Source organism: Drosophila sulfurigaster, chromosome 4 (assembly GCF_023558435.1).
Source record: "Drosophila sulfurigaster albostrigata strain 15112-1811.04 chromosome 4, ASM2355843v2, whole genome shotgun sequence".
Classification (NCBI taxonomy): Eukaryota; Metazoa; Arthropoda; class Insecta; order Diptera; family Drosophilidae; genus Drosophila; species Drosophila sulfurigaster.
In genome coordinates this window covers 1,176,687-1,280,589 of record NC_084884.1, presented here as the reverse complement: position 1 = coordinate 1,280,589, position 103,903 = coordinate 1,176,687, and the positions used below count along the sequence as shown (strand labels likewise).

Sequence of the window (103,903 nt, the reverse complement as noted above, 5' to 3'; positions counted from 1 at the left end):
TTTGGTATATTTTGATAAAATACTGTTATTGTTACTTTCTTACTTGTTCGTTTTCGTTTTGTGATCAAAACCGACACACAACATTTTGGTAATCGTTAACTTGTCTTTTGGTCAGAAGTAAAGAACAATTTAAGTAATTAAATTAAACAGATTAATAAAAAAACATGTTTTACCCAACTTCAAGAAAATTAATCCCATCCTGCCTTGTAATTTCTATTTTTAAATTTGAAAAACGCCTCACGCACAGCTTTCTTATGGTTCTCAAAGCTATAGTTGTCGGTCTTGAGAGCTTCAAACATGGCATTGTTCAAATGGCGGTACTTGTTGAATGCCTTCATCTTCGCAGTGCCGGCGTAGTTCATCCCCATCAGCACATCCTTGTGGAAAATCCGCTCCAAGTTTTTAATATACCATATGGGCAGAGCATCGTCACATACTTTAATGGAGATTCCTCTATTTTCGTATTGAGTACGGCGATGTCCATAAATGATGTCCATGAAAATAAACTGAGATGTAAAAATATAAATGCAAATAGTATTCTTTATTTACATAAGATTAGAATATTAGAAGTAGAGTTAAAGAATATAAATTTACCTCTGATTGTTTTATAAAAGATGCGTAGGAAAAAATCAACTTTCTTGTACAACACTCACAAAACAAATGACAAATGATACACAAAATTGCACATGTTCGAGAAAAGTAGGCGTTAGGGAAATTACGCGTTGCGCTAAGAGGGCGCGTACACCAGACTCATTGCAAGAAGCATTCTACAAGAAGATTCATCTAGCGATCTACAGAAAATTTTTGCAGTCACGGTCTTGGCATGACACGAAACACAATTGGGTAATCATTTGATGAACACCCCACAGATGTCGGCACATTCTGGGAAATGGAACCGGTGAGAATCCTGCTAAACACCGTTTCTTGCCTAAGGATCGAGTCACAAATGTTTGGCCGGAAGCCGATCAGTATGGCTGGCGGAAGAATATCCTCACCACTTCGATCACTGGTAGATTCCGTAACACACCTTGCGACACATGGAAAGAAGGCAGTTTGCCTGCCAACTGTGGAATGACGAAAGCTGAGGTTTCTGTATGAATTCTCGACATCGTAGCTTCAGACCTTGAGTCGATTAAAGCACATGCGGGGTATGTGGCACCTAGATAATATACAATGATAACCGCCATGCTCTGCTCGTTCTGTACATTTGTTGCCGATTGGTTTGGAGTGGACTGTAAATTGAAATTCAGAATTGGTAACCTCTCGTGAAACAGTTTAAACAGATGCTTTTCTGTTTGATATATGTAGGTCATTCGCTCGTTGACTGACATTTGAAGAAATCCCGAACAGGGTGATTCTCTTTTGAGCATAAGTCACAAGACTTGCCGAGTAACCCGGATCTCGAAAGAATTAATTTGCTATGAACTTTGCTGCGGATGGGATGTTGCAGTGATCGGATTCTGTGATCAATTGCTTCGAGTGAAAACATCACGGAAGGTTGGCCAACGCAAGTAATCTCCGTGGAAAATTTCAGTATCGCACGAAAGGAATACACAGGAGGCGTTGATGCTTCACTCCTTACTAACCCGAATATATGGGTAATTTGCCCCTTCGCATCCGATCTGGACCAAATTTGTGTTAATTTTAATTATGGCCACGAAAAAGGGACAAATTCAACATAATGCACTGTCTGCTGGTTAATAGCCTATATCCACTGCACCAAAAACTTGGGTTTTTCCGTTCAGGTTCGCTCCATGTAAAACCCCAAAAGAAAAACAAAGTCGGTTCGAAACGTAAAAACTGAGTGGCAGTGGAAATAGGCTATTATGCCCCGTTTTCACCGCCCCAAAAACTCGATTCTTCGCAGTTTTTTCTGTTCAGTTTGAAGGTTAAGTACATTTAAAACCCATAAAAATAATCGGTTTTATGATCTATGTTAAATAAGATATTCCTCCATTTTGTCTTAATATTTGTCAAGATATTGAAATTTAAAAAGTTTTTTCATTTTATAAATCCGCGTACAGATTTTTAAATTGTTTGCCAACTCATGTTCACATTTAAACAGCTGGCAAAAATTGACCGTTGCCCAAACTTTTCGGTTCGTGGCGGTGGAAACGCCAAATGGGGACTTGGACGCACGTAAAAGATCTAAGTTGCAGTGGGAACGGGGCATAATAAGAAATCAATTATTTATTATTTATATAAAACCATTAATGACACGTGCATTTAAACACATCCGATATTATCGAGAGTATTCTCGATAGCACTATTGGATGTCCAATCGGCTGTTCCACAGAAAAAAATAGACATTTTTTGCACTAATATCGGCAAAGCATATGATAAATGAAAACAAAGCAAATGAGGCACTTTCTCGTGAAAAGAAATATCATTTATTGGATCAGCGGATTTGACTTCTACATGCACTGCAGCATCGGAGTATCGATACGATTTATTGATATATGTATATGAAGATGCGCGGAAGAAATAAGTTTTCGCTCATCTGGGAACAGCGCTTTGAAAACAAAAATTTATTTGATGACAAGCTTCATAGTAGAATTTATGTTTATCGAACATTTGGATATATACATATTTCAATTTCAAGGCTTGTTTATCTGATTACACGTCAAGTGTTGGACAATTCGTATATAGTTGAGCTGACATCGTTGAAAATATCTGGTATCGTGAGCCACATGTTTTCAGGTTGTTTCTCTTATTTACATTGTGTGAAAATCTAGCTAGAATCGAATAAATATCGATTGGACATTATGTTGTACATTTGTACATACATAAAAACTTAATAGACAAGTAAGTTGATATCGATTATTCGTAAATCATTAAGAGCGGCGCAGGGCTTAATGCAATAAATTTATTTGAATTGTGCATTTGTGAAAATGATGTGTATTACTCTTTTTAGACTACAACAATTGATGTCATTAACATGGGAGCAACAAACATCATAGATTATCTTTGATTTCCGTAAGGTACATGTACATTTATATGTATGTAAGTTAATAGTGAGTTTATAATTAAATGTTTCTCTCAAAGGAATAAACAAACCAGCTTTAAACAAATACCAATTGCTTAATTAAAAAAACCCAACGAAATTCAAAACTAATTATTAACTGCCCTGTATTATATGTGTTTAATGAAGCCAATCAGCGAAAATCGAACAATCCGTAAGCAATTATATAAACCAATGAATATTGTCAAACGATGAATAAGTTATGCCATATGTATGCATATGTTTGTATATTTCTTTCCATGCATATGTATGTATGTGGATATGTAATCGGTATCTGAAATCGGAGTCAGAGTGCATTTGTCGACAGTGATTCTAATGGATAAAGAACTGAATAAAGCATTGTATATATGTATCAGTGTATGTATTTTGTGTAGATGGAAATGAATTTGTAGAAAACTGTGAACTGCGCGACGGAACAGCAAGAAGAGCAAGATCAAGTCGAGTATAATTATTGAAGACACATTGACCATATATTGGTTTGTCAAAAATATTGTAATTCCTTCAGCCAAAACGTAATGCATTCAGTTCAAAAGGCCACCGAGCAGCAGCAGGAGTACATCGGGTCATCATATCGGAGAAGATTGCGCCTACGTCGGGACTTTCATAGTGCATGTAAAGTTGTTGCAACTGCTAAAACTCCTCTACTAACTGCAGAGCAATCTTATGATGGCATTATCATAATCCTACAGGATCTAGTACTATTGCAGAAGGTGTACGTGAAACAATTTTATTTCGAGAAAAGCGTTGGCAGCGGAGGACAAGGACAAGTACGACTTCAAATACATTTTGCGTGGTGGCTTATACTATTGGTTGACGCGAGCTCAAGCTTCGGATGATTAAGCATCATTTGGGGTAGCATATACAGTCCTACACCCAATCCTAAAGTCAAAGAAGTTTTTAGCAGTCGACTTCGTCGGAAAGGGTTACACACACTTGCCTTACGGCAGAGGCGTAAGCGAAAACGCTATAAAGTCAAACAAAGGTGTTCCTAAGAAAATAATGCCTTTATACATACCTGTTAAACGTAACATTACTATTTCTAAGTCGTTTAAATGCGGCAATTGTTATTCGTATTGGTGTATTCGCATTGCAGACTTCGGACAAGTGCAAGAGATGTACAGCTGATATTGCGTTGTTAATGGATTGTGACTTCGATATCGATTTTGATATCTGTAAGAATATACACCACAGACAATCGAAACAAATACCAAATATCTTTATATATTAATAGGAACAATATCTAACTTCCTAATATATATTATTTATGCAAACTGACTCTACCAACGCTCAGTCCAATCAGTAAAAACTAAAATTTGCGATTCATACGATTGCATTGTGTAAAAGACGTTATTTCCCGTACCGCAAAATTGCAAAATATTTTGCGTCCTGCACACGCGTTCAAGGAATTTCAAGAAAGTAAGTCAAACTATCCCGATTCGCATCATGCCTGCTGCAAGTAGCGCAGCCGCCGCCGTTATAATTGAACGTGTAGATGGTTCATGTGTGCATGCAGATCGTAACACAAGTCTTTACCCGGAGCTCTTGCCAATGAAGCCAATTTTCGATAGCACCGACGTACAAACTACAACGAATGTAAAAAACGAAGTCTGCGCTTCATATTCCTTGCAATGCCACAAAGAATAATCTTATAAAACTCAACTGGTGGAATTCAACCGTAGCACAACCGAATTCAGCAACTTCGTCGACCATAATATCAAAAGGTCCCTGTATAGCAACTAATCTTCCACCTACAAAGGATAATAACAATACTACTACAGAACAAAGCAGTTTTAATACACCTACACCCGAGCACCTGCATCATCGTCGTGGTTCAAATGCAAGGGATCAGATGTGGAAGCCACCTATTACGTCAGCTGATGTTAGTATGTCGCTTGATCTCGATGAAACTTTCGATCTTCAAGAATCACAATTACTTGTGAAGGGTAGGTACCCACTTATTTAACATCCTCACCTCAGTTCAACTCAGTACATTTGTATACATGAGCATTATAAATATACAACAAGCATGAAAGTTCGACCTTTTCCAGTTCCACATTTGTGGGCAAGAAAATAGACAAGTCTTGAAAATCAACTATTTCAATATTTAAAACTTTCGAAAGAGAGATTTCTTCAGAATAATTTATACAATGCAATAAATGATTTTCCTTTTTTTTTTAAATTTATTTTGCGAGTGCAATTAAATAAAAGTGCGCTATTCTGAATATTGATCTGTGAACTTACATTTTATAACTCTACTGGGACATATCTGTTAGATCTTGTTGTTTGCGCAGCTCAGTTTAGTTTTTGTGGAATAAAACTCGACAGTTTCCAAATGGGTGTCAGAGTTCATATTAGGCCTATTGTCTCGATCTTGATAACTACATTATAAAGTCTTACTGTGTATTTGGATTTAGATTAAATTACTTTGGTGGAACGGATATTTTCCGTTTTCTCCGATTTAAACAATGGTATGGGTTTTATTACCTAATAAACAAAACGGAGAATCTTTTTAAATCGAAATTTTCTTTGTCTATTAAATAATAAATGCTTTTGAAATTTTATAAGTTCTTATAGATTCGCATAGTATATAGACAATTTTAAATCGACGGGGAAGTTAACTCAGACCCCATAAAGTATATATATTCTTGATCAGCGTCCACATCCGAGATTGTATTGCCATTTCCGTTTGTACGTATAAAACAGTGGATCTCAAGAACTATGTATAAGAAATAGAGCTACAATTTTATTTCGACAACACTTGTTTGTTTGCCACGCCCATATTCGCTCACGGAAATCGCAAAATAGAATAGCAAGCGTAATTTTGAAGCTGGCGATTATATAGAACAGCTACACTATTCATGATTCCTGAAAATTTGGTTTCGATCAGATAAAAACTTTAAAAGTTGTTTAAGAAATACTTTTGTATGCCAAAAACGCCTACTGTTTTGCTGATAATCTTGTAAATTTCGTACTCAATGGAATATTTTCCATTTAAGTACAATATCGATAAACCAATCTTTGGTATTTTTATGGGTAGTCTCACAGTCGAGCACACTCAACTATAGCTTTCTTACTTGTTCAATTGAAAACCGTTTGTTTTTGAGAAATAACTTTTTAATATTTATGACGTTATCGTGAATACATATTGATACATATGTGTAAGCATATTTTAATTTATACATACATATGTATGTATATACGAACATACACATACATTGTACATTCATCTCCATACATACATACATACATGTGTATGTAATACATACATATGTGCGTCTCGTCACAAACACCGAAAAATGTGACAATTTAAAAGCTTGGTTTTGTTGTTTTGCATGTGATCAGTGCTTGAATAAAACAATAAGCAACAGGCAACCCAAGCCACTTTTATTAAGTTATCAATTGTTGTTTTGTTGTACATTTTACAATTTATTAACGAGGTTAGTGCGGATGGAAATTGTTCGCGGTTTATTATATGTATGTACATATGTGCTTAGATCTTCGACATTGTGCAACACTTATATTTTTATTAAGCATTACGCATACATACGTATGTATGTACATGTGTAAATGTAAAAATATTTGTGTTGATCACCAAACCTCGAGAGAAATAAATAAAATTTGTTTATTTAGTAAATAAAATTAATTTATTCGAAATGTACGCAGTCTTCAAAATATATATCAAGGAATAAAAGACATGTATATACATACATCTAAAAAGTGCAATGAGATGTATGCACATATGATTTGTACAATCTTAATTAGACTGCCAGCTGACATGTGTCTCATGAATTGTAAGTAAAATTAAGTACTTATAATTCAACCACATTGTACGGTGACGCAGCATTGGGAATAAACTCGTTTATTGGAGAATAGTGATTGTACATTTAAACACATACATACATATATATCATCAAACATAGAAATCCATAATTCAAGATATGTAAGTAATGTACTGCTCTGTAGAAATAACATTGCTATATACGGTACAGATGTGATCGGGGGTAATTACATCATAGTATTAACCGAAAGTCTATGTGCCATAGACAGATTATTTATATTTTTAAAACATTTGCAAAAAACAATATATGTATATATATTTTTTGTAAAAAATAAGTCATTTATCTTTTTTTGTGCTCTTTAATAGTGCTAGTGGATTTGACCCAACTGAAGTTTTTTCCTCGTTTCTTATCAATTCATTTTTATCTACATGTGTTCATAGTATAGTACATATATACGTCCGATTGTTGAATTGATTACTTAAGTTTTACTTAGCCTAAGTGTCATTTTCATTGCATCTATAGACGTGTGCCCAATACTTAATCTCTAAGAATGATTTATTTATTGTTCCAAAATTGAGTAAATTTTTATATTAAGACCTATTGTCTTTTTAAAGTAATACGTTGATACTGCTTCATTTAAATACCTTTGTACAAATCAGAATACAGGTAATGGTATTATCAGGGGGCTGGATTTTTAGTTGAGTAGAAAGCATTTGTGAGCATTTAAATGAAAATTTGTAGAATATTGCAGACGTCGACAACATCACAACCGATATAAAGCGGCTAAATTTAATAGCAAACATTCGTGATGAGCTGCGATGTATTGCGAGGTATGCAAAGAAAAATGTTTTATATCGTCAAAAGAGGTGAATAGTGAACTTATTATGCTTATATGTATGTATGTAAGTATATGTATATATGTTTATGTACATATATGTATGTTTATGTTTATCTATATATATATATATATATATATATGCATATGTATCTATGTATGTACATGCAGAAAAATATGCATCTATATCTATATGGATATGGATATGGATATGCATAAGAAATTTTGGGATACATTACAGAACCGAAACCATACATGGCAGTCCTTAACCAGGATCAACAAGATCAAATGAAAATCACTGGCTATCGTCGATCACATTTGCGGTTGATTTTATGTTGGATATGCATTTGCCTAACTGGTGGATTATTGCGTCTAGTATTACATTGGTGGCGGCATTGGTATTTGATAGCCACATGTCAACCATGTCCTTTGGAAGAGGCCCAGCAAGTCCTGGTTGAAGAAGATTATCAAGGAAAGCACAAGCTTTACCACGTAAAGCCTGTCCAAATTATAACTATTCAACATTTAAAGTAAGTACTCCAGATACAACATTAAGTGTGATAAAATAATAAAATAAAATATTTTATTTATTTCAGAAATTTATTTTACGAAAAAGTTCCTGATGAAACCATCGATGATAACAAGCTTCAACTCTCCGTTCATTTCTCATCAGCACATTTCAAAAGTAAGTTTCAATAGTGCATGTGATGACAATGATTAGGGGACTGTGGTAGCGACAATATTTTTGTGGGTGTGTGTTTGGATGTGTGTGTATGTGTATAAATACTAGTTTGAAAATAACTACAAATTTATTAGGTTTAGAAAATACAAATTGTGGAGCTTCCGTGTTTTATATGTTTTGTGTGAATGAATTAATTGCTTCAAGCTTGAAAAGTCTTTTTATTAATCTTTTTTACTATTCGATTCCTCTGTCGCAAGATTATTATATATGTTCATAACATTTGTCAAGTGATCCTTTATTGTATTTATTGAGATGAACAGTCGGATAAATGTTCTATTAATTTATAAGCTCAGCACATATACATGTTCTTCTGTAGTTAGCTACTCGGGAGGAGTTTATTTTCGAATGTTTGTATCTTCCTCAATTAAATATATTGACATATCAATATACATTAAGCATATAACTTATGGACATGTTTACTCGCATTTCAGGCTGTCGAACGTTGAGAACGTTTCGTTGTAAACAATTGGTTTATGCATGGGACAGTGGCATTAGCAACTTTAATAAAATTAACGGACTAGATGTGAACGTGCCTTGCTCTTACTTCCATCAGCAACGTGGATTAGCACTCCATGAGCAACTATCTCGTGGCATTGTGTTTGGTGTCAATGAGATAACAGTACCCTTAAAAGACGTGAAAACACTATTGTTTTTGGAGGTTCTGAACCCGTTTTATGTATTTCAAATATTTTCTGTGATCCTATGGTTCACCTATGATTATTATTATTATGCTTGTGTCATCATGCTGATGTCGATATTTGGCATTACCATGTCAATCATTCAAACAAAGAAGGTAAGAAAATTTGACGCACTCATTCAAACTACAAATAATGAGAGCTATGAGGATAACATTTTCATTCTAAGCACATTAAATTGCAAATTTAAGATAGTTTCAAAAATCTTTGCCATGAAGAAAGTAAACATGGAATTGAAATACAAAATACGCATGGCATGCTGTAAGTGTAGACTGTAGAGTTACTAGCGAAAGTCATTAAAGTTTTCTAGACAATTACGATATTTATATTTATGATATTTTTTTATAATACAATGGGTTCAACTTTGTTTTTGGAACCTTTGAACTCAATGAAGTCCATTAACCTATTACCAGGAACGAAAACTACTTTAGTAATAGTCATTGACATTTCAGTGAGTTTATTGAATGTTTGCACAACAATAAAAGTCATCACGGAGAAAAGAAACTCTTCTCAACCAAAAAATTTGTGATAAAAGAGAAGATATTGAAAATTATAATAATCCATAATATTGGCTAATCCTTCATGCGTATATATTGCCAACAAAATCTAAAAATTGTAACAAAAGAAGTTCTAATAGAAAGTTTGTAGGAAGTCGTAATTTACTTGTGTATGTGTTAACGTAGTAATAATACGAAATGTATGTAACAAGCATAATTAGGAATTTCCGACGCCTTAACTTATACATAGTCTATCTGTCAGTAAATTAATCATTCCTGAAAATTTGAAAACATTGGAGTTATTAATCTTATCAACCTGCATGGGCATGATTGCGCTGCCATTTTTGTACATTGTAGATTAAAATTTGTCGGTATGTTTTTGATATATTTATGTTTCTGTATTTTTTTCTGCAAATTTTAAATTTATTAAAAGCTGTTGCATTTGTATTCCAGAATCAAAATGTATTACATAAGACTGTGTTGAATACAGGTCATGCATTAGTTGTAAATGCCAAAGGAGTGTCCAGAGAAGTGTTAACATCATCTCTGGTACCCGGTGACATTATTGAAATACCAACATCAGGTTGTACATTGCAATGTGATGCTGTCCTACTGTCTGGTAACTGCATCATGGACGAATCAATGCTGACGGGAGAGAGTGTGCCGGTGACTAAAACACCTCTGCCAATGAAGCGTGATGTCATCTTTGACAAAAAGAACATGTGAGGCACACTTTGTTTTGCGGTACTAAGGTCATTCAGACACGTTATATTGGCTCGAAAAAGTATTGGCTTTTGTCATAAATACGGGTAATGTAACTGCGAAAGGAGGCCTAATACGATCGATATTATATCCACCGCCCGTTGATTACAAGTTCGAGCAAGACTCATACAAATTTATTCAGTGTTTAGCTCTGATCGCTTTCGTTGGCTTTATATACACGCTGGTTACAAAAGTAAGTTCAGCATAGCCTCTAAGACAAATGAAGTTAACCCTTATACAATCAATTACAACAATTACAATTTTAATTTAAAAATTTGCTAATTTTTTAGATATTACGTGGTACCGATGCGACAAAACTAATTGTGGAATCATTGGATTTAATAACGATTGTTGTGCCCCAGCATTGCCAGCTGCAATGACTGTTGGACGATTTTATGCGCAAAAACGATTAAAACATAATAACATTTATTGTATATCGCCTCGTTCTATAAATGTCGCTGGTAGTATTGATTGTTGCTGCTTTGATAAGGTAAGTTAGCGTTTGATTGTAATATAACAAAAAAATATAAATATCATCAAACCGTTTTATTGCTTATAAAATAATATTCTATATGGTCAACGCGTATAATTAAGAATAAGACGTTGATAAGACAGTTAAACTGATTATCGATTACTTTGGAAACAATTATGATGTAACTAAAATAACGTTATGTTACAAGTCGGTCATTTAATTGATTAAAAGGTATAGATAAACGATTGTCGAAATTTACACTCATGCCACGAATTACATTAATTTCAATCATGAATTTCGTAAATGCGCTGTATCTAATATTTAACAGTATCAAATATAAAAACTTTAAAATAATAATAAATCAAATTAATTAATAAAAAGGAGTGAAAATGGCAAACCTATTATTGTGAAATGATAAAACAAAAAATCTTTAACACCTGGATAGCTTAATATTGCAAGGTTCGGAATAGCCAAGTCCGAACGTGTTGATGAAAAAACTAAAAACTGAAAAGATTCGAAGTCCTGTTGCTCCGCTGAAATTATCGATGGGATTTCTGTGGCATCACAGATATTTTCAACATACGAGTCGATTGGGCCGACATCCATATGAAGACCTAGATCCCTAGATCTGATTCAAAAACCAGCAAAAGAGACGCACCATCCTGCACAAGTTTATTTTAGATTCTTAATACAGTTACGCAGCTAAGAATGGCACCTTATTTTAAATATTGTATTAATAAAATAACTAATGCTTAAGGTGGAAAATGATGCAAACCTTCATGTGAACGATAATTCTTCTTCTTCCCCAACTAGTAGTTGTCTACTTGGCATTCAATAAGATATTTATAAGATATATTCGCTATTTAACGCATCAAATCAATTGCTTTATTGCCTTGGAACCTTTTTTACTGATACATATCTAGTCCTTATTATATATTCTATGAGGTACCACATGATTTGTGGTATTATTTTTGTAAATATGGGCTTAATTGGGATATTTTAGACTCAAAATACCATATTATATCGTTTTCCATCAAAAATACTACTTGGTTGTCATCGAAAAAAAAAAAAATTTTATTTCGAAAATAGCCATTTGGACTAAAACTTGATACAGTACAAAAATGACATAAATTCGATACTGAATGTAGTTAGATTTCTATAGTACATATGCTAATTTTTTGCTATCGGCGACATGAAGAACTCCTTCTCAGGAGCTCCCTTTTAAGATGACCTTTTGATCTAGCATGTCAACCATTTCAATTAATGTAGGTAAAATTGTTTTATTTCGCGATTTCATTTTAATTTCGTCATATTATTATTATAACTAAATTACATACAAAAATTGTATCAACATTTTTCTTTATCAAGACATTTAACCCAATGAAAATCGATCCATTTTATGTTTTTAATTTTTTTTGTTTACTACTACTATACTATAATTAAGACGAATAAATAAAACCTATGATTGTTTTGTTCAGAATCTCGCAAATTAACGATTTTTACGAGAATATTTTAAGATGTGCTATTCATTTTCTCGTCAAATTTTCCCGTTAATATAAATTAAAAAAACAATTTTTGAAACATTTTCCACCTAAAGCATTAGATATTTTTTAAACAACAAATATAAAATTTGGTGCTATTCTCAATTTTGTAACTATAAAACTAACACATATTATTTGAATGATTTGAAATTAAGATCAACATAGCAAAATTTATTTGTGATCCTTTAGTTACAATTAAAGTTGTACACCAAAGAGACTGTATTATTTTATTGTTCAACTAACGCAATATTTTATTAATTAGTAACTGCACTACAGACTATTAATAAGTAATACAAATTTTAATTTTATTAAATTTTTGAACAGACTGGAACTTTGACGGAGGATGGCATGGATATGTGGGGTGTTGTTCCAAAATCATCGACAAATCAATTTCAAATACCTTTAAAGGATATCAGTCGATTGCCCTACGATCATTTTTATTTGGCATGGTGACGTGCCACTCGATTACTGTTATGAATGGTACTATGATGGGTGATCCTTTAGATCTGAAGATGTTTGAGTCAACCGGCTGGATTCTAGAAGATTTTAATAATATACCAGAAAATGAAAAATATGGCCTCATTTATCCCACAATACTACGCCAGCCGAATCGTGCCAATTTAGGGACTGAATCAAAAGCAGCGCCTGCACCAGTTATTCGACAATCATCAGTAGACGATCTACTAGCTAATGTTGGCCTATCCCAGTCGGAGATGCATTTTGATCATGGGATTGTTCGTGAGTTTCCATTCGCATCGAATTTGCAACGAATGGCTGTAATCACGCGTTGTTTAAGCGCTCGAGGATTCAATGTATACTGCAAGGGATCACCTGAGATGATACAACAATTATGCCTGCCCCACACTTTGCCCGATGATTATACACAACAGCTCTCGATGTTTGCCAAGCAAGGATTCCGCATTATCGCTTTGGGTTTTAAAGCACTAAGCCCAAAATAAACTACACAAAAGTGCAGCGGCTGTCGCGCGATGATGTTGAACATAATTTAGAGTTTCTTGGTTTTGTGATAATGGAAAATCGGTTGAAGGCCGACACCACGGCTGTAATTAATTCACTAAATTTGGCAAACATTCGCACGATCATGATCACTGGTGATAATATACTGACAGCGATGAGCGTAGCTCGAGATTGTGGTATTGTGAGTTCATCACAAGCAGTGGTTACGGTGCATGCGGTGCCATCGTCGTCACCTTCGGACAAGATTGATTCTAATCATCAACATCAACATACTCAATATCAACTACAGTATACTCTCGAGCTTGGCAGTGAAACAATATCCATGGCCGCACCCACTCTAAACGGTAATAAAACATGCTTGGGAGCTGGAGCTGCATTTGTTCAGCATATTGGGCTATCGCAGTCAAACAACTCTTTGATGAACAGCTGCGATTCAAGTTGTACAACGAGCGTACTACCTAACAGCAACAGCTTAACTAGCGTAAAACTGTTGATACATGGACTCACAATGATGACAATGTGGATGTAGAAATTGGTGTGACAAGCAGTCAATCAATTAACCAGCAACATGACTGTTGGCGACAAAATTACACATTTGCAATGGATGGTAATACCTGGCAAATCGTGCATGATCGTTTTCCCAGTCAAATGGCGAACATTTTAACGCGTGGCGCAATTTATGCACGCATGTCCCCGAACAAAAGCAAGCTCTCATTGTGGAATTGCAAAATTTGGACTATTACGTCGCCATGTGCGGAGATGGTGCCAACGATTGTGGTGCACTTAAGGTCGCACACACTGGTATATCGCTTAGCGAAACGGAATCTTCAATCGCTTCACCGTTCACATCACGAAAGCCAACCATTGCTGCTGTACCGATGGTAATTAAGGAAGGGCGTGCCGCGTTAGTGACATCATTTGGCATATTTAAGTATATGGCTGCCTATTCGCTGGTTCAATTTATATCGGTCATGATATTGTACTCCATCAACTCGAACCTCACGGATAAACAGTATTTATACATCGACCTAGGACTCATCTCGGTATTTGCATTCTTCTTTGGCAAAACCGAGGCTTACGCTGGCCAACTAGTTAGTCAGGTGCCTCTCAGTTCATTGATATCAGCGACGCCTTTGGCCTCGCTCCTCTTGCATCTGGCTGCTGTGATTGTCTTCCAGGTAGCGGGTAAGTATTTGCAACGCGAAACAAGGGAGCGCTGAAGCTACACATGTGGCCTTATTGTATTATCTATGAGCAGTCCGCTCTTAACTTATCCTAACAAAGCGCATGCGAAAATAGCCGAAAAGGGTCCATATGTGAAAACTCTTACCTTTTCAATAATTTTTATTAATCGCTTTTTGTTCTGTTTTTTTTTTTCATTTCATTAGGTTGGTTGCAGCTACACCAGCAGACCTGGTTTCGACCATTCGAGCAAACAGCAGATAATGAACATTTAGGCTGCTATGAAAACTATACGATGTTTGCCATATCCAGTTTCCAGTATGTTATACTTGCTTTTGTCTTCTCAAAGGGTGCTCCATATCGTAAACCCATCTGGTCCAATTGGCCCTTATGCCTGACCATGGCGATCAACTTGGCCATCATCATATATCTAGTTGTGTACCCCAGTGAATGGATATCGCAATTTTTCCAACTAGTCGTTCCGCCCGAGCTATCATTTCGCCTAGTTATGCTGTCGTATGGCGTGGCTGCATTTATTACCCACGTTCTAATTGAAACATTTATAATCGAATATTGGCTATTTCAACATTGTCAAGTGCAACGAGACAAAAACCCTTGCACATCCACTCGTAAATATATGCAATTGCAATACGACATGCAATCATTTGATAAATGGCCACCCATAACGGATGCCTTTGGTGTACATGATTCAACTTCAAGTGGTCCACCAACAACAGAAATGCAGCAACCAACATATGTAAATTTAAGTGCTGAACAGCATCCAGATGCCGTACAATATGGCATCTTTCCCGGGTTTTTGAAAACGTAACCACTCAAAATGCAGTCAATGATTAGCATTTCCATTGCGTTGCATTAATATATAGAATCTTTCTCTTATCTTTCTCCGTGGCAAGCTGAGACGCAGAGAAAATTTGATATATGATTTATATAGATAAATCTTTGTAATTGTAATATATTTTTAATTTAATATGTAATGATATTTAAATAATAGTATTTAATATGTCTGTTATTCATAATACTATAAGTGAGAATTGTAAATACTAAAAAGTGTATTTCTCTGGTTAGGAGGACGTGTATAAGTAGGCACAACAACCAAATCCATTTTGATTAACTTTAGTACTTGTAAGCTGAAAAAATAAAATTGATCAATAATGGCAACTACCTCTTAAAGATTCATTTAGACTGCCAAAACCAAAAACTGGCAGGTATATTGTAATAAATATATCTTAGTATAATTATATAACTTACACCAGCTCAATTGGCTCCCTAATTAAGTATTAATTAATGCCGTTATGAATTTCTGTTCCTTTTATAGTTAATGATATATAATATATTATACATCAGATAAATATAACTGTACTTAAAAAGTTAACGATGTGCTGAACAAATAAATTAAATGGTCATTAATTCTGAATTACATATCATACGAACAATAAGTCATAATTAAAAACTTTGTATTTTAGGGACTACCATATATAAATGTTCGTATGTCAGTGGCGTGCAAATCCTTTCCAAAGTAAAAGTGCTCGACTGTGAAATACTACACATTTTGAATAAAAGGAAATTATTATGGTATTAATTTTTAAATATACCAATTTAATATACCGCAAAAATATGAAGAATCTATAAAATGCTGTTTTTGATATATTGCAATAATACTGCATTCAAAATATACCATAGAATGCAAAATATACCAGATTATCAGCCAAAGCAACTAAGGCCCTTAGTAAGTAGGCGCTTTCACCATACAAAAGTTTTTCTTAAATATCTTCGAAAATTTGTATCAGATCGCAACCAAACTTTCAGAAATTATTAAGACTTTAGATATTCTTTTATGTACTAAAATTCTCAAGCTATAAATTACACTTGTTATTGGATTTTTGTCGATTTTCGGGGGCTGAAGTCAACGTGGTAAAAATGTGAAACAAGCTTGATTGCAAACAGGTGCTGTTGAAAATAAAATGACGGACATGGCTATATCGTCTCAAGAGTTGACCCTGATTAAGAATATATACTTTATATGGTTGGAGATGCCTCCTACATACATTTCCTGCCGGTACAAAGTTATAATACGTATTAAGAAGCGTACCCTTCTACCCTATGGGTAGCAGCGTGTATAAACAGCACAATGCTGTCGAACCGGCCTGGCTCTAGTATGTGGTTACAAACATACATTTGTGCACATTGTATTTATATACTATACAAATGTACATCGCGCATTTCACATCACATAACTGCCTCACCTGAACCGACCAAACAACTTTAGAGCTCGCTGCGCAGACGCATAATAACGCTTTCTTAATATAGGTTGAAAATCTGGTTTAAGCTAGCAACTTGTTGGACTTTTCGTTGATGGCAAGCTAAGTTAGTTTTGCAGATATCGTCTGCATCGAGTGGTTGTGTTGTGGTCCGCTTTGGTAATTTTAAATGTATGTGTGTATGTTGATGGTGAACGTGTGAGATTGCAGTAGTTCAGTTCGGTGTGTTTCAAAATGTGGCCGAACCTTTATTTCCACCAATATACTCATGCATATGTACATTTACAATTGCATTTGTTCAAACATATGTTTATGCGGATTAACTGTTTAAAGTACCTAATTAATTCCGAGAAAATATTTATGAAATGTTTAAAAAAAAACATGAATTCGTATCAAGTTACGCAATAGTAATATAGATGACTTACAAATTCCTGAATTTCCAAATATTATTTTCATAGTAATTCCACCATTGTGCTATTTATTAAAGGTGCAACCAAAACGAAAATCAAAATCTCCAATAATACTAAGTAGAAGGGAAAAGTAATACGGAAGTAAAGGTGCTTGGAACTGTCTTCAGTCGAGAGCACAGTTGAATGTAAGCCTGCAATATTTGACAAAATGTGTGATCATCTGCGTTCTCGACACCTCAACATATTGCTGGCTATGATTGGCTTAGTGGTATCAGCACCATTTGTATTAACACAAGTAAACGGTAAGTCATATTTGAAGTCATTAATAATCAGTTAAAAACAGTATAGCAGGAGCTCTTTCTTTCTAAATACAACAGAAGAGGCAGAGAGAGAGAGAGAGACGACTAATGTAGGTGACCACGGAGTTTTCTCTGTACTCAAGACTTTTTGTCTATTTCGTGCATTGTATGTGTATAGAACATAGTTTAGTCATTTTGAGATTTGTGGGCTGAGAGTATTCTCACAAACCCAATTAAGAAATTTAATTCGTGTAAATATTGATATTGTTAGGCAACAAAAAGAAAAACTAAAACAAAGTTTAACTCAAAATGCAATGATGTTATCCCAACTTGGATTTGAACCCAAACCAGGCAATTTAATTTTATGTTTTGAATACCATAGACATATGGACATATGTACATGCGAATAAATATATGTTTATTTATATATACTATTTTTGTTGTAATATGTATGACCCATTTCTTAAAAATTAGTTTTTAGGTTTTAAGGAAACCTGTAAAAATTTGGGTTGTGCTTGCCTCGAACACTATTACCAGAATTTTTATTGCGTAGCACAATGTGCTTACATTAGTTAATTTACAATACATAGTTTCGTATTGTAACAGATTTTTATCAAACGCATACATATATTACTATGACACAATGTTCATCATTCGAGAAGAGAAAGCTGGTTGACGAGTTTTTATTGTGTTCATATTTCTTCAATATATTCACAAGCATTTCTAAATACATAGCTTAGTGGCGGTACGGTCAAATAATCGAAATTAATTCATTGACATCAATAAACTTTTGTATTCAATTATGAAAAGAATTTATTTATAATTTTTACTCATAACCCGTTTTACAACAGTGAGTGAATTTGAACTGCTTGTGAATTAATTTTTAGTATCACACGGATATACAGTAATGGATGTTTTTAATAGATATTAACGTTTTAAGATGAGGAATTCATTTACTAAAGCAAATTACGTTATGGGTATTATTGTAATTCACACACTTACTATGGAAGGCATAATGGTTCCAATTTAAAATACGAAGAGCAAAAATTGTTTCTTTCTGTCTTGATAGACCTTATACTGGTGATTCCAGTCTAAAGATCCATACTCAAGTATAACATATGATCCAATTATCCATACAAGAGTTTAGTAATGTAGGGATCGTTGAATTCTTTCGACCAGCGTTTTATGACACTATTTGCAGCGGATAGACTATGCTTATCAACAGTTGTGCTCCGGTATTCACTTTTCGTTTTTGCATCTATCCTGGGGCAGACCAAAAGTAACTTGGAAACAGTTTTAGATACAAAGCCATTTTAATAAAGATGCTGTTAGTGATTCACCGAGTCAAAAGCCTTACCAAAATCTGTGTAAATAACATATGTATTTTTGTATTTTATTTTCAAATCGTTGGATAACAACAGATGAGACTTCCAATAAGTTTGTGGAATTGAACCTAGATGCTGGGGTTGAGAAGTCCGCTGAAAACTTAGTTTGCACTTTTTCAAATAATCATAATAACAAAGATTATTATGAATGCCGAAAATGCGGCTTGAGCATCAGAATTGCGGAGAAAATCAAGACAAGTGCCGGTTTCCTTGAACATTTTGTAAAGCCTCGACTTACGATTTTTTCAGTTCGATAATTTTTAAGTAATTATATCGGACCTATGTGATATATTCAATATTCAATACATGCATCAAATAGTGAGTTCAAAGTATAATTACAAAATTCAAACGCCAGGATCATGATCCTATACAATGAAAGATACGACTAATAAGTCTGAGATGTAATCAAGGTCAGGTTTCCAAAATCGGTTTTACGAAAACAACGAGAGCGCTCTCTAGAGTGTGATGACAAGGTTCTTCAGGATAGGATATTGAAGAGGATCTCTAGAAATTAAAGGAATCAGGGCCCAAACCAAAAATTAGGTCACTAGAGACCTGTTTAGAAAATTTGGAATATCATAAAACTGAAACAATGATAGACCGAAAAGGCTATCAATAAAAACATAGGCTGTGGAGGGAGATGTATGGGTTGTGTGCCAAGAGATACCACCAATATTAAAGTCACCAAGAACTATGAAGTAATCACGATCAGAAAGCATGCTAGAAATGTTATTAATATATGTATGTTTCAGTAAACGCAATACCATTAAAAGGAAAATATATATGCCTCTTACATTTTAATAGTGAAGAAGTTAAAAGGATGATACGAAGTGAAACCGAAGGCATATTTTTCTTCCTAATCTTGCTAAATTGTTCGGCCGCAACACTTGTTTTAAAGGACTGATGGTTTTAATTGAAGGTTGTGAATATTAAAAATCTTCTACCATCCCCAACTCTGCCGACACCAAAATAGGAGCAGGAGTGGGAACTTCGATATTTAACGACTCAATGTCATTCCTCGGAGACTAAGACAAAAGCTTTATTGCTCTTTGTGTCGACAGGAAATGTAAAAGTGTCCATCCTCGACCATATAAAGTATATATATAAATTCAACAGTCGAGACGATATAGCCATATCTATCAGTTTGTCCAAAATCTCAGAGACTATAAGACAGCACTAGTTGTTGCACGCAGATTAAGTTGGTTTTAGATATTTGGCACGACCACTTCGGTCCCCGAAAATAGAATAGTATGTATGTATAATTTTAAAGCTATCTAGATATTGGCACATACAATAATAACTGCAGTCTATACTTCATATAAGTTGTAGTATTTGTAATATTTTAAGAATAATAGTATGAGTAGCGGGTACTTCTCTGTCAAGCCTTTTCACGTCTTTATATCGACATTAATAAACGCTATCGTCATTTTATAAAGTCAATGGTAGACAATTGATTAACAGAATGATTTTGCTTTCTATGAAAGGAAGTTAAAACAAGTAAGAAAGCTACAGTCGAGTGTACTCGACTGTGAGATACCCGCTGCCCATTTTAATAAAAGAAATATATTTTGCGGTATTTTTCTCAAAATATTATACTGCAAAATACTAAAATATACCAAATGGTATATTTGGTATATCGATATAGTACCGCATTCAAAATATACCATAGACGGCACAATATACCAGATTGTTAGCCAAAGCAACTAAGACGCCTAGTAGTAGGCGTTTTTGCCCATACAAAAGTATTTCTTTAATAACTTCCACAATTTTTATTTGATCGCAACAATCGGTCTGTGTGTCTGTCCGTCCGTCCGTATGAACACCTAGATCTCAGAGACTATAAGAGATAGAGCTATAATTTTTTCCGAAGGCATTTGTTATGTTTGCACGCAGATCAAGTTTGTTTCAAATATTTGCCGCGCCCACTTCCGCCCCTGCAAATCAAAAAATCGAATAACAAGCGTAATTTTAAAGCTAGAGTTATGAATTTTGGTATATACAGTAATAACTATAGTAGTTATGATCCCTGATTTGGTTGCGATCAGAAAAAATTTGTGGAAGCTATTAAAGAAATACTTTTGTATGGGCAAAAACGCCTACTTACTAGGGGTCTTAGTTGCTTTGGCTGACAATCTGGTATATTGTGCCATCTATGGTATATTTTGAATGCGGTACTATATCGATATACCACATATACCATTTGGTATATTTTTAGTATTTTTGCAGTCTATTTGGTATATTTTGAGAATAATACCGCAAAATATATTGCTTTTAATCAAAATGGGTACAGTCGAGTACACTCGACTGTAGCTTTCTTACTTGTTTTAACTTAAATGCTTTTTTTTAGATTTTTTTTCTATTTGCCTAAAATTATGGAACAATATTTACTATAGCTGTTCTGCCGCATCGGCAACATTGTTGCCAACATTTTTAGTGACAAATCGATTGTATAGTGTTGTAAAGCAATCTCAAAGAACACGCCAATTTAAGAATTGGCGATAAGTCGTAGCGTCTCTAAAGACAAAAGTGAATTGATCTTCAGTTCACTGTGTTTTGATTGTTTTAAAAAATGTCAAAAGACTTTAAACAAAAATATCGGGACGACACGGGTGTCAGTTACTGCAAATCTACAATCACCGCAAAACTCTCTGATTTGCGCGCCCATGCTTTGACCAAAAAGCATAAAAGTGCTAGGAGCGGGTTTATGCAAACAAACCAAATAAATTTTGTAGCTTTGACGGTCAAGACAATGGAGCAAGAAGCAGTGCTATGTCTTTTTGTGGCCGAGCACACATTGTTGGCTCATTTGGATCATTTAGGAAACCTAGTCGTTAAATACTTTGAAGACGACAGCGCTATTCGTTTTTCTACTAGTTGTTCTACTTAAAATGATGCATTTACAGTTATGGCTTGCGCAGACTTGGGAAATGCTGCTATAGATATAACCCTCCTAATAAATTCCTAAAAATGATGGGAACTGGATGAACATATGACAATAAAAATGAGGAGAATCAGGATAGTTTTAATAAAATTCTCCAAATATTGTACAGCTGCTGTACAAATTCTATACATATGTTTCAATATAACCGATTTCGTGCGCTCACCTTGTGACTATCAGAAAAATATAGAGAATCCAATGAATTGAAAAATCAGCTTTTTTTACAGCTTTTTTTTTCGTAATTTTTCAGCTTATTTGCATCGTTCTTCCCGTTTTTCTCAACAAACTTTGGCAACACTGCATCAAAGTCACATTATTCGAACAGCTGCTCATGGGTGGAAAATAGGAGATTATTATTTTTAAATGACTATTCTTCCTCCTCCTACTACTACTGCTCCTGTAGTTATCAATCTAATCGTCTTGGCGATTTTCTTCAAATATTTTATTGCCTCTATTTCTTTTCTTTACTTATTTGTTTTCTTTTTGTTTCTTATTTTAAGAATTTCAAAGCACTATGAAATAATTTTAAAGCGCCATTATTTTTGAGTTGAACATTGTTATATATTTTTTCCTCGCCCACTTCCGCCCCGCAAATTAAAAGAAAAATTAATTGCAAGCGTCGTTTTAGTTACCTACGTCTGAACGTTTCCTAGTTGAATATGGTTCCGATCATTCATATTATTCACCCATTAAAAGCTAAAGTTAGGAGCCCGGCGAAAAAATAAGCTACTTAAAGGCTACATTTTGGTGTACTACATTGTACATTGGTGTACGACCATTTTCTTTTGCTCCTAAGCGTGATCCTAGAATAGTGGATGGAACTTGATCTATCTAGTCGATTTAGGCACTTAAACTACTAACTAAGTGGGTAACCAAATCCAAAAATTGATGGCATAAAAATATCGATCCCTATACAATGCACCCCTTTGGGTGGTGTAAATAAAAACTAAACGCATCCGTACAGAAGAAATCGATAACAGAAAAATTAATAATGTAACAATATCAGATTATTACCCGATTCCAGAAAAAGGTAACAAACTCAGATTTCAAGAAAAATTTCACTTGATAACTAAGGATTTTAATTTTGTCATAGGTGCGGCATTTGAAAAGAAAGGTAAACCCAATATTTTTATATAGCGCACACTCATCAAGGCTGAAGAAAACTACGTAGCAAACAAAAAGATGTTAGCCATAAGGTATGACAGATTAAAAGTTATCATTCTTACCAATTTTATTTCATATTATGTGAATAATGTATGGAAATTAAAAGAAGCACTGGGAAATAAGGATCATAATCACCAGTTTTATCCATTTTTGAATATTATAGGTACAGCCTAGAAATGGTTTCCCGACATGATCCACCAATATTATCACGAAATTTAAACATTAAGGATCAGCGAACAACTTGAAAACAATAATGGAGAAACAAAAATTAATAAAGAATTCAGCATTTTTATTAATTTATATGTATGAAATCAAATGCTATAATAAAGGCAAAAATATGAGTTCAAAAATGAGTTATTGACATATAAAATTAAAATGTTTATAGTTGAATAAATTTTACAAAATAATAGAATAGGTAAAAACGAACACCATAAACTTCATTATATCAGAAGTAGAGTTAACTAAATTTCAACGTATAATATAAAATGAAAACCAAAAAGCCTCAAATCTTAAAGAAATACTAAGTATTTACTATATACACGTGCGCAACGGTCACGGTCACCAACGTCCAAAGCAGCAACATCGGCAGTAAATTTCCATTCTTACGTCATAAGTTTGTTATAATCCAGAAATCAATAAAAGCAGCAGCTTTATTTTTCAAATGTAAAACAAAAGGAATTTTTGTTTCAGGTATGTGGAAATGTATGCGATTGAGCTAACAAAGCATTGCAAAGTTATTCAACTTTAATTCTTGGTTGCTAAAATATTAATAAAAATATTAGTACTCAGAAAATCCAAATACATATTTATGAATATAACAACAGTCTACAGACGAGTGTGAAATACCCGCCACCCATTTTGAATACCAGCAGTGCGGTTTTCAAAATATACCATTGAGTACAAAATATACCAGGTTTTCCGCCAAAGCAAATAAGACCCGCAAAAGTAAGCGTATTCCCCATATAAAAATAAAAAACGTATACAACACTAAGTTGTACTTTTTAAGCGCGGATGTAACTTCTACAATAAATATTTTAAGAGGTCGGATTTGATTCCTTGTGCCTGTTACATATGTACATTTCCTGCAGGTACGAAGTTAAAATACCGCTCTACCTAATGGGTAGCGGATATAAAAATATTAATAATCATACAAGTCAATACAATTGCAAGAATATCTTTATTAGGTAGTAGAAAATGCGCAGAATAGTATAGTATAGATTAGAATAGATTGTAGATATGTTAATCAAATATTAAATTGGTGTTTACTTTTTGCAGATGAGCCAAATATTATAAGACCAACACCAGCTTTTCGTCTAGCAGATGGTAAGCCGAAAACAATATCTCGACGGTGTGGCATCAATTCTTTCCATAAATGTACATACATATATACATAGTGTAAAACTAAGAAAATCAAAATCTTGATTTCAGAAATAATATTATTTATATTCTTACGTTATCCCTACTAGTCATGCCGCCCATCTTCAAGAAAGATAAGATGCTGCTTGTTTAAATGAGCGGCAAATGAAAATATAATAATATATAATTATAATAATATAATAATATATAATATATATACCATAAAATATTCATAAGTATTCATAAAAATGAAAATGTAATTTCAAAATTACATTATGTGTATATAGTTAATTTATTTCTCTTGTAACTTTTTCTCTTTATTTCTTTTTATGTAAATCAATTCATCATCTATCTATGCTGTACATTCTGGACATGTGTTGACTTATCTTTAACCACTTTTTTATCTGTACTCAACGTATGTTTTAATTTTGTATTGTACATATGTATACTTTACTATCATCTTACCTTTTTCTAATTTCTTCTGTTATATTTTAATGTAATGTGAGTATTAGATTTAACAACTGTTTTATTAGTCAATAACGACGGGGTTGGTCGTTTAGGGATGGTCACGTACACGGTCGATATCTATCAGTTCGGCCAGAGGTGGGTCTCTTAACATCCACAGCACGCACATTTATTCAAGAGGGCATTACAACTGAATATGCCACACAGGTGCTGGGCACAACTTTAGAGAATGGTCGTCTGTACGCCCAATACCTAAAAAAGTTCCAGAGTTCTCTTTGAGAATGGTCATGAAACATCACTGCAACCATCGCTGGCTGTTCTCACGAGCTGGGTGGGAGAGGGAGATACAATTCATACACATAGTCGTTCGTATATTCAAAGTCATAATGATTTATTTAATGTTGATGCGGCTGATTGGCGAGCCATAGAAGACAGTTTAGATGATATTTCTTCTAGCCACATCCCAGTCTCTGTCGAATTTGTTGGCAACACTGATTTTCCTAAGATACAAGAGTCAGCACAGGTATTGCTATCTACGGCAACAGAAACTGAGAACATTTTAGACCGCAAACAAGCCGTTCAAGGTGAAGTGCATTCACGCAACCACGAAGAAGGAAAATTGACCGCTAACAAAGTGCTGCCAGTGGGTGACCTGCCAACTTTTACAGTGAAAAATCATTTCGAGCCCAGTGGCTATCATGCAAACGGTCAAATTCCTCCAAATGTATTCGAAATCAATGCAGATATAGATGCAGAAGAAATACGATCGGCCAAAGAATATTATTGGCAACAGCAGCAGTCTGTACAACTGAAACAAAGTGAGCATCATCTTCTAAACTTGCAAAAGGAACGCCTGCTTTCAACTGTCACATATTATGGATTTGCCGATTTTACAACAGTTGTGGGGATAGCGTTATTGTATTTTCCCCAAACAGCAGACCTCCAATACATTTAATTGGACATGTGACATCTATAAAGGGCGTGGCGACACTTCAATCTACACCTGTAGAAGATCAAAAATTAACTTTAGGTATGACCACAGCAGCAAATGCATCTTATTTAGATAGAGCTCCTAATACTGTGCCTGATCAATCAAAAAGGCAATGGAAACTACAGAAACCATTATTGAAATAAATGAACCTCAAGCCAATTCGACTTATTCTCGGTCTAGTATTGAAACATCTCCAATTCATACACCTGATCTCGATTTGCGAAGTATTGAAAACGTCTTATCGCAGCAGTCTGGAGAATTGAGAGCAGCATGGGGAAGTCTATGTTATCATTGCCTACAGATCAAGAAATCTTTGAAATCTATGCGTCATTGACGAAAGCAGAAGCTAAGCAACAATCTATTCCTTCGAATACACAGCCAACTCGTGGTGGAGCGACAACAATTTTGTTGATGACGATCCGTTTGCGAATTTTGCGGAGCCCTCAAAAATACTAACGTCTAGTAGTGATACAAATTTAATAAATGAGCAGAAGCTAACATCAGAATTACATCTAGTAAAAGCTACCGAAGGCAACGAAAAATATAGTGCGATTGCTACAGACATAGACACGAATACTGAATTACCAAATCCTATTATTACACAATTGATACTTGAGTCAACACAACTCTCACCACTTCCTCATAACTCAAATGTGTCAACTTGTGAGCAGCAAAGTTCTCAAATATTCCTTACTCAATTTCCGAAGTTGATAACTATTTTAAGCACTCACGTTCAAGAAAAGAGCACTCTAATAGAGACTAGTTATTCCTCTTCGTATGATATTAAAGAAACCACGAAATATTACTGCATACCACCAATACTCCAAGTATCTGAAACAACATCAACAACCAAATTAACTTCTACAACTGGAGAGTCAAATTCAGTATCAGAAGCGCTGTCGGAGTTTAAGCCAGAGGCTGAGCTAGAGTCGCAGACTGAGAAAGAGTCGGAGACTGATAACATAAGTACAATGAATGTGTTAGAACGTGATATAGAACAAATCGATGAGACAACAATAGAAACGACATCAGAGGAATCTCAAATCAAAATTGAAAGCTCAACCGAATACAGCAATGTTGATGAGGATTACGGGACTGAGATTGAGAATGAAGACTACGATAATGACAATGATAGTGAAAATGGACAGAATGAAATTGACGTAATTTTCAAGACGCTATTCACAACTTATACATATCTGACAACATTTTTTGAAGGCGCCTCAACTGCTGTGTCTAGTCATACTGAGATAGTAACGAATGTGATTACATCGATTGTAGGAAACTCCGAAAGGCAGAAAGAATCAATATCCACACAACTAGAGCCTTCATCAACAACAACGGCTACCAAGATAGTTGCATTGACATCTTCTAAATACGTAATACAAAATGAATTCGATAGGTTGCTCCACTCGAGTGCTTATGATTTAGAATCAAATTTCGATGAATTGAGCCAGGCAACTTTGCAATTGGATGATGCCAAGTACACAAAGACTTTCTATACAACCTACACCTTTTATACAACTATTTTTGCTGATAGTGCATCGGAAATCACATCGCGTACTGAAGTATTTACAAATTATGTTAGTGAATTGCTGTCTGACAGTCTGTCTAGTTCGACAGTGGACGTTGTTATAATGAGTACGTCCTCTAATGTTGTTGCAGTGTCAACCGCAAGCATTGCTGTATTTAATAACAATAATAAGGCAGCGGAAGAAGTGGAGGAGAAGGAGGAACGTGAAAACTGCGATTTGTCACAGATGTTCGTACAAGTAGTTCAACTGGCAACCATAAACAAGTCATTGGTCAGTTGTTGGTGAGCAAGGATCAAACCATCGAAGATCAAGTAAGTTCAGAAAGCAACACTGAAGAGATTTTACCCTCGGAGACTCTATTACTGCAGACAAGTTTCACCACTTTCACCTTTTACACTACCATGTATGAGGAGGATGTCACCAATGTGGTGAGTCGACTAGAAACCGTTACGAATATTGTCACTGAAACTGTGCAGCCAACAAAACTATCTCAAAGCCAAGGACAAGAAGATGTAGCCACGTTGCCCATCACATACTTTACAACATTCACATATTGGACCAAGTTGGCGAAAGATGGTGAGATTACAACCATTAGCCGAGAGGAAACCATATCAAACGTGATTGAGCCAACAAAGCAGCAAAGCATTGAAAGTTATACTAATATGACCGCTACAAAAACAATCACAGAAACAACAACGCTATTCAATGCAAGCAATAGTCAAGCAAATGCTTTCAAAGATTATGCGGATGCAATTACAACTTTTATACGACTTACACATATTATACAACGTCGTATGATAACAATAATACTGTTACAGATTCTAGATTAGAGACTGTTACCAATATTTTTCGACCTACTGATTTTTCCATTTCCAATGTTAAACAATCGCAAACAGAAATATTGCCAGAGATAAGTAGGTCAATGTTAAAAGTCGATGCGAGTAAAAGTAGTTTATCGAACTTAATTTTTATGACTATAAGCATATTATCGATGCCGAAAGCGTGAGCACATTGTATTTCACGACTAACATTTATGCATCGATTAATCAGGACGGCACCACTGTAGAACTCACCAGCAGTACATCGCACCTTCATGTTGATGAGGAGAAAAAGATGTACTTGGCTACTACGAATAGTCTTATAAGTGCAGTATCTGATAGGCCGACAATTGCTGATGGGGATGCCATTTCGTTACGACAATACAAAACCGGTTTGGTGCGATTAATCGAAGGAACGCGCATAGGGAATAATACGACTACATTATACCAGTCTAAGGTAATTGGCACTATTATCGACAATCGCTATGCACAGATTATCGAAAGTACGTCGAGTTTTCTATTCGAAAACCAAATCGAGCCAAGTGCAACTTCAAATTTAATGGACAGTATTGTAATGAGCGTAACTGAGAGTCTTCTCACATTAGTGGAACATAATTATAGTATGATGGAGCATCATGACTCTACTGAGATTAATTTAGATGAAGAGGAGAAGAATATAACTAATGATGAGGATCAAGTTGAAATTGAGAATTCAATCGATAGCGATAACAATCTTATTAACGCTCAGGCAAAACCTCCAGAAAAGAAACGGACATTTGCACCTGTGATTCGCCCATTTGCATCTCGGAACAGACCAATCAATCGATTCGCTCCCAAGCAAAAACACAAAGTGCAAGCAGCGCTACAATAATCACTAGATTAGATATAACACCAACTATTACGGCAACACCAGCGCTCAAGTCCGTTGGTCGGTTTAGTTCGTCTCGAAGAATTCCCACTTCAAATGTACCCAATAATTTCTCAACCCCTTCGCGACGACTTTTTGGACGACCCATAAAACCATCGAGTGGAGGAACATTTAGTCAAATACCTAGTACTAATATTCAGGGAAGCAGTAGCATTTCTACTTTGCCAAGAAATCGCTTTGCATCTAGCTTACGCACAGCACAAACCTCGAATCCTTCGAGGCGTCTCAGCTCATCTTATCGAGGCTCCAGTAGTACTAATAGCTATCGTATCTCAGCACTAAACCGCAATAAGCCAACAATTGCCATAAGCCCGACATCGATTGCCAAAGGCAATACCGATGTCAGCGCTGATGCTTTGTTGGAGGAGGAGGAAACTTACAGCGAGGAATCGAATGCTGATGTCTTTGAAGATGATGCTAAAACCAACGAAAATGCAAGACGACAGCAAAATCCTCTTTTACGTTTCAGACGACCACTTAATCGACCTAACGGCTTTACCCTTGCCAATCGTTCGAATGTACTTTCTGGTACAATTACTTCACCTCGTAGAAATTCTTTGTCAGTTCGCACTAAATCCACAACGGTGACACCAACAACGACTACTTCGACTACCTCTACAGCGAGAGCACGACCACGCAGTTTCCAAAGGCCCACAATTACCAATCTTCAAACCGCAATCCGTCCTAATAATAAACTTTTTCCACCGCGCGGACTCTTTCAAAAGAAGACACAAAAACTGGACGAAACTAGTTCGAACTTAAATGAAAATGACGATTCGGAATATGACGATGATGAAGAGATGGGAACATTTACCGATATAGTTGAAGATGGCCAGGATAGTGATAATGGCAACAATCGTCGTCGTCGTTCCCAAAACAACAAAAACTCTTTCCCGACGGCGTCGTCAGACTGCAGATGTATTGAATCGTAGCCGCTTTAGATTTCGTCGACCTAAGACTACAACTTCTGAGGAGCCACCGCAAGGAGTAGAAAACCATGAAGTGACTGAGGGCCCGAGTACTAATCCCCGCTTAAAGCAAAATGCTCGATATGGTTCCCGTTTCCAGACACATTCGCAGCCATCTACAGGAAATTCGTCATCGCAATCATCTTCCTCGTCTGTTAATCGGGGAGCTATACGACCAACGCGACCCACAGCCTCACGCATGCAATTCACGCTGAGAGAGAAGGACAGCAGTACTGTAAAAGGTACTGCTAGGCAGGGTAAGGGCAGTAGTCAATCGTCCACATCATCTTACCGACGTCACCACCAACCACCTGCAACATCGCTGCGTCGTGTAACAACTAATAGTTCACTTAATTCGCGACGCATAAAAAGTTATGCGCATAACAATCACAATGCCGTCGAACCTCAGCGTTCAGCAAGCACATCTCGCTCAAGGAATAGCAATCGAAATCGGAGCTCCGCAACGCGTGGAAGAACGTCACATCGAAACGATGATAACAGTTTAACAGAATTGGGCAGCGTAACGATCACGGCGACCCATTTAATACCAGCCGAGGTCACTATTCCCGTCATAAATGGCCAAGTGACCGAGTACAAGAACATTGTTACAGGCAAACCCAGTTTAGAAGTGCTTTCACCACATCAATATACACAAATCTTGGGCAATAACGGTCAAACGTCACTCTACTTGACTAGAGAGGATTCCAGCATTAATGCGGCTGGAGTTACGGAACTAACGCGATATTTGCTACACAATACGATGACAACCACGGTTACATTCACTCCCACAACAATTCGTGGGCGCAAAACGTCTTTCTCCCACATCCTTCCATCGACTATATACACAGTGGAGAATGTTGTAACGACGCTTCAACCGCAAATATCCGCAAATGCGCCTTTAGCAAATATATTGCTATCTCAGTTGCTATTGGGAAATATCAATTTGCCGGCTAATCAATTACTGGGCGTTTTAGGTCAACCAGCTCAGGGATCTCTAGTAGCTACTGGGCTGTCACTAGAGCAAGCACCTGCTGCACAGCCTCTACCACTGACAGAGTATCGTACACATACATCAACTTATGTAACTACCATCTATGATGGCAAATCAACAATATTGCCAATTACATTTCAGGGTAAAAAATTTTAACAACCGTCTTTGATACTACAGCACAAACAATAACAGCAACAGAATATAGTATTGATACCATCATTAAAACGCCCACAATACAACAGCAATTGCAGCAGCAGCAGCCTCAAGTGAATAGTTTATTGCTACAACAATTGCTCTTGCAACAACAACAACATAATCAGATACCCCAGCAAATATCCAATACTGTAATGCCACAAATATTCTTGGGCGATCATCTACAAGACTTGACGGTGCAGACGCTTTAGCCGATGCTGTTGCCCATATGCGAGATAACATCGACGATATAATCATAACTGAGCTCGATGGCGACCGTAAAAGCAGTCGAAAGAAATCAAGAAAGTCCGAAAAATCTCAAAAACGTCAAAAGGCACAGCCAGCAGCTGAAGAGGAAGAAGAGCGCAGTGTGATAACTCTTTATGTTTCTGGACGAAGACCTGGTGAATTTAGCACCATCTTATCTACCGTATATAATGATCATACTAGCAGCTTACATAAGAGACAAATTCAGCAAACTGCTACCCTACACAGCGCCGCCGATTTGTATAAAGCTGGTGCCAGTGAACAGAATCAAATGATAATAAGTTTGGGCAACTTTGAAATGGCACAGGAAAAAGGAAGTAAACTTGATGAATGCCAGGGCAACAGCTGTCTGATTCAGAATTTAAATACACACACAGCTTCGTTAGAGAGTATTGTCGGCGATGTCGATTCGTGGTATACATCCAAATCCAAGAAACAAGCAAAAACATTAACATTTCGTAGTCAAACTACCAGCCAGCTCAGTTCCAAATTGTTGCTCAATATTTTTAAAAATATCACCCTTAAATTTCATTATACATATTTTACTAGAAAGCGCTGTTCCCAGATGGGCAAAATTTTTGACGTGCGGAAAAACAATATATGTATGTATGTGCATATTTCTCCACAAATTTTAGAGTGACAATTTATGGCAACCCTTATGACCTTAAAATTTGACACGAAAATGGTAATAAAAACAAAATTTATTTATACCAAAATATATTTGCGTATCAAAAAAATATGTGTGTATTATTAAAATAAAACTGATAAAATCACATTCATTGCATATTTCTATAGCGACAATTTCCCAAGTAAATAATATTGCAACTGGGTTGCACACAATATTAATTAATGATATTTCTCTTCACGAGAAACTGCCTGTTTCTCTTCACTTTGCCGATGTGATTACGGAATAATAGGTTGTCCATTTTGCTGGAAAAATCGATTTCGTGCATCTGAGAACAGCGTTTAAATAAAATATATAGTATATACATATGTATATATATTATGACAGTCTAAGCGAATACTTATGTAATCTAACATATGTACATATCTACATATGTATAACTAGTCAATAGAATGGATTCAACAATTTCATGAATATTTTTTAGCCCAACAGCCAAAGAAATAACGTGTTGTAAAATTTAAATATACTTGTACCTGTATGATCAGCTAACAGATATTATAATATCGACTCGATAAACCACTTTATTAAACGTCGACTGATACAAAAATGCATATTTCATTCATAAATGGAATCAGTAAATCGGAATTTTGCTTAAGTAACTACACGCTGGCTACATTAAAATGAATGCGTTGAATTAATATTTTGGAATAAGTGTACCTGTTTTTTGTAAATGAATTACATTGTAGAGCAATTAATTTGGAATATACTACAATTTTATGTGTTAGAATATATTTTACTAGCCAGCTTGCCCCGCAGCTTTCTTGTGTTGCATATTGATATACATGTATGTACATATGTACATATTTTTAACATCTAAAATTTAAAGTAAATTGTAATCTATTGCCTCATACATTAACAACTTTATAAAAACAAAAACGTTTACAAATAAATGTTTGAAAAATGGAATACAGTTGCCAGATTGGCCCGATTAACATTTCAACACTTCCTCACTGGTCTTTACTAGTATTAAGATTACAAAGGCAAACAAAAGTCCAAATGAAAATTAAGAATAGTTGGATGAGGCCTAGTAACATTTTCTGTTGCATTTACTTTTCACGGAAATTTTTAATGAATAACTTAAGATTAAATTTATTTTGCTTCTTTTATTCAAGTAATATATAAAACAAAAATGTGCACTACTTTTGTCTATGATAACATATATTTAAGTTTATTTACATTTAAATACATGTGTATATGAAACAATAAATAAATATAAAACAAGAATGCTTTAGTCGAGAATACTTTGTTCCATGATACAATTAATTTCTGAATAATAATTTAAATGATATATCGCAAGTTCTAAACATTTCAGAGATACTTGTTTGAGCACTTTTGGAACAGAAATGGGGAAAAAAAAAAAAAATCATCCCCACACAATCTGGTCGATTTTGTATTTCTATGGCTACAAAATACCAATCACATATTATTGCAACATTTTTGAATTTAAATGTAATGTTATATTGCGACTCCACAATATTTGATATTTTTCTTCATGAGAAAATCCCTTAGACGCATTCTTTTAATTTTAATTTTTTAATTATCCATCTTGGTTCTTCTCTTGATTTTGTTGATATGAGTTTGGAATAATATGTAGGTTGTCTATTTCGAAATGTGTGGGGAATTGTTGATGTGGCATCCACATCCAGTATTGGAGTATCGATACGTTTAAAAATTTTGTTGTGCAGGGAATTGTGGAATGAATGGTTTGGTTTTAGTTTGTTTATCTAGGCACAGCACTGCATCTGAATGAAAGTTGATTTGTACATATGTATGTAGGTATTTCTAAATAATATAACTAAACCGACAAATTAAACTTTTGGTTTTGCGCCTATAGTGTGAACTTTAAGCTAATAAAATGTTATAAAAACAGGATGTTTAGAATAAGTTGAGATATGGGGAAAGTTGATGCACGGAAAATACAAAAAGATAATACAATTAGACGGCTGAATATTCCTTGAAACAAGTTTTGTTCAATGGTTTGCATAATGGATAACAAAAAGTAATGTAATATTACTTTAAAATCCCACCACTTCACCACCATAAAACGATCATTTAATATTAAAAAATCTCTGCCTTTTGTCGCTTTTGAAATAAGCAATGAATGTAATACGCAGTTTAGACTGGGCTGCATTAAAAAATGTTCGTTAATGATCATGTGGAAATGATTCTGAATAGATGATTCAACTGATTATTCCGCTTCACAATTTAGGCAACATTATTTTAAATTTCTTTGCAATTCTTTAAAAAACCAGTCGAAAAATGAAAGGAAATAGACAGCGGCATGAAACAAAATGCTTAAAGAAGATTGCCAAGATGACCAATTCGAACAATTCGATTCTTATAGAAATATGATCTTTCTAGATTTATATATGGCGCCTATTTTATTAAATTCCTAATTTTCAGTTAATTTGTATCTATTGTTTTGATATTCTTCTTCTTTAGCCTGAGCTTGTTTATTTTTTCACCCCTAATCAACTGTTCGCGTGATGCAGCTTTGGTGTAAACACTTGCGTTATAGAACTGCATAATTGAAGAAGATGGTCTTGGTCGAAATAAAGTATAAGTTCATCAGTTTTTTCAATAATTTTATTTATTTAATAGCTGAATGTTTAAACCATCATCATAATCGGCCTTCTTGCTCTGTTAGACATGCATAGGTCTGCATCCACTCTGCCATATGCTCGCATACCGACTCTTTGTTGTAAACAGCCCGCAACTCGTCCGGGAACGATTAGCATTGTGCACGTCGTACCAATAAGTGATCCACGTCTTCACACTCATGCATGATCGTACGAAACGCTGTACCCAAACAGTGATCATTATCAGACGCGTATAGCTCGAGAATCTCAGAAAATAAATGAAAAGGATGGAAAGTGATTAAAGCAAACTTACTGGGCATCGTTGCATATATCACTCAGTGTTTCTGCTTGTGGCAAACAATCAATGGGATCTAGCAGGATTTTGGGGCCGTTCAAGTCCACGTTTGATTGCGAAAACGCTGAATCGTCAGCCATTGGTACCTAGCGCCAGAGATGTCTGTTGATTTCAAAATCTCTGCCACACGGTTACCCACAAGTTACTTGTATCGACGGTCCACACAAATATGTGAAATTGCATAACTAACACCTCTCCTAGTCCAAAATGGTATCGTGGACATCGAAATTGCTCCATGGTTGCGATTTCTAGACGCCCTTTCTGAAAGACGTAACTGATTACATCTGGTATAGAATGAATCCATCATCGCCAAATCTCTCGGAGCAGCAATTTGGTGGTAGTCATAAAGCACCACAGGAAGCCCAAAAGATCGAACGTTGATATAACCATGCTGAAAAACTCCCTTTTGTAAGAGTTCTTTGCCAGTCATCGCGCTCTACGGATCCATGTCGAATCTAACGTTAAATTCATTAATTTTAGCTGCTCCATATTTAATCAGAGCGTCCACTACGGCTTTTGAACTGGATGCAAATTGGCAGAGCTCGAATCTAGCTTCGCCATGTATCGCTCTCACACGTGACGTTACATCGATAGCTTCCTTTTCGTCCACGTAGTTCTAATCAGTTATGGCTTTGACCGCACGATGATTCGTGTGTTGGCGTTCCAGCGCATTTGTCGACTTCACGTAGAGTTCTCCACTCGGTGAACAAAGACATCCAGATCTCGTTGGTCATCTCCATCACGCAATAGAATTTGTTGTGCACATCTATCCTGTGCTCGTATAATTTGGTGAAACATCTCCTTGAAATCGCCTCAGACTCCGACGGCTCCCTCTCTTAATTGAAAAAGAGCTGGTAACTGGCTTGTAGTGTTGGGGACTTTTGTCCAGGTCCGAACTTAGCGATACATCACCAACTTTCGCCGCTGCATCGAAGACCAGTCGCAGCTTTTCTGGCTTATTGGGATTCTTCACACCAAAGGTTGGCAAATACCATAGCTTGTCTTCGATGTTAGGTTCAGTTAGGACACCACAACATGTTGGGCATCCGAACCATCAGCAGAGCCAACGCAGACCTTGCAGGCGCCATTTAACTGCAAACATATAGAAAACTACCAATTGTTGTTGTCTTCATCTTCGAGACTTTCGTCGCGGCAAAACAAAATTGACGTGCGCTAGCTGCTTGTTTGCGAGGCAACTGCACGTTGCAAAACTTCACATGCATACACATACCAATATAGACGCATACAGATAAACGAAAGTACAGCGCAACGAAATACACTCGTGCTTATCGTTCCGGATTCGATCTGCGACTGAACTCAGTGTGTGACGTACGCTGCGTTAGAACTTCGAAATGAGCCGAAGAGGCTCTGGTTTTCGAATCGCAGCGCCCGGCTCGTCTGGTGTCGCAATAATACTGTTTTTAAGATAACATTTTTTCAAGAGCTGGCGTATCTATGTATTATATGGTTAGTGGCTTGAACCGTAGCAGATGCCGGTTGTTCTTCAGGTTTGTGCAACCATACGCTGCTGTGGTATCCGTAAACGCATAAACAAATATCGGCCAATCTTCCAAACTCGAGCAGATCCATAGTAGATGGTGTCGGTACAAAAATCTCTTGGGCTGACATATGGTGCAAATCCAGTGACTTGTTTGTAATGAGGCCTCGAATTACTGGAGATCATGAAGCCAGATGGCGCTGAGGCCGGCAGCCCACTCACACTTGCCGATGACGCGCATAAATTAGTCGGCAACACTTCACTTACAAGCACTGGGGGTTTTCACCATAAGCACCGTTAGATTCACACTCGTAACGCACTGAATCCAATGTCGATTTTGCAGAGCCAGCATGTAAGCTGGTACCAATTGCAACTTGTGCATTCGCGTATCCAGCGGCTACGAGTGTATGTTGTCGTTACGATGAAGCAGCAACAGGCATCCCTGTAGGTGTCGCCAATGAGGTTCCCGAAATAGCCGGCAGGTCCATGGCTTGCTAGATTCTTGTTTCCTGGTGGAATGTTGAGTTGACATTCTCAACAATTTGTCCCAGACAATCACCAGTTAGCAACTCTCTTGATGTAGAAGAATAGTGGTTCACCCGGCACTCACAGTCTACTTAAATTTCTAGCTCAAGTTGCCTTTCGCTTCCACACGCACATCAACGTAAATAACCGATTTGCGAGGATCAGAAAACGGTACAATGGGAAAGTACTTATGTTCCGAGTAGGTTAGTGAAATTTTAAGCAATTTGCCCTATGAAGAAATACTGTACAAAAATATAAAATTTTGTTAATAAAAACAAAACGGTTTTTTATAGTACTATTTTGAAAGAAATTAAGCTATTGTTGGGTATTTATTTTACTTATCTGCTACAAATGACCACCAACAGTCTCTTCCAACATTTTCTAAATAGAGTTTTAAATACTGTTTGCAAAAAGAATTATTAATATTTAAATGTAAAAAATTTAAATTTTCAAAAATCGATGCCCAATTATTTATTACTTCTGACAGTAAACATTAAAAAAACAAAATACGTATGTGTTCTCGATCGGGAATCGAACTCGCATACACAATATGTTGGGCTTAAAAACTAGCAAAAACGAGCAATTGCTGTCGTCTTCATCCTCGAGACTTTCGTCGCGGCAAAACAAACGCGCGCTAGCTTCACGCTTGTCTGCGAGGGAAAACTTCACATGCATACACATACCTATAAAGACGACCATGCAGATACGTAGACACATATATACAAATGAAAGCACAGAAAAGCGCTCGTGCTCATAGTTCCGCATTCTATCTGTGATTGAACTGAGTGCTACATTCGAATTTCGAAATGAGCCGAAGAGACTGTGGGCCCCAGATTGGTTAGTGGTAAGACTATGATATATGGATGCATTTTATTGGGACGGAATTGGCTCGTTTTTGTAGAATATGTAACATATTATTTCTCCAAATCTTAGACCCATGCGTCTTTCTTTAATAAAACAAATAACTTTCCTATTTGTATACATATGTGCATATGTTAAAAAAATAATTTTCTTGAATTTTTTTTTAATTTTATGAAGTAATGTAACTTAAACAAATTATAAATAAATGTAAAAACAAAAACATGACTGACTCCTTCACTGGTTTTATAATGTGCTATACTTCACTTAATTTGTTCTTAAAAATTTGTAATTTATACAGGCTACAAGTATTCACCCATTCACGATATACTAAATATAAACAATAAATCCGACAAAAGCTTAGATGAGGCAAGATTTAATCTAGCAACACATATTATGTCAAATGGTGTGGAATTGATAATAGCCAGCCAGACAGACAAAGTTAAGCAAATTGGTGATAAACTTAGCCATCTCAATCAAAGGTTAACCAACATCATATCGTTCTCAAGAAAACACTCAGAATTTAAGAAAAAGCCAGTGACCTTTGCGCCGAGCACTCTCATCAACCAAATGATATTGGCTTTACCAAGCAGCAGCAAGCAGGTAAAAGTACTTTTGTAAATAACAAACTCTGAATTCAACTTGATGAAAACAGTTTGATATTTTATATAGGAAGATTTCACAATAACACATTTAAACCCAAAGCAAATTATAACAAAGAGCTGTCTAACAACATACACATTTTATACAACATACCTACATAATGGTAACACCACAGTTAGAAGTACGGAAAAGGTTATATCTAATCGCCACACGGAGAAACTTGATTACATGCCTCTCTTTTAAATGTAAGTAAAGTGGGAATCCCTACCCAATTCATTTTATAGGCGTTCGTGTCCAAGTGTTCCTCACTGGGATTAATACTTATGTAGGAACAGTAAGTAAATTTTAAGGTTCTGAAATCAATAAGAGTTTACCATGGGTATTTCGATAAATTAATATATTATATATTTTATATTATCAATTTAGACACCCGAGCTTGTGGTTGGCATATTTCCAACCACGTATCATTACTATAACATAATCAGCAACACCAGCAATGATACCGACATTGTCTATACATCTAGTTATACAGTGATAAATACAGTTACTGGACCTGAGGATTACATATCATACTTGCAGTCATCGGAGGAAGCGACACCCTTACAGGTAGAAAGTAAAATAAACTCAATGTTTGTAAATAAAAAATATCTATTTTAATATTGAAACGTAATTCCTACTCAGTACAATAAAATAATCCTATCACGATTGCAATATAATAATTTTGAAATATATCTGTTTAAGACTGCACGTATTTCATTCATTTTATGCATGTTACCCATAGGGAAGAAGGGTATTATAACTTTGTGCCGACAGGAAATGAATATAACAGGCAGAAGGAGGCATCTCCGACTCTGTAAAGTATATTCTTGATTAGCGTTAACACCCAAGATATATGTCCGTCTGTCCTTCTGTCTTTCCATCCGTCTGTCGATACGAACACCTAGATCTCAGAGAAAGAAAGCTCCAGTTTCTTTCAAATTTTACCACGTTTACTTCCGCCCTCGAAAACGACACAAGCCGAATAACAAGAGTAAGTTTAAACCTAGAGTCGAATGCATGCAATAATATCATCAGTCATTATCATTTCTGAAAGTTTGGTTGCGATCAGATTAAAAATGTCAAACATATTAAAGAAAAACATTTATATGAGGAAAACGCCTACTACAGTGGGGTCTTAGTTGCAATCTGACAATCTGGTATATTTTGCACTCTATGATCTATTTTGATTGTAGTACTACTGTATCAATATCGATACCTAAAATATCTGTCGGTATATTTTTTGTATTTTGCGGTATATTCTGTGGTATTTTAGAATAATACTTAAAATGAGTAAGGGGTATCTTATTTTGCAGAATATTTACATTGTTTAGTCTCTTGATCAAGTTGATTATAAATGTCGGTGAGCAACTCAAAAACATTAACAAACTTTAAACTGACGTGATCTTTTCGAATGCAAAGCATTTGTTTACTGCCTCTGCAGACGCTGTTACCATTCAACTCATACATAGTACATATGTACATATGTATGTATATATGAGAGCGAGGGAGCGCATGCGAGCGTTTCAAATGCAGTTACATTTAGATTGTGCAATGTGAGATACCAGAATAAGAATTAAATTTATATTGCAAAGAGCCGGTCGGGTTTTAACTGCCACTCAAACATTTTCCTACTAGATAAACGAAATTATTAAAAGTAAGTACTACAGTCGAGTGTGCTCGACTGTGAGATACCCGCTACCCATTTTGAATAAAAGCAAAATATTGCGGTAATAATCTCAAAATATTAAAAAAAATGCATGTTTTCTCGATCGGGATTTGAACTCGAGCACCACCGACCGGGGGTTAAAAAACAAGTAAGAAAGTTACAGTCGAGTGTGCTCGGCTGTGAGATACCCGCTATCCATTTTGAATAAAAGCAAAATATTGTGGCATTTTTCAAAATATACCAATAATACAAATATATACTAAAACAAGTAAGAAAGCTACAGTCGAGTGTACTCGACTGTGAGATACCCGCTACCCATTTTCTCAAAATATACCGAATATACTGCAAAATACTAAAAATATACCAAATGGTATATTTGGTATATCGACATAGTACCGCATTCAAAATATACCATAGACGGCACAATATACCAGATTGTCAGCCAAAGTTACTAAGACGCCTTGCCCATTCGACAAATTTTATCTGATCGCAACCAAATTTTCAGGAATCATAACTACTATAGTAAATATTGTATATACCAAAATTTAAATTAACTTTAAAATTACGCTTGTTATTCGATTTTTTGATTTGCGGCGGCGGAAGTGGGCGTGGCAAAAATTTTAAACAAACTTGATCTGCGTGCAAACATAACAAATGCTGTCGAAAAAATTATAGCTCTATCTCGTATAGTCTCTGAGATCCAGTGTTTCATACGGACAGACGGACAGACGGACATGGCTAGATCGTCTCGGCTGTTGACGCTGATCAAGAATATATGTATATACTTTATAGGGTCGGAGATGCCTCCTTCTACCTGTTACATACATTTCCTGCCGGCACAAAGTTATAATACCCTTCTACCCTATGGGTAGCGGGTATAAAAATATATTAAGTCACATTCGTCGGTTACAATATCCCAAGCACATTTCATATATATTCTTTCTTTTCCCGAGAAAATGCATCAGACACTTTCTTTTTAATTTTTTCTTTAAATTCTCAATTTTAATGCCTATCTTCACTTGCCGACATGAGTGCGAAACTGCTGGTTTAGCTTTCGCAACTTTCTTGCTTGTTCTTAAAGGAATTTTACCAATCTACATTAGGAATTATTCTTTTACGGAGTGGACAATTGGGAGACTTTAATTTTCACACAAAGTTTAATATTTAATAACCTATCAAATATTAATAATACATATATAAATAAGAAATAATATTTGTTGTGTGTACAATCTATTTACAGAACACAAACACATACTACAGTCGAGTAACTCTAAGAAACTCCATGCAGGATCATAAACTGATCTTGACCGATGAGAATATTTTAACCCAGGTGATAATCACTGAATCAATCCCACCTCGAGGAGAAACAAAATTGTTATTTATGCGACAAATACATTTTCAACAACCGTCACGGATTTGGTGTCAGGACCGGATACGGATCCGTCTTCAGGCGCTAATCCGATTCTTCAATCCCAATACAAAAATGAAGTCAAGACAATAAATAACAAATTTAAACCATCCATAGAAACTGTAATAACAAATGTTTTGTCAACCACAAGTCGCAACTCGTTTTTGGTTTCGGGGCTTGGATGTGTTAATAACAAAAATAAGGAAAAAGTTGAAAAATTATATGTTCATCACTAGAAGGCCAGTCGTTTCAAAAGATAGTTCGTTGATTGAATCTATGATATATCCAAATGACACCAAAAATAATACAACAAAGTTAATTGTTCGAACTAGACCCAATTTACACAATAAACTTGCGGAATACTTATATAACGCAACTGATTCAAATATTAATTATACTCAAACAAGACCTTTACAAGATGTACAATCATCTTCAAGCATTGATGAATTAATTGGTTCATTGAACTTGCAACGAATACGGCCCGTTTTAAATGTAGTGGCCGACTTGCTGCATAAGAATATTATAAGCAGACACATAAATCAACCAATGTTGGCTCCAAGCTCCAGCAGTGAAAAGAAAAAGAATCAAGCAAATGCAACAAGGAATGTTCCCATGCAAAATGCAACAAGGAATATTGAAATGCAGCCAATTTACATCCCTGTCCAGATGGCAGATGAACTGCATTACAATCGGAACACTGAAGAAAATACAAATAAATCTGCTTCGCACTCTGATAGCTTAATGGAAGCAAGTCTACACACTAAAATACCAGAAATCGAATTACCAGAAGTAGTTTTCAGTAACAACTGGCTGAATACTCCTAGCAAACACAACGATTTTACGATTTTCGAGTATCGCAAGCATTACGATAATATGATTCATGAATATCGTAACCTTAGTCAATATATTCAATCACCAGCAACATCTGGCAATCAGCATCAACAATCTATATTAGACAACGGTATTGCCATTAGACCTGGCGAAATTATAAATGCAAATACCGATGTTATTATTGGTAAGCCAAATGGCATTGATGCATCTTTTATTGGCTATCGTTCAAGCATTGACATGGCTGAGCGGAATATTGGTATGCAAACATCTTCAAAAATGAAAGCCTGGGCGCCGTCTGCAATTCCGATTTCACCTCCACGCATTATAGAGAATAGAGCTGCACCACGCATTGTCGGTTATACCGCATATAACATAATTCATGTCAATAGTCGTCCCACACGAATTCCGAATTCATATCCCAAGTACATCACACCATCGTCATATTTACTGCAATCATTTCCAGGAGGACTCGAACCATCTACAACATATCTTAGTCTCAATAAGCACAATAATATTTACGGCTCGGAACATCAAATTAGCAACATTAACTCGCAACTATATAACAATGAAATTGTAGAAATCATGCAAGTACCTCAAATATTCAGTACTAGATATCCGGCAACTATCAGATATCCATTATCATTTGGAAGCCAACCATACCGGTCCAAGTACATGCCTAAATCGTCAAGGTTGATATATCCATCCATTGTACCTGCCTTTTCCGCTCATCAACTCATCAATTTTCAGTCAAATGTTTTGAGCCATAATATTAACATGAACGTATCGCCTTTAACTTTTAATAAAGATCATTTGAACGATTACCCACTAACTACTGATGTTAAAGGAGGCCAACGCTTTAGCGCTTTACCGCAAATGTCCTTGATTCAGATACCCCTCACAAATCTCGCGTTGATGTGCAACTAACTCCACAACGTACTCAATTATATCAAGAAGCTCTTGAGTTTTACAAAACTATTCAGCCCACAAAGTTCAAACAACGTACTCAATATATATCTCAAGTTTTCAATAATATCATTGATAGAAATTCAATCAGTTTCAATGTGAACAAAATTAACAATACATTAAATTCATCAAGAGTAGAAGAAACCCAATCTGTTGCAAATAAGCAAAGCAAAAACGTTATCAATTGATAGATTCAAATTCCATAGCGACCAATAAACAATTTGTATATGTAATACCAAAAAATCGAACGATTACAAAAACCAAACATCCAAATATGTCAAAATGGAATAGTAGTAGTATTTCAGATTCTAATCAACTATTATCTGCAAAAAAAAATGAAAATATTTTAGGTTCGTCTATAGATCCATTGGAATTTTCAACTGCAAAAGATTTAGGATTTTCCAATAATCATCTAAAGAACAAAAACACACCATCTATGAAAAATATTTCAAACATTTTGTATTTAGCGACTGGCGATGGCTTTCATAACAACCAATCATTTATGTCAGATATAATTTCGTCTTTTGCTCCTGCTACTCGAACTGCAGCAATGCAAAATATTTGGGGTTACCAATCGCATATTGCAAATTCTTCAATTCTGCAAACACCATTAACACTTCAACTTACTAGCTTAAAAATGATTCCATCTAAAATAAAAATCAACTCAATTCTAATCTGAATATTCGTCCAGAGAATACATTGTTTAGGAAAAATTCTTTACGATTTGAAAAGAAACATTATGGATCTACGACTAGCTTAGAAATCTGGCCAAATAGTACACAGAATATACGAATGAGCGAACCTATAACAAAATCGAGCGTTGAACAACAATCATCATCTATTTACAAGAAACCCATTAAAGGACAAACAAAACACAAAACTCTTCTAACAATCACTGAATTTAAAAACCATTAAAGAAATTCCAATATTATTGACTTGGAATACAACAACGGGTACAACCACCGATATGATTTCCAAGAAAATCACACCGACGTCTTCCTATAATGTGTTGGCCATTGAAAATAGAAATACAAGTAGATTAATAAGGCAATCAAAAACGAAGGCATCTGTGTCCATTGAACCATTTTTATTGTCCACGAAATCGAGGATTAACATTAATGACTATATAGATATTAATTCTAACTCAATTTCTATAAATAACAGTGGTAATATTAGTAATCACTCAGATATCTTTTGGAATCGTCAGAGGTAATGTTGTTTACAGGAATAAAAAGAACTATGTCGCAGATCCACTTAACACATACTATTCAGAAAAGAAGGTCTATCGAAATAAGTCATCAGCTAGTGTAAGAGAATCTACGACGACTACCATAAAACAATTGTCCATATTTCGAACTGCTGAACTAAACTTTCCCTTGAACACAGATAATGCTCATGATAATGGAATTGTAAAGCCATCGACATTACCACTGGAATCTTCTTTTATTCCAAATGCAATCACTCGCAATAAGGAATACATTTATTCAAAGAACACATCGCATTCCAGTTCTATGAATTATAATAAAACTTCTATGGAATCGCCAGCTAAAAATATCCATGAAAATGTTATAAAAACGTATTGGCCAAGACAACTTTGATGAATATGGAAAATATCCGATCTTCCAATCGTCCGAACACCTTAGTGACTACAGACTATCCAAATAAAGTCAATGACGTCAATATTAATGAAGATTCAAATACATTCTTCGAGGAAGAGACTGAATCACACATTCATTTAAATAATATATTGTTAGGAGGTGTCCTTATAGCCATGCCGTCTACATTTTCAAAGGAGTCAAATTTAAAACCTTAAATAATTGCAATCCATCTTGCAAGTCATCTAAGAACGAAATATGTTCAGCAATATCGGGCCATGGAAATCGCTGCGAATGTCGACTTGGGTTTGTCCGAATCTTTCCAGATCGACCATGCAAGCGTAAGTGAATGAAATTATTGTAAATTTTTTTCAACTATGTTTGATTTGATAAATCAACTGATTTATTTGGTAAATCAAGGTATTTTCAATAAATTCGCTAGCTATCGAAATTAAACTAAATGCCAAGGGTGCTACAGACATCAATCAAATTTCCACCGAAATCCGAAAGAAAACGAACTCAGAAGAATATCTTAAGTAATTGAAATAAATCAACAGAAAATTAGCAATTTAATAAATTATACGAGACTGATAGCATTCAAAAATTATAAATATATATAAATTTTATTTATTATTCATCAGTTAACTCTATTTTTCTCCTTTACATCATAATAAGGAACTTGCTTTGCAACAGTTATATACAAAGTGGTGATATTGATCGTCTTGGCGATATTATTTAAATATTTTCTTATAGCTACATACATATGGGTAATGCTCTGATGGCTGTCGCGTGAGACCATCTTTTCAGTGAACTAAAAACATAAAACATATAACAATTTTAAAATTAAGAAAAGGTTACTCTTATAGCTCTAGACTGGTACTTTAATTAGAGCTAAGAATGATTTTGGAATTTTCTTTCTGTTTTGTTTTGTTCTGATAATTGCAAAAATTAACCAATTCGTACGCAAAACCAAACAAGTAAGAAAGTTACAGTCGAGTGTGCTCGACTGTGAGACACCCGCTACCCATTTTTAATAAACGCAAAATATTGCGATATTATTTTCAAAATATACCGAAAATGCTAAAAATATACCAAATGGTATGTTTGGTATATCGATATAGTACACCATTCAAAATATACCATAGACGGCACAATGTACCAGATTGTCGGCCAAAGCAACTAAGATTCTACTGTAATTAAATGTTCGCGGTTCACGAACAGTAAAAACAAGTAAGAAAGTTACAGTCGAGTGTGCTCGACTGTGAGATACTCGCTACCCATTTTATTAAAGGCAAAATATTGCGGTATCATTTTCAAAATATACCGAAAATACTAAAATACTGAAAATATACCAAATAGTATATTTGGTATATCGATATAATACACCATTCAAAATATACCATAGACGGCACAATATACCAGATTGTTAGCCAAGGCAACTAAGACGCCTAGTAAGTAGGCGTTTTGCCCATACAAAAGTATTTCTTCAATAATTTCCACAATTTTTATCTGATCGCAACCAAATTTTCAGGAATCACAACTACTATAGTAGTTATTGTATATATCAAAATTCGCAACTCTAGCTTTAAAATTACTTTTGTAAGGGCAGAAACGCCTACTTACTAGGGTCTTAGTTGCTTTGGCTCACAATTTGGTATATTGTGCCGTCAATGGTATATTTTGAATGTGGTACTATATCGATATAACAAATACACCGTTTGGTATATTTTTGGTATATTCGTATTTTCGGTATATTTTAAAAATACCGCAATATTTTGCTTTATTCAAAATGGGTAGCTGGTATTTCACAGTCGAGCACACTCGACTGTAACTTTCTTACTTGTTTTAATTTGTTTTCTTTGACTAACTTTGTTTTTTAGCAATATGTTATAACAAACAACTAAGAAAGTTTACCTCTAAAACATTCTGTAATTTGTAGAGCTATTTTGGATAAGGATGATTTTTGATTGGAAATTTCAGGTTTCAGTAAAAAGCATTATTCTATTACAGCCACATACACTCATGAATTGCATATACCAACAAACAGAATTGGAAGTTATATACTTAATTTCAACCAGGAATTTTTAAACGCATCATCAAATCAATTTCGATATTTAAGCTCGATAATACTCGATGCTATTGATCGCATGATAATGCAGTCTGATTTCCGAGATGAATATTATGGTGTCCGTTTAAAAAATTCTCTGCCTCAACTAATGATGGTATTATAGCACAACTTTTATTGCAGGTATGTATTACTAAAAAATGTTAATGATACATTTTAATAATGTATTCGGTTTTATGATTTCAGTTGTCTGAAAATAGAGACGAAAAACACATTGAAGCAGTTTTAAAAAACTTGCGCCTGAGTAACTATAGTATAGGTGGAACGGATTTGCATATGCCCAAAGATAGTATAAATTCCCTCACTATACAAGGTACGTTTTAAAATTCAAACAAATAAATTGTTTGTTGCAAAAACCTTTCAGGAACTATTGAGATGATAATTTGCGCCATCATTTTTGTATCCGGAGACGATTACAGAGTTGCTCAGAATCCAACTCAATTGATATCTCTAGTAGTCGGAACAAACAATCGCGTTGTTATTTGGACTATTCTAAGTCTTAACGGCAACCTGCCTACTCCCGGATTTCTATACTCTCGATCCATAGTATAAGAGGATATTATAACCTTCCGCCTCCAGTAACTATATGTAACAGGAAGTAGAAGGCATCTCAACCTTAAAAGTATTTACATACGATGATATGCGCCAACAACGGAGACGATATGCCATGTCTGTCTGTCTGTCTGTACGCCTATCCGTACGAACACTTTGATCTCACATATTATTTTGTGCCACGTTCAATTCCGACGCAAACATCGAATAGAAAAAGTCCTCGGGTCTTAGTTTGTTTGTCTGACAATCTGGTATATTTAGAATGTACTAAAATATTGTAATACCAAATATATCAACCGGTATATTTTAGTATTTTGGTGGATATTTATGTTGTATTTTTATACCCGTTACCCATAGGGTAGAGGGTTATTATAATTTTTGTCGGCAGGAAATGTATGTATCAGGTAAAAGGATGCATCTTCGACCCTATAAAGTATATATATTCTTGATCAGCGTCAACAACCGAAACGAACTAGCCATGTCCGTCTGTCTGTCCGTATGAACACACCTAGATCTCAGAGACTATAAGAGATAGAGTTATAATTTTTTTCGACAGCATTTGTTGTTTGAACGCAGATGAAGTTTGTTTCACATTTTTGCCACGCCCATTTCCGCCCCTACAAATTGACCAAACTCGAATAACAAGCGTAATTTTAAAGCTAGAGGTGAATTTTGGTATATACAATAATAACTAAAATAATTGTGATTCCTAATAATTTGTTTGCGATCAGAAAAAAAATTCCAAGTATTAAAGAATTCTATTGGCAAAAACTCTTACTTACTGCTTTGGCTGACAATCTGGTATATTATGCACTCTATAGTATTTCTTGAATGTAGTACCATATCAATATACAAATTATACAATTTTTGGTATTTTGTGGTATATTATGTTGGTATATTTTGAGTATATTAACGCAATATTTTGCTTTTATTCTAAATGGGTAGCGGGTATCTCACAGTCGAGCACACTCGACTGTAGTACTAATTAGAATATGTTTTATTGAAAATTGTTATCGGGTATCACACCTTCGACTGAATCTTTCTGGCTTGCTCTAATTTGGTCGAATCTAAGAAAAATGCTATCTTATGAAAATTAGCAAACTAACTCTAGGTAAGCATTGTCAATCTTTTCGCCTTTCTTTTTTAAACTAATTTTTCTTCTACTTACACTTCATTAGGGGTTTTATTGGTCTCGCAGATCCATTTTCGAAATATATTATATGCATTTTGGGACATATATGTATTTTCTCACTAAATTTTTGGGGTGCAAAACAAACTACAGGTTTTACGTATCCGCTTCTTCAGTTGGTTTAGTACTGACGAACAATATAAATTACTCGAAATCCTACAACAGATAGATAGTCGGCCAGACATAAAGACATACGAATAGAGAGAAATGCCACTATCGTCTCGGCTTTTGTTGATGACGAGTGCGAAAATGATCCGGTTTTTAAAAAGGAAAAGGTAACCTAGTGCTATACTGTTAAATAAATGAGTTAAAAAACAAGAAAGCTACAGTCGAGTGTGCTCGCTGTGAGATACCCGCTACCCATTTTGAATAGAAGCAAAAATTGCGCTATTATTCCCAAAATATACCGAAATAATATACTGTAAATATGAATCGATATAGTACCACACTCAAAATATACCACAGACGGTACAATATACCAGATTGTCAGCCTAAGTAACTAAAACCCCTAATAAGTAGGCGTTTTTGCCAATATATTTCTTTAATAACTTCAACAATTTTATCTGATCGCAACCAAATCAGGAATCACAATTACTATAGTTATTATTATTAGTTTATTGTATATACTAAAATTAGCGACTCTAGCTTTAAAATTACGGTTGTTGTTCGATTTTTGATTTGCGGGGCGGAAGTGGGCGTGGCAAAAATTTGAAACAAACTTGATCTGCGTGTAAGCTTAACAAATGCTGTCGAAAAATTATAGCTCCATCTCTTATAGACTCTGAGATCCAGTGTTGCATAGGGACAGACAGACGGACATGGCTAAATCGTCTCGGCTATTGACGCTGATTACCTGTTACATACATTTCCTGCCGGCACAAAGTTATAATAACCTATGGGTAGCGGGTATAAAAATGTTCGGGATAGTCAACCAGAAAATAATCGAATGAACTGTGTCCATTTTTTTTTTATTTTGATAAAATCTAAGAGTTGTATGCAGATTAGTAATAAGGGTCAGTAGTACAAATTTATATAAAAATTTATTTTGTTTTCATTTCTGTATTTAAAGATTTCAACGAGTGTAAACATAAAACTTTCAATGATTGTTCAATGAATGCAACGTGCTTTAATTTGGTGGGCAGTTATACTTGTGTATGCCGCGATGGTTATGCCGATGAATCGGAAAACACAAACTATCCTGGACGCAAATGTTCCGACAAAGTGATTGGGTGTAATAAGTGTAATTATCATGGAATTTGCATAACACCAAACTTAAGTGAAATTTCCGTTTGTGAATGTTTTGGCTGGTATACGGGCTCGTCGTGTCAATTAAATTTAAAAATACTGTTAATCTCCCTTATTGTCATGATTACAGTGATTGTTGTCTTAATAGCTTGCTTGCTTTTCAATTATGCGAAAAGAAAAGTTCCTAATAGGGGTAACCTTAAGACTCCATCTGATTATAATCATCCGTACATAATGACATCGTCTCGTAAACTACAATCAGATGCCTTACCATGGAAGCAACGCAGTAACGAGAGGCAGGCAATTCTCATTGACTCAAATAGTGAATGCAGCCACTATTCCGAATCATCACATACAAAAACAATAAAAATATCGCCAAACGACAAAGAAGGAGTCCCATCGTCGACAATAACCACAATATTGATTTACATGGTTCTCAAATAGATGATACTAAAGCATCACAAAGAAATTATTCTCAAACGGTTATGATTCCAAGGGCAAAGTATTCTCATCCCAACGCCTTGCCACATACATATTTAATGCAACAATCGGCAGTAGCAGAGGTTGAAAAACATCTCCAAAGAACACTAATAAAAACGTCATTGAATTGTCTCTCGATAATGGTGCCTTGGTGTCTGCTGGTTTTGAGGTATTTATTAAACATTATTTATAACAAAAGAAAATGTCACTTTAAATATAACTATAAATTATTTATTAAGAATATACTTGATGGTTGGTGTTTACAAAAAGAATTACGGCTTCATGTAAAATTGTAAATCATCATTCTTACTTCTGTCAGTAAGCTTGAAAGGGAATGAAAAATATAAATCGCATTAAACAAACCACACACCACAGTATGTTGGGGTTATAAACTGTGAGCAGAGCCAACGCAGTCCTTGTGCAGGCGCACAAGCAATTGACACGAGCAATTGTTGTTGTCTTCTTCTTAGAGACTTTCGTCGCGGCAAAACAAAATTAACGTGCGCTAGATGATTGTCTGCGAAGCCACTGCACGTTGCAAAACTTCACATGCATACACATACCAATATAGGCAAGCATGTAGATACATAGACGCACACATACAAACGAAAGCACAGCGCAATGAAATACGCTCGAGCTCAGCATTCCGTATTTGATCTGCGACTGAACTGATCGTGTGACCTACGTTACGCGCTGCGTTCGAATTTCGAATTGTGCCGAAGAGAGGTTATAATCGCAGCGCACGGCTCTTCTGGAGTCGTAATAATCCTGTTACTAATGATACTTTTGCTTCAAGAGTTAAAGCATCTATGTATGGATTATATGATTTGTGCCAATATGTTCAAAGATTTAACATATGTATGTATGTTATAATAAAAACGAAAAAAAATGTTTATAACTGTCTATTTAGGCCAAGTGCATCTGCTTCAATGATGCAAGTGTTTATCCCAAACTCCATCACGCGAACAGTAATCAAACTCAGGCAGGAAGAAGACTACCAAAAGCAATAGAAAGAAATAAAAAAAAATATAAATTTAAAAAGTATGCGCCACTGAGGGCATTCAAATAGTATAAGTATATATTTTTTATTAATAGTCTTCATCATTACCTCTAAACTTGTTTTCGTTGAGGTTTCGGCGATTGTAAGCGACCAAGGCGTTGACTCAAACAGACTGGCACATCAATTGACTGAGAATGAATACGAAAAGACACCATTGCATCTTTCAAAAGCACAGAAAACTTCGGAGCATATTGCAAAGCCAAGCGTGGCAACAATTGATTGCTCTTCAGGGTAAGTTGTTTAATATATATGTCGTACTAATGGATATTTATTTAGTATTTTTATTTTCTTCATTATAGACAGATTCAAACGATGGATACTTGGATGAATAATATTCACACCCATGTCTTGTAAGTATGAAATATTACACTAGCTTTTCTGTTTTCACCCTGGTAAGCATAATTATCATTGCCCTCATTCTTATTCCTATGGACGAAATTGCATTTTTCAACACAATTCCATTAAAACCAAGAAAGGTACGGTCAATTGTTCTCGACTGCGAGTTACCCGCCATCCATTTTGAATAAAGTCTAAAAGTCTAAAGAGCGCGTTATTAATTTTAAAATATGCCACAAAAATCTTAAAATTATACCAAGGCTATATATTTGGTGTAATAATATAATAATAATAATTATTCAAAATATACCATATAGTGCAGAATATACTAGATTGTCAGCCAAAGCAAACTTATTGGACGATTTTCCTCTTATCACAACCAAATTTTCAAGAATCATAAAATATGCAGTTATTATTGTATCTACCCAAAAACACTTCAGCTTCAAAATTACGCTTGGTTTTTTATTTTAATTGTCCATCTTTGCCAAAAGGTTGTCTATTTTTCGTGAGTGGAATAGCTGATTCGACATCCACATACATTCCAGTATCGGAATATCGATACCTTTTATTTATTTTGTGCTGGGAACAAAATTCGATTCAATTGCCGGGCGTTAACAGCTGACTCAGTCGCTATTCAAAAGATATAAATCAACAAATCCGTCTTGCACTATGCAACCTATTAGCTTACTCGCATCGAAAGCATTTCGTCTTCAGCTTCATCTTCAGGTTTGTCTTCGTCACAGCAACAGTGTATAAGACCCGACTGTAACCGTTTTTGAAAGGGTACTAGTACTAGTGCCTGTAGACACTTATCATAAAATTCTTTAAGAATATAAAACATCTGCAACAGTGTCTCGCGACTTTCATGGACCTTGGGCGTACTTTTTTTTTTACCGAAAATACTGCGACAAAGTATTTTTACAAAATGCTGCTGTGTTTATTGCACAGTTTTTACGCACAGAAAGATATGTTAAATGTCTCAATCAACGCGAAAACATTTCAAACTGTCGGGATTGAATGACAATCAACTTCTGGATATGTTTGATTCTGTTCAATACTTAAATGGCTCGATCGCCCTTTAAAAAATATCACTCGATGATATTAAGAAATATAAAAAAAAATCGATATATCGAGAATTTTTGATAATTTTTTATGTTGAGCTAAATTTGAATAAAGGTTTCTTGTCTCTGTTCTTTTGGTCTAAGAATATGTATAATAAACAAGTAAGAAAGTTACAGATACCCGCTACCCACTTTTAATAAAGGCAAAATATTGCGGTATCATTTTCAAAATATACCGAAAATACTTAAAAATATACCAAATGGTATGTTTGTTATATCGATATAGTACACCATTCAAAATATACCATAGTCGGCACAATATCAGATTGTCGGCCAAAGCAACTCAGACCCCTAGTAAGTAGGCGTTTTTGCCCATACAAAAGTATTTCTTTAATAACTTCCACAATTTTTATCTGATCGCAACCAAATTTTCAGGAATCATAAATACTATAGTAATTATTGTATATACCAAATTCCAACTCTAGCTTTAAAATTACGCTTGTTATTCGATTTTTTTGATTTGCGGGGGCGGAAGTGGGCGTGGCAAAAATTTGAAACAAACTTGATCTGCGTGCAAATAACAAATGCTGTCGAAAAAAAATTATAGCTCTATTTCTTATAGTCTCTAAGATCTAGGTATTCATACGGACAGACGGACAGACAGACATGGCTAGATCGTCACGGCTGTTGACGCTGATCAAAAATATATATACTTTATAGGGTCGGAGATGCTTCCTTCTTTACATACATTTCCTGCCGGCACAAAGTTACATTTCCTGCCACTACCTATAGGATAGAAAAGGATAGAAAGGAACTTTGGAAATGCAGTCAACTCAGTGAACTCAAGTAGCTCATATAATCTAAGCATTCAGTTAAATAAAAGTATCGATTTTATAGTGAACTATTAATCGCAACTTTTGCAGTGAATGGCAAAAATACAAAATAAAAAGGCTTTAAGTAAAATATAAATGTAAAATTGCTAAAATAGCTAACAAAAAATAAAAAGTTGCTAGATTTGTAGCTAATAGCATTTTCTTCTAGTTATTTGTATTAAATTAGTAACATAAAATTAATAATGCTAATGGAAAATTGTTGAGGCATACTCGTGGATACGATAAAAATGAAAGAATTCTAATTTTTGGTACATTTATATTAATTAGCTGTATATTTTCTCATATAGTACTATACATTATCAACACAACATTATCATCGTCATTCATCTTCGTCATGGTACCACGACCGTAAGAAAACGACATCTGAGTAAGTTAACTTAAACAAAGTAGAAGTTCAAAAGGTAACCTTAATGATACAAATGATAATATAAATGTGCCTAATTATTAATCGAATGAAATTATCCCGAGAACGTCTCAGACTTGAATTAATTTTGTAAATATTGGTAATCATATCACATATGTATATAACAAACGGAGTATCATGAATTCTTTTATAATTAAAAATTCACATGAAGTGATTAATGAAATAATGTTTTGCTAAATTTTCCTAATATGGTCTGTCGAGTAAACGAAGGGAAGATGTCGAATATATAGAAAACTTAAATATAATTTAAAGTAGGGGTAACTTATAAAAAATCGAAAGTTACCATGGTCGGGAGGGTAGAGATGAGGAACTTAACACCTAGATTCCTCTACTAGGTAATTCTTAGAAGGAAACTCCACTGAAGCGTGTGTCGGCGCGAAATCTCTTTTGTTCTGCATTTTATTTTCTATTAAGCTTCTTTTGTGTATATTATTGTACATTCCATTTGCGTATTAACTATTTGCATGTGTTAGCGTAGCCGCAAGTGATCGAGTGAGGAAGAACCCCGACCAATCCGACGAGCTAGAACCGAGCATCGCAAGAATACGCAACCTACCAAGCTCGATCACGGACAATCAGTGCCTTCTAAAGCCTGATAAGGTTTTGGTACACTACACATAGTAAAATTGGCGCCCAAGCGTGGGACCCGAGCAAGAAAAACATAAATATCCCACATTCACTAGTCTATTCCATCCAATATTTCAAATAGCTTAATTATAATAGGACTGGATTTTTGAGGTTCATATGGAAGTGTTTTAGAATCTGGTTTAGGAATATGCGATGTAAGTTACTACTCAGTAATTTATCGACCAAAACAGATCTAGAGACTTCTGGTGCACATTCTTTAATCTTTCCCTATTATAAAGCTTTGCGTTCACTCATGATTCTTGGATGATATTTCAATAGTAGTACACTAGAATCACACTTTGGATCCAACGATGGCACTTAGTTTTTCGGGGTGCACGACCAAGACGATCTAGTGGCGAACTTACTGATTTGGATTTCAAGAAAGACTATAATGTATTTAAATAAAAACGATCATCATGATAAGGATTACATAATTCAGTTTATATCAGATTATGTCCATCAAGATTAATTATATCACAAACTTAAAATAGCCTTTAGATACAATAAGGGATTTCCTTCTTAACGAATTACGGCTAGTTAATTATATTCGTACAGATTCCATTACGTTGAAAGACAGACGTAATGTTTATATGATTTTGATAAATTTGTATTCAAAATGCCACTCGAACGCAGCACCGATAATGTTCAAGCGACTTTGCGAGATCAAAGCCCATTTTGTGGTATTTGCAATGAGGTTTTAGTAGATACAGAACTTGTAGCTAAGACTCCTTGTAACCATAAGTTCCATGCAAATTGTATTCGTGAAGCCATAAGAGAAAAACGGCTTGTCCAACTTGTAGTACAAATTGTACTCTCACTGTTTTGAGTTATTCAAATAACAACTTATCAGTAGAACTAAATGCAGCAGCTTCGTTACCAGCAAGTGCGAACTAAGGCTAAGAATTATAGAGGTAGAGGCCGAGCAACTACTACTTATTCAGGTATGACTACCAGATCATCTACGAGACGGTTGGTAGAACCAATGTCGCAAGTAGAAATAGCTAACTATATATATCCAAGCAAGTATGGCAGTTCAACAGGCGCAAATGATGGAAGAACTGACATCTTTTATATCCAAAAACTTGAAGTTAATGAACATTTATCTTCAGTTCAGTCCAGTATACCACCGCAAGACAACTTTTACTCTAGTCAAGTCAGAAACAATAGTACGGCAGTCAATACAAATCAGGGTAGAACCAGCGTACCCAGATCTGAATCTTATTCTAGTATACCTCCAGAAAAGGTATCGAACATTATTCAAAATTGGAGAATTAAGTTTGACGGGTCAAAACAATGTATACATATGGACGAATTTATCCATCGAGTTCGATCTCTTACAGATCAAAATCTTAATAGAGATTACAAAGTTTTGTGTGATCATCTACATTTATTGTTTAATGGCAAGGCAAGTGACTGGTATTGGAAGTTCCATCGTAACCATGACACCTTCACTTGGGAAACCTTCTGTAAAGAGTTTCGTGAAAGATTCGACGAAGATGAAACAGATTTAGATTTGATAGAAAAAGACATCAAGGGGTAAATGAACCATTTGACGACTTTCAATTTGCAATTGAGGATCTAGCAGATAGACTACAAAGGAGTTTGTCCGAATACCAGATAATCGATATATTGATCCGCAATTCTCAACCCAGTCTACACCATGAGCTATTGCATTTAAAAATTTCTAAGAGATCTCAGTTACGCGAGGCCGTGCGGAAGCATGAACTATTCTATTCTGATGTAAAGTCTTTTAAGCATCGAACACTTCGTTCGTACGTAAATGAGATAGCTTATAATGATGAAAGTGAGTTACAGTCAAGAGACTCTGAAATATTAGGAGAAGAAATATTAGCATTCCAGAAGAAATCTTCTGCACCAATTTGTTGAATTGTGACAAATCTGGTCACAGGTTCGACGATTGTTTAGAGCAGCGTAACATATTCTGTTATGGATGTGGCGCTAAAGAGACTTTTAAGCCACGTTGCCAGAAATGTAATCCATCGGGAAACCGAACTGCGGACGTGTCCAAGAATCCGATATTGAGAATAAACTTGAATCGCAATCAACACAAGCGAAAAGAGATATTGATTCAAACGACATTACTGTCTCGACTAAAAAAATAGTTAGTAATAATTCTTTTGTTCCCTACCATGTAAGATTAGAGAATTATAAGAAAACTCGTGAAAGAATATTCGCAAGCTTAGATTTTATTAAGCTTAATCATAAACCTAAGAAAATAATTTCTTCTATTATTTGGAGTTCGGATGAACGACTTTATTCTGAAGTAACCATTGAAGGTAAACCATATTTAGCATTACTAGATTCCAGAGCGACAATAAGTTGCGTAGGTGGAACAGCAGCAACAGAATTATTAGCAAATAACAAATCCAAAAGTGTTCAGGAGCCATTCTAACGGCTAATGGAACTAAAAGTAATGTGGTTGGAAAACTTATAACTGAAGTGAGATATCGTGAGAAATCTGATAGTTTGGAATAGTTTATTATTCCTGATTTAAAACAGAATGTTTATCTGGGAATAGATTTCTGGAAAAAGTTTGGATTAATTGATAAAATAAGAGCTCCAACTGAGATATGTGAACTTGATGTTGGGTCGTCTGATGCGCAAGATGAACAACCAAAATTTCATAAATTATCAGTAGAAGAAGAAAAACGTCTTCAGGCCATGATTGAAATGTTTCCGTCATTTAGAAACGAGGGTCTGGGGGCACTAGTCTAATTAAACACTCAATAGAGGTAGAAGGAACTAGGCCCATCAAGCAACGGCATTGGCCGGTCTCACCAGCTATTGAAAAATTAATGTTTGCAGAAGTTGATAACCTGCTTGCTTTAGATGTTATCGAAGTCTCCAACAGTCCGTGGAGCAGTAACTGTGTGTTAGTAAAGAAAGGAGACAAGTGAAGACTATGTCTTGATTCGCGGGAGATAAATAAGGTAACAAGGCGAGATGCTTATCCACTACCACATATAGACGGCATACTAAGTAGATTGCCGCCAGCCAGTTTTATTACGGGATTGGATATGAAGCATGCTTACTGGCAAATACCACTCGATGAGCCGTCACGGCAATACACCGCCTTTACCATTCCAAATCGTCCTCTCTATCAATATAAAATGATGCCATTCGGGTTGTGTAATGCAGCTCAAACACTCTGTCGACTTATGGATCAAGTTATACCTTCACATCTCCGAACTAGAGTTTTTGTATATCTAGATGACTTACTTATCTTATCGGATGATTTTGACTCGCATCTTACTCTACTACAAGAAATAGCGTTATGTTTAAGTAAAGCTAATCTAACTATCAATGTGGGTAAATCAAAATTTTGTATGCGCGAAATTAAGTATCTTGGGTTTATCATAGGACAAGGCCGGATAATGACAGATCCAGATAAAATTAATTCTATCACCGATTTTCCCATTCCATCCTCTATAAAACAGTTGCGTCGATTTTTTGGTCTAACTGGATGGTATCGACGATTTGTCGAAAATTATGCCACCATTAGTTTTCCACTGACTGAGTTGTTGAAAGGGAATAAAACGATTAGTTGGAATGAAGATGCCAACAAAGCTTTTATTACACTCAAGAATTGTCTAACAGGAGCACCAATATTAATAACGCCTGATTTTTCGAAAAAGTTTATTTTGTTGTGTGACGCTACTTCATACGGAATTGGTTGTGTTTTAGCACAAGAACGAGATGGGATCGAACTACCAATAGCATTCATGTCCGAAAAACTATCAAAAGCCCAGCGTAACTATTCCGTAACCGAACTGGAGTGTCTTGCCGTTTTGAAAGGAATAAAGAAGTTTCGTTCTTATATTGAGGGACAAGATTTTCTTGTAATCACAGACCATGCATCTTTGCAGTGGCTGATGAGGCAGAAGGATTTATCCGGAAGACTGGCTCGTTGGTCAATGAAGTTACAAGCTTTCTCTTTCTCCATTATACACAGACGAGGTTCTGAGAACGTGGTTGCCGACGCTCTGTCACGTCGCAATGAACCAGCTGTAGAGGAATTCGATATCGTTAATCCAATAGTGAATTTACAGGCAGATCAGTTTAAATCTGTTGAATCAGCTGAATCAAGCTAAACTACCTGACCTTAAAGTTATAGACGGATATGTGTATAAACGAACAGATTTTAACAAAGGCAGTGAGTACAAAACGACAATGTATGGAAATTATGGGTTCCCGCAGGACTTGTTCAGGAAGTTTTATATCAAGCTCATGACGCACCAGGCTCAGCACATTATGGCATGGCAAAGACAGTAGAGAAATTAAAACGATATTTATTTTGGCCACGAATGGTTAGCCAAATACGAAATTATATATCAAATTGTAATGTGTGTCACAGCACAAAAGCTCCTAATATAGTGCTAAGACCGCCTATGGGGAAACCTATGACATCGGACCGGCCATTCCAGAAATTATATCTTGATTTGTTAGGTCCTTATCCCCGAACAAAGTCCGGAAACATAGGATTGTTAGTCCTAGTAGACCACCATACCAAATTTCATTTTCTTTCTCCACTTAAGAAATGTACGGCTCTCAGAATTTGTAGTTATCTTGAGAATAATATATTTTACACATTTGAGTTCAGAAGTCATCTTAACAGATAACGGGTCACAATTTAAGTCCAGTTTATTCGAAGCATTCCTAACCAAGTTTGGCATAACACATCGTTGTACAGCCATCTATTCACCTCAGGCTAACGCAAGCGAGCGATTGAATCGGTCAGTTTTAGCAGCCATACGTGCTTATATTGGCAATGATCATACTAATTGGGATGCAAATCTAAGTGCCATTAGCGGGGTGCTAAGAGCCACCATGCATCGAAGCACTGGCTACTCACCATATTTCTTAGCTTTCGGTCAAAATATGATCTTAAATGGGAAAGACTATACTCTGCTTCGTAATTTAGATTTTTATGTGATGACGTTGCAATCCAGTCACCCGATGCTTTACAATTGGCTCGACAAGACGCAAAAATAAAATAAGCCAAGTTCATGAAGAGAATGCCAATAGATACAACTTAAGAAGCAGAAATGTTCAACTAAATACTGGTGACGAAGTTTTTGCCAGGAATTTCACTCAAAGTAATGTTGGAAAAAGGTTTAGTTCTAAGTTGGCACCTTTATTTATTCAGGCAAAAGTTATCAAGAAACGTAGTTCTTATTATTATGAGTTAGCAGACCTAAATGGGAAAAAACTTGGTACATTTCATTTAAAAGATATAAGAATTAAGAAATCACAATAATAAGGCGATATCGATAATGTCTCTTCGGATATACCCTGTGCCATTATCTGGGGTGGGGGTGTGTAGTGAGCGAAAAATATATTGTAATAAAAGAAGTTCCAAATTTCCCAACTTTTTTGGTATTCTAAATATTGACGCACCCTAACTTAGTCATCTCACTATCTGCATTTGGTTATCACTGTCTTCGCAAAGCTCTTGCAAAAGCTCGGCTTACCATGCGGTGCAGTGGAGTACAGTCGAAGTGAAGCGAGCTTAGCAGAAGAGAAAAGCAATTAGACAAAGCAGACGTGTTATTGTCTCTCGGCCACTAAATTTTCTAATCCCACGTGAATCTGCAAATTATATAATCTGGCAGAGGAAAATACCAGATCAACCCCAAGTGAGAATATATGTGAGGATAGACGTGTATGTATATACAAATATATATATACATATATAGTGCAGTGCAAAATTCGTTAATTAATTCAGGTATGAAGTAGAAATAATTGTGAGTGTAGTTTATAACCATACATATCTCTCCAATACAGGCGTAGAATCCCCAGAAATTCGGCTCATCGAGCTCGGCACTGGCGGATGGTAGCCTCTGTGGGCCACTAATGGTTCATTTAACCTCTATTACAACTATAGAGCGCCGTGTTCCCTAGTGAACAACTATATATTGGGTGCATAAATTTGGTCGGAGATCACAACTAAGTTGGCTGCTTAGCGGAGCACTAAAGATTCTGATTCTGACCGTCCCCGACATACACCCAAGATCACGGCCAAGTTTGATTTGAATATTAACGGAGCACATACAGGCGCATACGCCTGAAGACCAAAACTACAGTGGATGAGTAGTGCATAGTGCTACACAAGTACCAAAATCCACAATGCAACAACAATTCATTTTTATTGTATCAATCTTTCCTCATTGCTGCTATGATTTGCTGAGAGCGACACGAATTACATCGTCTGTGTCTTCTAGTTATTTGTATTAAATTAGTAACATAAAATTAATAATGCTAATGGAAAATTGTTGAGGCATACTCGTGGATACGATAAAAATGAAAGAATTCTAATTTTTGGTACATTTATATTAATTATCTGTATATTTTCTCATATAGTACTATACATTATCAACACAACATTATCATCGTCATTCATCTTCGTCATGGTACCACGACCGTAAGAAAACGACATCTGAGTAAGTTAACTTAAACAAAGTAGAAGTTCAATAGGTAACCTTAATGATACAAATGATAATATAAATGTGCCTAATTATTAATCGAATGAAATTATCCGAGAACGTCTCAAACTTGAATTAATTTTGTAAATATTGGTAATCATATCACATATGTATATAACAAACGGAGTATCATGAATTCTTTTATAATAAAAATTCACATGAAGTGATTAATGAAATAATGTTTTGCTAAATTTTCCTAATATGGTCTGTCGAGTAAACGAAGGGAAGATGTCGAATATATAGAAAACTTAAATATAATTTAAAGTAGGGTAACTTATAAAAAATCGAAAGTTACCATGGTCGAGAGGGTAGAGATGAGGAACTTAACACCTAGATTCCTCTACTAGGTAATTCTTAGAAGGAAACTCCACTGAAGCGTGTGTCGGCGCGAAATCTCTTTTTGTTCTGCATTTTATTTTCTATTAAGCTTCTTTTTGTCTATATTATTGTACATTCCGTTTGCGTATTAACTATTTGCATGTGTTAGCGTAGCCGCAAGTGATCGAGTGAGGAAGAACCCCGACCAATCCGACAAGCTAGAACCGAGCATAGCAAGAATACGCAACCTACCAAGCTCGATCACGGACAATCAGTGCCTTCTAAAGCCTGATAAGGTTTTGGTACACTACAATGGTTGAAGAAATTCCACCACCACAATCCTCAGTCTATATCAGCAGTGCTGTAACGATTGAAGAATCGCCTCCAGCTCCTACATTAACTGTCCGCAACACGTTGGTTGCGGTGCCACCGCTTAAGCAGATTTTTGTCTCAAGGCTTGCCCCTGAAACGACATCTGATGATATTCGGGCTTATATTAAGTCCACATCTGAAGCTAGTATTAAGGTGGACAAATTTCATTTCTCGTACGAACGGGTATTTCATCTTTTAAAATAAGTGTTCCCGCTGAACAATTTAGCATGATGTGCAGTAAAGAGTTTTGGCCGGAACACCTTTTACTCAAAGAATTTGTTGCTAAAAGAAAAATCGGTCTCCGATTTCTCTTCCTAATAGTAGCAAGAATTCTACTTCAAACCCTTCTTCAATGCCTGGCAGTTCAAAAAACTAACATCCTCTTTACTTCTTGGCTATCAGAATGTAAGATGCATTTGCAGTAAACTTACTGACCTGTATTTAAATAGTATATCTTTCCCTTTCAATGTCATTGCCTTTACTGAAACCATGGTTAAAGAATGACATTCTTGATACGGAAATCTTTTCTAGTAGATTTTCCTTATACAGACGTGATCGCAAGGTTCGTCGTGGTGGTGGGGTTTTAATTGCAGTAGATGCTCAATTTGCTTCAGAATTGATTGATCACACTTTTGATATTGAGCTAGTGGCTGTAAAATTATTCTTTGGTAGTTTTAACATTTTTATTTCTTGCTCGTATATCCCTCCTGCTTCAGATGATGCTTTGTATTTAGCTCATTTTTCTTTAATTAATAACATTTCTAACATGCTTTCTGATCGTGATCACTTTATAGCTCTTGGTGATTTCAATATTGCTGGTACATTCCGCCAAGATTTTGAGAAACTTGCCCTTCTTATGTCTCAAACTGACTGGTCGCAACTTTTATTGTCTACGAACTTATTCTACTTTGAACTCGCTACTTGATGCTTGTGTTCCATCAAGAATTTCACATTTGTCTGATTAACCCTTATGGTTTACTAAGAAATTATCAAATTTTAAAAATCCTGAGTCGAGACTTTACAAAAATTCAAGGAAACTGGCTCTTCTCTTGATTTTTCCGCTATTCGCTATTTTTTTTTTTTTTCGCACTCATAACAATGATTGTTATAATAATTATTTGAGAAGGTGCAGAATAAGATTTCAGCGTGATCCACAACGATTTTACGACTTCGTTAACTCGAGATCCGCGACATCGCCATCATTTATGTCTTTGGAGAATATGACAGTATCTAAATGGTCCTGGTATTGCCGATTTATTTGCGGACTTTTTCCAAACGACATATTCTGATGGAGTGCCTAGTTGTGTGCTAAGGTATTGTGCTAGTAGTATCTGTAAACCGCTTCTTAAATTGTTTGAATTGTCTGTAAACTCATGTTTATTTCCAAAAGCTGGAAAAAGTCATACATTAAACCTATCCTAAAAAGGGAACAAATCTAAAGTTCAAAATTATCGCGGTATATGTAAATTGTCTGGGATTCCGAAAGCATTTGAAAAAATCATAACTTCTCAACTGCCACACTTATGTAAATCTATAATTTCACCTTACCAGCATGGGTTCGTGAAATCTAGGTATACTTCTACTAACTTATTGGAGTTCTCTTCTATCGTAATTAAAGGATTTGAGAATAAAATGCAAACAGATGTCATTTACACCGATTTTAGTAAGGCTTTTGACTCATTAAATCATCACCTCTTATTATATAAACTTGATCTTTTAGGGTTTCCTCATAGCCTAATTGAGTGGATCTCCTCATACCTTTCCAACAGAATTCAGAATGTTTATTATAATGGCTTTGTATCTAAATGTGTAGTCATTTGGGTCCTCTATTGTTCACTTTGTTTAAAAATGATCTTCCTTCTATTATTGAGCATTCCCTTGTACTTATGTACGCTGATGACGTTAAGCTTTGCCTGACATTTAATGATAATCTTGCAATGTCACTGTTGCAATGTGACCTTAATCGTCTAGAATCTTGGTGCAGAGTAAATATGTTACATCTTAATTGCAATAAATGTAAGTTTATGACCTTCTGTAGGGGTTCTTCCCAGGTAAATAAGTATGTTTTATATGATACTTCTTTAGAGCGTTTTGAAGTTGTGAATGACTTGGGAGTTCTGCTTGATGCAAAACTAAAATTTGATAAATAAGGGCCATGGGTGTTCTGGGATTTATAAAACGCTGGTTGAACTCTTTCAACGATCCCTTAATTACCAAAACGTTGTACGTCTCACTGGTTCGTCCTATTCTTGAGTACGGATCTCTTGTCTGGAATCCCCAGTATAGGGTTTATCAAGATAGGATTGAGTCGGTGCAGAAACAATTCTTATTATTTGCTCTTCGTAGTTTAAATTGGAACCCTAATACTAGATTACCACATTATCGCAGTAGACTTTTATTACTAAACTTTCCTTCTCTTTCTGATCGTAGAACTATGCAAGGTGCTGTTTTCATACAGAGACTAATTAATGGTGAAATAGACTCCTTGGAGCTGTTAAGTCAAATTAGTTTTGCAGTTCCGGTCAGGATCACTAGGAATTTTCTTCCTCTTCTCATTTTTCGTAGAACTACTAACTTTGCTTGCCATAATCCCTTCCGTATTCTATGTGTGAATTATAATAATCTTAATAACGTACTTTGCTCTAGTAAATCTATTCCTCTGCTCAAAACCTTATTATTAACATATTTATCGAGTATTTAATTGTTTTTCATCTTCTTATACAAATATCCTAACATATTTTAAGTTAACTTAATTAGCTGTCCAGCGTCTTTTAATATCTATTCGCGGTTTTCGATTAATGAATGCTGTTCACAAATTTATTTTGTTTTGTCCGCGCGTCAAAAGCCCGTGCTTGGTATCGCTGGGCCACTTGAAGGTACTGCCGTTAGTACGTCAACGTCTAAATAAATAAATAATGCTATAGGAAGTGAAATCGGAGGGAGATTTTTCTTCATAGTCTTCGATTAATATATGTTTAGGCCAAAACTCTTTGCAGTAAATATTCTCAAAATTGTTCAGTTGGAACAGTTATGTGCAACTAAAGTAGCAGCTGGAGGCGATTCTTCAATAGTTTAAGGACTGATTTCGACAGAGGGTTGTGAAGTTTGAATTTATTCAACCACCCTCACCTCTGCAGTTGAATGTTGGTTTGTGGAACTTCAAGAGCTACCGAGGGTTGAGATGTAAAACTAAATTACATTAGTTCCCAGCACAAAATTTCTCACTTAGATAATTTTTCTGATCAGAAAATATGTAATCTAGATGGCCCAGATGGGTTTCGTCATTATTGGCAAGATTTGCGTAAAGATCCTTTTATGTTTTGTTTAAGGCACAATTACCGAGGTGGATCCGCAATGGCTTGGGGAACCTTCCATGAGTCTGAAACGCTTTATCTGTGCTTAAAAGCTCACTATTAAATAGTGCAGGATATAAAAATTGTTAGAGAATCGCCTTCTATCATTTTTGGAACATAACGAGAAAAAATGTTGTTTTTGCGTTTATTCATAAATGCAAAGAAACGTTTTAAGGAGCACTACGTAAATGTTTTGAACTGGACAGCTTTCTTTCCTGATCTTAATCTAATAGAAAACATAAGAAGTATCTTAGCCAGGCGAATTTTCGCCGACAATAGTAAATTTGAAACCGTCGATTGTCTCAAACGTGAAATTTTGATGCAATGGGCTTTCCCAGACCAAATTATTTAAAAAAATTAATATATTCAATGTCTAAAAGAATTTTTGACTAAAAAAGCACAAAATGCTTTTATTAACTAATAATCTTTAATAATTAATTATAAATTAAATTAAATATTGACTGTACACAAAAATACTGAAATATGTCGTATAGTTTTGATACACGTGCAGATTAGCTAAAATTTAAGCGTGTGGGTTTTTTACCGTTACTTGAAAACGGGAGATCAAACAGAGTCAAAAATATCTCATTTTGTGCTCTATCTCTGTTGACGCTGATCAAGAATATATATACTTTATAGGGTCGGAGAGGCCTCCTTCTACCTGTTACATACATTTCCTGCCGGCACAAAATTATAATACCCTTCTACCCTATGGGTAGAGGGTGTAAATATAGAAGTTATTTAAGATATTTTTTTATGGGAAAAAGCTCTTACTTATTATGGATCTTTGGCTGACAATCTGGAATATTCCACATGTGGTAGTATAAAAATATTAAAATATAGGCTTTGGTACATTTTCAGTATTTTTGTGTTATTTATTTTATAATTAATTGAAAATAGGTAGCAGGTACCTCACAGTTGAGCACACTTGACTGTAAGTTTGATGACCGACCTGGCTGTCATTCCAACCGTCTATCTTTCCTTGTTATTGTTGTATGCAGATGAAGTTTAATTTAGATTTTTGCATAAGTTATTTAAGAAATAATTATATATTACAAAAGTAAGTATTTACTGGATTATCTTTTAGTTTGGATTAGACTTTTAAGATTTTCCTTTTCCTCGGCACGATACCTTAATAAGCATAAATATATATTTCATTTGTCAACGTGTTTAACAGATCGTCTGATGTAAGGTCTTTTGATGAAACAATGGTTCAAGTTGTAAGAAAGACAATGTATCAATCTTTTGATATGCAAACCCAGAGCCATACAAATGAGGTATTTATTTTATGAATTTATGAATAATAAAATTAAAATAATAGAACACGTATTTTTAAAGGAACTGAACATAATGACTGAGCGTGATCTGGGATCAACATTTTTATTGCCACATACACACCTTTACATGCCTGAAAAGGTTTGATTTCTCCAAAACATATGTTTTGATATTCTAACATTTTGCAATTACATTTCAGATTGAAAGCGACATGTCTGGCTTTGAATCAATATAAAATGCATCTACTTAAGAAATATTCTCCAAAAAGTGAGAAATAGGAATACGTACCCTTGTTTTGTACCTCAGAGATGCTTACCAATTATGAGAAATCTGTTATAAGTTTTTGTAATGAATTTTTTACTTCGTTTATGTCATAGTTATTTTTCTAATAGTCACTCCAAATCTGATAGTCTAATCGTCCATCCGGCACAAGTTTAAACTGTAATTTAGTCTAGTCTCACAATACTTACAATTAAAATGAATCTATGTCTAATAACTTAGTTTAGGCCGGATACAAAATTCGTAAGTTATTTAACAGTAAATTAAATTAATAAATTACTTATCACAAAGGTATTCAGTCGCGATTATTTTATTGATGTGCTTTTCTGGGGCTAGAGCTGGTATTGCCATCAAAATAATACTTTTTTGCTAATATTACACAAATTTATCATACAAAAGACAGTATACAAAAAAAACAACATGCTAAAGTAAAGAATGTTGTATCACGATTATGTAATGCCAAATTGAAAGTATAAAGTAAAGAAGAATGAAAGTATAGAAAAGAAAAATTACCATTCTAGATCATTTTTGAACATATTATTATTTTAAGAATGCTAAAAAGTCCAAACAGAATCCAGAGAGCATAATCTTAAAACCAAGATCAAATTTGATATATGTATATATAAAATTTTCTAGTGTTTCAGATAGACAGATGGCCAGACAGTCAAGCTTACGGACAAACGGATGTTCACGCTGATCATACATATATACATACATCATCTGCCTATATGAAACACTAGACATGGTACTCATAATATACACAGTCTTTATTATTTCTGATCACTTGACAGAAGTTATTTAATAATTTTACATGGTGAAAAAAGCTGGAATAATTCGACATTCGAATTTTATCACATGTTCAATCTAAATTCTAATTTCAAGAATTTTTATAAAATCGAAAAGTAATTAAATTCGACATTTGCCATCCTCTTTTTAATTTAGAACTATACTCTCTGTACGGATCTTAAGAACGTCATTGCCAATGATAATTTATAAACTTATTTATATAATGAATTTAGACGACAAACGTAGTAAATGGAGACACACGTTAGAACGGCATCTACAAATTTTTCATTGATTCTTTTAATGATGCTTTTCCCAGATGCGAGCAATCATGTTTATATCTGTAAAAAAACGACGGTCCAAAATTTTTGCGGAGTCATTTCGTTCCGCAGTTCTCAGCACAATCAATTTTTAAGCGGATTGATACTTGGATACTGGAATGCATGCGGATGTCAAATCAGCAGTTCCACATGCGAAAAATAGGCAACCCATTATTCCGCACTCATATCGACAAATTGATTAGAAACATCAAGACGGATAATTAAAAAAAAGCATCTGAGGAATTTTGTCGTGAAGAGAAATAGCAATAATTAATGTTGTGGAGTCGCAAGACTATGTATATAAATACGCGATATACTTCAAGTATTGTACTGTTACTATCTACATATGTATAGAAACAAAAATATACTTTACAGTACATTTTTTTTTTTTTTGGGGTTAATGATAATGGTAAGGTCTGTTGTTCAATTGTATAAGAATATAGGAATAGGGGTTGATATTGCGGTATTAAAGTTTTTCGTGAGTACGGTCAATGTCCACTTGTGGTTAGTCCGTCAGAAGTACAGAGGCGCCTCAACTAGGGGTTTCATTTGAATTAGTATTCAATATTGGTGACCTTAAAATTGATCGGTCACTGAACTTTTTAAGCGAAATCAAAATTAGACCCGTTCTTTACGAGTCATACGAGTACTACCCTTAACAGAATTACACTGCAATATATTTTTCCTATCTGACCACTTCTATTTCACTTCAATATATATGTACATATAGTATATTCTGTGGTAATAGGGGTTGAATTGACAAACTGACCAAAGGTACAGGTGTATTGGGCAATAGAGCTGCAGTGTAAGTCTTGCTGCTTTCCCGAAACGGAAGGTTAAGCGACAATAAGTTTTATTTGTTAAATTCTACAATTCAAACAAACAAAATTACAGACAAATCAAAAAATAAAGCAAGCAAAAAAACTAAAGACAAAGGGTAAATACAATATAAAAACAAGCAAAGTGTTTAATATAATTATAAATAAACTTTAATCGGAAATCAAAAGTAACATAAGGTTGCATTGGCAATGCTTGGTGTGGATTGACTATTTATGGTGAAATGTTAGTAAGTATTAAATATTAAGCTCTTAACAGAACACTTCCAACGTTGTCGAAAACAAAAATGTATTTTCGATAATGTACAAAATTCAAGGCTAATAAAATTGTTATATAAGTTATATTAACGTGTATGAGTAATTTAAAGCTGGCATAAAAATCACGAAATTGCCATTGGACCGAGCAATTTCTGACTCCAAAAAAATATATATTTTCTCGATCTCAGTTCTCCAGAGACGTGAAACTTGGTACTAGTTACACGCAAGTCGTAAAATTATAATCATAGAATACATAATATTAGATCTCATAACGATTTATACAAATTTGGAATAGTTTTAGATATATTTATGTGTATTATGTGTTTGCATGCGTATTGATTGCATTGACATTTGTATGTATTACGTATATGGATACTATTCATTTAGTAACATATTAATCTTAATGATTTTAACAAGTGGTGGTAATACATTTTTGTCTTCCCTTTACTTAGACAAATTTATTATTTGTCTGTACTTTTCCACTTTGATTGAAACAACAATAAGCATTCGTGGTGAGTATGTTCTGCTTAAATGAAAAAACCTTACCTCCCTTTAAGAATATAAAAATGTTATTGGCGCACCTTCCTACCACTAGGAACTCTGTGATTGGTTAAAACACCACTAAATGGTATAGGGATGAGACATGTCTGGATGGGATTGGTACATCAAACGCCATTTTGAAAGCTATGAAGATGCAAAACATAATAGGAAAAATCGTATGACAATAAACTTATTGATTATCTGAGAGCAATTTCCTGATCAATTTGTTTAATAAATACACAGTGGGCAAAAAGTCCGAAATTGTGACATTTTTTAAATTTCTTAAGATAGAAACATGAAACTTTGTACATATACATACCTAAAAAAAAAAAAAATAGAATTTCGGATTTTTTTCATTTGGACCACGCCTTCCTTCCCGCCCACCTTGCCATAAGGCTAAAAATTTCGATTTTTTCTAAAAATTTGTTTTAAAATATTTTAATGAAATACATTTAATAAATGTGCACTAAATTTATTTATTTGATTGGAGTCCCTGCAAAATTAAATAAATAAATAGTCTTCATTTAGATTTATAGTTGAAAACAGTGGGTCACAGGAATCCAATGCTCTATTAAACACATTTAATATAGTATTCAGGTGGCTGTTTTTTCTTGCATGAGAAAGCATATGGGTAATATGGTAAATAGTTGTACAAAGAATGAAGATTATTCTTAAAGCTTTGGATAAGCACTATTTATACCCGCTACCCATAAGGTACTTTGTCCCGGAAGGAAATGTATGTAACAGGTAGAAGGAGGCATCTCCGACACTATAAAGTATATATATTGTTGATCAGCATCAACAGCCGAGACGATCTAGCCGTCTTTCCGTCTGTGTGTCTGTCCGTATGAAGCACTGGATCTCAGAGGCTATAAGAGATAGAGCTATAATTTTGTTCGACAGCATTTGTAGTTATGATTCCTGAAAATTTTGTTGCGATCAGATAAAAATTGTGGAAGTTATTAAAGAAATACTTTTGTATGGGCAAAAGCGCCTACTCACTAGGGGTCTTAGTTGCTTTGGCTCACAATCTGGTATATTGTGCCGTCTATCGTATATTTTTAATGTGGTACTATATCGATATACCAAATATATCATTCTGTATATTTTTAGTATTTTTATAGTATTTTCGGTATTTTTGAAAATAACACCGGAATATTTTGCTTTTATTCCAAATGGGTAGCGGGTATCTCACAGTCCAGCACACTCGACTGTCTTGGTTTTGCGTAGAAATTGTTAATTTTGCCATTATCAGAACAGAAAATAAAACAGAAAAAATTTCCAAAATCATTCTTAGCTCTAATTAAATTTCTAATCTAGAGTTATAAAAATAACCTTTTCTTATTTTTAAAATTGAGTTCATGTTTTTTGTCACTGTAAAGATGGTCGCATGCGACATCCCTCAGAGAATTACCCATATCGCGATTGTAAATTTTTTGTGCGCTTCTGAAGCATTTTAGCCGAGAGCTCCTAGACGAAGTTTGAAGGTTTTCATAATTTGGTGCCAATGTACCAGTACTTTATGCAAAGTTTGAGGCATTGGATACCACTCATAAGTATTAACGTACAAGTACATTAAGTACCTTCTTGAAGTTTTGGCGGGCATACCTCAAACACTTTTCAAAACGGCATGCAACAACAGTGGCATTGAATTTTTGTTTCATTCGGTAGTTCAAATGCTAATTGGTCCTGCCAGGCTTTTCCTGTGGAACATGATCTTAAGAAGCTCAATTTTGAACGTGGATGCAAGCCATTGCGACTGCTTTTCTGTTGCATTTTGTAAATTAGTGTTAATCAATCCTAAAACTGCTTAAGCTTATCTTTTATTAAGATTTGCTGAGCATCACCTAGTTCATTTTCATCGATATTTTGCGAAGCAAACTACGGTTGTTGCAACATTGAGTTTTTCCGTAAGTCGGGAAAAATGTTAGCCCTATTTGATTGCTAACAGTTTAGTTAATAATATTCAGCTTTAAAATTCCCTCGACCGACCTAGACTCACAAGTTACACTCCACAGATACATTTATTAGCAGAGATCTGAAAACATACCAACAACACATTGTACGATAAGATGCTAATAATATTAGTGCTAATAATTAATATTGTATACCTTGACCATTAAATTCCATATTTAATTTTTTTGCTTGATTTAATATTTGAATACAAAACTCACAGAAAAAATCACAGACTTTCGCGCCAATTTTTTTAAATTTCCAGATAATAGTCTTTAAATATGGACAAATAACAAAATACCAACAAAGTCTAAAATTTTTTAAAAATATGTTTCGGTATTCTTGAAGTGTTCTAATTCAGAAAATAAAGTCAATTTAATAATATGGAACACAAAAAAATGCCACAATTTTAGACTTTTGCGCATAGTGCAGTGGCGGGAGTTGGCTGAAGTACATACTGTCTTATTATTCGATGTAGAGGATGTACATACAAGTTTCATATAATAAAAAATATTGTAATTTATTATTATTGAAACACAATTCGAGTTGCGAAGATTTGAAGTAGTCTAATAAGTCTATTACACTCAAGTGTTGAGTGAAGCCTTGTTACTTTTTGTGTAAATCGTCAAAACAAGTAAGTCAAGCCCTTATTTTATCTGCTACATGCATTTCCTACTGGCACAAAGTTATAATTCTGTCCTTAAACTATAGGATTGTGGATATAAAATTCGTCAATTCGGCTATTTTAGCAATAGAAATTTCTTTAACAACATTCATAATTGCATTTTATAACTGCTGTAATAACTTCCTTCATGGAAAATGTAAAGTCTTAAGAACCTTCAGCGGATTGTACTCTCTTAATCGGACCCTCACTTTTAAAGCAAAGATGTATTCCGACTGTGAGAGTCCCACCAAGAGAGTTATTCTTGTACGCCAAACATTTCTCGCTAATGAAAACCAATATATTATATATCATAGAATAAAATGATCTCGTCCACATCGAATGTACAAGGCGGAGGAGAAATGGGATATAAGTACTTAATTGGATCGCCGCCTGACGTTGATGAATCTGATGAGGAACGCGAATTGACTAATCTAAATTGGCTTTTGAGAAATCAGAATGTAACGTGGCCAGAAATCATCGACGGAAATTCAAACGACAACATAAATGCAAACGGTTTATCACCTACAAGCAAGCGGAGGATCGTAGGCGAAAGTAAAATTGCAAATATCAACCTTTGTGCAAATCAAAAACTAAATATCCATAAAGAAAATCAAGTTTTTACTTCAAATTCTAATGTTATTAGATGCCCTCTTACAAGAAAACAAAGTTCACCAACAGTAACATCCTTAAAACGTCTCAGTCCCACAGAGCGTTTTGAAATTTTATAAATAAAATCAAACGGTAAGCATCGATAAACGCCAAGAACTGAATGCCGTTAAACCATTTTGAACATCTTTTTCTTTTTGATTTTCATATTGTACATTCGTTCTTGAAAGTTAGTAATAAGCTTAAATAAAATATTTAGTCGTTTTTTTACACAGAATTCTTTTACCTAAATTAACTTAATGATTTAATTTGTATTTTACGCAAGATACTTTCAATATCTCTATCCTGAACAACGTTTCTTCTGCTCAAAATGCTTCCCCAACTATCAATAGTAACAAATTAAAAATATATTAGGAATTTTATTTGTAGAAATTTTTTCAAATATTCGCATTAATTTATTTAGTTTTATATTGAAATATTCATAATAATAAAGAAATAAAAATAATATTTAATATTTAATATTAGTAAAAATATGAATAATAATAATACAAAATGTGCTTGCAGTGATTTGGCAGAATATGAAAAATCAGCAATTAAGTATAAGACGGATGTAACAGAGAAGCCGCCATTCAATTACTCACATATTATTGGGATGGCTATGCTTGACTATGGACGAGCCACTCTGCAGCAAATATGCGCATGGATTGAATCAAAATTTGCCTTCTTCCGCGTGCGTAAAAAGTGGAATGTGAGTCAGTTAACAAGTTACAAACAAAACTCCCAGCCAAAATTCATAGCCTTTTTAATGCTTTACATAATAAACTAGTAAGAAAACTATAAAATATATTGAATGTTATTTTGTATATCGATATAGCACTACATTGTTTTTATACCCGTTACCCATACGGTAGAAGGGTATTATAACTTTGTGCCGGCAGGAAATGTATGTAACAGGTAGAACGAGGCATCTCCAACCCTATAAAGTATATATATTCTTGATCAGCATCTACAGCCGAAACGATCTAGCGATGTTCGTCTGTCCGTCTGTCTGTCTGTGTGTCTGCCCGTCTTACTTAAAAATATGTTAGGATATATGTATAAGAAGATAAAAACAATTAAATACTCGATAAATATGCTAATAAAAGGTTTTGAGCAGAAAACTACGTTATTAAGATTATTATAATTCACACATAGAATACGGAAGGGATTATGGCAAGCAAAGTTAGTAGTTCTACGTGAAATGAGAAGAGGAAGAAAATTCCTAGTGATCCCGACCGGAACTGCAAAACTAATTTGACTTAAAAGCTCCAAAGAGTCTATTTCACCATTAATTAGTCTCTGTATGAAAACAGCACCTTGCATAGTTCTACGGTCAGAAAGAGAAGGAAGGTTTAGTAATAAAAGTCTACTGCAATAAGGAGGTAATCTAATATTAGGATTCCAATTTAAACTACGAAGAGCAAATAACAAGAATTGTTTTGCACCGACTCAATCCTATCTTGATAAACCCTATACTGGGGATTCCAGACAAGAGATCCGTACTCAAGAATAGGACGAACCAGTGAGACGTACAACGTTTTGGTAATTAAGGGATCGTTGAACTCTTTCGACCAGCGACCAGAGCTATAATTTTTTTTCGACAGCATTTGTTATGTTTGCACGCAGATCAAGTTTGTTTCAAATTTTTGCCACGCGCACTTCCGCCCCCGCAAATCAATAAAATCGAATAACAAGCGTAATTTTCAAGCTACAGCTGTGAATTTTAGTGTGTATAGTAACAACTATAGTATTTATGATTCCTTAACATTTAATTGCGATTAGATAAAAATTGTGGAAGTTATTAAAGAAATTCTTTTGTATGGGCAAAAGCGCCTACTTACTAGGGCTTTTAGTTGCTTTGGCCAACAATCTGGTATATTCTGCCGTCTATAGTATATTTTGAATGTAGTACTATATATATATAACAAATATACCGTTTGGTATATTTGTAGTATATTTGTTTTTGGTATATTTAAAAAACCGTAATATTTTTCTTATATTCAAAATGCGTAGCGGGTATCTCACAGTCGAGCACACTCGACTGTAGCTTTCTTTACTTGCTTACCATATCAAACTATTTTTAAATAACTTATAGAATTTGATCGCAACCAAATTATCCGAAATCATATAGATTACAGTTACAATAATATCATACAATCGTAGCTCTATCTTTCAAGCTATGCTTGCTATTTAATTTTGTGACCATGACTGAATTCTAAAATAAACGGCCTACGGGTATAAAATTATCTAAATGGACATCCGAGTAAGGATATCCGACTAAGGAATATAAAGACTAAGACTAAATAAATCATCATAAGGTGTTATTTAACACAGGACAACCAAGATAAGATCCTAAGAAATCCCGCACAGACTGCGTTGTGACGTGATCATTTAAGGTTTTTCATGCTCATTACGTTTTGAAATTGTTAATTTTGATACCCGCTACCCTTAGGGTAGAAGGGTATTATAACTTTGTGTTGGCAGTAGGGTTGCATGATATTTAAAAATATCGTATCAGTGATATATCGTTTTTCAAAAATATATCAAATTGATAAAAATATTTATCACCCAAAAATATCGATATATCAAGTATTTTTGATATTTAATTTTTATATATTTTTTTTTCATTAACCAAAATTTAACTCCAAAATTATATATATGTATAATAAATACATAATTATATTTTTTGTGTATATCAACATATGCATCTGCATAAAACATATATAATCCTGATTTTATTTCTCCTATTAAATCTCTTACACGGAATACACGAATTCCCCAGAAAAACATCAGACACACGCATGTGTGTATTTCCCCGAAATTGTGAACCCTTGGGAAAAATATCATGATATAAATATTTATTTTTATAAAAAATATCGATATATTGATATTTTGATATATTATCAACAACCCTAGTTGGCAGGAAATGTATGTAACAGGTAGGAGGAAGGCATCTCCGACCCTATAAAGTATATATATTCTTGATCAGCGTCAACAGCCGAGACGATCCTTAATCGGATGTTCTTTCTCGGATGTTTGTTTATACAGTCTCAACTAGGGAAATATGTGAAATAAAATAATATATTAATAATAATTATTTTGTTAAAGTATATATTTTTCAGTTGTATGCCTTTGTTTCAAAATTATGAATATCTTTGAGCTTAGCATTAATTATTAATACTGAGTAGTAAAATAAAAAGGCCTTGCAAATATTTGAAAACCTGAATACCCATTTACATAGAAATATTATAAGATTATAAGAAAACAGAAAATATTATAGTGTTGCACTCTAATTTTAATTGAAATATTCTGAATTACTTTGTATACATACTTGCAGAATTCCATAAGGCATAACTTATCATTACATCACTGTTTTCGAAATCGAAAGCGCGAGGAGAAAGGCAAAGGCGGATACTGGGAGTTAGGCGTAGATCCAAAAATGTGATAGGAAACGCATTCGAAATCGTAAAACAGGACAATCCAAACGGATGTCATCTTTACAATTAGCTAAAAATAATAGTCCTCAGAAAACTCAGACTAACGTCGATTGTACTAAAAAGGAGGGAATCTATTCAGATGTGCCTTCCAAATGAAACGCAGCATGTGCAGTCATATAGTTATATCGCTGCTGATAACATTAAAGAATTAAATTTAGTGGAAAAACAAACTACTGTTTCAGACGGCTCAAATGCTCTTGAACTATCATTTCCATTTACTGCCCGTCAGAATATTTATAGACCTCTATGCTCCAACGAATCTCCCATGTCGATTAATGCCGAGGAGCTACAAGATCAATATGAGCGCGGAACCATTATAATTCGAACATCTGGCGACACTTTATGTCTAAATGACATTTTCATCAACAAATTCAACAACATAAATATGGTTTGATGTTCATTTATAAAAAAATCGATTTTTATTCATGTTGACAATGATTTCAGATTTATTCTCAAGATGAGATTCCAACGCTCAGTGAAAATGTTATTATATCATCACATATGTCAGCTGTACGGGATGTAAACAAAGATTCGATGATAACTCCTGCGATTTCTCTCCCAGAGATTTCTAATGCACTGCCCACTAATTGTGATTATTCAAGCTTTCGGTCTTATATAAATGGCGAGGATGACTCTTTTAATTATATTCATTCCACTGAGCTGAATCGCAACGAGGATATCTTAAGTAATTTGCTTGACTTGTGTGTTCGCGACTTTTAAAGTGGTAGTCATAAATGTAAACTTTACTATTATATACTTAAATTAAAGTCTGGATGATATTTTAGACCGCTTTACATGTAAACTGTATATGTTAATAAAAATACGAGAATAAATCATTTCTAACTTCGACAGAAGAGACACCGTTTAATTCATGTTCATCTTTTATATTTATATTTATATTGGTTTTACCTACCCAATTGCCAAAAATAAATGTTAAATTGTATACCAGCTACCGATAGTGTAAAATACTATAGGTATTACAACTAACATATGCTTCAACAAGAAATGTGTATAACTGATTAAAAAGTGTTATAGCTTTATGCCTATCATCCCGTAAATACACTTAGAGTAGTGCTGAAACTCTTCTATATAATCTATCCATATGATTCCACTCCGAAGATAGGCTGCACTATGTTAAAGATTCTGGACAGTAAATTGGCATGTAAGCTTGGGATCTCTCACACTCTCTCATGGGTATACATCCCTGTTGTCCGTCCAATCCTCGCCTATGGTATTCTTATGTGGTGGTAGGCCACGGAAAAAAGGCAAATATCCATCATGGAAAGGACACAGCGTCAAGAGTTACTGTGCATTACAGTCGCTATCAGGTCGACACCAACTAAACCTCTCGAAGTGATAGTTGGCATGGAACCTTTGAACATATATACTACTATATATTGCTCATATATTGTGCTAGTAGAGAGCACCATGATCACTGTGGCTTAAAGGTTTGATATACCAATTTAATATGGTGAGTACATGCGAGGGGTATATTATAATCTGTGTCTATTCTAGAGCTATGACCTATTAAGCTCAAAGCTACATATACATATATATAATTATGATTTTCGCGTTACACGAATGGTAAATAAAAAATAAAACAAACGATTTTATTTTAATTTACTTTTAGACGAACTTTAATGCTGAGTTGTCAAAGTGCAATGGAAAATTTTAATTGATCTTTGGACTTTGAAAGTGGCGTGAAGTGGATCTTTTTGTTTGTGACGATTGGTCACCGTAGCTACGAGTTTAAGTTTAGAATATGATCTTTATGTGAATGTAATAGGACCTTTTGTTTGTTACGATTAGTCGCTGTCTAGTTTATGTTTAGAATATAATATGATCTTTATGTGAATGCAATAGGAAACCAGTGAGACGTACAACGTTTTGGTAATTAAGGGATCGTTGAACTCTTTCGACCAGCGACCAGAGCTATAATTTTTTCGACAGCATTTGTTATGTTTGCACGCAGATCAAGTTTGTTTCAAATTTTTGCCACTCGCACTTCCGCCCCCGCAAATCAATAAAATCGAATAACAAGCGTAATTTTCAAGCTACAGCTGTGAATTTTAGTGTGTACAGTAACAACTATAGTATTTATGATTCCTTAACATTTAATTGCGATTAGATAAAAATTGTGGAAGTTATTAAAGAAATTCTTTTGTATGGGCAAAAGCGCCTACTTACTAGGGCTTTTAGTTGCTTTGGCCAACAATCTGGTATATTCTGCCGTCTATAGTATATTTTGAATGTAGTACTATATATATATAACAAATATACCGTTTGGTATATTTGTAGTATATTTGTTTTTGGTATATTTAAAAAACCGTAATATTTTTCTTATATTCAAAATGCGTAGCGGGTATCTCACAGTCGAGCACACTCGACTGTAGCTTTCTTACTTGCTTACCATATCAAACTATTTTTTAAATAACTTATAGAATTTGATCGCAACCAAATTATCCGAAATCATATAGATTACAGTTACAATAATATCATACAATCGTAGCTCTATCTTTCAAGCTATGCTTGCTATTTAATTTTGTGACCATGACTGAATTCTAAAATAAACGGCCTACGGGTATAAAATTATCTAAATGGACATCCGAGTAAGGATATCCGACTAAGGAATATAAAGACTAAGACTAAATAAATCATCATAAGGTGTTATTTAACACAGGACAACCAAGATAAGATCCTAAGAAATCCCGCACAGACTGCGTTGTGACGTGATCATTTAAGGTTTTTCATGCTCATTACGTTTTGAAATTGTTAATTTTGATACCCGCTACCCTTAGGGTAGAAGGGTATTATAACTTTGTGTTGGCAGTAGGGTTGCATGATATTTAAAAATATCGTATCAGTGATATATCGTTTTTCAAAAATATATCAAATTGATAAAAATATTTATCACCCAAAAATATCGATATATTAAGTATTTTTGATATTTAATTTTTATATATTTTTTTTTCATTAACCAAAATTTAACTCCAAAATTATATATATGTATAATAAATACATAATTATATTTTTTTGTGTATATCAACATATGCATCTGCATAAAAACATATATAATCCTGATTTTATTTCTCCTATTAAATCTCTTACACGGAATACACGAATTCCCCAGAAAAACATCAGACACACGCATGTGTGTATTTCCCCGAAATTGTGAACCCTTGGCACAATTTCGGCGGAATTCACACATGCCGATGCCTGTTTTTAAGGTGAGACAGTAAGTTCGACGAGTTGCCGCTCGTTTTGACAATTTTACTGCAAATGTTGCAGGTTGCAGAATGATTTTTAACTTCCGAAAAAAAACTTTTTGCCGCGCTCATCTTTACAGGAAGTTAGGTCAAATCAAAGTGACCAATTAGGAAATATCAAAAATATATAAAAAAAAAAATCGCGATATTCGATATATCAGGGGAAAAAATATCATGATATAAATATTTATTTTTATAAAAAAATATCGATATATTGATATTTTGATATATTATCAACAACCCTAGTTGGCAGGAAATGTATGTAACAGGTAGGAGGAAGGCATTTCCGACCCTATAAAGTATATATATTCTTGGTCAGCGTCAACAGCCGAGACGATCCTTAATCGGATGTTCTTTCTCGGATGTTTGTTTATACAGTCTCAACTAGGGAAATATGTGAAATAAAATAATATATTAATAATAATTATTTTGTTAAAGTATATATTTTTTCAGTTGTATGCCTTTGTTTCAAAATTATGAATATCTTTGAGCTTAGCATTAATTATTAATACTGAGTAGTAAAATAAAAAGGCCTTGCAAATATTTGAAAACCTGAATACCCATTTACATAGAAATATTATAAGATTATAAGAAAACAGAAAATATTATAGTGTTGCACTCTAATTTTAATTGAAATATTCTGAATTACTTTGTATACATACTTGCAGAATTCCATAAGGCATAACTTATCATTACATCACTGTTTTCGAAATCGAAAGCGCGAGGAGAAAGGCAAAGGCGGATACTGGGAGTTAGGCGTAGATCTTTACTTTGCCTTATATTTATTGATTACTATATACTTATATTTAAAACTAAAAAGATGATCGGGAGATGAAAGCGGCAAAGACTCTGCAGTGGCGGCGAACGAAGCTGACGAAACTTATTGAGGGAGAGAGTGTCTCCTGGAGATGTACTCCCGTAATATCGATACTCGCGTGAGTTATCGAGTTTTGTTGATCACGAGAACTGAAAGGGGTTGCCACAGTACCCCCTCCTAGAGTTCCAGTTGGGAAAGATACTTTGCTGGGAATCTGATTTGTCGTCCTGATCTTGACACTTTCTCGAGTGTCTGAGCAGTTGGCGCTGTCGTCTGCTCCTGTGTTGGAGGCGGTACGTCTTTGAAGATGTAAGCTGGTTTAAGTCGATCGATGGAAACCTTGTTTTCCTTTGTGTGGCCCTTGAGTGTAAAATATTTGTCGTGTTTTGTTACCACTTCGAAAGGACCCTCGTAGTTTGCTTCCAACGGGGTTTTCACTCGATCCACTCGAACGAAGACGTGGGTACAATGGTTTAGGTCCGGGTGGACAAATTCTTGCGGTGTATGATGGTGCACTGGCTTAGTGGTTGGCAGTTGAGACATGGTTTTGAAGAGCCTCGGTGAACTCGGACTCAGTGTGTTTTGTGTGCTCGGTGCAAAAATCCGCCTGGCACCCGTAGTGTGGTGCCATAAACCATTTCCGCAGGGCTCAGCCCGATGTCGCTTTTGATTGTTGTGCGTAGGCCGAGTAGGATTAGATGCAGGGAACTACTCCAGTTGATTGGATCGACGCATTTTAAAGCAGCTTTTAACGTTCTGTGCCAGCGTTCGATCATACCATTGGCTTGTGGGTGGTACGCCGTCGTCCGCAGGTGTTTAAAACCACAAATTTTGGAAAGCTCTTGGAATAATGTAGACTCGAATTGTCGACCCAGATCGGTTGTGATGTGAAGAGGAATACCGTACTGAGCGAACCAGCCCGATATCAGTGCGTTGGCTACAGATTTTGCTGTGATGTCTACTAAAGGAATTGCTGCGGGTCATCGTGAGAATCGATCGATACACGTGAGGCAGTATCGGTATCCGTTCGACGAAGGCAGCGGGCCGACTATGTCGATATTTATGTGTTCGAAACGGGTGTCGCTGGCGGTGTACTCTCCTAGTGGCGATTTGGTGTGACGTTGGATTTTGGCCTTCTGGCACGGGATACAAGAGCGTACGATTTTAGCGACATCCTTCGCCATGCGGGGCCAAACGTAGTGTTTTCCGACCAACTTGTTTGTTGCCTTAACTCCCGGATGGCTCAGCGAATGTAGGGCCTCAACCACGGTTTGGCGTAGGCATTTGGGCACAAACGGACGTGTATGGTTATTGGCGACGTGGCAGTACAATTGTTTGTTTGAGCCTGCAAGAGACAATTTTGTTAGTGAGATGGGTTTTCGGCGTCAGACTTGAGTAGCGATTGTAGTTCCGCATCGTTTTCCTGTTCCAGTGCCATCTCGTCGAAGTTTATGTGTTTGATGGCATCGATGCGTGAGAGAAGATCAGCCACGTTGTTTTCTTCTCCAGAGATGTGCCGGATATCGGTGCTGAATTGGCTGATAAAATCCAGTTGCCGAGCGCGTCGAGGTGATGCTTTCTCGCTGTTTTGACTGAAGGCGTACATAAGCGGCTTGTGGTCGGTGAAAATAACGAAATTCCTGCCCTCCAGTGCGTACTTGAAGTGCAAAACGGCCTGATAGATGGCAGTCAGTTCTCTATCGTAGGTGCTGTACTTCTTTTGCGTCGATGTGAATTTCCTGGAGAAGAATCCCAGTGGTTGTGTCTGCCCGTTGATGACTTGATGTACTACGGCTCCCATAGCGTCGTCGGACGCGTCGGTGGTTAGAGTTAATTGTGAGTTTGGTGCCATGTAATTCAACAACGTAGCGTTTGCAAGCTCGTTCTTGCAGGCGGTGAATGCGTAGTCGGCTTCTGTAGACCAAAGTATCGGGGTTTTGTCGTTCTTTTATTGCCTTGGATCAGCGTCTGGAGTATGTGCTGGTTCTCGGCTGCTCGTGGGATAAACGGCCTATAGAAATTAATCATACCCAGAAACTTTTAAGGTCTTTAGCGATAAGCGGTTTTAAAATGCCGTATGGCTTCCACTTTGGCTTCGGATGGTTTTAAACCGTGCTGACTGATGTCGTGTCCCAGGAATGTAAGTTGTGTCTTACCGAATTGGCACTTCTCAAAGTTTACGGTGAGATGTGCCTTCCGAAGGCGGTCGAGGATTGTGCGGAGGTGCGTCTCGTGCTGCGCCTCGGATTCTGAAGCGATCAAAATGTCGTCGATGTAAGCAAAAACGAAGTCGAGGCCTTGTATGACATTGTTTATGTGACGTTGAAAAGTTTGCGCTGCGTTGCGCAGACCGAACGTCATGAACAAGAATTCGAATAGCCCAAAAGGCGTGATAATTGCTGTTTTGGGAATATCTTGTGGTTCGACAGGAATCTGGTGATATGCTTTTGCAGGTCGATTTTCGAAAATATCTTCTTACCGTATAAGATGCTCGTTACATCCAGTATGTACGGAATAGGATATCGATCCGGCACGGTTACGTTGTTCAGTGCTCGGTAGTCGCCGCACGGACGCCACTCTCCATTTGCTTTCTTTACCAGGTGCAAAGGGCTGGACCAGTTGCTATTTGAGGGACGGCATATTCCTTTCTCGATGAGGTAGGAGAACTCGGATTGTGCAGCTTTGAGTTTGTCGGGCGCTAGTCGTCGGGCGCGGGCGTGAGTAGGCGGCCCGTTGGTCGAGATGAAGTGCGTTACTTCGGATGTTGCTGGCAGCCGGTTCGAGTTGATCGTTGCGAGATCGCGATATTCGTGAAGCAATGTAGCGTATTGGTTACTCGTGTCGTAGGATAAAACCGCGTTGATTTTACGTTGGGGCGCGTGACATTTTGATTCCAGCAGCGTAGCCCGATCGATGAGTTTGCGTCGTTTCATATCGACGAGTAAGTCAAAATGTTGAAGAAAGTCGGATCCGATGATAGCGCAGTTGACGTCAGCTATCACGAAAGTCCACACGAAGTTTCGTCGCAATCCCAGTGACAATGCTATGCGTTTTTCTCCATAGGTTTGTATTTTCGTGCCATTGGCGGCGAAAAGAAGCTTTGGAGTGAGCATAGTTTTTCGTTTTGCAGGGTGGCATCACTGAAATATCGGCGCCGGTATCGATGAGAAACTGTGTTTTGGAGAAATTGTCGTTGATGGCGAGGCGGGCAATTGTGTTGTGGTCTTCTTCGAATTTGTCCGCCGAATCCGAAGATTGATTTAGTTTTTGGTTCGGATGCAAAGAGCATGGTTGGCGACATTTCTTGGCGGCGTTACCAAATTTGCTGTGGTACCAACACATGTCTCCAGCTATGACGCTGTTGCGATCCGTTCGCAAGCTGTTCTTGCGAGAAAGGTTTCTGGAGAGCGCGTTGATTTGTTGTTCGATGCGGTCTAGACGATCGTCGGAAACGGCGCTGCTGGTTGGCGCCGACTTGGCGTCGATGGTGCGTACCTGATGAAAATCACCGACTTCCATCACTTTATCTGCCAACTTAGCTAAGTTTGCTAGGCTGGCGTCCGATGCTTGCAAGATCGCTTGCACTTGTGTTGGTAAGCGCTGCAGCCACAGTGCTTTCAGAAAAGATTCTTGAACTTTGTTTGCGGCTAGTGCGTTTAACTCGTTGAGCAGTTGCGTGGGGCGCTTGTCACCAAGGTCGGTCTCCGATATTAACTTCTGGATTTTCTTTTGTTCGCTTTCGCAGAAGCGTTCCAGGATGCACGATTTCAAATTTTCGTACTTGCCTGTGCGTGGTTGGTTGACGATGGCGTCGGCAATTCGGGCCAACACCGGTGCTTCGATTGACGCTAGGATTGTGTTAAATTTCGTTTCGTCCGAGGTTATTCCCGCCAGAACGAATTGGGCTTCGATTTGCGATAGCCATAATTCTGGGTGTTCGGGCCAAAACGGCGGTATTTTCACAGCTACACGGTTGATAACTGCGTCAACACCGTGAGTAACGGTATCGTGAAAACCTCGGCGTCGTCTTGTGGGGCGTCGTTGTTTGCCATTGTAAGCACCAGTACTCGTGTGTATATAGTGATCACGTCGGGGTCACCAATTTACTTTGCCTTATATTTATTGATTACTATATACTTATATTTAAAACTAAAAAGATGATCGGGAGATGAAAGCGGCAAAGACTCTGCAGTGGCGGCGAACGAAGCTGACGAAACTTATTGAGGGAGAGAGTGTCTCCTGGAGATGTACTCCCGTAATATCGATACTCGCGTGAGTTATCGAGTTTTGTTGATCACGAGAACTGAAAGGGGTTGCCACAGATCCAAAAAATGTGATAGGAAACGCATTCGAAATCGTAAAACAGGACAATCCAAACGGATGTCATCTTTACAATTAGCTAAAAATAATAGTCCTCAGAAAACTCAGACTAACGTCGATTGTACTAAAAAGGAGGGAATCTATTCAGATGTGCCTTCCAAATGAAACGCAGCATGTGCAATCATATAGTTATATCGCTGCTGATAACATTAAAGAATTAAATTTAGTGGAAAAACAAACTACTGTTTCAGACGGCTCAAATGCTCTTGAACTATCATTTCCATTTACTGCCCGTCAGAATATTTATAGACCTCTATGCTCCAACGAATCTCCCATGTCGATTAATGCCGAGGAGCTACAAGATCAATATGAGCGCGGAACCATTATAATTCGAACATCTGGCGACACTTTATGTCTAAATGACATTTTCATCAACAAATTCAACAACATAAATATGGTTTGATGTTCATTTATAAAAATCGATTTTTATTCATGTTGACAATGATTTCAGATTTATTCTCAAGATGAGATTCCAACGCTCAGTGAAAATGTTATTATATCATCACATATGTCAGCTGTACGGGATGTAAACAAAGATTCGATGATAACTCCTGCGATTTCTCTCCCAGAGATTTCTAATGCACTGCCCACTAATTGTGATTATTCAAGCTTTCGGTCTTATATAAATGGCGAGGATGACTCTTTTAATTATATTCATTCCACTGAGCTGAATCGCAACGAGGATATCTTAAGTAATTTGCTTGACTTGTGTGTTCGCGACTTTTAAAGTGGTAGTCATAAATGTAAACTTTACTATTATATACTTAAATTAAAGTCTGGATGATATTTTAGACCGCTTTACATGTAAACTGTATATGTTAATAAAAATACGAGAATAAATCATTTCTAACTTCGACAGAAGAGACACCGTTTAATTCATGTTCATCTTTTATATTTATATTTATATTGGTTTTACCTACCCAATTGCCAAAATAAATGTTAAATTGTATACCAGCTACCGATAGTGTAAAATACTATAGGTATTACAACTAACATATGCTTCAACAAGAAATGTGTATAACTGATTAAAAAGTGTTATAGCTTTATGCCTATCATACCGTAAATACACTTAGAGTAGTGCTGAAACTCTTCTATATAATCTATCCCTATGATTCCACTCCGAAGATAGGCTGCACTATGTTAAAGATTCTGGACAGTAAATTGGCATGTAAGCTTGGGATCTCTCACACTCTCTCATGGGTATACATCCCTGTTGTCCGTCCAATCCTCGCCTATGGTATTCTTATGTGGTGGTAGGCCACGGAAAAAGGCAAATATCCATCATGGAAAGGACACAGCGTCAAGAGTTACTGTGCATTACAGTCGCTATCAGGTCGACACCAACTAAACCTCTCGAAGTGATAGTTGGCATGGAACCTTTGAACATATATACTACTATATATTGCTCATATATTGTGCTAGAAGAGAGCACCATGATCACTGTGGCTTAAAGGTTTGATATACCAATTTAATATGGTGAGTACATGCGAGGGGTATATTATAATCTGTGTCTATTCTAGAGCTATGACCTATTAAGCTCAAAGCTACATATACATATATATAATTATGATTTTCGCGTTACACGAATGGTAAATAAAAAATAAAACAAACGATTTTATTTTAATTTACTTTTAGACGAACTTTAATGCTGAGTTGTCAAAGTGCAATGGAAAATTTTAATTGATCTTTGGACTTTGAAAGTGGCGTGAAGTGGATCTTTTGTTTGTGACGATTGGTCACCGTAGCTACGAGTTTAAGTTTAGAATATGATCTTTATGTGAATGTAATAGGACCTTTTTGTTTGTTACGATTAGTCGCTGTCTAGTTTATGTTTAGAATATAATATGATCTTTATGTGAATGCAATAGGATCTTTTGGAAGATAGGGGAATAATTATGAGAACGTGTCACGTATGAGAAATGAGTGTGCTAGTGCATATGTTACTCCCCCAACCTATAGAAATTAGCTTGTCCTCAAGCGTGTAATTCAGGGTACATATGACTGGTTTTTCTGTAATTTCAATTTCAGCATTAGCACTTGTGTTCGTTTCATTTTTATACCCGCTACCCTTAGGTCATGAATATCCTATCAGGTAATTTTTTCATTATGACATTTTTAACTGTTTTTAAAGCAACGGAATACAATATTGTGTTATTAGGGTCGTTATCTAGTGCTAATTTGTTAGTGACAATATAGAACTTGCGCTCAAGTTGTTCTGTGAACTTACGTAGATTTCCATTGCAATTCTTATATAATCGTCTCAGCAGTTCTTCATATGGTATTTGAGTTTTGAATTCCTCGATTAGTGCTATTCTTAACTTGGCTTGACTTGGGCTGTCCTCAGAGCCTCTCCTTCAAGCTGTCTCTCGATGACCCACACTGCTTTGTCTAACGCATCTCGTTTGGTATAGGATAAAATCTATCCTTTTGATGAGTGCTGATAGGTTTTCAGTTCCGTTATCGAAAGAGGGCACATATTTGAGTTGATTAAGGCACTGACTTAAGTGCGCTTCGGAGAGTTTAACTGCCATGATTACACGTGGGTTTTAGTAAGAGTTATTGCGGGTTGCTATTCGGATACACAAATGTCTTGGTTTTTCCGATTTCTCACTGCACTTCACGCACGTAGATGTTTTTAGCGGATATGACCTTGGATAATGTTATTATCCTTTAGCGGTCACGACTGTTTGTTGATGAATTCTTTTAGAACATATCCTACCGGCTGAGTAAATTAGGTTTTTCGCGTTACACGAAGGGTAAATAAAAAATAAAACAAACGATTTTATTTTAATTTACTTTTAGACTTTATTGGGATTACAAGAAAGCGGGCTACGCGCCTTGTCTGAGAAAAGTGTCTTTAAAACTAACTTTACAATATGTTGAGTTTGAACAAGAAACTTCTTATTATACCCGATACTCATTGGGTAGAAGGGTATTATAACTTTGTGAAGGCAGGTAATGTATGTAACAGGTATAAGGAGGCCGACCCTATAAAGTATATATATTCTTGATCAGCGCCAACAGCCGAGACGATCTAGCCATGTCCGTCTGTCTATCCATCTGTCCGTATGAAATACTGAATCTCAGTGACTATACGAGATGGAGCTATAATAAATTTTTGACAGCATTTGTTATGTTTGCACGCAGATCAAGTTTGTTTTAAATTTTTGGCACGCGCACTTCCGCCCCCGCAAATTAACAAAAATCGAATTATAGTTCTATCTTTTATAGTCTCTGAGATCCAGTGTTTCATACGGACAGCCACACAGATAGACAGACGGCTAAATCGTCTCGGCTATTGATGCTGATCAAGAATATATATACTTTATAGGGTAGGAGATGCCTCCTTCTACCTGTTACATACATTTCGTGCCGGCACAAAGTTATAATACCCTTCTACCCTATGGGTAGCGGGTATAAAATATAAACGACTAAACATATAAGCCCGATATATGTTTTAGTAAAGAGACAACTAATAAAAATATGTGTTAAAACCCTTAAGCATTAGTTATTTAATTAACAGAAAACTATACAAAATTGGTGATATTCCTAATTTCGTAACTGTAGTATATAGCAGAGTAATCTAGAAGTATATTCAATTAGTTTTCATCCCACTGTTCTTTAACAGCAAGAAAATTTCCGCGGATATTCTTGAAAGCGCACATTTCTTTAAAGGCATGTGTTTTATGACGAGTTTCTAACGTATTTACATATATTGGAGCATATCTTATCAATGAATACCTAAGACAATTAATGTAAACTTAGTGATAGTTTCAGCTGGGTAGACTTATCGTCACTTGTTGCAGTCGAAAAACAACGGCAACACCCAGGATGAAATCAAGCCCACTTGAACATTGAAACGGAAATTATGCAGGTTATTAATGAAATTATCGGCTGGCAAAATCCTCTACTGAACTCTCCCAGAGGGTGCCGGCTGCATTGTGAACGGGTAGCAGATCTCTACTATGCGCCTTTCGCTGTTGCTCTCATCGATAGAGGGACCCTAACGGGAAAATGTCTGCAAAGCGGTGGCGGTTGATCCATAGCAACCTGGACGACGCATTGTTTGTTAGGATTGGAAACGCCCTACTTTTGTAGACGCAGGCTGGATGAATGGTGACAAGATACAAGGACGACCCAACGGGGATAAGAACACTCACACGTTGTGGTCAGGAAAGGTATAGGCAGATCTCGGTTTGGAGAGCATGACCGACGCCACACGGGCCCCGCGAGTTTGCACGCCTCTAATGAGTGTGCTGCACCTCAACCTCCATAAATCGAAAACGGCTTCAACGGAGCTCCTCCTCGCTCTAGACGAAGGATCCGCCTACGCGGCTTTGGTCCAGGAACCGCGGATACCGTCGGGCAACACGGTCACAGGGCCGAAGTTGCCAAACTTTAATCTCTACGTTCCGACATTGGTAAGTAAATCGAGAACTGTCATCCTGGTAAGGAAACGGTTACAGCTCGATATTAATGAAAAAGGTGAGTCCTTATTTTAGTTTATCCTTAACTATAAAGCTAAGACTAGCCAATAGAGATGAGGAATCTACCTATGTATATAGATCCCACCTCTCGTAACGTGACCCTGCCATAGCGACTGAATGCACCAATGTAGGAGAGTTGAGAGTCCTGAACAGACCCTCCTCCTCCATTAAACAGGGTATCAGCGGCATAGCCGTTCAGAAATCGCCGTAACACGAACTAGGTGAAATTCTCCAATCGCGTTTCTAATTCTCTTGGTCCGTCGAGTACAATCAACTTGGTACAGGACTTAGAAACATCTCTTAATGTCCTCTCAGAAGGGCTACTTTCCGCGTTTCACCAATCCTGTAGGCTCTCAAGACCGACGAGAAGATCGAAGCCACCCTGGTGGAATCCAGATCTCTCATCGCTTCGTGGAGAGCTTACTAGCATGTTTCAACTTGCTAAGAAGTCGGACAGCGACATCGTCAGGGTCTCGATGGACTTTCGCCAGCAATGCTGCAAGATCTACTCGGCGGGCCTCGCATGGTGCTATATCCCCACTCTTCGGAGGACCTCCAAAGTCATTTTCCTGCCGAAGGCGGGCAAGTGCAGCCATGTGGTCCCAAATGACTTCCGGCCAATCAGCCTAACCTATTTCCTTATAAAAACTTTGGAGAAGCTACTTGATATACATCATCAGAAGCAATTCATTGCATCTATTGGCCCCAATCAGCATGCAAAAGGGCAAGTCCATTGAGACTGCTCTCCATGCTCTAGTATCCTCCATTGAAAAAGCAGACCACTTTAAAGAATATGCCTTGGGGCTTCTCTGGACATTTCAGGCGCCTTCAATAACATCACTACTGACGCTATTATGAAGGACCTTACCTCAGTGAACACAGCTCCAGCAATCAATAGATGGGTCAACCGCCTTCTTAGCGACAGGCGGGTGGGCGATTCGACCATCACAAAGGAAGGAAATGTATTAGACGAGACCCGAAGTTAATTCCCTACGCCGACGACATAAGCATTTTGATAACTGGGAAATGCCCAACTACCCTCAGCTCCGTACATACTTTACGGGAAGTTAAGACATGGGCCGAAGCAGCCGGGCTTAGCATTAACGCGGACAAAACATCCTCTTTCCGAAGAGGGATAAGGTACCCATGTGGTTCTCCCCAAAATAGGCGGTACTACGGATAAGCCGAGCCAAGCAGTAAAATACCTAGGTGTGGTTCTGGACAGCAAACTGACATGGAAGCTCATCGTGTTAGAAAGGGTGAAGAAGGCCACCGGAAAAGATGCTTAGTTGCACTTGGGTCTCTCCTCATCTAATGCGGTGAATATATATGTACATATCTCTGTTGTTCGCCCTATCCTCACCTATGCTATTTAAGTGTGGTGGCAGGCCACGGAAACGGACGTACCTATCCATCACGAAAGAATACAGCGTCAAGCGCTAAAGTGCATCACAGGCGCCATCAGATCGACGCCTACTAAAGCCCTCGGGGTAATAGCTGACGTCGAACCCCTTAACTTATACGCACAATCCATAGCATCAAGATCGGCCATTAAGATTGCTGCAACAGGTAATCTGGGTCTACTAGGCTATGGTCACAGCGCTATTGGTAGGGAGACTATTTCAGACTTGGACTATACTATCCCCTTACCAGTACCGACCACATTAACACAATATATATGGAACCGGACTGCTGGCGGGAAGGGTTATGCATTCCCCAAGCCCATAACCTCTTCACCGACGGGTCGAAGATGGACGAAGGAGTCGGTGGGACCATATACTGCCCAGATCCGGTATCCAAACACTCCTATATACTCCCGGACCATTGCAGCATCTTCCAGGCGGAAGTCTTTGCCATTGGCATGGCTGCAGAAGTGCAGGGGGTTTACATCACAATTACAATTCGATTAATATCTTTGTTGACAGCCAGGCTGCAATAAGATCAATGAATTCTGATGTGGTCAAGTCCAAAGATGTCCTGGAAAGCAGAAGACCAGATGAGTCGCTGAACGAATCTGCGGTCGTTCATATCTACTGGATACCAAGCCACCATGTTATCGATGGCAACGAGATTGCAGATACTCTTGCCAAAGAGGGGTAGGGCTTAATGTCGGCGATATCGCTGAGATATCGTGGCAGGGAAATTTGAGTTCGCTCTAGTCTTCAGTGGGATGCGAGCTGGCGTTGGTATAACTCGTACAAAACTGCAAGGTTGATGTGCGCTTCAATATATACTAATTTAAAGAAAAGCCTGAAAATGCAATGAGTACGGAGTTAAGGAAACATTTGAACTTCTTCTCTGTAGATGTCCAGCGTTATCCCGACTCCGGATGAAATACCTCGATTCGCCGTGCCATAACGAATTTCGTGATGTTTCACGGCTACCACCCAAGATGCTGCTGGCTCTTGCCAAAAATTCATCCATACTTCGCGCGACTTCTGAGTCGAAGATACCCTCCACCAGTATAGCTACGGACCTCCACTTATATACCATATAAAGCCTTTATATATTTATATATAAGTAAGATGGAATGGGCGATAAATCGGTGTGATTGGTCGGCGTGAGCAAGTATTGAGTAGCCAGCGTGAGCAGGAATCAGAGTCGGCAAGCATAACAAGAAGTCGGTAGCAGTAGAATCGTGATCAGCATTCGAAGCAGAACAGCCGTGCGTGTACTTAGATGGTCATCGTTTTCAGCATTATCAAATTATTAATATCTCATCAGTTGTGTACCGTTGTATCAATATTATGTTAAACTTACTTTTTATATTATATTCTAATAAACTAAGGCAGTTAGCCTAATATATACATATATATATATATACGTTTGTCGGTGTCGATGCCAGATGATGGCAGGTGGCAAAACAGCTGGCAAAACAGCTGACAGTGTGGTCGCGATCAATTGATATCGATAGTGACAAAGCTAGTATACTGTGCGTGTGACCTTGTCACACACGCAGTCACACTGATCTAGTTTATCCTCACGTTGGTCATCCTGCCCTCTTTTAGTGCTTTTCCTATAACATATGTTCTACTGACCGGCACTACAAGTGCATTTTTCAAGAGTGCAATAAAAGAATTGTAAGGTTACAAATTCTAATAATTCGAAAGTGCAAGTGTTATTATTTATCTGGAAGACGCCCCCTACACATTTTGGTCCTTCGAGCCGGATATATGATTGGATTCGCTCCACCCCAGCAATAGCATTGGTTTTTCAAAATAAGTAATACACTTTCATACAATCTCCATACATTTTGTGCAAGTGTCGTGTTCGCGCCATATTCTTTTTCCTTGTACATTATATATATGTGACACAGCATATTTATAAGTACATAAGCGTTCTACCGGCTTTCTTTCCGCAATCTTTTTTACTTTATGTATACTTTGTACCGTATATATATATATATATATATCCTTATATGTATATGTATGTGTAAGTATTTATACAGTTTAAAAGAGTTCGCTTATATTTTCCAATTTAGCCGCTGTTGTATGTACTTTGTTAGATCTCTGTCGTTTCGCGTTTGTCTGCTTTTTGACACACTCCGGTGTATGCAACCTCTTCGTGTTATTTTACTCTAAATAACAAGGAAGTTGCACTCTATCAAGGACAAACGCGCGTAGATCCACTACACTCCTATATATATATATATACATATACATACGACATATATACATCCACATACGACACACATACATACACGTACACTTCCATACACGACACTTACACATATACACTCCGTATATGTTCCATATATACTGATAATATATATATATAAGTCCATTATTACACATATAATATACATATATTATCACATACATACACGTACACTTCCGTACACGTTACATATACACTCCGTATATGCTCCTTATAAATTGATATTATATATTGAAATCCGTTATTATACATACAATATATATATTATCATATCCATTTCCGTATACGTCCAAATCCGCCACTCCTGCCGCTCAACTCCGAGTCAAAGTTGATCGTCCGTCGCCGTCTGCTTCTTCTGCAACTACACGATCCGTCCAGGCTAAACTTAGCAACACCCGTGCGATGGCTCTCAGCAACTTCGTCGCCGTCTCTGACAGACTGGTTCACTTTGAGAGTCGGGTCAGAGGGCCTGCAGCCGAAGACGACAATGTACACACGTACGAGATCCGTCGTGACCGCCTGCAAGCCCTCTGGGACAGTGTAGAGGCCGCTAATGCCACGTGCGCTGATGCACTGCATCGAGACGGCGACAACGAAGGCATACAGGCCATCGAGGCCAAATATGACCACTATGCAGTGCACATTGGGATGAAAGGCCTTTATTTTGGCAAAACCTAAAAGTTCATGTTAATATATCAATAATGTTGCAATTATTTCAAGCTTAGAAATGTCCCTGGACATCGAAAATATTTAATTTGAATTTTATTGCGCAGCCCTCGTCTTGCACTAGCTGTTTAAAGTCAGCTGTTCTTGCCACGTGGTGCGTGCATGCTTACTGACTAGTCAAGTTTCTTAATTTTGGCGTTGTCGTATTTTTAAACAGTTTGACTTATTAAAATACCTTAAATTGGAAAATGTTCTTCATGGTATGTAGAAAATATTTGTATTAGTTTTAATTATATTTGTTTTTGTGTTGTTTTTAATGTTTTTAATGAAATACGTAAGCAGTAGTTTTGTTGGTTCTAACCATAAAATATTTGTGTTTCGTGGAGCATATCTAGCAAAATACAACAGACTACAAATAACAACTTATGTGGTAGTATGAGTTATTATGTGTATATTCAGGTAGCATTTAATTAATTTGCGGGAATTTGCGGGGGTTAAATATTTCAATAGATACAAGTAAGGTTTCTCTTCGTCGGGGTGACTAACTATAAATTTGGCTGGATACAAATCACAATGTCAAGGCCTCTTTTGACTGGGTAATTCCAAATGATTTTCCGGAAAATGATTTAGAGGTGATTAAAACAAAAAAAATAAAAATAAAAACTAAAAAAATAAAAAATCCGAAATTCACAAATAATATAAGCAGCAAATTCTCCAAGTTTCAACTTTCTAGCTTTAAAATTACGGTTATGGCCAAAATAAAGGCATTTCATCCCAATGTGCAGTGTATGAGCGGTGTCTCGCCTATGTAAAGGGGCAAATTACCCAATTTTCCGAATCAACCAGGAGTGAAGCATCCACTCCTCCTGTGTACTCCAGTGGCTGCCGGTTCCTCCAATCGACACCGAAGTATTCCGTGAGGATTACTTGCGGTGGCCGACCTTCCGTGATCTTTTCACGGCCATCTACGTCAACAATCCGAGGTTGACTCCGGTTGAGAAACCATCCATCTCAATTCAAAACCGCAGATGAGGCCAATGAGATTGTAGCCAAATTTCCGCTGACGAACGATGGTTTCGCGTCGGCTTGGAGTGCTTTTTGCGAGCGGTTCGAAAACAAGCGCTTGTTAATAACGAGCCAGTTAAAAATTCTCTTCAACCTGTCCACGGTTTCGCAAGAGTCTGGAGCAGCGATTAAGGAGCTGCATGGCACAATTCAGCGGTGCTTGACCGCTCTTGACCACTCAGACATTTCAGTCTTTAGTCCTTTCGCCGACTGCATCCTGGTCTTTCTTTGCTCTTCCAAGCTCCCCAAACTTACACTCTCACTATGGGAGCAATCATTGGTGGACAAGTCCAAGATTCCCGCATGGCAGGACATGAGCACATTCCTCAACGAGCGTTATCGTACGCTCGAGGCTGTTGAGGACGTGAAGCAAAACAACTCGCAGAACTCTACCGCTGGACCATCCTGTTCACAGCAGAGTTCAAAGCGAGTTAACTCTTTCAAGGCCCAAGTCACTCAGAGAGGCAAATCGTGTGGCTTGTGCTCAAAAGAGAACCACCCTGTCCGGGTCTGTCCATGCTTCCTTGAAATGTCGGTCAACGATCGGATGACTTACATCAAACAGAAGAGCCTCTGTTTGAATTGTTTTGCAAGAGGTCACCAACTCCGAGAGTGTACTAGTGCGCACAATTGCTTCACATGCAAGAGGCGGCACCATACTCTTCTCCATCGGGGCGACAGTGCCCACAATGGTGCCTCTTCCTCTTCCACTCCAGCCACACTTCCCAAAATACAGTCCACTCCGAATCAATTGGCAACAAATGTGCAAAATTACTTTGCCATTAACGCTCAGAACATCCTTCTCGGCACGGCGGTTGTCAATGTATGCCATCTAGGTACTACATACACCGCACGAGCACTAATCGACTCAGGGTCCGAAGCGACTTTCATTTCTGAGCGTTTATTCCAGCGCATAAAGTTGCCATTCCAATCCGTGCAAGCCCAAGTATCTGGGCTGAATCATACAATTGCGGCCCAACCGCAGAAGTTATGCAACTTCAGCATTGGTTCTCCAACGAAGCCGAGGCTCCATATCGAGACCTCAGCGTTCGTTATTCCACAACTGGCAGACAAGCTGCCATCATTCCGTGTGCCGAAAGGCTTCCTAAAGGATCTACCAGCGATTGAACTGGCAGATCCAAACTTCTACAAAAGTGCTCAGATTGACATCTTAATTGGCGCGGATATCCTTCCGTCAGTCATCCTGAGCGGTACCCGGCCAAACATTTGTGGCTCACTCCTTGGCCAACAAACCGTGTTTGGTTGGATTCTCACCGGCCCCGTCTCCCAGAATGTGTCGACAACTGTCTCTGCGTTTTCGACAAGAGTCGCTATCCAAGCAGACGATCAACTCGACAGACTAAGCTCCAAAGTGTGGGAGGCGGAGGATATTCCGTCGAAGCTGGTTAGCTGCAAAACACAACTTCACGCAGCAAATGTGGCAGATCTCGGTAACTCTTCCATTCCGGAAGCCCGTCACCACTCCTAATTTTTATCTGCCTCATCATTCATTCAAACCAGATAGGCACCGACACAAAGACGAATAACATTCTACTTCGTTTCGTTTGTGCTGTCCTATACTGTCCTGTTCCATGTGTCATTGACAATGTAAAGAAGCTACTGTAATAACCATTTGTTCTTATTTCGTTCCATGTTGCATGCCCGTCTCCGTGTGGATGGGCCTCAAGTCTGCACCAGGCGGCCACAGCACCTTCTTTGCCCTGCTCAACTCGCTCGATTGCTGCCATGGGATCCCAGCACCAGAAGTTCATTTGGTGAAAGAAGAACCGGACCACCTTCCAAATGTTGCAATTCGTGGCCACCTTTACGCAACAATTCCAGTTGCTGTTCCGCAACCAGCACGGCCATGTTCCCGTTCGCCGTCCCCCCTCCGACCTGTCGATGGTGAAAACTTGGAGCAGTTCCGCAGCATTACGCTTATGAATGCTAGTTCCAGCCATCGATGGTGTCCCTGGTGCTCGGCACTGATGTGTATCGTCACATCATTCAACCTCGTATCCTGCCGAGCACCAACGATTTGCCAATGGCCCAGAACTCCACATTGAGTTGGATTCTGTCCGGTCCATGTGGACAATAAATCCGTTTGCAACTCATTGCAAGGGGAGGAGGATGTCGATGCCAGATGATGGCAGGTGTGACCACTCAAAACAGCTGACAGTGTGGTCGCGATCAATTAATATCGATAGTGACAAAGCTAGTATACTGTGCGTGTGACCTTGTCACACGCGCAGTCACACTCATCTTTTTTCCTATAACATATGTTCTACTGACCGGCACAACAAGTGCATTTTTCAAGAGTGCAATAAAAGAATTGTAAAGTTACAAATTCTAATAATTCGAAAGTGCAAGTGTTATTATTTATCTGGAAGACGCCCCCCTACACAGTCGGTATTAATTTGGTATATTTTGGTTATTTTATTTCAAATCTATTCCGTCGTTGTGCACTGGCTTGAATCTACCTTTAACGATGAAGATCAATTGTTACTTTGACTTATCATGCAACTTTTTAATTTGGAAGCTATATTATCAAGGTTAGATTATGCTTATAGCGATCGATTACCGATGAATATAATAGAGCAAGAATTAGGCGTTTTGCTTCAGGATGCTCTGACCCTAACAGATGATTTCAATTAACAAAAAATTAACGCTACTAATTAACGAGTATACGTATACGTCATATGGATTTGAACCCCGATCACAACAGAAATGAAAACAAGAATATGAAAAATGTATTGAGAGTTTTCATTACCGGAAAAATTATGTTTTCCCTGTTTCTAACACCTGAAAATTTCCTAAACGTCTTAGGGAATGAGCAGGAATGTCGCGGAATTTCCAGCGTGCGATCTTTGCACATAACTTCAGCGTGGCGAATTCTAAAACCAAGAAAAAGATAAAAAATGAAAATGTAGCTAATAAATCCAATAAAATCGTTGTCGGGAGCAACAGACAGTGAATGTGTTTTATTTAAAAACAATTTTGAAGTGCAAACAAATTTGAAGTCCAAAATGCGCCGCATTTTTAAGACATATACATATATGTTTACATACACATATATATACATATGCATATATCGCGATTTTGACGCGTTCTTCTTGCTGCGCTGCCTATTATATTTGACATTTAAAATGAATAATTGCCAGTTAGCACAAGTGCGGTTTACTGCTAATAATGGAACATTCTATAAACGAGCAAGCGACTACTGTCGATTTCTGAAGCTAAGCTAGTTTCGTTTAATTCATCTGAATTAGCAGTACGTTTAGAGCTATTAGAACGTGCTCAAGCTTCATTTGACTTAGCTAAGAATGAGCTAGAGGAAATCGATTATAATGAAATCGGGAGTGAAATGCGGGAAAATTTCGAAGAGCGTTTCCTTGAAGTGAAATCTCGTGTTCGAGCGCATTTTGACAGTCGTGAGCGTTAATAGATTCGGTCATCCACATTGCGGCGTGATGAGACCAACGATTTTTCGTTTCAATGGCCTCGAAGCCCGTTGTAATAGACGTCGTCTTCCCAAGCTGAAACTTCCCACGTTCGGTGGAGGATACACGGAATACGTGAGTTTTTGGTCAATGTCTATCATTGACAAGTATAATGACTTAGATGATGTTGAAAAGTTCCAGCATTTACTATCGTGTTTAACTGCTCTGGCGTTGAAAGCAGTTAGGTCGTTGGAGATATCGAGGCTCAATTATCGTGTGGCTCTGAGTATGTTAGATAATCGGTTAAACAACAACCGACTTGTGTTCCAGTCACATCATCAAGGATCTTTTGTGTACCAAGAAGGTGGAGGCAGGAGCATCCGCGGCCACAAAACTTCGTAAGTTTAGTGATAAATGTTCACATGGGGGCATTAAAGATTCTGGGCCGTCCAGAGGAAATTGTGAACAGCATTCTCATTTACGTGCTGCTGCAAAAGCTGGATGTGGAAACTCAGGCGGCGTGGGAAGATAGCAGGGCATTGGACAACCCTGCCGCCGATAAACTACTGACTGCTATTAAGTTTTTCACATTTCTGAACGAAAGATGTCGAAAGCTGGAAGGTCTGCAATACGCTATGGTTATTCACACAGCAGGCTCACAGGTGGGAAGAAACTTTAGCCATAATAGCAGCAGGAAGGCGTTTGTGGCCCAAACAAGCCCTAACTGTTTAAAGAAAGGACACCAAACTCGATCCTGGACATCTGACACTTGTCGTAACTATGGTGGACGGCATCATTCGTTGTTGCATTTCGAGACATCGCAACGACCCTCGTTAGCTGATCCATTTGCCGCTCTGTAGCCTCAAGGTTCTCTTGCTGCCCAATGTCTTCGTTCTGATGCTGTGCTTTTGGGTACTGTTGTTGTTTTGCTTAAGAGTTGTGCTGGGTCGTTCGTTGCTCGTCGTGCTCTGCTTGATTCTGGTTCCTAAATCCATATGATGACGTCCCGCTTATCCCAACAGCTCCAGTTGAAGCGGACACGATCCGATGCTATGGTTTCTGGCCTCGGGGATACAGACGTTTCTGTTAAAGGATGCACAGTAAATGTTTGTACGCGTTCTTACATCACCGACTACTCTTTCAATCTTCAAGCTGTTGTGGCGTCAACAATCACCAATAGCCAGCCGAATTTTGCCATTGATATCGACGGTTATACGATTCCATCCAAGATTCAATTAGCTGATCCTGCCTTCAATCGTCCGCAGCGCGTGGAGCGCTGATTGGTGCAAGCCTATTCTACGGCTTGTTATGTGTAGAACAAATCGTTGCTGGTGGTATAATGCATACGGCATTGATGACAGCACAAAAGCTTTCTGATGATAGCAACGATCAACCAGTTGCCGTTTTTGGGAAGTCGACAACTGACTGGATATTCATTAAATGAGGTTATGATGGCTGGTCCCGTTATACAGGCCATATTGATACACATACTTCTTCGCTTCCGTACATATTTGGTGGCGCTAACAGGTGATATATGCAAGATGTATTGATGTGTGCGCATGGCTTCATCAAATAGCTTTTAGCAGTGCAACCTATGGCGCGATTAGCCTGATAAAGCGATGCAGATTTTCAAGCTGGACACTGTTACTTATGGCACAAAGGCAGCGTCTTTTTGTCTGTTCGTGCAATGCATCAGCTGGGTCATGATGAAGCAGACTCGTTCGCGGTTGGCTCTGCTGCTTTGAAGAACGAGTTCTAAGTCGACGATTTTATATCTGGAGGCGAATCAGTTACTGAGGTCAAGGGCAAGCTGCAGGAAACCGCTGCAATTCTAGATCTCTAGATCTCGCAAACTTCAAACTCAGGTCTAGTCATGCAGAAGTATTGTCGTACATGAGGTTCAACAATGGTAGTAAAATCACGAAAACTCTTGGCTTAGCTTGGGATACCTCATCTGATCGGCTGCTGTTTTCGCTTTCATTCTTAGAAGCTGGTTCCAAGCCGTGCCGGCAGTCTGTCCTAGCCATTTATGATCCGTTCTTCTTGGACCCGTCGTGACAAAGTCCAAAATATTCTTACAGCAGCTCTGCAAGGATATGTAGACTTGGGATAACAGTTTGCCTTTGCAGCGATACACAGCCTGGGTAGAAATGTGCAGCAGCTTTATCTCTATTTCCAGAGCTGTCCTTGCTGCTGGGTGCCGGGTTGAAGTTCGTGGATTTTGTGATGCCAGCGAAGAGGCGTACGGCGCGTGCGTATATGTCGTGTCGAGTGGACGCCCTTCTCAGAGTCAGCTGTTGTGCTCTAAGTCCAGAGTCGCACCACTCAAAACTATACCGGTTCCCAAGCTGGAATTATGTGGTCCTTATCTTCTGGCCAAGCTGCTTCATGGATTCGGAAAAATGGGTTTTCTGATTAAAATCCTGACGATTTGGATGTGCTGACTCCCGCTCATCTACTGTTTAATAGACCACCAACCGTGATTCTCGAGCCCGACCTAACTATGCTGGACTACAATCGCTTGGATGGTTGGTAGCGTGTCACTCACCTAGGTCTTCTCGACTCGATGGCGGGAGTAATATCTGACTCTTCTCCAACAAAGATGCAAGTGGCGCACTCCTGATCGTAGACTTCCAAGTAAACGACGTAGTCTTGGTCAAAGAATAGAATTTGCCTCCTCTTCGTTGGCGATTAGCTCGTGGCATGGCGCTTATCCCTGGCAAGGACGGCGAGTGACGAGTTGTTGAGCTGAAGACGTCGTGTGGCAGCACCCGGAGAGCCATAGATAAACTAAGACTTCTTTCCCTGAAGGATAATGTTCGACGACAGGCTTTCAACGGCAGGAGTATGTCGGGAGCAGCAGACATCAATGCTGTGACAGCGTCTGCCAGCAGCGCTGCTTCTGCCGGTAGCACTGTTTGCTCTCTGACACTGTAAGCGATCGCTTGCATTTCGATCGGCTAATTGCTTACGCTCTTGAATTCTTACTCTCTTGTAAATCGTGTCGGTGGCGAAGCTTGATACTTGCTCAAGTCACAGCCAAAAATATTAAGTGGTTACATATACGTACTTATGTATCTCATCAATAAACTATAAATTTGAATTCGTGTATTTTTTATAAACAATATTCTTTCGCGTAAAAGCTACTAAAAAGCTTAGTAGCTGAACAATAGTTAAAAGCCCAAAAAGTTGAACGACTCCCTCAAGGAACACTATCATCAAGCAATCGCGATATTAGTTACCTATTAACGCATTATATTCATAATAAAAGATTATTGAAGTCCATTTTTAAATGATTAGTCCTCCCTACATCTTTCAACGAGGAATTATTGAAAATATTGATAAATGGGTAATTCTCTGAGGGATGTCGCGTGCGACCATCTTTACAGTGACAAAAAACATTATCCGAAACATTTTTAAAAATAAGAAAAGATTATTTTTATAGCTCTAGTCCTTTAATTAAAGCTAAGAATGGTTTCCTGTTCTGATAATTGTAAAATTAACAAATTCGTACGCAAAACCAAAAATGAACTAATTTATACATACATATATTTTATCGTAAAACAGAACAAGGTCCTAAAATAAATCTTAGCTCTAAAAATTGATTAATAGAATAGATTGATTGTAGGAACTTGTTCTGTTTTACGATAAAATATATAAAATAAATAATTTTTGCAATTTCAGAACAGAAAACAAACAGAAAGAAAATTCCAAAACCATTCTTAGCTCTAATTAAAGTACTTATCTACAGCTCTTTTCTTATTTTTAAAATTGTTTCAGGTGAGGTTTTTTCACTGAAAAGATGGTCGCACGCGACATCCGTCAGAGAATTACCCATATATACATTTCCTGCATCCACAAGGCTACAATACCCTTCTACCCTATAGGCAGCGGATATAGAAACCAAATAGTTAAGGAAACTATAAGTAATAAGTTTGTCATAGAGATAATATTAATATTTAATATATGTTTAATGTGTTTTAGAATGAAGTTCATTACCAACGGTCTCTGTCTGAGGATTTTGTTGAAAACAACGATAACCTGGTATCTTATGATACGTTTAGAATGTTGTTCACGTTACGAATTTAAGTTACTAAATGATCTCTTTTAAGTGAATCATCTTATTTAAGAAATAAAAATATAACAATATATTGTGCTTGACTGTAAGATACTTGCTGCCGATTTTTACTAAAAGCAAAACAGTGTGATATTATTCGTAAAATATACCGTATTAATACACCGCAAAAATACAAAAATATACCGATGGTTATTTTTGGTATATTGACAAAGAACTTCATGTAAAATATACCATATACCAAAATATATTACATTCTCAGCCAAGGCAACTAGGGCCCGTAGTAAGTTTTTTCCATACAAAAGTATTTCTTAAATAACTTCTGTTTGCAACCAAATATCATAAATACTGTAGTTGTTATTGCATGTAGCGCAAATCGCGACTCTAGCTTCAAAAATTTGAAAAACTCGATCTACGGACAAACATATAAAGTGATCTCGACAAAAATTATATCCTTATGTCTTATAGACTCTAATATCTAGGTGTTCATAGGGACGGACAGCCTGACAGACGAACATGGTTATATTGTCTCGGATGACGCTGATCAATATATACCCACAACATACATATGTATAATTAACGTCATATGTATAATGAAACTAATTCAACCTATAATTTAAAAGAATAAAACATAGTTTTGTTAGTTCACAAATTATTATTTACTACTTCTTGCGATGAAGAATTCAACTAAATTGCGTTGTATTATTTCTTTATTGAAATAAACATGTACATATGATTAATCTAATTATTTTAGCTAAAAGTTTACTTCAAAATACATAATATTCCGCCAAATTAATGCACATATTCTAAATTAGTTGAAGTGTGCTTGTATGCGTTTCAATAAATGCACACACACATGCATTATTAGGTTTTTTTATTTTGGTATATTATTTTGCTAGGCATTTTTTTGTATCGTACTTATTAAGTTTTTATTCTACGTGATCACATTAAATGTTTTGTTTTATAAACTTTTTAATAATTAATTTAAGAAATTTGTATTTAACATATATATTCTAAGAGCTTTAACATTGTATAACATACATATTATTTTAAGATAGCCTTTTATAAGTTACATTAACCAGATACATATGACAAAATGTTCCTCAACAATCCAATTACCTTTTAGGTAGTTGCAGTGCTTTCATACATCTGAATTCAAATTTAAACAAACGTCGACAACCTGTCTTATCCACACATTATTTTTAATTTATTAAGTTGTTACGTTGAACAAAATATATTACTGTCAGGTTTTCATTCTGATTCACAAACATTTAATAATAAAACATAAAGCTGAAAGTTTTAACTGAGTAGCATCGTATTGGTTCACACTATATTCACAGAGTACAGAAATATACACATATATGTATAT

At 36.4% G+C, this 103,903-nt stretch overlaps 5 protein-coding genes and 1 pseudogene across 11 annotated transcripts in view; 5 read left to right on the top strand and 1 right to left on the bottom strand.

Moving 5' to 3' along the window:
- Window positions 1-2,826: 2,826 nt before the first annotated feature.
- Window positions 2,827-15,668, top strand: LOC133846973 (polyamine-transporting ATPase 13A3). The gene is given in 16 exon segments (XM_062281677.1): window positions 2,827-2,981; window positions 3,152-4,965; window positions 7,878-8,166; window positions 8,233-8,321; window positions 8,810-9,171; window positions 10,024-10,282; window positions 10,285-10,353; window positions 10,356-10,525; window positions 10,623-10,686; window positions 10,689-10,822; window positions 12,670-12,781; window positions 12,784-13,293; window positions 13,296-13,802; window positions 13,805-14,017; window positions 14,020-14,508; window positions 14,712-15,668. Coding segments are annotated over 15 exon segments (3,984 nt in total). The 5' UTR covers window positions 2,827-2,981; window positions 3,152-4,871; the 3' UTR covers window positions 15,335-15,668.
- A 1,178-nt stretch (window positions 15,669-16,846) lies between these two features.
- On the top strand, window positions 16,847-32,210 carry LOC133846929 (serine-rich adhesin for platelets-like; annotated as a pseudogene).
- A 14,997-nt stretch (window positions 32,211-47,207) lies between these two features.
- LOC133846993 (forkhead box protein D4-like) lies at window positions 47,208-76,737 on the top strand. 6 transcript variants are annotated; one of them, XR_009895102.1, is made up of 7 exons: window positions 47,208-47,341; window positions 47,405-47,531; window positions 51,815-51,975; window positions 52,044-52,094; window positions 66,809-66,908; window positions 66,970-67,047; window positions 67,106-67,173. XR_009895102.1 is itself a non-coding variant. In XM_062281702.1 (6 exons), the coding sequence occupies exons 3-6, from the start codon at window positions 52,057-52,059 to the stop codon at window positions 67,139-67,141; spliced, it is 252 nt and encodes an 83-aa protein (XP_062137686.1). In that variant the 5' UTR covers window positions 50,647-50,853; window positions 51,815-51,975; window positions 52,048-52,056; the 3' UTR covers window positions 67,142-67,173. The 6 variants fall into 6 exon arrangements, 4 of the variants coding, with proteins under 4 accessions (XP_062137686.1, XP_062137685.1, XP_062137684.1 ...); XM_062281702.1 differs by lacking the exons at window positions 47,208-47,341; window positions 47,405-47,531 and adding an exon at window positions 50,647-50,853 and having other exon boundaries at window positions 52,048-52,094; XM_062281701.1 differs by lacking the exons at window positions 47,208-47,341; window positions 47,405-47,531 and adding an exon at window positions 50,647-50,853.
- Window positions 76,738-76,788: 51 nt separating this feature from the next.
- LOC133846992 (uncharacterized) lies at window positions 76,789-77,572 on the top strand. The gene is made up of 2 exons (XM_062281698.1): window positions 76,789-77,069; window positions 77,126-77,572. Exons 1-2 carry the CDS (start codon window positions 76,947-76,949, stop codon window positions 77,399-77,401), a joined length of 399 nt encoding a protein of 132 aa, XP_062137682.1. The 5' UTR covers window positions 76,789-76,946; the 3' UTR covers window positions 77,402-77,572.
- Window positions 77,573-85,096: 7,524 nt separating this feature from the next.
- LOC133846957 (uncharacterized) lies at window positions 85,097-86,031 on the top strand. Its single transcript, XM_062281667.1, has 2 exons — window positions 85,097-85,541; window positions 85,596-86,031. Exons 1-2 carry the CDS (start codon window positions 85,233-85,235, stop codon window positions 85,869-85,871), a joined length of 585 nt encoding a protein of 194 aa, XP_062137651.1. The 5' UTR covers window positions 85,097-85,232; the 3' UTR covers window positions 85,872-86,031.
- A 17,405-nt stretch (window positions 86,032-103,436) lies between these two features.
- The window catches only part of LOC133846923 (transcriptional activator protein Pur-alpha), a 7,378-nt gene continuing 6,911 nt past the window's right edge, over window positions 103,437-103,903 (bottom strand). For both annotated transcript variants that reach the window (XM_062281634.1, XM_062281636.1), the window contains exon 9: window positions 103,437-103,903. This exon is cut by the window's right edge and continues 1,533 nt beyond it. The gene's annotated coding sequence lies outside the window, so the exon portion shown is untranslated.

Bases quoted from the DNA above. Each gene is read 5' to 3' on its own strand.
- LOC133846993 (XM_062281700.1), top strand. From the start codon at position 52,057: ATGGATACTTGGATGAATAATATTCACACCCATGTCTT. The intron at 52,095-73,709 runs GTAAGTATGAAA...ATGTGCTTGCAG, and splicing joins AATATTCACACCCATGTCTT to TGATTTGGCAGAATATGAAA. The intron at 73,894-76,521 runs GTGAGTCAGTTA...ACATACTTGCAG, and splicing joins GCGTGCGTAAAAAGTGGAAT to AATTCCATAAGGCATAACTT.
- LOC133846957 (XM_062281667.1), top strand. From the start codon at position 85,233: ATGTGCCTTCCAAATGAAACGCAGCATGTGCAATCATATAGTTATATC. The intron at 85,542-85,595 runs GTTTGATGTTCA...CAATGATTTCAG, and splicing joins AATTCAACAACATAAATATG to ATTTATTCTCAAGATGAGAT.
- LOC133846992 (XM_062281698.1), top strand. From the start codon at position 76,947: ATGTCGATTAATGCCGAGGAGCTACAAGATCAATATGAGCGCGGAACC. The intron at 77,070-77,125 runs GTTTGATGTTCA...CAATGATTTCAG, and splicing joins AATTCAACAACATAAATATG to ATTTATTCTCAAGATGAGAT.